Raw genomic sequence first — 144179 nt, forward strand, 5'->3', positions numbered from 1 at the left:
GGGTAAGTGACTTAGTCAGTGTTCACACAGGACCAGACCTGGGCCCACGTCTGTTTTCACTCCAGGGTAGTTCTTTCAAGTTTGATTTCCATTTTAGGCTCTTGATTATTTTAAAATATCTATCTAAGGTCACAAAGAAGGCAAAACTGGAACAGTTGCTTTGGCAATTTCTGGCAGTGTCGACACTCAAGCCAGGACACTTAGAGATCTCTACATTTAGTGTGTTTTCTTCCAGTTGATCATTGTTATTATTTTTTAGATAATAATGTTTATTTTTTGTTCTTTTTAGATGTACATAATAGTAGGGTATTTTGACATATCACACATACATGGAGTAGAAAGCCTCATTCTTGTGGTTGTACATGACGTGGTGTTACACTGCTCATGTGTTCATATACAAACAGAGGAAAGTGGTGTTCCACTCATTCTACTGTTGTTCCTGTTCACACCCACCCTCTTCCCTTCATTCCCTTCTGTCTTATCCACTGAACTTTTGTTTTTCCCCCACCCCTTATTGTGTGTTAGCATCCCCATATCAGAGAGAACATTCAGCCTTTGGTTTTTAGGGACTGGCTTATTTCACTTAACATGATGCTCTCCATTTCATCCATTTACTGGCAAATGCCACGACTCTATTCTCTTTATGGCTGAGTGATATTCCATTGTGCATATATACCACATTTAAAAAAAATCCATTCATCTGTTTTAAAGGGCATCTAGATTGGTTCTATAGTTTAGCTACTGTTAATTGAGCTGCTATAAATATTGATATGGCATGTGGCTGCATCACTGTGGTATGCTGATTTAAAATCCTTTGGGTATAGACAAGGAATTGTATAACTGGGTGGTTCCGATTCAGGTTTCCTGAGGAATCTCCATACTGCTTTCCAGGGTGGTTGCACTAATTTGCAGTCCCACCAGCAATATATGAGTGTGCCTTTTCCCCTACATCCTTGCCAACATTTATTGTTACTTGCATTCTTTGATAATTGCCATTCTGACTGCAATGAGATGAAATCTCAGTTTAGTTTTAATATGCATTTCTCTAATTGCTAGAGCCAACCAATTATTAAACAACCCTGCTCTCTTTCCTCGACTGACTACGTTCAGAACTGGCATCATTTAGGTGAGCATATGCTTCAGGCAGCAAGTTCCCGCAGGTGCCTGGAGGCGGCCAGGCACAGGGAGGGCTCATAGATCAAGCATTGTGATGGCCCTTGCCTGACTCTCTTAGTTTAGTTTTCTTTGGCCAGTTATCTTCCTTAGGGAAGTGCTGCTTTTACTGATTTTTTTTTTTTTTCAATCTGGTGAGACTTTAGAAATCTGCTATAAAGGAATACTGCAAATCCTCTTTTTATGTGAAGGTGATTATTTCCACATTATGGAAAGCATATCATGCTCAAAGAAAAAACTTTTAAAAATCTTCAGGAGCCACATAGAGATCGTAGCATTTTAGATGTGGAGGGAGCATCCCAATCACCCAGTTCAGTGCCTCATGATGCAGACAGGGACGCTGAGGTCCAGTAAATCCCAAGAGTGTGAGCAAGTGGTAGCTGAGGAGGGACCCAGTGTCCTCTTTATGACTGCACTGTGGGCATCTGATGTCTGCTCTTATTCTAAAAATGGGCAGAGCAACTAAAAAATACATCCTCGTTCAGAGACAGGCAAGTAATAATTGTGATCGCAGGACCTGTCAGTGGAGCCCTTAATGGTTTATAAAATCTTAAAACACACAGAAGTCTGGATATGTAAAATGAGGTTTTTAAGGCATCTTGTGAAATAGTATTAATTCATCAACTTTTTACCCCTATGGGATTTTGTTGTCAGATTCTGAAGCAATTTCTTTTTTAAAATTTGTTTTAATTAATTACACATGACAGTACAATAATCTTGACATATCATACATTTGAATCAGATGGGATATAATTTCTCATTTTTCTGAGTGTACTGGTTGCAGAATCACATTGGTCATGCAGTCACATATATACCCACAGCAATAATAATGTCTATTTTATTCTGCTGTCATTCTATTCCCCCCTTCCCCACCCTCCCTTCCCATCTCTTCTCTCTATCCAATCTAATGTGATACACTTCTTCTTTTTTTCCCCTCACATCTTCATACCTGAATTCTGTATAACGAAGAGGGTCTCCTTCCCTCTTCCATGCAATTCCCATTCTCCCTCCCTTTCCCTCCCACCTCTCTCCCCTATCTAGAGGTAATTTTCTTCTCATGCTCTTCCTTCCTACCCCATTTTGAGTCACCTCCCTTACATCAGAGAAGACATTTGGCATTTGTTTTTTTGGGATTGGCTAACTTCTGAAGCAATTTCTGAATTCTCAAAGAAGAAAACCATTTAAGAAAGGAAGCCAGATTACTGGATTATTTCACTTTGGTTATGATCTCTATTTAATTTCTTTTAACCATAATAACATTTCTTAGGTAAAGAAGCTAACATGGAATTTTCTGAGGTTAGTTACCAAAATTTGGCAATTTCTCTAACTCTGAAGTGAGTTTTTTAATTTCATCTGCTGAAGATGTAGTAGTAATGTTTGTATTTTTTTTTTTTTGGAACCAGGAATTGAACCCGGGGTACTTAACCACTGAACCATACCCCCAGTCCCTTTTTATATTTTACTTAAGAGATAGGGTCTCAGGGAGTAGCTTTGGGCCTTGCTAAGTTGGTGAGGTTGATCTTGAACTCACAATCTTTCTGCCTCATCCTCCCAAGTCACTGGGATTATTATAGGTGTGTGCCACTGTGCCTGGCAAGGGTTTGTGGGTTTTGATAATTGCACAAGAGATTTTAAGGTTTGGATAGAGCAAGGAAATCTGGCGTCATGATTTAGACGCAAGTTTCCCAAATCCTTCAGATTTGAGTGGCAGGTTCTTGGAAGGAGCAGGGAGCTACAGAATGGCCTTGGTGGCAGAAGTGCAGCCTGATGACAGGACTTACTGCCCACATGCCAGTGTGAAGAAGGGTGGGGAGGCATCTAGTCAGCTTTGGAAATTGTACAGCAGCATTCACGTTGGGGTTGATTAACAAGAACAGCTGCCTTGCCCTAAGGCTGCCCTCACTGCAGTCCTATGTCACTGTCCCCAGGCTCCCCTTCAAGGGTGTGCTCTGTCCTCATCTTAGAAATCACAATGGAGAACCTGAGGTGAAGCTGGTGTCTGCTGCTTGCCCCAGGCTGGTCAGCCCAGTTGTGGCCATGCTGGGTGTAAGACAGGGCAGCTGGCCCCAAAGCCCTCGACCTCCCATTGAACGCTTGTTATTACACGAAAGAAACTTTGGTGAAACGACTTTCTGCTTTCCTTCAGAATGTGCTCCAAGAGATCAGCATTTCCTGTCTCTGGACAAGCTGAGCTGGTAGCCCAGACTTTTAATTCCCCTGCCTGTGCCCTGGGGCTAGCTGCTCCTTCTCTGGCCTCCTGCTCCTCCTGCTTGGTCAGCACACAGCAGGATTGCAGATGAGCCTGGGCATGGCAGCCCTTGGTGTGTGAAACGAGTTCTGGGGTACCTGGATCTGGAATCCTAGGCAGAAAGGCCGGACACCTGGGGCTACTGCCACGTAAGCAACCTGCAACCTGGACCCTCTCGCTGTCTCAGTAGCGAGAAAAGCCTGTTTTCGTTTCTTCTTTTGCCAAGCCCATCTGGACAGAACAGGTGCAGGGCTGGGGCCTCAAAATAGCAGCCTTTTTCCGAGTGATGTGGCACTGTGGAAACCCCCTTGCCCCTCCACCTTGCATTCAGATTGGAGAGATGATGAAAATCTGCCACCTCAGGGCATTTTCTGACTTCTCCAGGACATTTCATTTTTCAGTTGACCCCTCTAGTTTCCCCATTTGTAAGCTACAGAGCATATCCTTGGTGATTTGAAGGTCACTTCTGGCTTTGAGATCCATTTCTATGTTTCCAATTAGAGCTCAGGTTGTGGAATCCACCCAGCAATGTGAATCCCAGCAATGTGATCCCAGCAGGATCAGGGAGAAATCGTTATTCCTGACGGCTGGAGCCCACCACCCTGACATCCCAGGTGCTCTGCACCAGCAACCCTCCCCAAGCTGGTCGACACTCTCCACATCTTCAGCAAGACCTGATGTGTGTGCTAAGGATCATGGAAAATGGCAGATGGCTGTATTAAACTCTGGGAGGGTTGTTTCCATGATAACTGCACTTCCTTTATGCTTAAGAATGAAAGATTTCTCTCAAAAGTTGTAAATCCTTAGTGATTGGACTTTACAGGATTGTTATTTATTAAAATGTAGTAATTCTAGAAACCCATGGAAAAGGTGTTATCATTCCTACTTTATGAGGAGGGAGAGCAAGTCTCAAGATGCAGCACTTGTTCCTTCTCTGTGGGTTCTTGGGGAATTAAATGAGAGAAAAGATGTGGTGCTGTTCTGAAAACAAAGCCTCCATCTTCCAAAGTACAATGTAAACCCTCCTCATGGGCTGGGGCTGAACTCAGTGGTAGAGCACTTGCCTAGCATGTGAGGCACTGGGTTTAATCCTCAGCACTACATAAAAAAATAATTAATTAAATAATGATTAAAAATTAAACTTAACATTAAAAAATAAAAAGCCCTCCTCAGTCCCCCACTGGCTAGGTGGAGATTGTGAGGGGGGCTCTTGTTTTTGGAGCTGTACTAGGCACGGAGGACACTTAGGGTCCAACCATGAGTTCCTCTCTATTTACACACATGAGTTAGTGATTGGTCTCAAAGCTGGAAAATAAGTTTGTGATGGGCCTCTGATCTCAAATAAACTAGCAATTTTTTAGATGAAGCAAAATGAATACCAATTGCTCAATTAGAGATCAAGGTAACTCAGGAAATGACCAACTGATATATTGGGCACGAGGTGCCCAAGCAGAGCAGGTAACGTCTCCCAGGGTTGGACTCTGGTCCTGTTTTCAGGGGTAGTGGAGGGCCAGTATGGCTGCTCATCTGAAGAAGTCAAGACCACAGGCTGTGGCTTTCAGCACTAGGGGAAAAGGTAAGGAAGTTGTGTACTGCTGGTAAGACACTGACGTGGGTTGTTCAAAATGATCAATGTGATCGCTAAGTAGGAAGAAGGTGTGTCGTGAAATACCTGTAAGTGACAGAAATTGACCACAGGACGTAGCAATGGTGCCACTGACCCAGTGGCCATGTATAAAGACACACAGATAAATGTTAGAAAAGAATGGGTGAGGGCTGGGATATAGCCTAGAGGTGGAGCGTGCCAAGCATGCACTGGGCCCAGAGCTCTGTTCACACACACACACACACACACACACACACAATGTGAGAAAACAACCGATGTGTTAGGGTTGTGGATTTATGGATGAATTCCAAAAACATCCCTTTTTATTATCCCTTTGCCTTTAATAGCTGACATAGGCCGGACATTTTGAATAACTTCACACTGAATCATGACTCAGATTGACCACTGTCCCTGCCTTGGGCAAGGGCCCCATCCTTCTTTGGTGCAGGGCTTCCTCTCTGGCATTCATGGTGATCTCTATCTTAAATTGTTGGATTTTTTTTTTTTGTTTGTTTTTAAAAAAATATAACAGATCCATTGCACAGGATGAAATCTTGTCTCCTTCAAGTGAATTTCTGGGGATTTTCCTTCTCAAATTCCCCACAACTAATATTGAATCCAAAGGAAGGGAGAAGCCTTGGTATTAGGGACTGGCCTGCTACTTCTTTAGAAAACACCCCATCCCCCTAACACCCAGGCAGCTCCCTTCACGAACAGCAGGATACAACTGCCAGCTTAGCAAATGGATAATTCAGGAAGGATTTATCTTTTCCTTTGGAAGGTGGAGCCTTCAATTTCAAAACAACTCCTTATGAACTTTTTTTTTGGCTTTGGGGAACACATTGATTTCATGGGGTGACTGCCCTGGAGGTATAATGAAAACCCAGGGCTGGGCCCCCACAACTTGCATAGCTGTGTTCCTGCGAAGGGGAAGAGTGTGAAGACCAGAAAGTGTGGCCCTTGGTGTGTCCCAGTGTCAGTTCAATCAAGTCACGTTGCCTTGGCCCACACAGGGTTGTCCTGTGAAGACAGCTGAAAAAAATATCTGGGTGTCTGTGCCCATCTAATGATCAGATCACTTCCCCTGAATCAGAAATTAATAAGACAGGGAGACTCTGGTCCTTCCTGCCACCACAGGGGAGTCTGGGCCCTGAGCTGACTTCTCAAGGTGTGAGAATGGAAAAGAGAGAGGACAGGCAGAGCCCTAAGGCCTGGCCTCCAGTCTTGTGTCCACCTCAGCTGTGGACTGTGTTAAGTCTGTCAGCTGCTCGAAGGCCCATCTCTCTATTTATTAGAGGGGGTTGTCTTGTCCTTCTGACTATTGTCCTCCTAGTTTATAAATTGACCTTATCCATTTTTTTTTAATCAATTCTAATCTAATCCCCATTCCTCTGTTACTTTTAGTTGGCTCCCCGAGGGGCATTGGTGCCCAGTTCATTCTGTAATAATTTTTGCTTGTTGGTACCCCCGAGAAAGCTTTTCTTTTTGGCAAGGATGTTTCTTTCTCAGGAACTCGGAGAGCAGGTGTTGTGACGGCCAGGTGCTGTGTTCCCTCACTGTGCCCTGCTCTCTTGGGGCTCTTGTCCAAACTACCACCCTTCCCAGTGATTCTGTCTTTAGAGTCTTTCTCGTGTACAAAAATAGTCATAACCCAAGAGTAAAAAGTTACCAACTTTTTACATAAATCCTGGAATGTTTATAGATCTAGTATTTTTTCTTATCATAAATGAAGGCAATAAATTCACAAAAGCAGTTTTTTTTTCTTGTAACTAAATGAGGTTGTTTGAGAAATTTGGACACACACACACACACACACACACACACACAGTCTTTTCCAGTTGTGAAATAATTCAGAATTGCTCAGGGCAGGATGCAGTTCTTTCCTGGCCAGCTCAAAGACCTCTCACCTCTGTTCAACCTGTGGACAGGCCCTGCCGACCACTGTAAGTGCCCATTGTGTATACAGAGAGCATAGCTACAACCCTGGGTACAGGTTGTTCATGCAGTTAATCTAGATCATCTGGGGTCATCAGAAGTGAGAACATTTCTAGCTGAGAAGGAACACAAGAAATTCTTGTTCTACTAGGGCAGCAGAAGGATGGCAGCAGTCCCTGGAGGCTCAGGTGAAGAGTGGGTGACAGGAGGGACTCTTCCTGGAGGCCTGGGCCATCAGGTCCCCTGGCCTTGTTCTAGGAGGGTGACTGCAGAAGAGAGAGCTTTGAACTCAGAGGGCAGGTATCTGAGAGGTGACTTCTCCACTTGGGTAAGCCTCCATCTCCCTGGTCCTGCTTCTTCATGTAAACTGAGGAAGTAGTGTCACACTCTGTGAGTCATTGTACCCAACAAACAAACAAATATAACCACACTTGGAGAAAAACAGCTCATGTAACTTCTACAAACACATCAGCCATCAGCAATTCCTTTATACATGCACTCATTGATTTATCCAGCAAATGCTCATATGACTACGGCACTGTGCTCTGTGCTAAGTTCTGTCGAATCTGTAAAATTATATAAATCAAAGTGCAAAAATTCTAGTTCAGGTCTCAGTGCTAGGAGAATCATAAAAGGAAGTGTGGAAATAGGGAGAGACTTCCTGTAGGTCTCAAGCTGCTGCCCTGACCCTCGGTGCTGTCGTGGCCTGCAGCTCCCAAGGGCAGCCCTGCCGGTCTCTATGTGATGGACAATTTTAGGAGCTTATATTTTGATAGGAAATAAGCACAGAGATACTCTGATCTTACATAAACCAAAATACACATGTAGGGGGTAACGTGCCTCGAATACTTGACTAGAGTGATGTGAGGAGTCAGGGGGCCACCTCCGGGCGTAGTCAGAGGGGTTTTTACTATGCACCTACAATCTCTTTGGGGAGAGGGAATTTTTTTAAGTCGGGTGGAAATAGACCAAGTTTGTTGTTCAGACACACCCGCAGATGAGTTGCTCATGAGTTAAGAGGTTGGTGGCCTTGCTGGCACCACAGTTAAGCCATTTGCACGTCATTATTTCAGAGGGTGCCAAGAATCCTGCCACATGGTGACAGTGTTGTGTGCAACTATCCTATCAAACAGACTTATTGGAAACACATTTTAGAAGCTTGTTGATGGCACTGATCAGTTCTTACTGCTTATTAGATCTTCCTTAGGAAGGGCACTCACTGTTCTTTCTTGCATAATAATTAGGGGTTACTGTATTTCTGGGCAATTCATTTTTGAAACCCAAGCTCAGGGTGAGGGTAGATAGAGCTGATTGCGGGGAAGAGAGACGGCCTCTGTGTGAGGGGTAGGGAGATGGGGGTGGATTATGTCATTTCTCACACACTCCTGTCTCACCTCTCCTGTTTCAAGGACTTTGATTTCTTTTTTATTTTATTATCACTACAGGAGATTCTGTCTGCTTCTGTAAGCATTTACAGCCTTCCAAGGATGGTGGAGGTGGGGGAGGGCAGCATAGACAAGCTAGTCTGAGGGCACAGGAAGCCTTCTGGTCCTTTGGCTGGAGTGGCTCTTGTCACTGATGTTGCAGTCCCAGGAAATCTTCCCCTCTCCAGGTGGGCTGCTCTGGTAGTAGTCAGTGGAGGCTCCAAATCTCCACTGCCCTCTCTAATAATGGAACCCTGGCACCGGGAGGGGTAGGCAGCTGATTGGCTCAACACACAGAAACTCCCAGAAACCCACACTGGACAGGGCCCTGTGGTTGGAAATGTCTTCAGAGCTTACTGTCTCCGTTTCTCTGCTTTTCCTCCTGCTTCCCCAGTGTTTCCATCTCTGTTTTCTTCTTTCTCTCATCATGTCTGTCTGTCTGTCTGTCTCTCTCTCCTCCGCCCCCTTGGTTGTGGTGCTGGGGATTCACCCAGGGCTACTCTGCTACTGAGCTACATACCCAGCCATTTTTATTTAGAAACAGAATCTTGCTAAGTGACCCTGCCTGGTCTTGGACTTTAATCCTCCTGCCTCAGCCTCTTGGAGAGTTGGCCTTACAGGTGTGCACCACACACCCGGTTTCCTTGCTCTATTCATTATCATTCCCCTGTAATCATTTCAAATATTTAATTGTACACATTATGGAATTAAAAGATGAACAACTTGCTAAATAAAAGGCTGTATAATATATATACCCACACCCATAGAATATTTTCTATTTTTTTAAAAAAAGAATTAAAAAACCCTGACTCAAAATGACAATAAGAAGGGCTAGGGACTGGTAATGTTGCTCAGTGGTAAAGTACCCCTGGGTTCAATCCTCAGTTCAAAAAAAAAAAAATTAGAATATCTAGAAGAATGTAAATGGGGGTTGACTATGTGTTTGGATGGGTGATCCTGAATCCAGGATTTTCTTATGTCTGGATTATTGTCTTTGGTGGGTAACAGAGAATCTCTCCCTGGAACTCATGTGGACCCTGAGTCTGTGGAGCACAGGGAAGCCGAGTGGCATTAGGTGGGCATCCTTCCCACTTTACTCAGGTCGTAGGAGCAGGTCTAAGCTTTTGTTAGGTGACTTAGGCTCTGGAAGTCGCAAGTGAGCATTTGAGTGTCCTGCTGCAGTTCCATGAGGCCGGGGATTTTCTCGTCCTCCCGTTCCATGTGTACCCTTCCCACCAGCCTCCCTGTCTCTGGCTCACAGGCCATATGCTCATAAATATCCATAGGGTGAAAGAACTCAGGTATTTATGTGGCCTTAGAAGCTGTTGGAGACTGGGTTGAATATGTTCTGATTCCCCAAGGTGTTTTTTTTTTTTTTAATTTTTTATTGTTGGCTGTTCAAAACATTACATAGTTCTTGATATATCATATTTCACAATTTGATTCAAGTGGGTTATGAGCTCCCATTTTTACCCCATATACAGATTGCAGAATCACATCAGTTACACATCCATTGATTTACATATTGCCATACTAGTGTCTGTTGTATTCTGCTGCCTTTCCTATCCTCTACTATCCCCCCTCCCCTCCCCTCCCCTCCCCTCTTCTCTCTCTGCCCCCTCTACTGACATTCGTTTGTCCCCCTTGTATTATTTTTCCCCTTCCCCTCACTTCCTCTTGTATGTACTTTTGTATAACTCTGAGGGTCTCCTTCCATTTCCATGCATTTTCCCTTCTCTCTCCCTTTCCCTCCCACCTCTCATCCCTGTTTAATGTTAATCTTCTTCTCATGCTCTTCGACCCTACTCTGTTCTTAGTTACTCTCCTTATATCAAAGAAGACATTTGGCATTTGTTTTTTAGGGATTGGCTAGCTTCACTTAGCATAATCTGCTCTAATGCCATCCATTTCCCTGTAAATTCTATGATTTTGTCATTTTTTAATGCAGAGTAATACTCCATTGTGTATAAATGCCACATTTTTTTTATCCATTCATCCATTGAAGGGCATCTAGGTTGGTTCCACAGTCTAGCTATTGTGAATTGTGCTGCTATGAACATCGATGTAGCAGTGTCCCTGTAGCATGCTCTTTTTAGGTCTTTAGGGAATAGACCGAGAAGGGGAATAGCTGGGTCAAATGGTGGCTCCATTCCCAGCTTTCCAAGAAATCTCCATACTGCTTTCTAAATTGGCTGCACCGATTTGCAGTCCCACAGCAATGTACAAGTGTACCCTTTTCCCCACATCCTCGCCAGCACTTGTTGTTGTTTGACTTCATAATGGCTGCCAATCTAACTGGAGTGAGATGGTATCTTAGGGTGGTTTTGATTTGCATTTCTCTGACTGCTAGAGATGGTGAGCATTTTTTCATGTACTTGTTGATTGATTGTATGTCCTCCTCTGAGAAGTGTCTGTTCAGGTCCTTGGCCCATTTGTTGATTGGGTTGTTTGTTCTCTTATTGTCTAATTTTTTGAGTTCTTTGTATACTCTGGATATTAGGGCTCTATCTGAAGTGTGAGGAGTAAAGATTTGTTCCCAGGATGTAGGCTCTCTATTTACCTCTCTTATTGTATCTTTTGCTGAGAAAAAACTTTTTAGTTTGAGTAAGTCCCATTTGTTGATTCTAGTTATTAACTTTTGTGCTATGGGTGTCCTATTGAGGAATTTGGAGCCCGACCCCACAGTATGTAGATCGTAGCCAACTTTTTCTTCTATCAGACGGCGTGTCTCTGATTTGATATCAAGCTCCTTGATCCATTTTGAATTAACTTTTGTGCATGGCGAGAGAAAGGGATTCAGTTTCATTTTGTTGCATATGGATTTCCAGTTTTCCCAGCACCATTTGTTGAAGATGCTATCCTTCCTCCATTGCATGCTTTTAGCCCCTTTATCAAATATAAGGTAGTTGTAGTTTTCTGGATTGGTTTCTGTGTCCTCTGTTCTGTACCATTGGTCCACCCGCCTGTTTTGGTACCAGTACCATGCTGTTTTTGTTACTATTGCTCTGTAGTATAGTTTGAAGTCTGGTATCGCTATACCGCCTGATTCACACTTCCTGCTTAGCATTGTTTTTGCTATTCTGGGTCTTTTATTTTTCCATATGAATTTCATGATTGCTTTCTCTATTTCTACAAGAAATGCCGTTGGGATTTTGATTGGCATTGCATTAAACCTCTAGAGAACTTTTGGTAATATCGCCATTTTGATGATGTTAGTTCTGCCTATCCATGAACAGGGTATATTTTTCCATCTTCTAAGATCTTCTTCTATTTCTCTCTTTAGGGTTCTGTAGTTTTCATTGTATAAGTCTTTCACCTCTTTTGTTAGGTTGATTCCCAAGTATTTTATTTTTTTTGAAGATATTTTGAATGGAGTGGTTGTCCTCATTTCCATTTCAGAGGATTTGTCGCTGATATACAGGAATGCCTTTGATTTATGCGTGTTGATTTTATATCCTGCCACTTTGCTGAATTCATTTATTATCTCTAATAGTTTCTTTGTAGACCCTTTTGGGTCTGCTAGGTATAGAATCATGTCATCTGCAAATAGTGATAATTTAAGTTCTTCTTTTCCTATTTTGATGCCTTTAGTTTCTTTCGTCTGTCTAATTGCTCTGGCCAGTGTTTCGAGAACTATGTTGAACAGAAGTGGTGAGAGAGGGCATCCCTGTCTTGTTCCAGATTTTAGAGGGAATGCCTTCAATTTTTCTCCATTCAGAATGATGCTAGCCTGAGGCTTAGCATAGATTGCTTTTACAATATTGAGGTATGTTCCTGTTATCCCTAGTTTTCCTAGAGTTTTGAACATAAAGGGATGCTGTACTTTGTTGAATGCTTTTTCCGCATCTATCGAGATGATCATATGGTTCTTATTTTTAAGTCTATTGATGTGGTGAATAACATTTATTGATTTCCGTATATTGAACCAGCCTTGCATCCCAGGGATGAATCCTACTTGATCATGGTGCACAATTTTTTTGATATGTTTTTGTATCCGATTTGCCAGAATTTTATTGAGGATTTTTGCATCTAGGTTCATTAGAGATATTGGTCTGTAGTTTTCTTTCTTTGAAGTGTCTTTGTCTGGTTTAGGTATCAGGGTGATGTTGGCCTCGTAGAATGAATTTGGAAGTTCTCCCTCTTTTTCTATTTCTCGAAGTAGCTTGAAAAGTATTGGTATTAGTTCCTCTTTAAAGGTTTTGTAAAACTCTGCTGTATACCCATCCGGTCCTGGGCTTTTCTTAGTTGGTAGTCTTTTGATGGTTTCTTCTATTTCCTCAATTGATATTGGTCTGTTTAGGTTGTCTATATCCTCCTGACTCAATCTGGGCAAATCATATGACTTAAGAAATTTATCTATGCCTTCACTATCTTCTAATTTATTGGAGTATAAGGATTCAAAATAATTTTTGATTATCTTCTGTATTTCTGAAGTGTCTGTTGTGATATTGCCTCTTTCATCCCGTATGTTAGTAATTTGAGTTCTCTCTCTTCTTCTCTTCGCTAGCATCGCTAAGGGTCTGTCGATTTTGTTTATTTTTTCAAAGAACCAACTTTTAGTTTTGTCAATTTTTTCAATTGTTTCTTTTGTTTCGATTTCATTAATTTCAGCTCTGATTTTAATTATTTCTTGCCTTCTACTTCTTTTGGTGTTGTTTTGCTCTTCTTTTTCTAGGATTTTGAGATGAAGTATGAGATCATTTATTTGTTGGTTTTTTCTTTTTTTAAGGAATGAACTCCAAGCAATGAATTTTCCTCTTAAAACTGCTTTCAATGTGTCCCATAGATTCCGATATGTTGTGTCTGTGTTTTTATTAATCTCTAAGAATTTTTTAATTTCCTCCTTGATGTCTTCTATAACCCATTGATCATTCAGTAACCTATTGTTCATTCTCCAAGTGATGTATTCTTTTTCCTTCCTTCTTTTATCGTTGATTTTCAGTTCCATTCCATTATGATCAGATAGGATCCATGGTATTATCTCTACTCCTTTATATTGTCTAAGAGTTTCCCTGTGACATAATATATGATCTATTTTTGAGAAGGATCCATGTGCTGCTGAGAAAAAAGTGTAACTGCTTGATGTTGGGTGGTATATTCTATATATGTCAATTAAGTCTAGGTTATTAATTGTGTTATTGAGTTCTATAGTTTCCTTATTCAACTTTTGTTTGGAAGATCTGTCCAGTGGTGATAGAGGTGTGTTGAAGTCTCCCATGATTATTGTATGGTGGTCTATTAGACTCTTGAACTTGAGAAGAGTTTGTTTGATGAACATAGCTGCACCATTGTTTGGGGCATATATATTTATGATTGTTATGTCTTGTTGGTGTATGGTTCCCTTGAGCAGTATGTAGTGTCCCTCTTTATCCCTTTTGATTAACTTTGGCTTGAAATCTATTTTATTTGATATGAGTATGGATACTCCTGCTTGTTTCCGAAGTCCATATGAGTGATATGATTTTTCCCAACCTTTCACCTTCAGCCTATGTATGTCTTTTCCTATCAAATGCGTCTCCTGTAGGCAGCATATTGTTGGGTCTTGTTTTGTGATCCATTCTACTAGCCTGTGTCTCTTGATTGGCGAGTTTAAGCCATTAACATTTAGGGTTATTATTGAGATATGGGTTGTTCTTCCAGCCATATTTGTTTATTTCTGTTACTAAACATGGTTTGTTTTCCTCTTTGATTATTTTCCCCCCTTTAGTGTCCTACCTCCCACTGTTGGTTTTCATTGTTATTTTCCATTTCCTCTTCCTGTAATGTTTTGCCAAGGATGTTTTGAAGAGATGGTTTTCTAGCTGCAAATTCTTTTAACTTTTGTTTATCATGGAAGGTTTTAATTTCATCTTCCATCCTGAAGCTTAATTTCGCTGGAAACACAATTCTTGGTTGGAACCCATTTTCTTTCAGTGTTTGAAATATGTTATTTCAGGATCTTCTAGCTTTCAGAGTCTGTGTTGAAAGATCAGCTGTTATCCTGATTGGCTTACCCCGAAATGTAATCTGCTTCCTTTCTCTTGTAGCTTTTAAAATTCTCTCCTTATTCTGTATGTTGGGCATCTTCATTATAATGTGTCTAGGTGTGGGTCTCTTATGATTTTGCACATTCGGCGTCCTGTAGGCTTCTAGGATTTGGGGTTCTGTCTCATTCTTCAAGTCTGGGAAGTTTTCCCGTATTATTTCATTGAATAGATTGCTCATTCCTTTGGTTTGAAACTCTGTCCCTTCCTGTATCCCAATGACTCTTAAATTTGGTCTCTTGATGTTATCCCATATTTCTTGGATGTTCTGCTCATGGTTTCTTAATAGTCTTGCTGAGCTGTCTATGTTCTTTTCAAGTTGAAATACTTTATCTTCATTGTCTGATGTTCTGTCTTCTAAGTGTTCTACTCTGCTGGTAGTATTCTCAATTGAGTTTTTAAGTTGGCTTATTGCTTCCTGCATTTCTAGGATTTCTGTTTGTTTGTTTTTTATAACCTCTATTTCCCTGTATAGTTGATCTTTTGCTTCTTGGATTTGTTTATGTAATTCATTGTTGAAGTGATCTTTCATTGTCTGATTTTGCTGTCTGATGTCTTCCTTGAGACTCCAGATCATCTGAAGCATGTATATCCTGAATTCTTTATCTGACATTCCATCTGCTGCAGCTATTACCTCTTCTAACGTTGAGTTGACCTGCAATGCTTGTGGTCCTTTCTTTCCTTGTCTCTTCATACTGTTCGCGTTCCTTTCTACTTGGTGAAACTGTTGTGCTATTGAATTTTCCCCCTATATATTTATATTGGTCTTGTATAGTTGCAAAGTCTCCCTCGCAGGCGCGGGCGGCAGCTCTGCCCCTCCTCGAATTGGGGCAATGTGCCTACCACGCCGGCAGGCCGCTGGGCCTGCTCTGCCGGTCGGTAGCAGGTCCGCCGACCTTGCAGGCGCGGGCGGTGGCTCTGTCCCTCTGCGGGCCGCTAGGCTTGTTCTGTCGGTGGTCGCAGTTCTGCCTACTTTGCAGGCGCAGGCAGCGGCACTGCCCCTCTGCAGGCCTCTGGGGCTGTACTGCCAGTGGGTCGCAGGTCCGCCTACCTTGCAGGCGCGGGGTGGGGGGGGCAGCTCTACCCTTCCTCAGGCCACTGGGCCTGTTCTGTCTCTCGGTTGCAGGTCTGGCCTGTTCTGATGGTGGTCACAGTTCCGTCTACCTTGCAGGCGCGGGGGGGAGGGGGCGGCTCTGCCTCTCAGCAGGCCGCTGCTCCTCTTCTGCCAGTGGGTCGCAGGCCCGCCTACCTTGCAGGAGTGATTGGAAGCTCTGCCCCTCCGCGGGCCACTGGGCCTTTTCTGTCGGTGGTCACAGTTCCGCCTACCTGGCAGGCGTGGGGGGTGGGGGGCGGCTCTGCCCCTCAGCAGGCTGCTGGGCCTGTTCTGTGGGTGGTCACAGTTACCTCTACCTTGCCGGCGCAGGGGGAGGGGGCGGCTCAGCCTCTCAGCAGGCCGCTGCTCCTCTTCTGCCGGTGGGTCACAGGCCCGCCTACCTTGCAGGAGTGATTGGAAGCTCTGTCCCGCCGCGGGCCACTGGGCCTTTTCTGTCGGTGGTCACAGTTCCACCTACCTGGCAGGCGCGGGGGGTGGGGGGCGGCTCTGCCCCTCAGCAGGCCGCTGGGCCTGCTCTGTGTGTGGTCACAGTTCCCTCTACTTTGCCGGCGCAGGGGGAGGGGGCGGCTCAGCCTCTCAGCAGGCCGCTGCTCCTCTTCTGCCGGTGGGTCACAGGCCCGCCTACCTTGCAGGAGTGATTGGAAGCTCTGTCCCGCCGCGGGCCACTGGGCCTTTTCTGTCGGTGGTCACAGTTCCACCTACCTGGCAGGCGCGGGGGGTGGGGGGCGGCTCTGCCCCTCAGCAGGCCGCTGGGCCTTCTCTGTGCGTGGTCACAGTTCCCTCTACCTTCCCCAAGGTGTTTTTTAATTTTCTCATGATGTTAGTTTTTTTCCCTTGTTATTTGTCTTTGCAGAGTGAAGGGCAAAGAAAAAAAAATTGCAGCCATCACAGAACTTTGGTAAAATACCCCCACTTACCTGCCTACGAACCAGGTGGGCAGAGGGCAGGTCTAAGTGGCATGTGGCCCAGAGAGAGTCTAAGATGTCTTGAGTCCAGAGCCCCCTTCTCTGCAGGCCCTTTGCTCCCTGACCAGCTAGGTTGTTGGACCACTTGAGATTACGTGCTGACGACTGAAGAATGTGTGTGTGTGTGTGTGTTTGTATAAAATATTGTTTTTTTTTGAAAATGCATCTTTTATACTAATCCTGCAACAGTTTATAAGATCCATCATGGCCTCAGCTAGGGTGTGAAATGCCCCAGATTGAACTGTTCCTTAGGCCTGGGGGGAGGTACAGAATCAGCACCTGGTGCCTCAGTTTCTTCATATTTACAAGATATTTTTTCTCACTTTTGCATGTTAGATAGTTGGGGATGAACAGAAGGAATGCAAGGTATTATTGGATAGTGGGAGAAACAAATGTTTTGGGATGAGCTTAGGAAGGACCCACATGGAATTAGTGCAGGGGGGAACATCCACGAGGCTCAGCCATGGGCCTGGAGAACCTGTCAGCAATCGAGAACATGAAAAGATCACTGACCGAGTTTGCACCATGGCCTATACTGAGTGGATTTTGCACAATATTTCAATTACGGGTCAGAATGATGCCGAGGTAGAGGTTTCATTGCTCTTGTCTTATAGTAGACAGAGAGCTAAAGATGAAGAGGAGGTAAATAAATTTACAATGATGGATTCCCACGTGAGAGTTCAGTATTCCATCTTCTTAATCAGAGGGCTGGAGTGCTGTGATTACCTATGAGGTCACCCAGGGTGTCGAGGATTCCCCAGGCTGGCCATTCACACTGGTGGATGATGGGATGCACCTTCTCTGACTTCTAGTATGTGTGTTAGGTGCCCTTCCTGTGCTGAGCCATCTAGACCTCCTCTCCCCCCACCAGAATGCTCCATGTTGCAATTTCTGGCTCCTTGTTTCCACGCTAGGCCAGGAGCGTTGTGAGTCTGAGAGTCCTGTCTTGTCCACTGGGGTATCTTCAGAGCATCTCCCCACACATAGGAGATGCTCATAGATGTCCATGGAAAGAATGAAGGTGGGCGTCCACACATACAAGCACACAGACAAGCTTTTCCTATAGTTGTAGGGTTGTCTGGTGTAGAAAGGTAGACAAATGGCCCTGTAGCTTGTGTAAGGACTGACAGATGGGTGCCAGGACGTGTGGGTGGATATATGCATAGATGCGAAGGGACATGGTAGAAGAGGGAACTTCTGTCATGCCCTCTAGAAGTTCACTGAAATCTATTCTGAAATGTTGATGGAGTTCATCCCTGTCCTTCCCTGTCTCTCATCCCTGAAATGGAGAAACTATTTAGCAAACTATTCCTTGCTATTCGGGTACCTCCAGGACCTCTGTGGCCCCAGAAAGCATCTCTTCACACGTCAGCCTCTGGGTCTAGTTCCCAGGTCGGACCTCTCCAAGAACACTGACTGTTCTGGGCTGGTCCAGCAGGAAAGCCCTGGCCCTGGAGGTGAGGTGGTGGGTGTGGGTGGAGTGGTGTCAAACAAGGTTGGCTTGGTGTTTTTTCCATCTTGGGGCTGGACATAGCTGTGGCCAGGTGCAGGGGCCCCAGGTGCACAGGGCCTCAGGAGCTTCTGAAAGGGTGTGGGGTGCACTGCCCAGCATGCTGGGGAGGATGGGAGCGAGCGAAAGCAACAGATGTGCTCTGGGTTCTGTTTTCAGTTCCCCAAAGGGTCCTCTCCTTGACTGAATCAGTGTGACTGTTGCCATGACAATTGCTATCTTGGTCCTGGGACTCTCCTCAACAAGGTAGCATTACTTTTTTTGGTGTTCTCAGGCCAGTCACCATGAAACTCAGTAATAACCAACCTGGGCTGGGGTGCAGGGTGGGGCATGGTTAGAGCCTGGGCACTGTGAGGAGATGTGGAAGAAGAACTTTTGGCCAACACTCTTCCTGGTTGTCTGGGGCATGGCCGACTCTCCATTTCTGCAAGGTTTATGGGTTGCTCCACCAGCTGTCTCCATTAGCTTCTATTGCAACTGGTAAAACAGGACAGGTAGAAAGTGCCCTGGCCTCGAGTCTCCAGTCTGCCGGGAGGTGGAGTGACCAGGCCATGCCAAGAGTCCCTGCTCTTGAGTGTCCTCATTGGTCACAGGAGATCCTGATTTCTAAGCTTTCCTTACCTGACCTTTACTGCTGCTTTGCCCTGGGATTTGGCAACTCTGAATAGGCCACCTGTCAGGTCCTGGTTTTAAGGCATACTGATTGTGTGGACCTTGGACATGGCATGTTTCTAAGTCTTAGCTTCCTTATCTGTAAAGAGAGGGTGATACAAACTTCCCCAGGGACTGTTGGAAGACTTGGAGACAGGATGCCATCAGTGTGGAGACTCCCTAGTCGTCACTGTTATCCTAGAGCAAATCCCACCACACATTGACACGTGCTGGGCCACCAGCACCCCACAGGTCTTCTCGGTGCAATATTTATTTTTCTTTGATCGTCAATATTTTATTACTGTGTCACAGGGGGTCTTTCTTATTTGCCCGGGAGCCATTGTAAAATAAAAGCTTGTACATTTTCTTTCAATGAACTCAGAGAACAAAGGCCCTTGCTCAGGTCATGGCCTGGTCTTCCTCTAGTTTTAAAGGTCTGTCTGCTGCCTGTTCCTATAACAAACCAATATCACTGAGACCTGCCCAGAGCCCACCAAGTGGAACACCTGTGGAGAGGCATGGTCGTCTGGGCTTGATGACCTGGTGGAAGTCACCATTACATCTCTCACTGGCTCTGTGCCCTCAGCACATTATAAAACCTGTCTTGGCCCCAGTTTCTTCGTTTATGAATCAGACCTAGTGAGAAACACTTTGGTGTGGGGTATGAGAATCACAGGGGGCCATAAGGGGCCACACTAGTGAAGGTCAGGCCCCTCCTCATCCCCCTGCCCCCTGCTCTCTGCCCTTTTCCTTTTCCACTCTGTGCAGACACTTGTAGCTTCAGGAACACACAAAACCGGCCATAGTCGGAGATGTAGCTGAGCACCTGGTAGGGGTGTCAAGGTTGGTTCAATCCCAGGAAGGGTGGGTAGGTAGATGGAGGGGTAGGAGGGATGAGAGGAGTAGGGAGGAGGGGAGGCCACAGAGAGAAATTCCCATTCCTGCAGCTGGGAATGGAGCAGGAGGCGTGGGAAGGACAGGGAGGGTGTGGGTGGGAAAGGTCAGAGGAATAGGTCTCTGAAGGGCAAGAGCTACCTTCTGGGGTGCCTGGGGGATCTGTTCAGGGAGGGCATCTGCACGGAAGGCCATGGGGAAAGCACTGGCAGGTGGTCAGGGGGCTCCCTGGTGAGCTCTCTGTCTCTCCTCTTCATCCTGCCTGGAACCTTGACTTGCTTATGTCAGTCTATAAGTCCTGAACTTCTCAACCTGAAGGATCTCAGCATCCCCACTTGTTAGAAAAGTCACCAACAAGTCCCAGCACATTCCCTGCCAAGTGCTGTGCACTTGTGCCCTGGACTCTCCCTTCTGTCCCTCCGCTGGCTTCCCCACCCCTTCTCTCCAGCGGAGTGCTCCTCTCCCTCCTCAGCTCCACATTGGCCATCTCTGCTGGTTCTGCTCCTCCTCAGCTTTCAACAACCCTTCATCTCTCTCCTTTCAAACGTGCCCTCTGCAGACCTCACTTCCCTTCCCACTCTCCTCTCAGTTACTGCCTCAGCTCTCTCCTTCCCTCACCATCTCCACTTTCTTTCCTCCCATTCTCTTTTGAACCCCTCTGACTAGACTTTTGCTCCTGCCTTTGTACGGAAACTGCTCTCAGCTGGTTCACCCACAGTCCTCACGTGGCTGACCCCAGGGCCCAGTTCCATCTTTAACCGTAGCTGGCCTGTCTGCAGCCGGCACCCCCCTGTACATTTCTTCTGCTCCTCTGATCGTCCTCCCCTTCCCTGCCAGTCCTTCCCACTCTTCTTTTCTGGTTCCTGTGCATCTTGCCAGCCTGCTGTGTGGGAGTGCCTCCCGGTCCAGTCTCCATCTGCCATCCCTTGCAAGGCCTCCTCTCCCAGTCTGTGGCTTTTCACACCATCTGGGTGACTCTGGAGAACCTTTGTCCCCAGTACTGACTATGAGTTCCTGACTCTATAGCCAGCCACCCCCCTGGCTGTCTAAGCAGCATCTCAGATCCAGTGTGCCCAAGACAGAGTCCCAAAGCCTCATGGATCCAGGTGGCGTCTGCTGGCTGAGGATGGTGAAGTAGGTCTGCAGAGTGAAATAGAGGCCTTAGACCTAGACTATGTGGCTGTGGATTTTCAGCAGAGGTGCCACAGCAATCTCACAGGGAAGTGAGCAGCTGAGTGTCCATGTGGAGGAGAAGGAACCTTGACCCTCACCTCATTCTATGCACAAAAATCAATTCCAGGTGGATTCTGCTCTTTTCTCCCAAACCTGTGCCTCCTGTAGGCTTCCTCACTTCAACTAAGGCAACTCAATCCTTCCAGTCCCTCAGCTGGAAACCTTGAGGTCTCTCCCCATAATCATCTAGTGGGGCACATCAGACCAGCCTGCAGTGTATTGCCACCTGTTGCTTGGACCCTTGTACCTGTTCACCTCGAGGTTCATTCTCATCAGAACACTCAGGGAAATCTTGCTTATTTATAAGTCAGATGAAATTATTCTATTCAAAACCACCAACCCTCGTCTCACTTGGAGTACAAGCAATTCTTCTTGTGACCCACAGGACTCCCGTAACCCTGGGCTATGAGCACCTTGGGCTCACACTACTCCTCACACCTGTGAAAGTATCTGAGACACCCTGACATATTTTAGCCATTCAATAAACACCCCCCCTGAAAGAATAAGTTGGAATTCCAGTCCCCAGACCACTGGTTTCCCATTTCCCAAAACCAGTGTTTGGGGGCTGGCTCAATTTCCTTGTATATTGCTTGGCTATTTGATTAGATTTAAGAGCATTGTGGCAGGAAGTGTGGGCCTTACCTCACACTGCTTTATGTTCTCCAGTGTTGCTAACGTGGTGAGGGGTTGGTGGTGGTGGCTTGCTTAACTCTTGTTCACATGAGACCTCATGTCATATCATATAAATATGTGCACCTGTGTTAATGAACTATGAGGACTACCTCCTTCTAATTCTCTACAAACTATGTCATACCTTATAAATGTTTGAGTTCTGCTGTGCTTGTGTTTGGGGACAGTCGTGTAGTATGGCTTCTGTTGTCATAAGGGCTGTGTCCACACTTGTAAGCCAGTGTTGAGGCACTCGCTGGGGAGTAGCTGACTGGGAGGAGACAGAGTGGCAGCAAACTGGGGAGATGCACAAGTTCTGCCCAGGAGCTGCTCAGTCCCTGTGGAGGTGCTGGGCGAGGCCTGGGGATATATGTCTCTAAGGGCCAGCTTCAGGTCAAGTCCCAAAACCCTTCTGAGTGAAGGTGGATCTGCTTCCCAGGACACACTCAGCAGTTTAGCATAATCTAGGTTGTCCGGTTGGACAGGTATATGATGTGAACCATGTATAAGCATTAAAATTTTCTAGTACCCCCCAATTTTTTTCTAGTACCACATTATAAAAACATGATTAAACTTGTGAAATTAATCTTGATAATATATTTGACTTAATCCAATATAGCCCAAGTATTACTATCTCCACATGGAATCCAAGGATACAATGTGTCAGATTTGTTAATGGGATGTTTTGTGTCCATTCGTCATACTGAGTCTTCAAAGCCTGATACACTGCTCCCCATAGAGCACATCTGGGTGAGGACTAGTCTCATGTCCAGAGCTTGATGGCCCCAGGGCTAGGAAACGGAGGAAGCAGAGGCCCAGGGTAAAGCAGCTTGCTATGTGAGCTGTGGATACTTTCCAGGCCGCCCCGTATGGGGACAGCCTGCTCGCTAATCCTCTCCTGTTGTGCAGGCTGTGGCTGACTCCACCACTGGTGTGGCTCCCCTTGCTCAAACCCCGGGGAGAGGGCTGCAGAGCCCCTGGATGTGGCACCAGCCATGGAGGTAAACAGACCCACACTCATGGGCTCCCGGGTCCCGCTGTAAGAAAGAGCAAAGAGGGCTGTCACGTTGACCAGGACGAAGAGCTGAGGCTTGGGGCCCCAGGGCCTGGACCCATGCTGCGTACAAAGGCAAAGAAGCATCATCTGTGTGGCTTCCTCTTTCCCCTTCCTGTTCCTCCCCTGTACGCCTCCGTTGGCCTTTGCTTCTTCTTTCTCCTCTTCCACATCCCCCCCCTTCTCCCATCTTCCACCATTCTCTCATCTCCCTTTTCCTCTTCTCCAAAATAACACATGCAACTTGCTGACTTGCTCAGGGGTCTGTTGGAGCAAAGGCATTAGCACCAACTTTATGAAACCTCATTCTGAAGGCTCTTCCTTATATAGAAAAAAGCTTAAAATGGAGACCACAGCCCCTTGAAGCCACAGAAGATCCCACTTCAGGGCTGTGATGTCTGCAGACATTTGAGCTGGAAAGGGCTTCCCAGTCTCCTGTGCAGCACTTTGTCCCACTGACGGGGGCTTGGGTGCAGATGGGGGCTGGGTGTGTGGGTGGCTGATAGGAGTGGCGGGTGAGATGCAGGGTTGGCGGTGGCTCTGCCCTAATCTTTGATAAACACAGTTGTCAGGCTGACCCACTGCCCACTCTTGGGAGTGTCAGTCTTCCCTCCTGTGCTGTGTCTTGACTGACAAACAGCCCATCGTCTGCCGTTAAGGCATCTTCACCATACAGTGGTTGGTGTCCAGCTCGGGGCCATGGCTGGGCCTGCCTCTTCTCCCTTGGAATGCCTGCTGCTTCACACCGGCTAGCTCACGTGTGCTGAGAGCCTGTCCCACTGCAGAGAGGGGCTCCCCCTGATGTCGGTGGGGCTGTCATGGTGCAGTCCCCCTGTTTTCTGGGCAGACTCCTTCCCATTATTTTTTTTCTGCCCTTTTTTCTTTTGTTTTTCTTTCTCTGTTCTCTCTCTTTCCTCCATTTTTCCTTAAACCTACCATGGGACCCATTGGGCTTGAAGCCCAAGAGCCCACCCTGCAGAACCAGGAGGGCACAGCGTGCTCCTCCAACAGCCAGCGCCCATGAGCTTTGGGGAGGAGCTGGTCGGTGTGCCGAGCCCCTGACATTGGCACTGAGTCTTGGCAGTTGTTGACCTACTAGGTGGTACCATCACTCCTGCATCCTACAGGTGAGACGTGAGGGCCACACAGGTGAAGAACCTTGCTGAGGCTCACACAGCACCGTGAGGGCTTTCCAACTCCAGAGCTTAAGCTTAGAGCCCCAAGCAGGCCACCTCCCACGAGAAGGCTCAGTCTCTTGTCGGTTTGGCCTTTCACTCACATCGACCTGAACTTTCTGGACCTGAGGACCTCTCAGGCCCTAGGAGTGCTGTGTGTGTGTGTGCATGGCCTTGGCCAGCCGTCCCTGGGGAGGTCACACCTACGGGACACCTTGGCAGTGCAGGAGGATGTTCCTGGGGACTTGACCTGTCTCTCTGCAGCCACACTATGTCAGTTTTCTGGGACTGTCCTCACTAAGTCCACACACCGGGGATTTAAACAAGTCATTTATTGTCTCACAATTGTGGAGTTAAGGAGTTGGCAAGGTTGGCTTCTTCTGGAGGGCCTGAGGGACAGACCTCCCCACAGCTCTCCTAGCTCCTGGTGGCTCCCGGCAGCGCTCAGTGCTTCATGGCCACCTCCTCAGCGCCTGCCTCCCTGGCCATAGGGTACTCTCCCTGTGTGTCTCTGCTTCTCCAAACACACCTCAGCCATTGGTTCAAGGCTCTCCCTCATCCAGTATGACTTCATCTTCTTTTTAAAAAACTTTTTATCTTAAAATACTGTAATGATATTCTGCAGGATGTTGCAGAGACAGAACATAGGAGAGAGGTCTGGATGACCCCCACAGTTTGCCCTGACTGTTACTTCTTGCAGAGCACAACTCGAAACCAAGACTCGCACACTGACACAGGGTGTGTAGGTCTTCGTGGTTTTGTCATGTGTCACTATCACTGCAGTTGGGATGCAGAATCACCCTTGACCACAGAGACTTCCCTTGTGATGTCCCCTGTATGGTCACATTGCTCTCCTGTCCCCATCATCCAACTTCCCCCATGACCAGCAATCTGCCCTCCCTGTCCATATCTGTCATTTCAAGACTGTTACATGAAAGGAATGTTATGGTCTGTGACCCTTTGAGACTAGACTTCTTCACTCTGTGTGATCCCCTTCAGAATCACCGGTGAGGTTGTGTGCTCTGACTCCCGTTCCTCATAGGATTCCAAGGCATGGCCTGTCAGTTACCTGCTGAGGGACATGTTAGTCCTGTTTGACCAGTCACTTACTGAGGGACACCTATTGAGGACACGTAGGTTATTTCAAATTTGAGGCTATTCACAAATAAAACTGCTATGAACAATTATGTACAGGTTTTTGTGTGGACTTAAGTTTTCATTTCTTGGGGATAAATGCCCAGTGTGATTGCTGGGTCATGTGGTGCATGTATTTTATTTAGTTTTTCAAGAAATGGAGATTCTTGAGTAGCTATATCAATTTTCATTCCCACAAGCAATGAATAAAAAATCCAGTTTCACCTCATCTTCATCAACATCTTCATATGATCCCACTTTGATTTGATGACGTCTGCAAGACCCACCTTCTAAGTCGGGTCACATCCATGGGTTCCAAGAACTGGGAGCTGAGAGTGTTCTTCTGAGGAACACAATTTGAAACTCCAGGGCATCTTCCTGCTTGAGTTGGGGTGGGGCTGGCTTCAGAGCTTTTCCTTCTTAGAAGAGCTTGCTTTGGAGTTGTAGCCAGATTAGAAGTCCCTTGGTTATTCAGTTTGGTCCCCAGAGATGGGTGAACAAGTTCGTGTCATCTGAAGGGACTTTGTTGAGTCTTTCTGAACTAAACTCAGATCTCCAAAGTTTCAAAGATGTGATAATTATGAATACTGTCCAGAGACAGAAAGGCAAGGTATGTCCCTATCAAGGGTGTGTGTGTGTGTGTGTGTGCACGCACGTGTACGAGTTTACAGCTCCAGTTCTAAGAAGGGAAAGGAAAGCATTATGGAAGCTGGGTTATGTGTTAATAGAGTGGGCAGAGTCTGAGCTGCTCTGCACTCCTGCAGCTGGTAGAGGTGCTTCAGGTCTGTGTCGTGCGGGGGCGTGATTGGCAATGGTAGCCCAAGGCCACACTGAGGAGGGTAGGGAGAGGACATTGATGTTCTTCATGTCCCTCCCCACTGCCCAAGAAGGCCTTTCCTAAGTGGCTCCCTACATCTGGATAAGTAACTTCCATCCTTTATCTCCTTGCTGAAGTCTGGTTCCATTCATTTTTTTCTTGTCTGTGTTCCTGGTCCCGTGGGTGTAGAAGACCCCAGTGAGATGGCATGTTGTCTGACCCCCGTCTGCACAGCACCATGAACTCTGACAGGCAGAGCAATACAGGGCTTGAGAGAGCAGAGTTGTGGCTTAGAGATTTGACCCCCAGGACCTGCTCACAGCTGAGCGGCCCTCCCCTCCCCTCCCCTCTTCCAGCCTCATCTGTGTAGACTGGGAGTGACTGATTTTGAAGCCAAGACATACAGAAAGTGCATGGTTCCTAATCCTACAGCTCAGGACCTTCTCATAAACTCATAAAGGGGCACACCCCACAGGGGGGAATGGAACCTACCAACCCCCCAGAGTCCCCACCAGGCACCACACCTGCCTCACCCCAGCCAAGAGTACCCCAGTCCGACTTCTAGTTTTATCTTACCTGGTCTTGAACTTTATTTGGATGGAGCACAGACTGCCTCCCTGGGGTTTGGGTTCTTGGGGTTATCCTCGTGTTTCAGCCCTCGGTTATGGCCATTCTCCTCACCCAGCAGCTCAGTGGTCAACGTACCACGATTTCATGACCCATATTACTGCTGGTGGACGTTTGTGTTATTTCCAGTTCTGGGCTTTTATGAATGAAGCTGCTGTAAGCATTTTTGCACAGATGTTTTTTTGTGGATAGGGACGTGGTCCTTTAAAGAGTGGGATTGCTGAGTTACAGAAAACTCCACTTTCCAGAACCTGCCCATCATTCCCACGAACCCAGCATGCACTCTCCAGTGTCGTGAGGGTTCAAGTCAGTTGTGGAAAGTGCTCTAGACTGTTCTTGACAGTCAGAAGTTGTCCCTAAAACACATCTACAAATGTAAAAAAGGCACAATCTTTGGTTAAACCCAGGTGCGGGTATCCCAGTGTGTAATGGACTTGACATTACCCTATTGATTGTTCATTCAGGCTGGTCATGTGGCTTTATTACTCCATATCATCTTGCGATGATTGACCCTCCTTAGGGCTGTATTCTTTTTTTCCAGTGGTGGGGATGGAACACAGGACGCTGCGTGTGCTCACCACTGAGTCCACCCTCAGCCTATACTGTTTTCGTCTTTTGAAACATTTGCTCTGCTAAGTTTTCAGGGAAGCTTGAATTGGATCAAGGGATATGGACTGCAGGAACCATCGTCCTTAGGGAAACTTGCTGAGGAGGGGAGACCAAGGGGGAGGCTCTCGAGCCATGGCCCAGGGGAGGGGGTGGTGAGCAGGTGGTGTGTGGGTCTCAGAGAGCAGGGTCTTGTGCAGGGCAGACGGATAGGGTGAAATGGAGGATGGTTTTTATACATGGTGGTGCGTGTTAGGGCAACTAGACATTTAGTCCCTTAAAGGGGAAACTGGGTAATTGAAGGATAATGCCTAAAACATTAAATGAGGAAGGAGAGAGCCTCAGGTGCAAAGATTGATTTTATTTGTTGTTCCCCCATTACCAGCTGATTCAAGCCAAGGAGGAGGAGGGGTGAGGTGGGGAGGGGGAGGAGGACTGCAACTGGGGTGGGTCCCTCGTGAGGAGAGGGCCCAGGCCTGCGGCGGGAGGGCGCGGCCTCTGACTCTAGCACTCGTTCCTTTTGACCGTCTTGGTGATGGGCGAGGACAGGCTGCTGTGGCTGACCTCGCAGGTATAGCTCTTGTGATTGTTGTACTCTGAGCTGGTCAGCGACAGGGTGCTGCTGAGGCTGTACGTGCTGTCCTTGGAGTTCTGCTCTGTGAAGCTGTTCTGGATATTGCTGTTGTAATAGGCGTTGTCCACCTTCCACTTCACGTTGATGTCTCTGGGGTAGAAGTCATTCACAAAGCACACAACCGTGGCCCCTCCGGACTGCAACTGCTCCGAAGACGGTGGGAAGATAGAGACACTTGGTCTAGCCACGTCCCCTGGGGAAGGAAGCACAGAGCTGGCTAAGTCCCAGGAAGGTCTCGGCTTGGGTGCGTGCAGGTGGGTGGCTGCAGAGGCAGCAGAGCCAGGAAGCACCGTAAGGTGTCCGGGGTTTGGTGTTACTCCCTTGCTCCCCGCTGCCCCTTTAAAAAGTGCTAAATTGAGTTTGAACTCTTTGAAGCCATTCTGAGGCCTTTCAACTGTGTCCCCTGCCACCTCCAAAAGCTCAGGGCTTTGGGCCAAGAAAACAGGGCACCTCATCTGACCCTGAGGATCCTCAGGGCAAGACTCCACCCCTCCATGTAGAGGAAGGCCCTGTGTAGCCCCAGCTGCGTCTGGGTCTGGTGGGCCTCAGCTGGGTGGCATGTCCCTCTGGAGACCTGCAGGCAGCTCTCCTGTCCCTCATGAAGCCCTGAAAGTGAGACTGGGCCCTGCCTGATGGTCTGCAACCACATGAAGCAATTCTTAGCCAGACCTGGAGGTGTCAACAGTCACCCGGGCCACCTGTCTGGGGGACCTGACCAGCTTCAGTTTTGACCTCCAGCAGCTGCCAGGTGTCCTCCTGGAAATCCCCTCAGCGGGGATGCAAGCCCAGCAAAATAGTAAAAACGAAAAATGAAAATCAAGAGTTCTTGGCTGGGAGAAGTCAACAGATATGTGAGCAGCTTTAATTTTTTTTTAAATAAAGCTAACCCCAATGTTAACCAAGCACTTCAACATAAGATAAATGAACTGTTATTATTTTTTTTCCTTTTTAAACCTTCATTACTATTTTCTCACAAAATGATTGTATTAAAATAGTCTCAGTGTCAAAATAATGTGATCTCTGAAAAATAAGCAGAGTAATACATTCTGTGGAGATCCTCCTGGGCCAAATCAAATTTTCCATCTAGCTTTAAAATATTTAGTAATTACTGTATTTGATGTGGAAATTATTTCAAGATTTTGCATTAGGCTTTAATAGATTTTTTTAAAGGCTCCCAAATAGTTTCAAAGTAACTTAAAATAGTTAAATAAATAGTTCTAAAATGCATTAAAAGGTTTCAAAGGAGCCCTAAAATAGTCCTGTCCTGCATAGAACAAAGTAATCCTTCTTAAGCACAGATTTGAAAGCAGTGGGGCTACACAAAAACAAGTCATTATGATGTTAAGCCAGATTAATTTTTTTATCACAATATTTACAGTATTGAAAATGTCTGTTAACTTTTTATCAATCACATTTATATAAAATTAGCTACAACTCAAACATAATTCTACCCAAGCAGTTAAGTTTATGAAAGTTAAAAGCATGTCCCAGACTTTTTTTTCTACCAGTTAATACAGTGCAATTGTATTCATGTGAACTCAGAGTGAATTTACCAAGTCCTGAGGGGTCAGATTGCTGGCATCAAACTTGGTTTTCACTCCTGTGGATTTTACCCTGAAAGAGTTATGTAGACTCTATTTCTTTCTTTTGGGTTGAGCTTTTGTAAATAGATTAGATAAAATAATGATATATGACTAAAAAAAATCTTTTTTTACAGCCTCATTGAGAGGACATAATAATGGATTTTAATATAATTTTATTCCTGAAAACTTTAATAAATCAGTTTTCTCTGTACTGGTGTTCTGCCCACCCTGTTTCTGCCCTCTCTATGTTAGTGGCATCATCTGCATCATTGTGTACCAGGAAAAGTGGTCACAGCAGAGGTCACCCAGCTAACACGGGTTTCCGTGGCCTTTAGCGGCCAGGTGAACTGCCACGTGAGTGGCCACGGGAGTACTCAGTACCAGAAAGGGAGCCACGGGACCTACAGACCACGCCAGCAAGGCCACGTGGCGTGAGAATATGGACCCGTGATAACTAAGGTAGTAAAACAACATGTTCTTTAAAATATTTCCTATAAACCATGGACATTTAAAAAACATAATGATTAATTTCCTTTATTTAAACACATTTTTAAAAAACAGTTTTAGGGGTCAATTGTCTTCTCACCATTATGATAACAGATCACCTCAAATTTACTCTAGTATAGAAATTAAATTTTGACAAAGGAGCTATCAATGAGATCTGTTGAGATCTGATTCCTGCAGAATCTCTTGGTTTGGCATTTAGCACTCATATTACATTCTACAAGTGACAATGCTGATGATTCTCTTCAACATGATAAACAGGCTTAATTTTCTAACTTAAGTGATTTTTTTGGGCCTGCTATTCATTTCATAGTTGCCTTATAAAATAATTTATCAGGCAAAAAAGAAAACAGACTAGGAAGTCCATTTCCCAACTTTTCCATATCACAATGCGCAATGACCGAAACCCACACAACATCTGACAAAACTTAATAAAAATCAGAAATTGACTTTTCTGTCTACCCTGTTTTACCCCCACTTTGAGTCACTCGTTTTAGCCCTTTTAAGTATTTCTGTTTCCAAATCTACTTTTGGAGGTTGCAACTGATGACAACCTCCTACTTCAGCTTCTACAAGTCAGGGCTAAGGGAATTGCACCCAAGTTCCAGAAGGCAACAGAGAAATCACTTACTTTTCATCTCCAATCGTGTCCCCCGGCCGAAGGTGATCCACCACATTAACTAGATCACATTCCCCTCAGCAAAAACCCTTCCTCTTTGAGGTGAACAGACTTTCAGCCCCCAACTCAATTGGAAGAAACCTGTTTTGTTCAGAACTGACCTCCACTTACACTCCAAACATGAAAACCCCCCCGATTTTACAATTCCATGAGAAAAAACAGTGGAAAAGGCACTTACGTTTCATCTCCAACTTGGTCCCGCCACCGAACGTGAGCCACAATGCCAGCTCCAGCTTGCCCCCCTCTACAAAAACCCGCCCTGGCTGCCAGTCTCACCAGATAGGCTGGTTCCCAGAAAGACCCAGCCATTTCTCTCTTCTCCCAACTGAACCCCTCATCTATTTGCTTTTAAATTGGCTATTTTCTGGTTTTCTTCGATTGACTTCTCTGTCACCAGGAATGGTTCAGTTCACCAAAATATCACAAAATCACACAAATGTTACAACACGGCCCAAACGTCATGAATAGTGAGCAAAATGGTACTCACGTTTGATTTCCAGTTTGGTCCCTTCGCCGAACGTGAATCACAATGACTCGCTTTGCCTTGTTCCCCTACGAAAACCCCTCTAGAGGGGCAGCCACCCTTCTTCCCCATTTTTATTTTGACTTAGAAATCCTATAAATTAGGACTAGCCACCTCCTCTGAACCTAATCTGGGGATGAAATCTCTCACGTCCCCAACAACTAACTAACAAAACCATACAAAAAGGAACAAAGCAAGGCAATTAGACAGAAGAGAAGAATCGGTTGAAAAAGATACTCACGTTTGATCTCCAGCTTGGTGCCTGCGCCGAACGTGTACCACAGTGACTGCTCTGAACTTCCCTCCTGTACAAAAACTGAGTCTCCCTCCCTGACAACTGAGTGAGGCTCTGGAACCTTCTAGCGTGCCCCCCATGAGTGTCTAAGGCTGTTACCTAGTTTTTCTCACTCAATGACTTAATCTTGCTCTTCACACAAAAATGTGCCTTTGATTCTTAAGTTTGCTTAGAGATCCCAGAGTCACCTTTCCCTGGAGGGTGCCAGAGCCAGGTTGCAGAGGCTCAGTTCACACACACAGAGACCACGAGACATGGACAACAGAAGGAAACCAGCGATCTACTCACGTTTTATTTCCAACTTGGTCCCGGAGCCGAACGTCCACCACAGTGATAGCTCTCCACTGCCTCGGCGTACAAAAACCCTCCTCACCCAGGAGGAACTGAGCCAGCTGCTGAGGCCTGACCCTGTTTCAGCAGGTGTGGAAGCCCTGGGCTCCTCTGACAGAAGCTTGCTTTCTTATGTGAGATCTAAAATCCTAGAAGTCAATGCATTTTATTCTAAGGATGAATTATTCCCTTCTTTAGCAGCCAACTACATCTGGACTGCTTATTAAATTTATGCATTTAAAAAATAAATTGAAAGTAAGCTGCAAAGAAAAACAAACAAATTTTAAAAAGTAGCTATTTCTTTATATTTTCTCCTGGGCTTGGGAATGATAAACTTCATTGTGTTGTAATTATGGAACTCATTATCTTGACTTGGTTAATGATAATTAAAGAATGCATTCTTATTTGAATTTTGTCTTGCTATGATGTTGTTTCAAAACAGGTAGATTAAATACCTCAAATCAAGGCCCATATCTTGACATGTGTTTTGGAAATGAGCTGAAGTGAAGCAGGACTGATGAGCAGAGTAGAGCCATGGATCTTACTTGATGGAGTGGTCTGCTGTCACAGGACAGGCAGAGCTCAAGTGTCACTGAGCTAACCAGGTGTTGGACCTAGTAGGGCTGCCCAGGGTCTTGGTGTCCCATCATGTCCCCATCATCTCTCCTTGAAGGACACTGAAGACTTTTTTATTTTTAGTTGTAGATGTACACAATATCATTATTTTATTTATTTATTCTTATGTGGAGCTGAGAATAGAACCCAATGCCTCACACATGCTAGGCAAATGCTACCACTGAGCCACAACTCCACTGAAGACTTTTGACGGCCTTGCTTCCCTCTCAACTTGTGTTCCCTACTTCCACACTTGGCTCCCACCACCCTTAACTGCTTACAGTTCTCCAATTTTTATAAAACATTCCCTCTGCTTGGAAACGCCTTTGCCCACCTGGTCAGCTTATAGACAGCTAGTTTTCTTTGATTCAGCTCAAGAGAGACCTTCTTCAGACTATTCCCAAGTGGGTGATCTGAAGTGGCAGAGACAGGTCACGAGGCCTAGAATGCCTATCTGCTCTACCTGCTGTCAGATTCGCTTTTCCCTACAAGATTGTAAGCTGTTGGCTATTTTATTTGCCTTGTATTTGGGAGATCTGGTCCAGTATCTGTGCTTGGCAAATGCTCAACAAACATTTGCAGAATAAATGAAAAAAAATTGAAATTCAGTTATAGATCAGAGATGATCAATTACAATAGACAAGGATTAATACCGACCACTACAGTAGTTAAGTTTTATAGGAGAAATTGTAAGTGCAATTTGGAGATTAGAGGTAGGTCTATTTGATTCTGTTACTGAGACATTTGCTAGTTGCTTTGAATAGCAGAATCAGTAATGGATCTCACCAGAAGATGAGGAAAGAGAAGAATCAAGTTGGAGGTAGAGAGAAGAGAAACTGGCAAGTGGAAATTAAGTGTGCAAAATTGTCAATGGGGACATAGCCAACATAAGTCCTAAAGAGGCTAGAAAGTGATCTTCTCTGCAGAGCTACAAGCCCTATCAATCATAAAGGTTGATGTTTACTGAGAATCTGCAAAGTACCAGGACATTGGACATGGATCACCAAATTTAATTATCCCCAAGACTCCATGAGCTACAAATCAATATCCCTTCTTATTTTGATGGTGGGAAAACTTGAGTGCAGGGAGGTCAACTGGCCTGAGGCAGAGCTGGGATCTGGACTGGCAGCTCGGGCACTTCACTGCACATCCTGCACATTAGACCGTGGGAGTGAAGTCACTCCACGCATGACAGAGAATCCCGAGGTTGCAGGAGGAAAACTTAGACTATCCTAGGGTTGGAAATGAGTGGGTAAGTGTGCCCATCAGGAATACAAGATTCTGCATCAAAATACTGTCTAAAAGGCAAAATGAATGAATGAATAAATAAATAAAAAGTGGAATGTAACTGAAATCTCCATCACCAATTTTGGTGGAGCTTTACAATGGAGCACAGGGGAGCCAGTGGGAGGGGAAGTGAGTTTCCACCCAGTCGCAGGGAGAGTCTGTGAAGATGCAGGCCACTGAGGAGTCCCCGTGGTGTGGTATCGTGGTCCCACTCACAGGAAGTATGTGTGTCAATTCTTACAGACCACGCTCAGTGTTCCCTGAGGCTAAGGAGAAGTAATGATGCTGTCTCTTTCTCCTCTTCTGTGTGTCACAGGTGATCTGCTTTTAGAAATCACGTGGAGGCATTCATTCCTTCATCTTAGGGTCTTTGGAAACAGAGAAGCTGCCCTCTGAAAAGAAGGTGAACTCTGGCCACACCTGCCATCCCAGCAGCTCAGGAGGCTGAGGCAGGAGGGCTGCAAGTTCAAGGCCAGCCACAGCAATTTAGGCCCTAAGCAATTCAGCAAGACCCTTTCCTTAATAAAAATATAAAAAAGGGCTGGGAATGTTGCTCAGTGGTTAAGCATCCCTGGGTTCAATTCCTGATACAAAAAAAAAAAAAAATTAAAAAAGTGAACTCCGAGGCTGCAAGAGAGCGTTCTCAATACTAATGCAATGCACAGACAGAATGTCAAAAACGATGAGCACACGTACATGAACTTTTGTTTTTTTGTCAATTAAATCTTTTCCTTTAATTTTTTAGACTGAGAGTGAAGAAAAGGTGGGAGCGTCCCTGATTCTATACAGAGGGTGACCTTTTACAAGTGTCGAGGGTGAAGCTGGAGCATGGGAGTGGAAAAGATGGCCCACTGTCCAACGGGCACATCTTGCAGACCTCATGTGAACAAGGCCACCCGGGAGCATATACCTCTTGTGTGTATATACACACACAGATACATAATGGATCACCGAGAAGTGGTTAAAATATGTGTGTAGGGTTCATTGAGACAAAGGATGTCTCAGAAGTGCACGTAAGCCTCTGCCAGGATCTATGATTCTGCAAGGTGCCTATGATGATCATTGATAAGATCAGTTAAGTGAGGACAGGCGGAGTGTCCATAAGAGGGCCTGGGAAACTCTTGGACATAAAGCAGGAGTGATGGGGTCAAACCTCTTGGGAAACAATCCCAGAAAACTCATGAAGCTGCTTCCATCTGACCCCAGCAAGGTCAGATTCTCAGAGTAAATTCTAAGCTGCTGGGAGCTGGGGGCTGGGGGTGGGGGTAAGGGAGAGACACGGGCAGGTACTAAATGCGTATCTGTCAATCTCCCTGGACACTCCTGGTGAGTTACCTTCCAAAGCTGCTCAGGTCTCATCTTGGTTTTTATTTGCCATAAATAACCAGCCTATTTGGGGGTGTTTCCCCACACATGGGTCATGCTCAGGGAGTCACCAGCGTGTCAGAAACACCAGGGTACAGTCCTGTTCTCTACCAGGTTGGGGACGGCGTCTTCCCTACCTGGATCTGGAGTATTCCTGTCTGATGTCCATCTTGACGTCTGGTTTAGTAGGCAGTTTCCTTCCCTTCAGCTTGGCTCCACCTGGACTTATAAGTCTCATTTTTGTTGGGCCTCAGCTGTCCACCAGGAAAGGAGGGTCCACATACAGTGCTGCTTAGAGCTGGATTGATGGTCCTTCTTCCAGCTAGAGTGGCATGAGTAGACATGGGTCCTGGATCCCCAAGATGCAAGGCTGGCCCCGTTGGCTGGAAGGAGGGAGACAGGCTGCTGAAGACAAGTGTTTATCTGCTTCTCCATGTCTGTCCCCACTCGTGCCTGAAGAAGGGCATGCTGGCAGAAGCACAGTCCTTTCCTAGCCATGTGCAAACGTGTGTGCCAAGAAGCCGATCCCACCCTGGGACCTGAAGCGCTCCTCTTGCTTTCAGGAGGACATCAGAGCTGCAGGCAGTTCTTGACTTTCCTGAGTGAAAATGAAAGCGCCACAGGGTCAGACTCTACTGCCCTTCCAGGGGGAGATTTACATATTTTTTTGCTGTGGTTTCTGGCTCCTTTTACATGAGTGACCGTGGTATCCTTCAGTCTGTGCCCTGGAGCTTCCTGTCCTGTCCTGCCTGCTGGTGGTATATTGTGTATGGTTGCTTTTGTCATCCTGGTTTTGGCCCAGGTCAATGTGACCTGGAACCCCCATCTCACATCTGGACTGACTCTCCTGAATAGACCATCGGAGGGGAGGGCAGAGTGCTGGCCATTCAGTTTGGAGGTGCTGGGCCTGAGCCAGCCACCCTGCACAAGCAGAGGCTGGTCTCCAGCCACAGGCACTGGAGAGCCTAGAATGAGAACCCCAGGGTAGGTGTACGTAGGGTCTGTCACCCGTGGAATGAGGGGTGTTTACAGCTCTCCATTTTTCACCAGGTCAAGCTCAGCCTGAAACTTGGGGAATTCAGGGTACAGGCTGCTCTGTTATTTTAAGTGTAATGGGGTCCGCTTCATGTTCTGGGTGCAAACCTTGCTGCTTTTTGGCAGGTGGCTTATTTTAAAATGGACCCCCCCCCCCACCCCGCCTTCTTCTCCTTCTCCATCTCCCTGGCATTTGGGGAAACAAGACCAACACATTTTCCTGCCCAGGCTAGTCAGTCATGTCCCTCACTGCCCACTCTCCAGACCTGGGGACTGGAGCAAGAGCTCTCTAAGGCACCTGATGGACACTAATTACCTATCTACTGATAGGATTTGAAAGCCAGCCCTGGGCTCCCCTCTGAAAAGCCCTGTGTTGCCTCTGGGACAGCCTCTGAGACAGGCATCCCTGTGTTTCTCTTTTGCTAGCAAATCAAAAGACTTTCCCCTTCTGTTCTCATTATGGGATGGCTGAACGAGTAGCCATTTGTTAAAGTGACTTGACCACAGCACAAAAGCAGAGCCCTCCTTCCTGTGGGGTGACAGCTGCCACCTGTGATTTACCACAGAGGCTGAGAAGTTTCCTCTAGAACAACCCCTTGCTGTGTTTCCCCCACCAGACCTTGGGGCCATTGAACAGAGGGTGGTACTGAGTGCTGGGCAGATAGGAGGCCGGGTCTCAGACAGCCCCAATGTCAGCCTTAAACTCTGTCCACTCTAAGCCCAGCAAGCCTGCTGCCAGCTGATAAGGGGCCGATACAACATGACCCTCTGGAGGTCTTAGAGACTGTTTACACCAGTGGGTTGGACTTGTCTGATGGGCCAATTGCAGAGGCCAGTGGGGACCTCTTCAGTGACGGGAGAGACTTCATGGACAACAGCAGCAGCTACTCTGTGGAAATGGAAGAACAGCCTACCCCAGCTGAGAAAGCCAAGCTAATCACTTAGACAAGAGGTCTCAGAGTGTCCGAAGGAAAGAAGGTAAACATGCTGAAGGTAAAATATGCTTTCATGATAGTGCACACCCATGGAGATACCTGGGGAAAAATGATGTCTCCTCACCACTGAAAACAAGGTCATTAAACATGCCCTAGCGATATGGACATAGACACCGTGGGAAACTGGCGCAGGGGCTAATCATACTATCTCAGCCATCGGAAGACTGATACTAACGTGGCCAAGGGAAATCAGGCCACCGATAGGTGGTACCCTGATACCGCAGCTTAGGGTAGACCAATACAAACCTGTCTATACTGAGGAGGATGAAAAATTGCCTGGTAATGGGGTAGCAGCGCCACCAGGTGGAGACAGAGTTCTCATGGCTCATCCTGCCGCCCGCAGCCCAGGTCTGATCCTTGATAAAACACACATGTGAACACTTTATTACGGGCATTGGAGATGCCCCGTGAAGTTCTTCAAGCCCCACTCACAAGGGCCATGCCCCCAGTGGACTATTCAGGGGGTGCTCAGGTCTGTGTCTTATGTACCCAAAACAATCTGAGGACTGAAAGGAGCCCATGGGACCCAAAATGTAGGAATTATAGCCTTTTCACAATTGGCAAAGGATTTTTACTGAATGCCCCCCCCCCCAAATCCCTTAGATATTTGCTTTACTAATAACGCCTTTTTAGGATAAATTGAGAGCAATAAGCTTCAGCAATAACCAAAGCCCTATTAAGGGAGCAATTCCAAGATGATGCAGAGTGAGGACCAACCATCTTTATGGCAAAAGGGGCCCCAGAAGTGAGCAAAGCACTGGATGTCAGTGGGAGCTACACACACCCGAGACCCTAATCTATAGGGGAAATGAAGAGATGAATCAGACGTTCAAGGAAAGGGTGGCTAAGTGGTGCCTAGGGAGAGGGCGTTGCCAACTGCTGTCTCCTGCACATAGGTGGCCGTCAGAAGCAGGACTCGGTTGAGCTCCAAGAAAGCAGCACATGGGAATCCCTTCCTGAGACGTGAGGGGCGAGCAGAAGACCCTGGTTTAAACTGGTCAGATCTTAACTCTGTCCCCCAGTGTGTTTCTCCAGTTCCCACCCAAGCTCGAGTCACCTGCCATTCCTTCTGGTAAAATCCAGGGAAAACCTTCCACTCCAGCTCCTTCATTGCCCAGTTTCAGTAGGAAGCAGTTGGGAGACGGTGCCACCCATTTTCCTGTAGAAACGGTACAAATGGCCAGTAAGGGAATGCTGTGAGCACACACCTAGCTGCTGGACCACAGTGCCTTATAAAACTGACACTGTTTCTTTTTCTTCTTCTCCCTTGTTTCCCTCCCTAACAGCCAGGAATGAGAATAAAATTGTTCCTGTCCCAGGCTAAGCTGTCCTGTTCTTCTCTGCCTGGAAGTGTCACCACCCCTGAGAATAAGAAAACTCCAGACCTGGGAACTTGAGCATCACTTGTTCTCTAAAGGACACCTGAGGGACACTAATTGTTTCTATCTCCTGATACAATCTGGACCCCAATCCTGGCTTTCCTCTTTTAAAAGCCCTGTGTTCCCCATGGCAGAATCACAGTCACCTGTGCCCCCCCCACCCTGCTTATTTTACTTTTATTAGTGCATTATAATTGTACATAATAGTTGGGCTCATTTTGACAAAATCATACATGCATGGAATTTAACTTACTTCATTTCAGTCCCTGTTTTCCCCTTTTCCTTCCTTTCCCTCCTTATTTCCCTTCCTCTGCTCCACCAATCTTTCTTTCACTCATTTATTTACTTATTTTTGACTGGTGCTTTTCCACATAAACATACAGGTGGGATTCACTGTGGCACATTTATATGTGCACATACTGTGATTTTGTTACATTGACTCTGCTTTTCCTCCCCTCCCCTGTCCCTCCTCCCTCCCTCTTGATCTCCTTTTTCTATTTCACTGGTATTCCATATATATATATATATATATATATTTGTCAAATCAACCCAAACATGTCTTATTCTACCCACCACATATGCAATTATATTTTTATTTGATTATATAGTGCTGTTTGTCTCAAAGGTGGAGTGATTTTTCCCTATGTCTTTATGATATCTGATTCCCCTTATTTTGCTGTGACTTCTACATATGAGAGAAAACATGTGACCCTTGACTCTTTGAGTCTGGCTCGTTTCACTTGGCATGATCTTCTCCCCTTCCATCCAGTTACCAGCAAATGGCATAATTTCGTTCTTCTTTATGGTTGAGTAAAACTCCATCGTGTATGTACACCACAATTTGCTTAATCCATTCATCTATTGAAGAGCACCTAGCTTGGTTCCATAACTTGACTCTTGTGAATTGCACTGCTCTATACATAGAATTGCCTCCATCACCATAATCTGCTGAATTTAATTCTTTTGGATAAATATCAAGGAGCAGGAGAGCTGTATTATATGGTGGATCCATCCCTAGATTTTTTGAGAAATTTTCATGCTGTTTTCCAGAGTGGTTGCACTAATTTACAGTCCCTCCAACAATGCTCGAGTGTACCTTTCCCCACTCATCCTTGTCAGCATTTATTAATTCATTATTATTTGCATTCTTGATAACTGTCATTCTAATAGGAGTGAGATAAAAATCTTAGCCTAGTTTTGATTTTATTTCCCTGATTGCTACGAATGTTGAACATTTTCATATATTTGTTGATCATTTGTGTTTCTTCTTTTGAGAAAAGGCTGTTCAGTTCTTTTGCTCATTTATTGATTAGTTTTTTTTTAATTTTTAAGTTTTTGTGTGTGTCTCAAGCTTTTTGAGTGCTTTACGTATTCTACACGTTGATCCCTTGTCAGAGCAGCAGCTGGCAGGATTTTCTCCCATTCTGTCGGCTCTCTCTCCATGCTCTTAATCACAGCCTTTGCTGTACAGGAGCTTTTCAATTTGATGGTATCCCATTTATTGATTCTTGGTTTTATTTCTTGAACTTTAGGGATCTGGTTGAGGAAGTTGGTGCCTGCGCCAATACTATGGAGTGATGACTCTGTTTTCTTCTCCATCTTGCGGGTTTATGGCCTCATTTCTAGGTCTTTGGTTCATTTCGATTTTACCTTATGCAGAGTGAGAGACATATAGATATCCAGTATTTCTGGCATCCAGTATTTCCTCCCATGTATTTTTGGCTCTTTGTCAGTTATCAGATAGCTGTAAGTATGTGGGTTTGTCTCTGGTCTTTGACATGAGGTATTGTGGTGCCTCCCAAGTTTCTCTTCTTGCTCAGTATTGCTTTGGCTATTCTAGGTTTCTTATTCTTCCAAATGAATGTTAAGTTCTGTGAAGAATGTCATGGGCATTTTTATGGGGATTGCACTGAATCTGTATATTGCTTTTGGTAGTGTAGCCGTTTTTACAATGTTAATTATGACTATCCCAGAACATGGGAGGTCTTTCCATCTTCTAAGGCTCTCTTCAATTTTTTTTTCATTCTGTGTTCTATAGTTTTCATTGTATAGCTCTTTCACCTCCTTGGTTAGACTGTTCACAAGTATTTATTTTTTCAAGTTTTTGTGAATGGGATGGTTTTCCTGATTTCTTCCTCAGTGGCATCAGAGTTGGAGTATAGGAAAGCTATGGTCTTATTGGTGTTGATCTTGTACCCTACTACTTTGCTGAATTTTCACCCCATCAAAGTCAAACTAAGTCTGAATAATAAATGAGTGAAGAAGAGAAAAATTAAAATGAAAGAAAAGTTATATATATATATGTGTGTGTGTGTGTGTGTATATACACACACACACACACACACATATTCTAACCTATCCACACAGTGAGAGCGCGTGCATGCGCGCGCACACACACACACATCTGTGTGCACAATTATACGATATATACAATCATGAGGAATGGAAAACTGTAAAAAAAATATAATTAAAAAACATAAGAAATAAAAAAAATAAAAAGTCATAATAAGAAAGAAATGCAAAAGGAGAATTGGGAAAGTCCTCAATGAGGAACACAGGGCTTATTTCCATGGAGGTGATCAGAACTGTTGGCGAGGGTGGAGTTTCATTCTCTATATTGAGTTTGGGGCCCTGTAACCCTTGGTCGAGGGCTGGGGTTGCCAAGTCCAGCACCTTTGGTGCCTCACTGTTGTGGCCAGGAGCCAGTGCTGGTGGTAGTAGCTTTCCATCTCCCAATTCAGGATAGGGAGGCTGGCGGCTGGGTGCCATGGCACACACCTGCTGGGCGGTGCCTGATTTGGTGGGTGCTCCCTGGGGGGCTGGTGCAGAAGTCTACTGAAGTTCCAATGCTGAGGTTGATTTGGCTGATGCTGGGACGGTTTGGTGGGTGAGATTTGACCCACACCCTCTGTTGCTAGGGAGGGGGCCAATCTGTGCTGGAAGATTAGGTGTCAGGGGCCTCCTACAGCTGGCACTTCCAGGGTGAGGAGTCTAGACCTCAACAGGCTTCACATGGTCCTCTCCATCCTGTTCCCCAGGGCCAGACCTGGAGTGCAGACACAGTTGGTTGTCTGACTGGTCACTGGCGCCTTCCAAGATGCTCAAGTGGGACACCAGCACCAAAAGGCGCTCTGTCCTCATGTCCCCAGCCTGTATCACCTAGGTGCCCTCCACCTGCTCTTTTTTCAGGCACACTGGTCCTGGCACACTCTGGGCCCCACGACAGGTGACTGCTGCTGATCAGGCTGGCTACTTCCTGCATGAGTTCCCAGCCTCCAACCTCTGCTTGCTCTGTTGTCCAGCCCCTCAAAAGTGGTTCCCACCACCAGGGCTCTGAATCCAGCCAAGCTCTCTGTCCCTCGGCCAGACGGTATTCATTGCTTTTCATGCAACAGCTTCCACCGCCATCTCTGGGTCCCTCTCTGTTCCACAGGTTCCTCCAAGCCAGGCTTTATTATTTATTTATTTTGTAGCAGGGATTGAACCAGGGGCCCTCAACCACTGAATGATATCCCCAGCCCTTTTTTAATATTTTTGAGACAAGTTCTCTCTAAGTTGCTTAGGGCCTCGCTAAGTTGCTGAGGTTGGCCTTGAACTTGTGAGCCTCGTGCCTCAGCATCCCGAGCCTCTGGGATTACAGGTGTGTGCCACCACACCTGGCTCCAAGTGAGTTTTATTCACCTGCTTCCCCCTCTCTCTGCCTGTCTCCTCTCCCCTCAGCAGTGGGCTGGTGGCACTGATGCCATTATTTCTAATATTATGATCAGAGTTTCAGACTTTGTGTCTCCACGATTATTTTGCTTTCCAGTTGACTCCAATGATTTCTCATAGTTACCACCTTGCCTAGGAGCAGTTTGCCAGCTTTTTAAATCATGAGCCGAGGAACTGGTGCAGAGTGTGCCTGTCCTCAAACCTGCCATCTGCCCAACCTGCGTTTCTCCTTTGCTAGCAAATTATTAAGACCTCTTGCTTCTTCTCCAAACCTGTCCTAGCTATGGGAGTGGCATTGGGCACAAGGCCAAGCTTTGGGGATCACAGCAATGCTTGCAGCAGAATATTTAATTATTAAGAAACTGATGCTGGGACTGGGATTGTGGCTTGGTGGTAGAGCACACACCTAGCACGTGCAAGGCCCTGGGTTCAATCCTCAGCACCATAAATACATAAATAAATAAAGGTTAAAAAAAGAAAAAAAGAAAAATGACGCTGCATGAAGAAATAGCAGCTCAGGGTCACCCAATGCCACCTGTTGCTCCCCAGGAGGATCCTGTCCACCAGGTGGCCCAGGCAGGGCTGCTGTTTCCAGACTCTGCCCTCTAGTGGCCAGGGGCTGGGTTCCTGGGAAGGGAGTTCTGCTTTCTGATCAGGCACAAAATGGGTGCTTAATACATATAAGGTGCTGTCAGCTTTTGCTGTGATTAGAGAGAAATACCAGCTTGTAAAAACCCCTGACTGCTCTGATGACCTCACTGGTTAACCTCACTTAAAAGTGTGCCCATGGGCAGTGACCTTCCCCCTAAAGGCCAGGCTAGTTCCTGGTCTTCTGTAGCTGCCCACTCCTCCCACAGTGAACATTATGCAGAAAGCAAGAGGCTCTGAGAAGTGGGGACACAGGGAACCATGCAGGGGTGAAGGTTTCTTTATGCTCTGTGTATCCCAGACTTGATGCTGGAGGAGCTGGTGTCCCAGAAATACCTCGGGCACAGGCAAAAAGCCCAATGCTGGTGGCTTGCTCTGCCCAGAGGACACAGACAGGCAGCCTGGGAAGCTGGAAAGCTTTTAGATGGGGACTGTGTCAGTCAAACCTCATGGATGCCCATGCTGGGGAGCCCAGGCTGTGATCAAGAGCTGACCCCTCTGTGGGCTGGCAGAGGGGTGGTAGCCAGGGCTTTGTCCTCCCTGGGCTGTAAGGAGGCTTCTGTCCTGTCCCTGTGCCCTGCAGACTCGAGGACAATGCCAGTGGCCTCGACTTTCACCACCTGACACAGGGTGCCCCCTTTTGCAGGGTTGATGATACAGGAGGCCTGGAGGGAGGTTCAGGGCCCTGCTCACTGGCCAGGGGGCCATTCTACCTTGGTGCCAGTGGAAGCCCCACAGGAAGTAGTAATGTACTCCTGACTTTTCCATGAGGAATGGCCAGCAGAGGCCTCATAGGGACTTGATGGTCACCTCTGCCACACCCCAAAGAGGAACCTCCCATCTCCAGGAGGCCATGCTCTGCACCTGGACTCCTGTCCCTACCTGGTGGTGACAGGACGGCATCCTGACTTCTTCCAGAGCCTAGTAAGAGGAAGCACACTGACATAGGTTTTAATAAGCCCAGGGTCTCAAGAGACTCCAAGTGTCCAGATTTCAACTGAGAATCTCTCATCACACCAAGAACTAGGAAAATGTCAACTTTAATGAGGCAATTAACAGATGAGGTACTGATGTGACAGATGTCAGAATTCCCTGATGAGGCTCTACAAGTCATGTTGGAAGAACATCTAGAATTCACCAGAACCATCAGCCACTAAGACTGTGAACCAACATTCCTGGAGCATTCCAGCCACCAACAGCAAAATATACCTATGGGACTGTTATGGTTTGGATGTGAGGTGTTCCCAAAAGCTCACGTAGACAACTGAGGAAGGTTCAGAGGAGAAATGATTGGTTGTGAGAGTCTTAACCCTGATAGGGTTAACTGAGTGTCACTGAAGTGGTGGGTGTGGCTGGAGGAGCTGGGAATCAGGGGTGTGGCTGCAGGGTCTGTATTTTATATCTGGAGAGCCAGTCTCTCTCTGCTTTCTGATCACTATGTAAGCTGCTTCCCTCTGCCACACTCTCCTGCTGTGATGTTGAGCCTCACCTCAAGCCCCAAGGAATGGAACTGGCCTTCTATGGACTAAGATGTCTGAAACCGTGAGCCCTCAAATAAACTTTTCTTCCCTACGATTGCTCTGGTCCAATCTTTTTATCACAGCAGCAAGAAAGCTGACTAAACGGGGACATACTCCAAGTTATATTCAATGGATCCAGATCACACAGAATGTGTTCTGTGACCTCCTGGAGTCAAACTAGAAGTCAAACACAGTGGGAGCCACTGTGAGTGACTGAACACCTCACAGTCCTGAAGCAGGAGATTCTGACCAATCTCTACATTTTGTGGTGACTTGGGCGTTGTCCCAGCTCATATAGAGAGGCAGGTCTTCAGGTGTAGGTATTACCCATGAGAGTCAGTTATAGTCACGTGTCCCTTATAACCCTGCCCCTTCTGGCCTTTTTTGGATAGAACGTTCTAAGAACAAGAGTCCCCCCAATAAAAGCCCACTTCCAAATGCACTTGCGCTCTCTCCCCAGCCTCTCATGACTTTCTCTTGCTCTCCCTTGTGGGGAGCCTGAGGCCGAGAGCAGAGAAGCCCTCCTGAAGTTTGTGTAAAGGCAAATTGTGTCTGTGTTTTATTTGGTGTCCCTGCAGATTCACACAAGTTATTTTAAGTTCAGCTGCCTGTGCAGGTGCCTCCCTGCAGAAGGAGGCACCATGTGTCAGGTGGTGGAGGTCCAGGCCACTGACACAGTCCCCAGGCCTGCAGGGCACAGGGACAGGACAGAGGCATCCTTAGAGGTGGCACCCGGAATCAGGGACCGCTCAGGGTGAATTTCCAGGTAGACTGAGTGAGCGCACTTTAGAAATTTTGTGAGCCATGTCTTTTTGGGTTACAGAGGAAGTAGGCAGTTTGAGAGCCAGGGATGTTAAAGAACTATCATGGGCAGTTCCATGTCTTCAGATAAAGAAATGTACTTAATAATCCGGGAGACTCTATTCAACCAGAGAGGAAAACAAGTCAGGAGGCCCCAGCTGGCTCAATTCATGAAAACAGTTAATGACATGCTGGTGGTTTTGTGAGGAACAGTCACCAGATTTGCGTACTTGGGAGAGGCTAGATAGAAAATTGTATAAAAGCTGCCTCTCTTCCAAGCTGTCGAAGAGTACAATAGAGAGTGTTCAGAAGCTCTGGACCACTTTAGAAATGTGTCTTTTTGAAGATCGAGAGGAGGACCAGTGGTCTCCAGAAGACCTGTTAAAGGGGCGGCGTCAGAGAGCCATTAGGAGTTTGGAGCAGGACAAGCAGCCTGAGGCTGCTCCCAGGTGGTTTTCTCCATCTGTAGTGGGATGGAGGCAGAGTCGATTTTAGCTCAGTCTGAAGCTCACAAACCGCAGACAGACAGCCTCAGGGCAAGACCTAAGACCACAAGTTCAGTCACAGCTGAACCAGACAGAACCAGTGATTTAGGGAAGCACCAAGTTCCAGAGAGGAAACCAGCCCTGATCAGGTTTCTTGGAGGCAGATTCAGGATGGAGGGGAAGAAAATGGACAGGAAGATACTGATGAAGCTGGGCTTCAGTGTGAGGAGACTTGTTATGCCAGAGTCGTGGGACCCCAGTAGACCTCCAGGAGCCAAATCCGATGCAATCACACAAGAGTCTTTATTGCAAGCTCTAACCAGGACTCACAACCGTTCCTGATGCAGCGGTCCCAGGGAGTGAGTCCCAGTCCTTTGTTCAGTGAGATTTTATAGGTTTTGGGGAGATACTCTGTGCGTTACAACATCACACAGCAAATCATTCCATACCGCAGGAAAATCAAACAACAACTCTTAACATTGATTAGCACATTCAATTGCGGGAACAAGTTGGGTAGGGGTGATTGGTTAGTACAACAGGGGGATTCATTTGAACTGATTGGTTTAGGCCACGAGGGGTGTATGTGCTAAACTACATGGTTTCTGAAAGAAAAGTGACCACAACACTCGGAGCAACCAAAAGATCTTTATTGCAGCAATGCAACAAAGAGAAAGGAAAGAAGGAGAGAGAGAGAGAGAGAGAGAGAGAGAGAGAGAGAGAGAGAGAGAGAGAGAGAGAGAGAGAGAGAGAGAGAGAGAGAGAGAGAGAGAGAGAGAGAGAAAGGGAAGAGGAGAGATGAAGAGGGAGAGAGCAAGAGCAAGAGAGAGACAGAGAGCGCACGCAAGAAAGACAAAGAGAGCGAGAGAGAGAGAGAGAGAGAGAGAGAGAGAGAGAGCAAGAGAGAGAGAGAGAGAGAGTGAGAGAGAGGGGGGACTGGCAGGAGGGAGTTTTTATAGCCCAAATCTAATGGGGCCTCTGGGTCTGCAAGCTGCCTTGTTGGCCCAAGGCGGGGGTGAAGTGTTCAGCCTTGAGCAGGGTTGAATGTTCAGACTTGAGGCAAACAGGTGATAAAGGACCAGTTAGAGGGGGGTTTGAGTATGTGGGCTATCTTGTAGCCAACATCTGTTCAGCCTGCCCTACAGACAACACAGTTCAGCCTGCTCTGCACCCAACAGTTTCCTAACATGTTATCAACCACTATAAACTACTTGGGGGTCATCTGGCATCCCAGGTATTTTTCCTGTCTCATGCTGATTGGAGTTTGCTAGGGGGATTGTATGGATCCTCACCTAGCCTGTCTGAGTCAGGGAGACCTGGCACCACAGACCTCTCCTGTTATTTACAGACAAACAACTCAGCAGGGTGGGTATGTGCTTAGGAGTGCTCTGTGAGTTTTTCCAAGGACAAGGGTCACGCCCCCTTTCTTGGACAGCCTTTGCTCTGAGGTAGAGGCTGGTTTCTCAAAAATGGAGTCACATTAGTTTCTCAGACTCAGTCAGAGGGTAAGGAAGACCTGGAGGAGGGCTTTGGTAGGTTACATCTGGCTGGCCTGTGCCCACCATTCAGATCCAGCCCCTCTCCTCCAGGAGAACGAGGTTCAGTGACTACTCTGAGCTGGTGGTAGCCATGAGTATACCTTCCAGTGTGGCCTTAGGATAATGCAGGAAGCAGGGGAGGGGGAGAACATTACAGGCTTTCAGCCTTTTCCAGTCTTTGAGCAGATTAACAAGCAAAATCAGCATGTCTGTGTACATGCTGTAGTTCCTTTTAAGACTCTAAAGGAACTCAAAAGTGCTTGCTGTACTTACAGTCCAGATTCAGCCTTTGTTTAAAGCTTGATTTGTTATGCAAGGAGCCTTTACCATCCCGTGACTGGATCTCTATAGCCAAGGCTTGTCTATCAGGGGGTGATTATCTCCTTTGGCGATCTCACTGGACTGATTATTGCACCCAACAGGCTGAGAGAAACCGGAGGCAAGGCTTTGAGGCCCCTTTGGAGATGTTAACGGGAACTGGGGATTTTAGGGACCTGGAGAGACAATTGAATCACAATCTGGCGATATATGATCAAATAACTGCAGGTGCCAAAATGGCACCTGGGTCCATCAACTTTAGATTTTAGTCAGGTTAAACAGGAATCAGAGGGGTCATTTTCTGATTATGTGGCACATCTATATCAGGGAGCAAACAGATCAATCAGAGACTCGAATGCCTCTGAATTCCTAGTCAAGCAGTTAGCATTTGAGAACAATAATAAAATTTGTCAGGAAATCTTCTGACCCCATTGGAAGAAGGGGACGATCTCTGAGTTCATCTGTCTTTGTGCAGGTGTTGGTCCTACACAATTACAGAGTTTTACACTCGCTGTGGTTCTAAAACAGGTACTTCAGCCTCAGTCTTGGAGATGCCATTCTCATGGGTGATGTTTCAACTGTGGTGGAACTGGACACATGGCTTGGGACTGCGGGTCATCACGCAATAAGGCAGAGGCCTCTCCCGGTTCACGTAGACGAGCTACTGGAGAGATGACTGCAGGCATGGGAAGATTTGGACAGATATGGCGGTGGCAGCAATGGCCGGATGCCAATTCTGACCTCACTTCTGTCTTATTTGGGGTCGGGAAACCAGAGGCAAGGGCCTGGTCTAGGGCCCCAAACAATAGGGGCTCTGTAGTATGTGCCGGGGAAGAGGAGTCACATATTCTGATGTCATCAGGGCCGGCCATGTCAGCTATTACCACTATACCAGCTAGCTCTACAGAGTCCATGCTCTTACAATCAGCCCTGGCAGTAACTTTAGTGCCTGAAGTGGGGCCGCAATGAGTTCCTACCCCAAATACCATAGGTCTAATTTGGAGATGAAACAATTTTCAAAAGGGAATTCAGGTACTGCCAGGAGTGATTGATTCAAATTTTAGAGATGAGACTGAGATCACTGTGCAATCAGGCCATGGCACTTAGCTCTCCACAAGAGATGTGCCAGAGCAGCTAATACTCCTGCCTTGCAGCTCTGTTGAGAGCACAGATAAGACCTCAACTTCCGGGTTCTCAGACTGAGTGCACCGGGCTCAATTCAATTAGTTCAGCAGGAGCGCCCTCTACTGGATCTTAAAATCAATCACAAAAAATTGGGGGGTATCGTAGATACTGGAGCTGATGTCTGTTCCATTAGGTAGATTTTGGTTCAAAAGCTGGCTTTTACATATTGTGCCTGCCAACTTGGAAGGCATAGGTCAGATCCCTCAACCTGCACAAAGGGCTCAGTATCTTCACTGGGAAGATAAAGATGGTAATTCTGGAATTTTCAAGCCTTATGTTTTAGACACTTTACCAGTAAATTTGTGGGGCCATGATATTCTGAGCAACTTAGGTTTATTATTAGTAACTCCAAATTCTATCATGTCATTTGAGGGAGATCAAAAATTTATTCCTAGAGAAATTGAGAAAAAATTTACAAGAAGATACCTACCTATAACCCAACCTCCCCAACAGAGATTAATTAATGCACCCAGCAGAAATTTTTGGTAGGGGGCCCTGACCTTATCCCCGACCCAGAGAACAGCAGAAAAAATTAATTGGCTCACTGAAGAGCCAATCTGGGTTAGTCAATGGCCCCTAACAGGGGAAAAACTTAAAATAGCTCACATGTTAGCTGAGGAACAACTTCAGGCTGGCCACTTAGAACCTTGGAACACGTGGAACACACCCATCTTTGTAATTAAGAAAAATCTGGCAACTGGAGATTATTACAAGATATTTGGGCTATTAATTGTGTTATAGAGCCCATGGAAGCCTGACAATCAATACTGACTTCTTCTACAACTATTCCTTTAGATTATCATTTGATAGTAGGAGATTTAAAAGATTCTTTCTTTTCTATACCTTTGCACTGAGATGACTATAAAAGGTTTACCTTTAGTGTCCTAGCAATAAATTTTAAAGAACCAGTTAAATGATATTTCTGGAAAGTGTTGCCTCAGGGAATGCGTAACAGTCCTACCCTTTGTCAAAATTTTGTGACACAGGCCATCATGCCTGTGAGGGGGAAATTCCCTGATGCATATATTATTCATTTTGTGGATGACATACTTTTAGCTCATGCTAACCCATATGTACTTTAAAAACTTTTTGCCCAATTAGAGACTTCACTCACAACAATGAGTTTTTACATTGCATCTCAAAAGGTGCAAAAGACATCTCCTTTTCAATATCTAGGTCATGTAATTGAAGGACATATAATCTGTCCTCAAAACTTACAAATAAAAGTCAAGGAGCTGCACATCCTTAATGATTTTCAAAAACTATTAGGAGATATTAATTGGCTGAGGCCATCTTTAAAGCTAGCTACTTCAGATTTAAGTCCTTTATTCCAGATATTACAGGGAGATCCCTCTCCAACTTCTTCTTGTCAGCTCACAGCAGAAGCAAGAACCGCTTTGAGGAAAGTTGAAATTGCTATTAAAAATGCTCGACTTACTAGAATCAATCAACAAGAGCCTATATATTTATTGATATTTCCAACAGCTTAAACTCCTACAGGGGCGATATGGCAAGCATTGGGAGTTACAGAGTGAATTTATTTAGCCCACTCTCCTCAAAAGTCATTAACTCCTTTTCATAATTTTGTTGCTCAATTAGTTTTCAAAGGCAGAACAAGAGTTGGATCAGAACCTAATATTATGATTGTTCCATTTTCTGCTCAACAGAATGATTGGCTTTTTCAAACTTTTGATACTTGGCAAATAGCTTTTGCTAATTTTCCTGGTCAGATAGAAAGTCATTATCCTGGGGCTGGAGATATGGCTCAGGTGGTAGCACACTTGCCTGGCATGCGTGCGGCCCGGGTTCAATCCTCAGCACCACATACAAACAAAGATGTTGTGTCCCCACCGAAAACTAAAAGATAAATATTAAAAAAATTCTCTCTCTCTCTCTTAAAAAAAAAGAAAGTCATTATCCTCATGATAAAATTATTCAATTTGCATTAGTAATTCCATTAATTTTTCCAAGGACTGTATGCGCACAACCAATAGATGGCACACTAATGGTACTCACTGTTGGCTCAAGCTCAGGTAAAGCAGGTTTTTATAGTCATGCTCATACAGCGGTGATACAAACCTCATATGCTTCTGCCTAACAAGCAGAACTACAAGCTCTCATTTGTGCTTTAAGTCGTTTTGCAAATGAGTCCATCAATATTTATTCTGATAGCTTATATGCAGTTGGAGTTACAAAAGAATATTGAAACTTTAATTATTGGGTATACATTATCACAAGAGTTGTTCATTTGTTTCATACCCTACAAAGGACTGTGCAAATGCAAAAGCACCCATGTTTTATAGGCCACATATGGGCCCACACTAATCTTCCAGGGCCTTTAACATCAGGTAATGATAAGGTTGATATATTGGTTATTGTTTGTCAGCAAATGTCTTTGTATGACTGTGCACAAGCTTCACATTCTTTGCATCATCAAAATGCTTCTAGCTAAACATAAAAAATTTAATATTACCATATAACAAGCTCATCAAATTATATGTCACTGGCCCCAGTGTTATACACACTCCATCTTTACCATCTGGGGTAAATCCCCATGGATTAAAACCAAATCAATTATGGCAAATGGATGTAACTCACTTTCCTCAATTTGGTAGACAATGTTATATACATGTAATTGTAGAAATATATTCTAGATTTATCTTTGCCATAGCCCATGCAAAAGAAAATACTCAACATGTTATTTCTCATCATTTAGTTGCTTTTTCAGTATTAGGATGTCCTTTACGATTAAAATTGATAATGCACTGGCTTATGTTATCTCTTCTTTTCAACAATTTTGCCAAGAGTTTCATATTGACCATGAAACAGGTATTCCTTACAACCCTCAAGGTCAACCTATTGCAGAACAAGCTCATTTGTCTATTAAGCTACAATTACAAAAACTGAAAGGGGGAGATAGGACTAGGGTCCCCCAAAATAACCTTAGTCATGCTCTGTTTGTTTTAAATTTTCTAAATTGTGACTCAGAAGGTTGCACTGCAGCTGAGCGACACATGTCTTCCACAGCAACAGGCCCTTTAGGCCAAGTTTGGTAGAAAGATCTGGAGACTGGCCAATGGAAAGGACCAGATCCAGTGATTATGTGGGGTAGAGGTCATGCTTGTATTTTCTCAGAAGGTGCTTTCCGTTCTATTTGGATACTGGAAGGCACCATAAGGCATGGAGGACTTAGAACCAAGATTCAAAAAACTGAGGATTGACCCAGAGATACCAGATCTGGCTGCCTCCAACAGGAGGAACTCTCTAAGGAGGATAGGAAGGAAGAAGGCCCAGAGAGACGCAATGATGAAGCTACCCTCATGGGAGGAGCTGAAGAATCTGATGATGCAGGCTGAACAAATGATTCAACAACAAGGAAAAGTTAAATCTCTAAGGATGATGCTTGCTGCAAAATTTACTCTATTGAGCTGTAAGGTAAATGGGAATCAGGGAGAAACCTATTGGACATATTTCCCAGATCCCCCTCTAGTACACCCAGCAGTGTGGACTGGAGAATCCATCTCAGTATTTATTAATGACTATGTATTTACTAATCCCAGTATTTACTAATGACTCACTTATGTATGGGAGGATTTACAGACACCTCTATTACTCCCATCCGTGTGACTGATTTAATTATTCTGGCTATAGTGCCCAACCACGTTTGTGTTGGTCCCATGATAAACATGCTGGCTGTCTAAAAATGTCCTTTGGGGAAAAGGCAGCAGTTGGGGGACCAACTAATCATACTGTTCTTGGAGACTCAAAGCCTTATATCAGATCAGTTATTAAGACAGGACTTTCTCATAACAAATCAGTCATCTCAAATACCTCATTGTCTTAACCATTCTGTGATAGAAATTTGTACCTTTTCTAAGTAGATGGATTGTATAAATACTTTTCGAGAACAGCATAAGGTATCTAGAAATAGTGGGTACATTTTGGATTGGTCTTCTAACAATTGCTCAAGGGTACTGCCATGACTCCTGGAGGATTTGTTTGTATCATCCTGATCTTCAGTGAAGGTGGCATTCAGAAAAATGTTTGGCACTTAATTGCTGCCTCAGAATTCTTACATTTTACTGACAAACCTTTACCGGACTTTGTAGGCAAAAACTGTAAGGAGGGTTCCTGTTATGGCCTATGGGCCTGTGTTTAATCTCCTGACATTTTAACTACTGGAAATGTGAAATTAAAATAAAGGATGATAGATATCTTGTAACATGTAATAAATGTAATTTAACAAACTGTATCACCAGATATAATAGAGGGAAAGGAACACTGACACTCATCAGCCCTTTTTTTCTTATTGCCAGCTAATATTTTAGAGCTGTGGTTTGCTGATGCTGGTTTTCAAGTCTTATAACAAATACATGCCCAGCTAGTGAGACCTAAATGTGCCCTTGGGCTCTGTAATAGTGGGAGTTGTTGCTTTAGTTTCCTTTATGGCTTCAAGGGTCACAGCTTCAGTGGCCCTATCTCAAAATATTCAACATGCAGATTTTCTTAATAATTTGGCTCAGAAAACTTCCAAGGCTCTTCATAATCAAATAAATACTGATGAAAGGATTGAGGCTAAGCTAAATGCCTCAGAGGCTACTGTCATAAGTATTGGTAATGAACTTTCAGCTTTGAAATTCAAGGAAAGACTTAAATGTCATGCTAGCTATAAGTATGTGTGTGTTACTGCTGCCAAATACAATGCTTCCCAATGGGATTGGGAGGAGGTTAAAAACCATTTGGTGAGTATTTGGCAAAATAATAATAACAGCTTGGATCTTTTGGAACTCCATCATCATATTCAAGATATACAAAAAAGTAAGATTGATTTTTCAGATCCTACTTCTTTAGCTGATTAAATACTTAAATAATTGAATGGCTTTAACCTTGGAAATATTCTTAAACTCTCTGCAGGGTATATCCTTATATTTTTCTCTTTGCTACTAATTCTCTATTGTATTGTATGTAGGATATCATGTCTTCAGAACAAGAATTTGGGGACTTGAAATAATGACCCATCACCTGCTTTTTCAAAGAAAAACGGGGGAATATGTGGGAAGTTGCTCTGAATGACCACATGCCTCCCAGTCCTGAAGCACGAGGCTCTGACCAATCATTACATTTCATGGTGACTTGGGTGTTGTCCCAGCTCAGATAGAGAGGCAGGTCTTCAGGTGTAGGTGTTACCCATGAGGGTCAAGTTACACTCACGTGTCCCTGGTAACCCTGCCCCTTCTGGCCTTTTTTGGATAGAACTTTCTAAAACAAGAGTCACCCCAATAAAAGCTCACTTCTGAACTTGCTCCCTCTCTCTCCCCAGCCTCTCATGACTTTCTCTTGCTCTCTCTCTTGGGGAGCCTGAGGCTGAGAGTGGAGGAGCCGTCCTGAAGCTTGTGTAAAGGCAAATTGTGTCTGTGTTTTATTTGGTGCCCCTGCAGATTCACACGATTGATCTTACATTCAGCTGCCCACGGAGGTCGGAGGATGCAGAGAATATTTGGAAAAATCCCAAACCTTGGCAACAGAATTCCTGCTTCCCTGTAGGTAGGGCAACTGGGCTCTTCTGCAGGGATTCTCTTGTGCATTCCTGGAGAAACCCTGCTGTCCTAGAGGGAACTCTGCTCCTTTCTCCTTTGTCTTCTTTCCACTTTTCCTGTCTGGAAGCAGGTGGAGGAGGCATCTTATCACAACTGGGATGGAAGTCACAAACAGGGGTGGAAGAGAGGAGGGAGAAGGAGCCAGGTCCAGGGCAGCTGCTCCAGCTCTGGACCACCCACCTTATTCCACGTTATGTGAGAAGAAAGCTCCCCCTTGCCCGATGAAGCTTCGTTCATTAGATCTGAGCTTTATGCAGCTGCATGAATGACTAGAGATACAACGGCCTAACATTTTCGCTCAGAGTTTCATATTGAGGTTTTTAAACAGGGTTGGTTATGACTCCTTTCTCCATTTTTGGTCTTTTTTATTTTACTTTTTAGGTACCAGGAATTGGACCCAGGGGCACTTAACCACTGAGCCATATCCCCAGCCCTTTTAGTATTTTAGAGACAAGGTCTCACAGAGTTGCTTTAGGTCTTCCTAAGTTGCCATTGGCTTTATAGGTGTGCACCACTGTACCTGGCCATTTTTGATGTTTAATTTGGCTTCAGTGATCCTAATCCTATGACATGGTTTGTTTCTGAATAATGGTAGTGTACTCTCTTTCACTATTTCCTGGTAATTTTTTAAAAAATATATACTTGTTTTGGTAAAACTTAACCACATGTTTATTTGAACCCAGCCCTTGATTTAAGCAAACTTACTATGAAAACATCCTTTGGAGACATCAAGGAAGTTGTAATAAAAAATTGGATTTTATTAGCTATTAGGGGATTACTCTTAAATCTGTTTTGTGTCATAATGGCATGGTGGTTATTTTAAATGGTCCTCTAACTTAGTAATTTATTAATAATTGGCTTAAAATATCTTGTGTGTGTTGCAGGGAGAGGTTTCAGAGGGTAGCAGGAGAGGTAGGTGAAACAAATTGAGAAATGTTGATTTGTGAAACTTGGATTTAATTTTAATATTTTTGGATGTTTATATGTTGAACATAGTCCTGTAAACACTAATAATTAGAAAAATTAAAAAGAAAGCATCTTAGAGGGAAATGGGGGGACAGGAATGGGAAAGACAGAAGGGTAAATCAGACATCACTTTCTTTTTTTTTATTTTTAATTTTTTATTGTGGGTTGTTCAAAACATTACAAATTTCTTGACATATCATATTCCACACTTTGATTCAAGTGGGTTATGAACTCCCACCTTCACCCCATACACAGATTGCAGAATCACATCAGTTACACATCCATTGATTTACATATTGCCATACTAGTGTCTGTTGTGCTCCGCTGCCTTTCCCATCCTCCCCCCTCCCCCCTCCCCACCTCTCCCCTCCCCTCCCCTCCTCTCTCTCTACCTCCTCCACTGTATAACCCTGAGGGTCTCCTTCCATTACCATGCAATTTCCCTTCTCTCTCCCTTTCCCTCCCACCTCTCATCCCTGTTAAATGTTAATCTTCTTCTCCTGCTCTTCATCCCTACTCTGATCTTAGTTACTCTCCTTATATCAAAGAAGATATTTGGCATTTGTCTTTTAGGGATTGGCTAGCTTCACTTAGCATAATCTGCTCTAATGCCATCCATTTCCCTGTAAATTCTATGATTTTGTCATTTTTTAATGCAGAGTAATACTCCATTGTGTATAAATGCCACATTTTTTTTATCCATTCGTCTATTGAAGGGCATCTAGGTTGGTTCCACAGTTTTGCTATTGTGAACTGTGCTGCTATGAACATCGATGTAGCAGTGTCCCTGTAGCATGCTCTTTTTAGGTCTTTAGGGAATAGACCGAGAAGGGGAATAGCTGGGTCAAATGGTGGCTCCATTCCCAGCTTTCCAAGAAATCTCCATACTGCTTTCCAAATTGGCTGCACCAATCTGCAGTCCCACCAGCAATGTACAAGTGTACCCTTTTCCCCACATCCTCGCCAGCACTTGTTGTTGTTTGACTTCATAATGGCTGCCAATCTTACTGGAGTGAGATGGTATCTTAGGGTGGTTTTGATTTGCATTTCTCTGACAGCTAGAGATGTTGAGCATTTTTTCATGTACTTGTTGATTGACTGTATGTCCTCCTCTGAGAAGTGTCTGTTCAGGTCCTTGGCCCATTTGTTGATTGGGTTGTTTGTTCTCTTATTGTCTAATTTTTTGAGTTCTTTGTATACTCTGGATATTAGGACTCTATCTGAAGTGTGAGGAGTAAAGATTTGTTCCCAGGGTGTAGGCTCCCTATTTACCTCTCTTATTGTTTCTTTTGCTGAGAAAAAACTTTTTAGTTTGAGTAAGTCCCATTTGTTGATTCTAGTTATTAACTCTTGTGCTATGGGTGTCCTATTGAGGAATTTGGAGCCCGACCCCACCGACTGTAGATCGTAGCCAACTTTTTCTTCTATCAGACAGTGCGTCTCTGATTTGCTATCAAGCTCCTTGATCCATTTTGAATTCACTTTTGTGCATGGCGAGAGAAAGGGATTCAGTTTCATTTTGTTGCATATGGATTTCCAGTTTTCCCAGCACCATTTGTTGAAGATGCTATCCTTCCTCCATTGCATGCTTTTAGCCCCTTTATCAAATATAAGATAGTTGTAGTTTTGTGGATTGGTTTCTGTATCCTCTATTCTGTATCATTGGTCCACCCGCCTGTTTTGGTACCAGTACCATGCTGTTTTTGTTACTATTGCTCTGTAGTATAGTTTGAAGTCTGGTATCGCTATACCGCCTGATTCACACTTCCTGCTTAGCACTGTTTTTGCTATTCTGGGTCTTTTATTTTTCCATATGAATTTCATGATTGCTTTCTCTATTTCTACAAGAAATGCCGTTGGAATTTTGATTGGCATTGCATTAAACCTCTAGAGCACTTTTGGTAATATTGCCATTTTGATGATGTTAGTTCTGCCTATCCATGAACAGGGTATATTTTTCCATCTTCTAAGATCTTCTTCTATTTCTCTCTTTAGGGTTCTGTAGTTTTCATTGTATAAGTCTTTCACCTCTTTTGTTAGGTTGATTCCCAAGTATTTTATTTTTTTTGAAGATATTTTGAATGGAGTGGTTGTCCTCATTTCCATTTCAGAGGATTTGTCGCTGATATACAGGAATGCCTTTGATTTATGCGTGTTGATTTTATATCCTGCCACTTTGCTGAATTCATTTATTATCTCTAATAGTTTCTTTGTAGACCCTTTTGGGTCTGCTAGGTATAGAATCATGTCATCTGCAAATAGTGATAATTTAAGTTCTTCTTTTCCTATTTTGATGCCTTTAATTTCTTTCGTCTGTCTAATTGCTCTGGCCAGTGTTTGAGAACTATGTTGAACAGAAGTGGTGAGAGAGGGCATCCCTGTCTTGTTCCAGATTTTAGAGGGAATGCCTTCAGTTTTTCTCCATTCAGAATGATGCTAGCCTGAGGCTTAGCATAGATTGCTTTTACAATATTGAGGTATATTCCTGTTATCCCTAGTTTTTCTAGAGTTTTGAACATAAAGGGATACTGTACTTTGTCGAATGCTTTTTCCGCATCTATCGAGATGATCATGTGGTTCTTATTTTTAAGTCTATTGATGTGGTGAATAACATTTATTGATTTCTGTATATTGAACCAGCCTTGCATTCCAGGGATGAATCCTACTTGATCATGGTGTACAATTTTTTGATATGTTTTTGTATCCGATTCGCAAGAATTTTATTGAGGATTTTTGCATCTAGGTTCATTAGAGATATTGGTCTGTAGTTTTCTTTCTTTGAAGTGTCTTTGTCTGGTTTAGGTATCAGGGTGATGTTGGCCTCATAGAATGAATTTGGAAGTTCTCCCTCCTTTTCTATTTCCTGAAGTAGCTTGAAAAGTATTGGTATTAATTCTTCTTTAAAGGTTTTGTAAAATTCTGCTGTATACCCATCCGGTCCTGGGCTTTTCTTAGTTGGTAGTCTTTTTATGGTTTCTTCTATTTCTTCAATTGATATTGGTCTGTTTAGTTTTTCTATATCCTCCTGACTCAATCTGGGCAGATCATATGACTTAAGAAATTTATCTATGCCTTCACTATCTTCTAATTTATTGGAGTATAAGGATTCAAAATAGTTTTTGATTATCTTCTGTATTTCTGAAGTGTCTGTTGTGATATTGCCTTTTTCATCCCGTATGCTAGTAATTTGAGTTCTCTCTCTTCTTCTCTTCGCTAGCATCGCTAAGGGTCTGTCGATTTTGTTTATTTTTTCAAAGAACCAACTTTTAGTTTTGTCAATTTTTTCAATTGTTTCTTTTGTTTCAATTTCATTAATTTCTTGCCTTCTACTTCTTTTGCTGTTGTTTTGCTCTTCTTTTTCAAGGATTTTGAGATCAAGTATGAGATCATTTATTTGTTGGTTTTTTCTTTTTTTAAGGAATGAACTCCAAGCAATGAATTTTCCTCTTAGAACTGCTTTCAATGTGTCCCATAGATTCCGATATGTTGTGTCTGTGTTTTCATTTATCTCTAAGAATTTTTTAATTTCCTCCTTGATGTCTTCTATAACCCATTGATCATTCAGTAACCTATTGTTCATTCTCCAAGTGATGTATGCTTTTTCCTTCCTTCTTTTATCGTTGATTTTCAGTTTCATTCCATTATGATCAGATAAGATGCATGGTATTATCTCTACTCCTTTATATTGTCTAAGAGTTGCCCTGTGACATAATATATGATCTATTTTTGAGAAGGATCCATGTGCTGCTGAGAAAAAAGTGTAACTGCTTGATGTTGGGTGGTATACTCTATATATGTCAATTAGGTCTAGGTTATTAATAGTGTTATTGAGTTCTATAGTTTCCTTATTCAACTTTTGTTTGGAAGATCTGTCCAGTGGCGAGAGAGGTGTGTTGAAGTCTCCCATGATTATGGTATGGTGGTCTATTAGACTCTTGAACTTGAGAAGAGTTTGTTTGATGAACATAGCTGCACCATTGTTTGGGGCATAAATATTTATGATTGTTATGTCTTGTTGGTGTATGGTTCCCTTAAGCAGTATGTAGTGTCCCTCTTTATCCCTTTTGATTAACTTTGGCTTGAAATCTATTTTATTTGATATGAGTATGGACACTCCTGCTTGTTTCCGAAGTCCATATGAGTGATATGATTTTTCCCAACCTTTCACCTTCAGTCTATGTATGTCTTTTCCTATGAAATGCATCTCCTGTAGGCAGCATATTGTTGGGTCTTGTTTTGTGATCCATTCTACTAGCCGGTGTCTCTTAATTGGTGAGTTTAAGCCATTAACATTTAGGGTTATTATTGAGATATGGGTTGTTCTTCCAGCCATATTTGTTTATTTATATTACTAAACATGGTTTGTTTTCCACTTTGATTATTTTCCCCCCTTTACTGTCCTACCTCCCACTGTTGGTTTTCATTGTTATTTTCCATTTCCTCTTCCTGTAATGCTTTGGCGAGGATGTTTTGAAGAGATGGTTTTCTAGCTGTGAATTCTTTAAACTTTTGTTTATCGTGGAAGGTTTTAATTTCATCTTCCATCCTGAAGCTTAATTTCGCTGGATACACAATTCTTGGTTGGAACCCATTTTCTTTCAGTGTTTGAAATATGTTATTCCAGGATCTTCTAGCTTTCAGAGTCTGTGTTGAAAGATCAGCTGTTATCCTGATTGGCTTACCCCTAAATGTAATCTGCTTCCTTTCTCTTGTAGCTTTTAAAATTCTCTCATTATTCTGTTTGTTGGGCATCTTCATTATAATGTGTCTAGGTGTGGATCTCTTATGATTTTGCACATTCGGCGTCCTGTAGGCTTCTAGGATTTGGGATTCTGTCTCATTCTTCAAGTCTGGGAAGTTTTCTCATATTATTTCATTGAATAGACTGCTCATTCCTTTGGTTTGGAGCTCTGTACCTTCCTGTATCCCAATGACTCTTAAGTTTGGTCTCTTAATGTTATCCCATATTTCTTGGATGTTCTGCTCATGGTTTCTTAACAGTCTTGCTGAGCTGTCTATGTTATTTTCCAGTTGAAATACTTTGTTTTCATTGTCTGATGTTCTATCTTCTAAGTGTTCTACTCTGCTGGTAGTATTCTCCATTGAGTTTTTAAGTTGGTTTATTGCTTCCTGCGTTTCTAGGATTTCTGTTTGTTTGTTTTTTATAACCTCTATCTCCCTGTATAGTTGATCCTTTGCTTCCTGGATTTGTTTGCATTATTCATTGTTGAAGTGATCTTTCATTGTCTGATTTTGCTGTTTAATGTCTTTCTTGATACTCCAGATCATCTGAAGCATGTATATCCTGAATTCTTTATCTGACATTCCATCTGCTGCAGCTGTTACCTCTTCTAAAGTTGCGTTGACCTGCATTGCTTGTGGTCCTTTCTTTCCTTGTCTTTTCATACTGCTTGCGTATCTTTCCTGCATGCGCGGGCGGCGGCTCTGCTCTCTCCTTATTCCAATTGGGGTGTTGTGGCTACCACGCCGGCCGGTCACTGGGCCTGTTCTGGGCGCTGGCGGCGGCTCTGTTCTGCCCCCACTCCAATTGGGGTGACGAGTGTACCACTCCGGCAGGCCACCGGGCCTGATCCGCCGGTCGGTTGCAGGTTTGCCTACCCTGCAGGCGCGGGCGGCAGCTCTACTCTGCCCCTACTCCAAATGGGGTGATGTGTCTGTCGTACCGGCAGGCCACTGGGCCTGTCCCACTGGTCGATCACATATCTGCCCACCTTTCGGGCACGGGTGGAGGCTCTGCTCTGCCCCTACTCCAATTGGGGTGTCGTGACTACCCCGCCTGCAGGACGCTGGGCCTGTTCCTGGCACGGGCGGCGACTCTGCTCTGCCCCTACTCCAATTAGGGTGGTGTGTGTACCATGCCGGCAGGCTCCTGGGCCTGATCCGCCGGTCTGTTGCAGGTCTGCCTACCTTGGAGGCGCGGGCGGCGGATCTGCCCTGACCCTCCTACCATGCCTGCGGACCCCTGGGCCTGATCTGCAGGTTGGTCACAGGTCTGCTCACCCTGCGGGCATGGGTGGCGGTTCCGCTCCGCCCCCACTCCAATTGGGGTCACGTGACCACCACACCGGCAGGGCCTGATCCGGGCATGGGAGAAGGATCTGCTCTGCCCCTACTCCAGTTGGGGTGACGTGTGTACCACACTGGCAGGCCACTGGGCCTGACCCGCCAGGCTGTCACAGGTCTGTTTACCTTGCAAGTGCGAACGGCGGCTCTGCCCTGCCCCTCCTACCACGCCCATGAACCACTGGGTCGCGGGTCTGCCCACCTTGTGGGTGCGGGTGGCGGCTCCGCTCCACCCCCTCTCCAATTGGGGTCACGCGGTCACCACTCTGGTGAGCCGCTGGGCCTGCTCTGGGCGCTGGCGGTGGCCCGGCTCCTCCCCTTTGGCTCGACGACAAATTGAGGAGACTCCGGTGTCTGTGCCTCACCCCCCCCTACCAGGAGACCAACTGTTTATGTCGCCGCTGGTATTGATGAAGTTCTCTCCTCCGCCGCTTTCTGATGACATCAGATCTCTGCCATGTTGGTATCCTATGCGAATGGCAGCATTTCGTTCCCTTTGCCAGGCAACCAAAGCAATGGGTGAGTCCTGACCGGCCCTCAGCAGGACCCGGACCGAGAAGCAGTTTCCGCGGGCTCCTAGCCCCGGGCAAGGGAAGTTCTGGGAGCCGGAACTCGGCCGCTCCGTGCTCGGTGTAAGCTCCTATAAGAGTAGGCTCCAAGAAGCAGTCCCCGCGGGCTCAGTTCCGGGAGCCGGAATTCGGCCGCTTAGTGCTTGGTGTATGCTCTGATAGGAGCAGGGTCCAAGAAGCAGCCTCCGCAGGCTCCGCAGCCCTGGGCCAGGGCGGTTCCGGGATGGTTCCGGGAGCCGGAACTCGGCCGCCCCGCGCTCGGTGTTCGCTCCGATAAGATCAGGTTTTAAGAAGCACCCAGGCACTGAACCCTAGCAATCTGTCTGCAAGCAGCAGGCGAATTGCAGCCTGAAATTACCTGTTCTATGGCTGAATGAGCTGCGGTCAGTCGAAAACAGGGATGGTGACGTCAGCTTTCCAACATGGTGGCTGCTGGCCTCCTCTGTGGTCTGACCGGTGTGGAGAACCGAGATGGACCGCTTCCTTCCCCCGTCTCAAACCCAGAATTCAGCCCTGAGTACGGTGCTTGCACGGCTGGCAGAAACTGCAGCGCTATATCCCTGTGTCGCTATCTCCTCGTTTCCCAGCGCGCGCTGCAGACTCTAGCCGCAGGGCAATTTGCTGAATAAGCAGTGTTACCCTCCGTGTGACAAACCTCTCGCGTTTGAGTCCCCGTAGCCGATCCTCGTGCGATGGAAATCCTTCCTCCAGGTTCCGGAGCACCCCACTATTGCTGGAAATTCCTAACAAGATATCCTTTAGCCGTCCTGACTTGTCATACTCCCACACAGTGAAGCAGCACACGGGGGCAATGCACTCCCCTCGCCGCCATCTTCCTTCTTCAGACATCACTTTCTTAAGTTCATATATGAATAGACGACCAGTGAAACTCTACATCACGTACAACCACAAGAAGGGGAAGTTATACTCCATGTATGTATGATGGGTAAAAATACGTTCTACTGTCATGTATAACTAAAAAGGGAGGAAAAAAAAAAGAAACCATCTTATATTGCATCCAAATGCCTCATCTACGCTCTGGGAAGACAGGGTGCAGTGACAAACTGTCGGCAGATGGCGGTGTTACACAAGCCATGAGCCTACACAGGCCTACAGGCTAATCTAGGAAGAGCCAAGAAAAGGTCTATGGGCTGAGGGTACTGCTCAGTTGGTAGGGTGCTTTCCTTGCATGCATGAGGCCCTGGGTTCAATCTTTAACACCACAGGGGCAAAAAGGAAGAGGTATGCAGTTATCTTAAAAGTTTAAATTTTTAAGTGATTTTTAAAAAGTCACCTAGAGAATTTAGGCAGAAAAATAAAACAAACACTCCTCAAACCTACAAACTTATTACAACTGTAAAAGCATTTGGTATAATTGCATTTATACTTGTTAATAAAAATATATATACATGTATCTACCTAATTGTATTTTTAACTAATTATTTTTAGGCATGTATATATTTTCTGCAGAATATTATTGATTTATGAATGGAAATGATTTGGGGGTTTGCTTTAAAAGTTGTACCATAGAGCTGAGGATGTGGCTCAAGTGGTAGCGCGCTCACCTGGCATTCGTGCGGCCTGGGTTCGATCCTCAGCACCACATACAAACAAAGATGTTGTGTCTGCCGAAAACTAAAAAAATAAATAAATTCTCTCTCTCTCTCTCTCTCTCTCTCTCTCTCTCTCTCTCAAAAAAAAGTTGTACCATAAACTTTCCCCTATATTCCTGCAGTTCTCTTCCCCCTTTTAATTGGCAATGTTCATTCTATAGAAGGAAGTGATTTTCTTCTATATAAGAGATTTTCTGACAATAAAAATAGGCAACAGTTCATAGATGACAAAATATTTCACCTAATAATAATGTCATGTTTTAACTTATGTTGTCTAAAATAGCTTTATGGTGTGGCTCTGGAATTTGACATATGGACAATGGGACAGACTTTGCTACTGGGCCTGCAGCCATAGAATTCTTTCTTGAGTGATAGTGGACAAAACGCTTATTCTTTGTGATTCCCAGTTTGGGTATTCTTTGGAAAACCTGTAATATGAGCAGCCTTGTAAACTAATGAAGTCTAAAGTTAGGCAATCAGTGTACAGAGACTTTCTCAGCAGATGACTTGGAAATTTTTGCTTATATTACTATTTTCACAGTCTTCACTCAGTACCCAGGGCTCTGGGGTTCCACACTTCCAGATGCTCATTTCTTATGCAAAATGGTGTGGAATTCACATGAACCCTATGCATGTTCTCCTGTACATCCCAAACCACCTCTTCTCTCCTCATAACACCTCATGGAATGTCAGTGCCTTGTGAGGGGTGAGGCTGGAAGGTCTTGGGAATGGTGACAAGGAAGAATTGTGTTCGTGTTCAGGACAGAGGCAAATGTTTTGACTATTTTTTATCTGAAGATGATTGCATCTGCATATGAGGAACAATCAGAGGCAGAGGGCCCACTGACCTGTTCCTCTTTCCCCCGAAGTATTTGAGTTTAATTAAAAATTTATAATGAAATTGAAAAAATACAAGTGAAAAGAGACAAATTGAGATTAAACAACAATGCTAATCCTAAAGATCCATACAAGAGAGGAATGGTCCAAAAGGAAAAGGAATAAAGACAACTTGGACTCCATCAAACTTTTGCATTTTTGAAAGATAGTTGAAAACATGAAGAGTCATGCCTGTAATCCCAGTAGCTCAGGAGGCTGAGGCAGGAGGATAGCAGTTCAAGGCCAGCTTCAGCAACTAAGCAAGGCACTAATCAAGGCAATGAGACCCTGTCTCTAAATAAAAAATAAAAAGGGCTGGGTATGTGGCTCAGTGGGTAAGCACCCTGGGTTCAATCCCTGGTACCGAGAAAAAAAGAAAAAGAAAGAAAGAAAATGAAGAGACAAGTCATAAAAATCAACACATCACACTCTGGGAGAAAATACCCATAAAACACAAATACAAGAAAGGAATTGTATACAGAATTCTCACAGTCAATGATAAGCAAAAAAACACCCCAGCACAACCTGGCTGAAAATGTGAATGAGGACTTCGTGGAAGCTACAGAGTGAAGTGACAGCTCTGGGCTTGAACACAGGAACTCTGAGCATCACTGTGGGAAAACACAAGGGCACATTGCTTTGAATACAGGCAGCAGTTCCTTTGGTCCATTTTTAAGTTGATTTTTGTGCAGGGTAAGAGATAAGCGTCTAGCCTCATTCTGCTACATATAGGTTACTGGTCTTCCAAGCACCGTTTGTGAGAAAGGCTGTCTTTCCTTCAGTGCATGTCTTTGAAAGCTTCGTCAAGGATCTGATGACTTTATCTGTCTCTTCTACTCTGTCTTCTGTGTCTGTGTGTCTTCGGTTCTGTTCCATTGGTCCATGTGTCTGTTTTTATGCCTGTACCATTAAAAAGCTTTTTCACATTAAAGAAAACAATTAAGAATTTGAGAGGCAGGTGTGTGGGGCACGCCTGTAATCTCTGCAGATCGGCAAGGGATCACCGTTCAAAGACAGCCTCAGGAATAGTGAGGCACTGAGCAACTCAGTGAGACCCTGTCTTTGGAAAGCTACAGGGTCAGGAAACAAAGGAGTGGTTGCCAGTGGTCAGAGTGGAGGCACTGTTGACTTCAAAGGGCCCCAAGAAGCTTCCTAGGGAGCTGGTTCTCTCCTGTATCTGGACTCTGGCTGTGGATACTTATTTGGCAAAACTCATAGAAATATTTACTAAAAATCATGATCCTTTCAGAATATAACTTGTACTTCAGTAAACCTTATTTAAATTTTTAAAAAGCTTTGGAATGCAATATAGAATCTTCATCTGAGCTTCTTAGAAGTAAAATAACAACAACAACAACAAAATATTGTGTTAGTTACATACCTATCCCTAGGGGGAAAATTCCAGTTCCCCAGTGAAGGTGTTTCAGGATACAAAAGTTGAATAACCTCTCTCCTGGGCATTGTAGAGCAGCTGGTAGGTGTGAGTTGGGTAACATTATAAATGGCAACTTCAGAGCAGATATAAGAACACAGTTTATGTGACCCTTCCGGGACAAATGCAGAGTGTGCCCAGAGAGTATCAGGTAGAGAGGCAGGTGTGCAGCCTGGGAATGTGATGGACAAGCTGTACCATGGCCTCTCAGGCTGGCCTCCCAGGCATCAGCCTTGGAAATTCGCCTATGGATTCCCACCTGAGACCTGCAGGCTCATAGCTCCTTGGTGCTATTTCAGATCCCAGTGGTTTCATCCTGACGCCACATGCTGATGTCTTTGTGGACACCGTCACCTAGTCTTCCTTGAGGCAGGCTGGTGACCTCCTCTAGCCCCCAGGTTTCTTCCCAGCTGGAGGAGGTATCCCGTGGTCGATGGTCTAATCCTCCCAGAGAGAATTAGAATCTTGACTGTGCATCTTAAGAACTGTGTGTGACCACCCCCCCCAAAAAAAATTAAATTTTTTTAAAAAACAAAACAAAAAAATAATTGTTTGTGACATTAGGTAACTTTCCCTATGCCTCAATTTCTCATCTGAATTATGAGATGCCTGAGGAATAACTAAAGTGGCATATGTGAATTATGTAGCAGGGCATGTAACACGTTCTTAGCAAGCACTAATTTTTGTTGGTTAAATCCAGTTTCATGGGAAGCAAACTGACAGTGGTTGATGAGCAATGGGTTTTCCCATGTTATTGTTCACAGAGTAACCTGAGTCATCTTAAAAAACACAGAAAAAACAACAAAATTAGCCAGGCTTGGTTGTGCATGCCTATAATCCCAGCTGCTCAGGAGGCTGAGATGGAAGGATCACAGGTTCAAGACCAGGCAGGTAACCAAGTGAGATCTTGTCTCAAAATATCAATCAATCAATAAGTTAGTAAGAAAGGGCTGGGAATGTAGCTCAGTGGTAGAGTGCCCCAGGGTTCAATCCCCAGTACTACAAGCAACCAACCAACCACACAACAAAACCCCCAAAGCAAATTTTATCATTCCCCTGTGTAAACTCTTTGACAGTTTCCCATTGTCCTGTTCCTAGGTTTACAACTGGGGTTCCCGCCCTTGGCCTCTGGGTTCAGAATCTGGTGGGGAGTTCTGAAAACCCCTGATGCTTGGATTTGTGCCAGCAGGTGAGACAAGACTGCTGGGTGCAGATGGTTGGAGGTTGTTTTCTTTTTCCTTTTTTTGCAGATCTGGGAATAAAACTCAGACTCCCACATGCTAAGCAGGTCTCACCATAACCTCAGCCTAGAATTGGGATGTTGGTGAGCTCTGCAGGTGGCTGCAGTGATCAGCCATGACCCCTGATGCTGCCTGGTGGTGTTCCTTAGCAGGCTCCTTGTTCCAGGAGCCTTCTTCCTGCTCCTCCCCTCTGACTTTCTAGTGTGCTGAGTCCTTTCTTCTCTCAAGACCTCAGCCTCCTCCTACAGAGCCAGGTGCTACTTCTCCTACCCTCTATATTCCTTGTGGCTCTGGCCCAGCTCAGAGCCCTGGAGCTCTTTCCTGAGGAGTCTAGGTTGTGGGGCTTCAACCACTAGAGTCTCTCCCCTGGGGGAGCCAGAAGCCCTGACCCTTCCATGTGGAGGGCGCTGTTCCCAGGCCAGTCTCCTCCTCAGTGGAGACCTGTTCTCCTGGCATCCTGGTACATGCCACAGATAAGGCGCAGGCCAGGGAGGCATTTGCCTTGAGGGCCATGCTTAAGGAGGTCCTTGATGTGGGTATTTCCATGGAGTATATATTAACACAATATTTAAAAAATTAAAATTTATGCAAAGGCATTGCAATGTGAAAAATTTCAAAATTTAAAAAATAGAGGATCTAGCTTGTGAATAAAGATATGTCAATAGGGACTAGTTTGTGGTATGCAATCCTGTATTTGAAAGTTCCTTTGGTCTGGGAATTTTCCCGTTTCTGTCACCAGGCAAAGTGCAGGGTCATAGGAAGTCCTCAAAAAGAAGTCAGTTGCTCAGGGACTTTCTGGGCGTGTGCAGTGTGTGAGCCTGACAGGAAGAGGGCAGCAGTGAGCGCTGCTGTTTCAACAGCACCTTCAGATCCAACAGCTGTGCAGGAAGCTCCATGACCCCTGTGAAAAGGTGTCTGCCCCATGCCTGGACCATGCTGGTGAGCTGGAGCGTGCAGTGGACACTGGGCATAGGTGGACTCGGGGTGCTGCTGTAGATTTTGGTCTTGGTGATGATGCTGCCATTAGGGGGAGATTTCTTTATGTCTCTTCTCATGTTAGGGTGGGCAAAGCTGTAGCTCACTAGGTGGTGTGAGCTGGGCACCGTGAAGCCACCCGACCTCAGGAAGCATCTCTCTGGAGTGACCTCGTACTTGGAAGTGTCATGGAAGAAGTGTTGTGTTTAAATTCACATACACACACACACACACACACACAGGGTAACAGGCAGAATATGTTATTTGCACCAATAGCAGTGGGGAGAGGAAAGTATTTATCTATTCACTTCCCAGGGAGTGCAGATGAGGAAAGAAGAAGCCCCAAGTTAAAACATCTAGTGAAATAAATTGAGTATTTATAAGAGTTCATTCATGTTGGAACTCCTTTATCCAGCTGTTTGCTGGACTCTGGACTAGAGCAGGAGGATGGACCCAAGATTAGCCCTTGATTCCTGGTTTTGGCTTCAGCTCTGCCTGAACTCAGTGAGTGGCCTGGGCACATGTTTCTTCTCTGGAGTCTTCCCTTCTTCCCAGGAGTGGCAGCTGGTTTCTGGGCTTCCTTCTGAGTGTGAGTGTCTGTGTCATGAGGTGGACAGGTGGCTGAGCTGTCTTCTTGAAGCTTTAAATCATGAGTGTGGAGAGCAGAGGGCACAGGACCCTGTGGACACAGAGGTGGCTCACCCCCAGGTTCCTCCCACTTAATTTCGTGCTAGGATGTTCCACTGCTTGCCCACAAGAGGGCGACATGAACCTGCAAATAAACTCATTATAGTCTCATCCCAGGAAAGGCTGATCTATTTTACAAGCACAAATTTAATTTTATGTTAACTGCTGCGACAGCAACATTACAGGAAATGAACAAGGCACACATGTCTCTCACTATCACTCAGGCCTTCTTGGTTTTAAAGGTAATGTTCAGAACCCAGTCTAGGTGATTTCTTCACTATTTGCTAATGGCTTTGCCTAGGCCTCTGCAGGCCAACCCAGCTGCACACATTTTATAAAGGAGGACTTTGTGATGAGACCTGAGCTTAAAGGCTGGAAGGAGCTATAGGATGGTGTCCCAGACCCTGGTGTACATGTGCCTGTGGCTCTGGGCCTCAGGTGAGGAATTTAAGTGCTGCAATGCCTTCAGAATAACATGTTTTTAGAATTGACAAGCTAATTTTAAGATAGAGTGAGAAATAATGACTATTTCCAATATGGGCCTAGTTATGTGGTGACTCATAACACCCATAGAAAAAGAAATTTAAATGATATTTCAAAGTATATATGATGAAGTGTGAGTGTGTGTGTACATCTCTGTGTGTGTGTTGTGTGTGTACATCTGTGTGGGGGTGAGGGGTGGGGGAGTGGGGTCATGGTCCATTCTTGATTTTCCTAACTGCAGGTGTCTGTGGGGACAAGGTGACGATCCAGTTACCAGGCTCCCTGGCTCAGTCTGCAGGAGACATGGTCACCACCACTGCAAGTGCATCCAGAGTTTCTTATCCAGCAGAGGAAGACTGGGCCTGGCCCCAGCAGAAGCCAGGACAGGCTTCCATTCTGCTCCCCTCCTGGGCATCCACGTGGGCAGCCAGGTCCCATGGAGGTTCAGAAGCAGTGGGTCAGGGGCAGATATCACTGTCATCATGAGCAGGGTCCAGGCTGAGGACACAGCCAGCTCTTACTGTGAGCAGCACTATAGCTTCAGGCTTGAGCACAAACCCCTTGCCCCTGCCAGGGGTCAGGGAGACTTTGCTGCCCCAGCTGCTTTGTCCTTAAGGAGCCCTGAATTCCCTGCCTCCTTCTGCCTGAGTGGTCACATTTTTTGAAAAGTCTGGATTTAAATGATATTACCTACAAAACCACATACAAAAACTAGTTGTATTTTTTTTTTTGAGAGAGAGAGAGAGAGATAATTTTTTAATATTTATTTTTTAGTTTTCGGCAAACACAACATCTTTGTTTGTATGTGGAGCTGAGGATCGAACCCGGGCCGCATGCATGCCAGGCGAGCGCACTACCGCTTGAGCCACATCCCTAGCCCAACTAGTTGTATTTTTGTACATGAATAATACCTATCCAAATATAAGAAATATTTATACTTACAATAGCATTAGAAGGAATGAAATATTAGGATTCAATTTAACCAATTATTTGGAAGTCCTGTACCGTGGAAACTATAAAACTCTAATGAAAGAAATTGAAGAAGTCAGAAATAAATAGAAAAACAATGCTTGTTCAGAGATCAGAAGATTTAACATTGCTAAATTTCTATGCTTCCTATCAGAATATACATATTCAATGTAGTGCATATCAAATCACCAGTGGTATCTTCACAGAAATAGAAAAATACATCTGGAATACATATGGAGCTACAAATGGCTTTAAAAAGTCCAACAAATAGTGATAAAGAGATGGTTGGATACATCACATTTCTTAATTTTAACTAAATTTGCAAATATTTAGTAATCTAAGAGGATTGGTACTGTCATACAAACAGACACATAGACCAATGGATCAGAGAAGAGTCCAGAAGAAAACACTCACATTTACGGTCAACTAATTTTTGATGAGGGCATGAAGAAGACAGATTGGGGAAAGGTTAGTCTTTTCAATAAATGGGAAAAGTTGGGAAAAGTCAATATTCAGATGTAAAAGAGTGAAATTGAATCCTTATCATGCACAAAACAGAAAAAAGACTTAAATGTGAGACCCCCAAATCATAAAATTCTAGAATAAAACACTGGAAAACATCTTCATGACATTGGTTTTTGCAATGGTGTTTTAGATAGTATAGTAAAATCTCACACTGTAAAATCAAATATAAATAAATGTGATTACACCAAAGTAAAAACTTTCTACATAGCAAAGGAAACAACAAGATTGAAAGGTGGCCTACAGATTGGGAGAAGATATTAGAAAAGCACGTATCTGATAAGTGGTTAATGTTCAAAATAAGTAAGGAACTCACATAATTCAACAGCACAAAGACAAATATCTGATTAAAAATGCAGAAAGAACCTGGATATTCAATACTCCAAAGAAAGTTTACGAGTGGCCAATGGGTATGTGAAAATGTCTACAATAATTCTAATCATCAAAGAATGTACGTCAAACCCACGGTGAAATCCCAGCTTCCATCTGTTAGGATGGTGACATGAGAAAGACACATGATGACACATGCTGGCAGGACCGTGTGGGAAGGAGTGTGTGTAGACTTTTGTGGGAATGGAATTGGTGCAGCCACTATGGAAACCAATGTGGAGAACCTTAAGGTAACTAAAAATAGAACTACTTTATGACACAGCAGGCCCTCTGCTGGATCTATGCTCAAAGGTAATGGTGTCACCAACTGAAAAGATAGGTGCACTCCCATGATTCCTGTAAAAGCGTTCACAGTGCCTATGGGGAAACAGCCAAGTCTCCATTAATGGTAACTGGACAAAGGAATAGGCCCTTTCTGCAGGTCAAAGACTGGAGAGGGCATAGTTAGGAGGCCATTGCCAGCACCCAGATGGGCCTGGTGGGTTCCTTGGTGCAGGGTGATTAAAGTGTGGGGAGTAGTGAGGGGTGCATTTTGGAGATGGAGGTGAACAACCTGCTGTGGTTAGGTCAAGGGATGTGAGAGAAGGAGTCTCAAGATGACTCTGAGATCTTGCTTTGAGAAGCCTGAAGGGTGGAGTTGCCATTTGTCCTGAAAGAGAGTGACCTTGGGGAGGAGATGTGGCATGTGGCTTTGGATGTTGGGGCTGGCCACGTGCATTAGACTGGTAGAGTGTTGCCCAGTAGCCCACAGAGTGTTTGAGGCTGGGGTTCAGGGGTGAGGTCTGCCCTGGGGGCTGAGCTCTGATGACCAGTGCAGTGAGGGCTGCACAGAGCAGAGGCCCAGGGCCTGAGTTCTGGGACAGGTGGAGAGGGAGGACCAGGAACGTGATTGGGAAGGGGCAGTGGGAGGGGGAGCAGCAGGAGAGAGTGATGTCCTGAGGCTCAGGAAGAAAGTGCCTGGAGGAGGAGGTGCTCTGAAGTGCTAAGTGACATTGGTGGGTCTAGCAAGATGAGGATTGGTGTGGACACTGGACTGGGCAGTGTGGATGTCTCAGGTGATACTGAGCAGGAGTTTCAGTGGTACCGTGGGGTAGCACCTTGAATGGGGAAGCCTGAAACAGAACTGAGTACAAGTTTTGAGAATGGTGACCAAGGACAGCTTTATGTTGAAGCTCAGAGTTAGGCATGCTGGAGGGCGATGTCAGGAGATGAGTTTTTCTCACTCATAGAGGCTCTTAGCACAGAGTCTTTACTCCTCTGTGTGAGGGTCCATCATTCCTGCTGGATCTGGTTGTGGTTTTGATGCTGCTCAGTCTCTTCATAGAGCTCCTTGGACTTTCAGGACCTCACACTGTTTTCCTGACAGCAGAACATGACCCACTGGGTCAGAGGGGCTCCTGGAAACAGCCTCTGATCCTGTGGTGGTAAAGAGAGGAAATGCTCCCTGGTCCCAAGACTTGGTCTCTGTCCTCTTCTGTGTGCTGGGATTGAGCCCAGGGCTCCCACATGCTGGGCAGTGTGCTCCTCTGAGCTCCACCCCTGGGCTACTCTTTTCCTGATCCTTTTGAAGAAGAGCAACATGCTCTGGCACATTTCAGAATTGACGCTTTCCCTCTCCCCTGCTGAATCATGGAAATGTTTCTGTGATTTGCTTCTGGGCTCCTTGAGTTATAGCTCACGGGAGTTTGGGGCTGTCCCCTGATGGGGTGACCTGGGGTTTGTAACTCTCCCAGTGTCCAGGTTGAGCCTCCAGCCACTTGTCAATTACAGTTCAGGTTTCCTGCCTCTGTCCCTGTTTCTTAGAGGCTCCTGTCATATTGAGTGTTATTCTCTGCATCTGCCCTCTTTCTCCCCAGTCTTGGGCAGTTGCTGGCCCTGGGACCTCGCTTCCCTGATGGGCTCCAGAGGAGGTGTTGAGTTTTCGTTGGCTCAGGCTTTGCTGGAGGTGGCTCCTACCTGCTGGCTGGAATGCTCTGCTCTATCTGGCCAGCATAGGGGTCCATCTTGGTCCATCTAGGCTCAGCACTGGAAGAGATTCCTGGTGCCCTGACCTTCTGCTGTCACCAGGTGTTCCTGTTGTCTCCTGCTTGAGGTCCAAGCCGGTGTCCTTAGCGGGTCTAGGCATGGTGTGAGCTTTGGTCTTTATTGACAGTCAGTCACCTCGTACTCTTACCTGAAGTGCATATTGTATATCTACCATGCAGCTCTGATTCCAGTGATGTTCATATTTCTAAAATTATACTTAAAATTTAAGGAAATGATGGGAAATGCTGGGTCTAAATCTGGCATCTTTTCATTTATTGATTCTATTTGCCCATCTGTCTTATGGTCCATTTCCCTACCTTCTTGATTTTGTTGACTTAATCAATTTCCTAATTATTGTTTTTCCTCATGATACCTTGTTATTTATACAGGCATTTGTACTCTTGCAGGGAATGTTACCTCACATTTCTTTAAAAAATATGGCAAGTGTGTGTTATAGGAGTAGACTAATGGTGGAGCATGCAGAAAAGTGTGACCTGGGTAGTGTAGTGTGGAGCCTGCTTAACACATGGAACAGGAGCTGTGCCCTCAAAAGCAGCCTGGGGTTTTCCCTGGACATGTGCTATGGTCAGGGAGGAGAAAGAAGGTAGGTTACAAAGCAGAGGGGACCTCCCCCATTCCCCTGGGACTCTGCCCAAGATGCTACCTGCTTGTGGTTTCTGTGCCCAGTGGTTTGCAAATGGGCTCCCACTGCATCTCCTGCTGACCTTCCCACCTAGCTCTGCATTTAGGTTAATATCATTTTTTCCTTTGACCAAAAGGCTCTTCTGAGTGACCATCTTTGTTACTTCATTCACAGGCATCTGAGGAGAGCAGAACCCGCTTTTGGAAGCTCATCTGTGCCCTGCTGCTCTGACTGGGATCATGTGAGATGACCTGAGGGGCATCTAGCCAGGACCTTTAGGAGTCATGGAGGCAGTAGAGACCCAGAGTCTGCAGGGCCCTAGGGACAATCTTCCACCCTCTGGGAGATTAATGAGTGACTTTTCCAACTCTGATCCTTCCCAAGATGGACAAAGTCAATCTAGAGGGGACAGGCAGAGTGACTGAGTCTGTATCATCACTGTGTTTCTGCTGGATTCTGGAATAACAAAGGAAAGGCAAGATGGAGTGTCGATAAGCCATTCCTGTGGTTTTCCTTTTATTAATTATTGTAGGCTAAGTCATTTATGTGTTATATGATTAGGACTGAATCCCAATTTCATAAGGAATAGCTTTTAAAAACACAAAGGACCTCTATCATTTTTCTACATGTTCCCATTACCTGTGCCAAGGTCTTGCCCAGTGCCCAGGTCCTCCTCTTCCTGCAGTGTCCATGTTCATCCTGTCTGCTCATTCAGAAAGTCCCTGGACACCTCTGTGCTGACCTCCACATGCCAGGCCAGGCTGCTGCAGCTGACAGGACCACTCATGGGTGTGGTGAGCTGTGGCCCAGGCAGTCCTGGTCCACAGCCCTCAGCTGCACCTGTTCCCTGAGTTCCCAGCACCTTCCTCTCACAGGGCAGAGAATCTGCTGAGCTGCTGCCCAGATCTGTAGCACAGGTGGCAGCTGGGCCACCCAGGCAGGGAGGTTTTTGTTTGGGGTTGCACCACTGTGGGAGGAGCTTGTGTAAGTTGCCAGCAGTAATACACCCCAGCATCCTCAGCCTCCACCCTGCTGATTCTCAGTGTGAAGTCTGTCCCTGACCCACTGCCACTGAACCTGTCTGGGACCCCAGTGCCCCTGTTGGAAACCTGATATATTAGGCCCTGTGGAGCCTGGCCTGGCTTGTGCACAAACCAATACAAGTATGTCTTTCCATCACTGTGTAGGAGGCTCTGACTGGCTCTGCAGGAGATAGAGGCTGACTGTCCAGGGGTGATGGGCTCGGAGAGAGGAGTCTGGGTCAGCACAATATCCCCAGTTGATCCTGAAATAATGACAAAAATGCAGGGTTAAGTCGAAGTAATAAGAGATATATGTATATTTTTCTTTCTTTATTTCAAATAAATTATTTTTAATTTATTCAACAAAAGTATTCAATTTTTAAAAAGGACACAAACTTTCTAAGCTACAGCAGCCTCTCTGGAATTCACCTACATCCTCCTCCTGTTTCTTTATGGCAATATAACAGGGCCCAATCCTTGCCTCTTTTGGGTCTTCTGTGTGCCATTGATCAACCTCACGTGTGTCATCCAGGAGGACAGACCTACACATCTTTCATGTGGATGTATCATAGGAGGGCAGAATGGGAGCCCAGTGCTCCCCTCTGTCCCCCTTCTCCCTCCTCAACCCCTCTGTCCTCACCAGGGATCCAGAGCAGCAGCAGCCCCAGGAGCTGAGCAGGGAGCCTCATTTTGAGAAGCTGAGCTGAGGAGTCCTGTGAGTGAATGGCAGGTTAGAGCTGAGCTTTTATGTCAGCCTTGCAGGAAGGTCCTCCCCAGGCAGCAGCATGCAAATGCCCTGGTGGGTGCTGAGTGGGGAGAGTGAGGGAAGGAGGGGCCTCCTTGGAGCCCAGGGACATTAGATGCTTCTGTATCTGGAGGAAATACAGTAGAGAAATAGCCCTAGGTGCCTGTGGCCTGGGCAGAAGGCCTCATCATGGAAGCCTGGCTCTATGAGGGGTCATGGTGCCCATGGCCTGCCCTCCTAAGACAGCACAGACCCAAGGACATGGAGGTTACATGCACCTCAGACTCTGAGAGGGTATGGCTACCCTGCTGCCTCTCTCCCAGCTTAGGAGAAATATTAGAATTCCCATCTCACAAGTATTGATCTTTGAATTTTCTTACAATGACAGCATGCAGTTGAGGTAGTTCAAGATTTTCTAGGGCCTTCTGTTACCTAAAGAAATACAAAAGTGTCAGGGACAGTGTTAGATGTCATGTTTTCCTGGCCTAGTGCATAAGAACACAGCAGTGAAGAGAAGTTGGTGAGAAAGGAAAATCCTTTTTCAGTTGCAGAGCCAATAGCCCTGCTCAAAGTAAGAGGAGAAGGGACATGTCCACCTGAGGCAGTGGGTGTGAAATTCCCCAGAGCTAGATCTGGAAACTGGTGGACATCCTGTCCTAATGATCTCTATGTGCGGGACCCTCAGGAACATTCATACACTCCCAATGAGAAGAACCCCTTGAGGCCACTGGACAGAGTGGACAAGGAAGGATTCCATGTTTGTTCTTTTTGAATGATAAAGAAATCCTTCTCCATCTGCTCCTCATTTTCAGGGACCCTGGGCAGCAACATCCCAGCCTAAACTTCTAAAGGAGATTCCCTGTGTTAAAACAGGACTGAGTTCAGGCTCTCCATGTCCCTCAGGGTCATGTGTTGATGTGTTGGGCCAAAGGTGTCACTTTGAAGGTAGTCTGGGTCTACTGCTCAGGTACATTAGTATCAGACTTCCTCCTCCTTAGCTGGGAGAGAGTGAGCCTGTGTTCTTTTGGACAAGAAGGCTGAGCTGCTTGCAGAGAGCCCAGGTCATCAGACACATCCTCTCCACAGTGTGGAGGCTTGGTGTTGGGCCCCAAGGATTGAAGGACACTGTCATAGCTTCTCTTGGTACCAATAAACCTCTGTGCTGTCCTCCTGTCCTGAATGTGCAGCTTCCCTGTGAACACTGTGTGGACCAGGTGTGATTGCAGGCTGGCATTCCTGGATTCTTGAGACCTGGGTCTCCATGTGCCTTATCTGAATGAGCACAAGTATGTGAAATGAAAGAAAATGAGTTGGAGCTGATTGGAGGGGGAATGAAGCAAATGTTGAGTTTGACAGGGTCCCAGGGCAGGACAACTTGGTAGGAGGTGGGTGGGGGAGACTTGCTGATCTTTCACAGTCTTTCCCTGAGGAATTGAGGACCTCCTCAAGCCTGGGTTTTGTGTTCACATGTTTCAGTACCAGCAGCCCTAGGTGAAGTATGAATCTGATTACAGGAATGTGTATTAATGTTTTATAACTGATGAATTGATGTTGCCATAGTATTTCTATGAGATAAAAAAATGGAAGATCACATTGACTAAGTGAAAACATTAATAATTATTTGGATGTTAATAATCTTTCTGCTTTAATGCTAAAATCTCATGGTAAATTATATAATTTGCTTGAATATGAAATACCCTCAGGTGTCAATAATATTTAGTTTATTCATGTGTTTTAATTTTTTTTAGTACATGTCCTGGCCCATCATGTCATTTTTATGATTTGTTTTTTCAATATGCTTTCTCAGCTCCAAATCTGACATCTGGGCAGAACTCTTTTACTGTATTATTTCTATTATTTTCACTCCTACTCAAGTTGTCCTTCTGATTTTGGAAGCAGAAATCTCTGACTCTGTGGTCTTGGGCCTTACAGGACCATGTGTGAGGATTCAAGAGGACTTGGGGTGGCCGTGCCTCCTCAGAGGCTCCATGTGTCCACTCAGCAATGGGGCTGCAACTGAGACTGGCTGGTGGCCCTTCCCCTCTCCAACATGAACCTTGGAATAGCAGCATCCCAGGGTGAGGGCAGCCCCACGTCCCAGGGGATCCTGCTTCTCCCTCTCCCTCTCTGGTTACTCAGAGCCTGCTGCAGTCCTGCCAGTCCTGGGAGGATGGTGTCCAGGGTCCTGGTCACACTGACCCTAGCTGAGACCCTGACCCCTGGCTTGAATGGGGCCCTACAGGGCTCTCAGGAGTGGGTTCTGTGTTGTCTTCTGGCTGTGGCTGCAGAGCCAGGTCCTGAGCCCTGGTGTGGGCAGTGCTGTCAGAGCCTCAGGGCCAAGGTGGCCACAGCTCAGGCCTGTCCTTGTCATGGGGGATGGAAACTGGCACCAAGGTTGTCACTTGTCTTTGTCTCCCTGTCTTTTTTTTACCCATTTCCTCCATATTCTTTCCTCCCTCCTTTCATCTCCTCTTTTTTTGTTTTTGTTTTTTTGTTGTTTTTTAAGAATTTTTAATATTATACAATAAATCTTGATGTTTGATATCACTTCTGCAAAACTAAACTCATTTAAATTCATTTCCTACCATTTCTGAACTCTATCTCCCTACTTATCTACCCATCAGTATTTCAGTCTGTGGACATAGCCTACCATTTCTGTAAAAGTCCATGTATTAAAATATGTTTCCTCTTGTTTCTGAAATCAATCTCTCTCTCTCTTTCTCCCTCCCCCCTCCCTTCTCCCTCTCATTGTTTCCTTTTTATTCCCATAATTTAACAAAATTGTAAAACAACAAAGTCCTGAGCCAAAGCTAAGTGTGCACTGCAGGTCAAGGCCTTTGGCTCCTGGTGAGGGTCATTCCATACTCCACATGTTGTCCTGACCTCATCTCTGCTCATTCTCCCACAGGCCATTCTCTAGTTCCTTAGCTCTGTCACTCTAGAAAAAAGGTGATGGCACATTCTTGACCTTTCATCATCCTGTTTCCACTCTCTATTCAGGTCCATTCCTGGGCAGTTGTGTCTGATGTTGTGATGGGAGGAGGTGGCGCTCAAGTCCCCTCCACCTTGAGTGTTAAGAATAATTTGATCCATGTACACCTGCAGGGCACCAGGCACCACCTTGCAAGCCTAGAGTGACCTCTTCACCTCTGATTGTTCCCAGATGGGGGTGGGCTCTGCAGGGTGAGTGGCAGGGAGAGTGGAGTGTGCACATCACTGTATCCTGCTGGGTCCTGGAATAATAAGGAAGAAGCACAAGACTGAGGTCAAGCACTAGCACCATTTCTATGATTGTCTTCTATAATGATTGCAGATTAAGTCATCTCTATCAGTTTGTGATTAGGTTTGAATCCCAGTTTCACAAAGAGCAGCATTAGCAAGAACAAGGGGGGGCCTCTAGAATTTTCCTACAACATCGCCCTCCCTGTGCCAGAGTCCTGCCCAGGGCCCAGGTCCTGCTCCTCCTGCAGTGTCCATGATCATCTTGTCCTGTCAGATGGAGCCTAGACACCTCTGTGCTTGTCTTCCACACACCAGGCCAGGCTGCTGCAGCTGACAGGGCCATGCATGTGTTTTCCCTGAGCTGTGGCTGACACAGTTGTGGTCCACAGCCTACAGCTGCACCCATTTCCCTTTTCCTTCCTTCCTTCCTCCCTCCCTCCCTCCATTTCTTCCTCCCTCCCTCCCTTCCTTCCTTACTTCCTCCCTCCCTTTCTTCCTCCCTCCCTCCCTCTCTCCCTCTCTCCCTTCCTCCCTCCCTCCCTCTATTTCTCCCTCCCTCTCTTGCTCTCTTACCATCTGTACAGTGGATTAAACTCAGAGTTCTTTACCCCCTGAGCTCTGTTGCAGCATTATTTATTTATTTATTTGGAGACATGGTCTCACTCTGTTGCTGAGGGTGGCCTCAATCCTGATCCGCTCCTGCCTCAGTCTCTATTATAACTTGGATTGCACACATGAACCACCACCATGGCTGGCATTGTACTAATTTTCTAATTATTCACAACAAATTAGCACACTCCCTGGTGATCTCACAATTTCTGTGGGAGAGCAGTTGGGCCGACCCAGACTGGGTCCCATCCTCAGCTTCTCATTGGCTGCAATCAAGGTGTTTTATAAGCTGCATCCTCCTCTGCAAACTTGAAGAATCTGCTTCCAAGGACACCAAGGTTGTTGGCAGAATTAGGTTCTTCGGTCTTGTGTGGTTGAGGATGCTGAGTTATTGGTGGCTATTGGTCAGAGGCTATTGTAGAACCCTGCAGGACACCAGAAGTTCCTACCATATTGGCAGCTCAGTAATGAGACCAGTATAAAGAATCCTTCCACCAGAGTGAGAGGCTGACTCCATTTTAAGGGCTCTGATGTGAATCAATCAGGCCAACCAAGAATAATCTCCTTTTGACTGATTTAAAATGAACTGCCTTGGCATGTTAATTGTGTCTGCATAAATATCTCTTCACCTTTCCAATATTTCCTGAGCAGAAAGCAAACCTCATATTCTGTCCACTGTGCCCATATCTCGGTATTAGTGAGTGTGAACACCAGCTAGTAGGTGTCTTGAGGAGGCAAGATTTCTTATCATTTTGATATTTAAAAAAATTATTTCTCCAAAATGTTCCCTGTGACAAGATTATTAAGAATGGAGCTCCTTCAGGTAAAGAGCATCAGAAATGTACCTCCAGGTGATTTCTAACCCAGTTTCCCAGGTCCCTGTGTTTCTCAGATTCTTCTCAAGTGAGAGAAAATTGAGATTTTCTATTGCTTTCTGGGCAATATATAAACACATGAAGGAACAAATAATGTAAACATAGGACTCTCAATGTGTTTAATAGTAAAGAAAGAAGAAAAGTTTAAAATCTGTAGCCCAGTTTCTCTTTTAACAAACTAATAAAGAAGAGCCAAGCAAACCCAAATCAAGCCAAATCAAGGAAATCAAATTATAAATACCAAATCCTGAAAGAGGTTCTCAAGATGGTTTTGGGTCAGAGGAAGGCAGCACCGTCCACCTGCCCCTCAGCTCAGAACTGTCAATGGGAAGCCTTAACTTCCCATGGGGACTCTGCCTCAGAGCTGCTCTGGGAGCCGCACATCCACTGTGAGCACTCTGCAGCCTACAGGACTCTGTCCTGGGAGACAGAGCTGATAGCTGCTGCAACCCGCTTTGGCTGAACTTTTCCTGAACTTCATGATCTTACACTTTTGGAGAGCTCACAAAGCTGTTTTGGAGAATGTCTGTCAATTAGGATGTTTGTCTACTGTCGGAGACCAGCTCCAACAGGGGGTCTCAGGAGACGAACGGATGGTGAGGAGTTGGTGAAAGAGGGGTGGAGAAACAACACAGACACCAAAGTGAAGGTGTTGATCCCAATCTTTACTTGTGAAGTTGATCATATATACTTTTCATTTTGGCAGGCTCACAGTACTTTGTGGTTACAAAACAGGAATCATTATTCAAAGAAACAAAATATTATGTAGCTACAATTAGAATAGAAGAATGTATCTTGGCTTATGCATAAACAAGCATTTGTACTTTCAGTTTGCGTTTTTCTTTGAGCTGTTTCTGCTTAGTTAACTTTTAATAATAGTTAGAAATGTCCCAAACTATTGGCCTATACCTTGACTATTCTTTCTTGACTTACTGACTGGAACCGGTGCCATGGTTATGGCAAGTGGTTGACTTGTTATTAATTTTAATCAAACAAGAGTAAGAGCACAAACCATTGTGCACAGGAACAAGAAGAAGTTGCCCAGTACTAAGCACTAATCTGTCTTCTTAACATTAATTTTTCTTCTCTAGATTTTAATTTAATTTCTCAAAAACTTCCTTGACAGGAATACAGGGAGTTTTTCATTAGACATTAACAATTTACACTCCACAGCTGAATCATTGCATTTAGAGCAAACAGATCTATTCTTTAGAAGTAGTTGCATTAGTTGGGAAAGTCATGTTTTTTCCTTCATACTTAATGGTCATATGAGAAGTTGCAACTATACTTATTAAAGGAATACAAAAACAAATCAGCCCATTCCCAGAAACATACTGCACTCCTCCAGAGGATGGACGCCTTGCGCCATCCACCTCAGTAGGGCCTTGCCATTGCCTGAGTCAGGGGAGGGATGCAGCAGTCTACCACTCATGGTAGAAGTTAGCTGCAGCATCTCTGGCAGGAATATCTAGAAATGATGCTCTTCTGTTAGGGCTCCCTAGTGGGTGGTGACTGATTTCAATCTGTCTCACTACTGCAGATGTTCACATTGATTCCTGGGTTAAAGAAATATTCCAGACTTCTTTCCTGTAGTTCATCTTTGGCTGTTTGAAATGAGCATGAGGCTGGGGAGTGACTAAGTGCCAGAGCACTTACCTAGCATGCCTAAGGTCCTCGCTATGATCCATCTCCAATAATAGAGCTCAAAAAGAGTTAACATGAAATTATTGAAAAGTGTATAGATATAGATATCTATAAATCCTTTATAGATATCCTATTCCTCATCAAAGTGCCAGTATCAGACTGAGCTCATGTATCATCTTTTGTTCAATGGGTTAGTTTGTCCTAATTATAAATCTTGATTCTCAAGATTATCCAGGCCTGGGCAGTGAGAGGCTCCTTCCTGGTAGTTTCTCTTTACTTTAGCCATGGTCTCATCATTTTTGGAGGACTTTTTGTGTTCCCAACTCAAGGTGGTACAGGGGTTTCTTATCCTAAGATTCCTTTATTGGCAAATAAATCTGGTCACTATGAGTGCGTGTTAGGAGTATGGGCTATTGTGCCTGGGTATGTGTAGATAAGAATGTGTAGATAACTCTCTCAATCAACCCATCTGTGGACCTCAACATCTATCATCTCCTTATCTATCTGCATGCACACTCTTGTCTATTCCTACATACAATTCTGAGTTTATTCTGATATTTTTGATTCTAGTCAAAATTGTGCTTGTTCTAGCGATGTCCCTTTTTGTTTGGGATCCATTCCACCTACAGTGAGAATCCTGGCTCTGATTGTCTCTGGTGCATTGTTTCCCACCAACATTCCCCCGACTGAAAGCAACCTCTTGACATTGGCCTCCCCTCCATTAGACAGCCTCATGGCCACTCGTGAAAGTACCCTGATCCTGGTCTGATACCCCTTGCTAGGACACAACCCACTTTACACACATATATGGATGCTGTGTCAATTGCCTTTTGTCACTGAGAAAAAAACTGGGGGTAAAACACTTTAGAGGAGGAAAGAGTTATTCTGGGTCACGGTTTCAGTCCATGGTCAGCTGGCTCCAAGGCAGAAGTATCATGGTGGAAGGGCTGGGTGGAGGAAAGCTGCTCAGCCATGGGTCCAGGAAGGTACAAGGAAGGGCTAGGGGCAAAGAAACACCCTCCAGGGCACAGTCTCAGTGACCTCCTCCTTCTCACTAGGTTCTGCCTCCCAAATTTATTTAAATCATTCATTCATCAAATGGATGAGTACCATAATAAGGTCTTCACCCCATGAGACTTTGGGGGACCCTTCATATGTAAACTGTAACAGAAGCCCTCCTCCCATTGCCTATGTCCCCCACCTGCCCACTGGCGCCACACTACAGTGTGTCTTCCTTACTGTGCTCCACATTTGACCTGCACAGGGGCCTGCACAAATACCATCTGCATGAGAGGACACCCTCCTCCCCTTGCTCGAGTGTCCCCGCCATCACCCAGTTGTCCTCTTTTGCTGTAGTAGCGTGGAGTGGAGGGTTTTCCAGCCCAGTCCTCTGACACACGTTTCTCCTCACCAAGCATGTGCCCCCAGCCTTGCACCAGCCTCTGGGGTCAGTGTTCTCTTAGGACCTGGGTGAGATTTGGTGACAGAATAAAGACAGGTTAGGAAACAAGGTAGACTCAGGACAGTGGAGTAGCTGGTCCAGCAGACCTTTAATTTCTGAAGCCAAAGCTCAGGTGGAACTGGGGGAGGGGCACAAGCAATAATGAGAAGATCTCAGGGACCACGTGGCCTGATGGGTGAAGCAGCCTGCAGACAGGGAGGGAGCTGACCTTTCAGGTGTGGAAGGGCCAACTCCTGACCTTCGCAGCAAGTTCAGAGGAAGTGTTGGAGCCTTCAGAGTGGAGCAGGACCAGAGCTCAGCTGGGATGAAGGGACAGCACAGGCACATGGCCAACGACCTTCCCCTCCTTACTAACCATGGTGCCTGCCCCTGATATGTTTGTCCCTTTCTGTTGCTCCCTCTTACCCCATTTTGCATTTCTGGCTAGAAACACTGATGATTTTTCATTCCCAGGTCTTCAAGGAGTCAGGTGTAGAGAAAGCCTCTCTGGAGTAAATATTGTGCTCAGGTATAAAAAGGATGAGGTCAGTCACTCCTCCTGCAGGGTGTGGGGCTGTGATAGAGCTCATGAACCTTGTCTTAGTTGGAGAGTGAGCAGGAGAAGTGTGTTCTGAACCTTGATGAGACCAAGAGGAACTTGGAACAGGAACGAGGGGTGGTTCTCTCCTGTGCCTCTCAGGAAACACATTTTCTCTAGGCAAATCTGTGATGCCATGGCCTATGCTGGGACACCTGGGGACACTTGGCCAGGCCTGAGAGGAGCCTCCCTGCATCTGTGCCCAGCTTGTCCAGCCCTGCTGATTTGCATGTGCCCACAGCACAGGCCACTGCTCTGAGAACTTCTTAAGAGGCTGCTCACACCCCTGCAGGAGTCAGTCCCTGTCAGGACGCAGCATGGCCATGAGGGCTCCTGCTCAGTTCCTGGGGCTCCTGCTGTTCTGCCTCCCAGGTAAGGAGGGACAGCACTGGGGATGTGCTCAGACCTATTTCATTAGCGCTGCCTGGTGTTCAGGGAAATCCTCTTATGACATTATTAATTGTGTGCATATTTCTTCTTATGTGTTCAATTGTAGGTGCCAAATGTGACATTATAATGACCCAGTCTCCAGCCTCCCTGTCTAAATCTCAAGGAGAAACAGTCACCATCAGGTGCCAGGCCAGTCAGGGTATTGGCAATGAATTAAGCTGGTACCAGCAGAAACCAGGGCAAGCTCCTAAGCTCCTGATCTATGGTGCCAACCGTTTGCACTCTGGGGTCCCCTCGAGGTTCAGTGGCAGTGGATCTGGGACAGATTATTCTCTCACCATCAGCAGCCTGGAGCCTGAAGATTTTGCCACTTATTTCTGTCAACAAGATTACAGTTACCCTCCCACAGTGACACAGGCCATGACAAAAACCTCCCAGGAAGCAGAAGTGTGAGGCTGGGCTGCCCCAGCTGCTCCTCTTGCTGCCTCCACCTGCTGAGGGCACAGCTCATAGGCAGCCAGACTCTGAGGGCCACAGAGAGGTTTATCTAGGCCTGGACAAGCTCCTCTGCACCCTGTTTCTTTCTCCTTGTCAACTCCAGCACTCAGCCATCAGATCAGGCCCACAAGATTTGGTGTCCCTTAAGGTGTGTGTGCCCTGCTCTGTGCAGTAGTGCTCCACCAACCAGTGAGTGACAGGAAGCTAGAAGAAGGCCAATCAGGAGAAGAACCATGATGAGTTCTTACCCTGTGGGTGCAGGACCCTGGTGCTGGGTGGGCTCAGTCAAGCTGCCCAGGGGAACAGAATTGGTGTTCAGAGACTGATAAATGCATAGGTGGTCAGTTTTTATGACAGAGATGTTATTACAAAAACTATGAACAAAACTTCTTCAGAGGAAATGTTCTCTATCAGCCCCATGTGCAAACAGTGATCTAGTATATACAATGGGCTCAACATCAATAATCATTAGAGAGTGAAAGTTGCAACAAAGCAGCAGAAACCTTCAGAAGAAAGGTCATAAAACTGAACCATGAAAAACATGGAGCTCAGCCCGAGGAATGATCTAGAACAGTGTCATGTGTTTGGAAATGTGAAGTGGTACCTGAGTTGGAGACCTGCCCTGACCATGCACGTACCTGTGATCCAGGCTTTCCACTCAGAGCACATGCAGATGTGCACAGATTCCCATGTGCAGGGACCTCACAGCATTATCTATGATAACTGCAACCTGAATCATCTAAATGCCAATCAAGGGAAGAATGGATAAATAGAAAAAGGGAAGTTCATGTAGTGGAATACTATACACCAGTGAAAATGGCCACTGACTTCCAGAACCCTGCAAGAGTATGAAAGAGCTAGATACACCACAGCTCATTACCCATGATTCTATTTTTATGAGGATCAATAACTGGCAAAATTTGATAATTGCTTAAAGATAGGTTACAAATTGCATGGGTAAAAGGGGGGTCAATGACTGGTTATTCTTCCTTGAGACTCTTTTCCTAGTATTTTGCAGACATTATTATCTTTCCTCCTGCCTGCATGTTTCTTCTGAGAATCTCCTGATAGCCATATGGAAGTTCCCTTGGATGTTGTGAGTTCCTTTTCTCTTGTGGCTTTCAAAACTATCTCTGTAAATTTTCATATTTTGTTTATATTATATTTTAGTGTGAACATCTTTAGGTTAGTCCTACTTGGGACCTTCAAGCATAGTTAACCTGAATGTCCATATTCCTATCATCTGGGAAATTTTCAAGAATTATTACTTTTAACAATTACATCCTCATTAAATGTCTCCTATTTTATGGAATATATATATATATATATATATATATATAGCATTTGTTGGTTTTTTTGAACCTGTTCAATACATCCAGTACATTTTATCCATGCCATTTGTTTCTTTTTCTTTATTCTTTTATGAGTGGATACTTTCACACACTCTAATTCACAGCTGCTTTCTTCTCCAAGGTGGAGTCTGCTGTTGAGCTCTCTGTAGCATTTTCTATCTCATTCAGTATCTTCTTCAGCTCTAGAATTTCTGTTTGAAGGGAAAATAAATACAGCAATAAAATTTTGTATGTAGCAAGATTGATTTATAGATGTCAGAATAAAAGTGAGTTTCAGCAGCCTGGAATGTTTTGAGGCATGCCAAGGCAGGAGTGTGGATGGTGTGTGCGTGGTCACTACTTAGACATGTGTCTCTTTCTTACTTTATATTTTTTTTTCAATGTTGGGCATGAAATCCAGGGCCTCATGCATCCCAGGCAACACTCTACCACTGAGCTAAACCCAGATCTTGGCTCATAACTGAAACTCCAGGAATGTGGCTGGACTTAGATTTCATGGATCCGTCCTACCTATATCTTGAGCAATTAGACAAATAAAGAGAGGAGAGAAAATCTGGCCATGTCCTGCAAGTATCCTAGAGAAGGACCATGACAGTGGGGTGGGGAGAGGAAGAAGGAAGAGAATCTGACATGTAGGCCTTAACTATGGAGCAACAGAGAGTAAGAGACCTGGGATCCAAAGAGAAATCCCCTCAGCACAGCCCTCAGGTTCCCAACAATTAGAGAGGATTTTATTTATTCACATCCCACTGAGCTGAGATAAAGAAACCAGAAGCCCCGTCTTAAAGCATCTGAAGAGATATACTCAGAGTATATAAAATACTTCTTTCAAGGCAATAAAGTGCCCCAAACAAAACAAGATGCTCCAAAGACAGAACCCACTGATACCGCAGTAGAATCAATGCCCAAGAAGGAGTTCAGATTGCACAGAGGAAATGTGATCTGTGAAGTAAGGGATAGTGTAAGGAGTGAAATCAAAGAAGATATACAGAAAGTGAAAGATTACTTCAATAAACAGAGATTTTGAGAAAAATACAAGCAGAAATCCTCAAAATGAAGAAAACAATTAACCAAAAGTTAGAATTCAAAAGAAGGCACCACCAACACAGATACCAGTTGGAAGACTGAACCTCAGACAATGAAGACAAAATATAATGTCTTGAAAGTAGATTGGAGAATTTCCCAGATTTTTTATTTTCTTTGCATTAATCATTTCTTTATGTTTGTTTTTCCTCGTGGTAACTTGTTAGTTATACATGAGTTTATAATCTTGCAGGGAATGTTACCCCACATTTCTTTAAAAAATATTACAAATCTATGTTTCAGGTTGAGTGTGGAGAAGATAATCCAGCTGAACTGGGCAGTGGCATGGAGCCTCCTTGACAGATAGGACAGGAGCTGAGCCCTGGACCCCAGGCTGGGATTCTCCCTGGACATGTGCTGTGCTCAGGGAGAGGAAACAGGCTAGGTCAGAAAGAAGAGGACACCTCGCCCATTCCCAGGGGACTCTCCCAGGATCCTGCCTCCTGTGTTTTCTGTGGCCACTGGAGGGCACCTGGGCTCCACTGCATCTCCTGCTGACCTTCCCAGCCCAGCTCTGCCTTTGAGTCAACATCATATTCACCTTGACCATAATGGCTCTCCTGAGTGACCATCTCCCTCCAGTCATGCCCAAGTATCTGAGGTGGGCAGATGCCCTCAGGTACCCACCCTTGGGCAGAATGGGAACCCCAAAGTTCACTCTCCTCCACATTCTCCTTCCTCACCCCTTCTGTCCTCACCAGGGGTCCAGAGCATCAGCAGCCCTGGTGGAATGACTAGAAAACTGTGAAGTGACCTGAGGGGCATCTATCCAGGATCTTTACGAGTCACTGAGGCAGTAGAGACCCAGAGTCACAGGTCCCCAGGGACAACCTTCCACCCTCTGGGAGACTTATGAGTGACTTTTCCAACTCTGACCCTTCCCGACATAGACGCAGGCTGTCGAGAGGTTCCAGGCAGTGTGACTAGAGTCTGTGTCATCCCTGTACCTCTGCTAAATCCTGTAACTGCGGGGACCACATTGAGTGACCACGCCTCCCAGTTCTGATGCACCACAGGGACCTGAAAGAGCACTGTGTCTGGCAGGGTAGTGCCATGACTCCTGACTTGGTCTTTTCTCTTTGTGGGGTGTGCCCCTAGGATTGAGTTACACTCACCTGTTTCCTTTGTAATCCTGCCCTTTGCCTGTTAGGGATAGAAAGTTCCATGGAAACTCCCTTTGTGTGTCCCCTTCTCTTGCTCTGCCTTTGGATGTGGCCTTCCTAGATGTCAGTCAATCTGCTGACAGCAGACACCACAAAGCTGACTCCACCCCCTGAATCCTTACCCCTTGCCTCATTTGAATGATTTCTTCCCCAAAAAAGTGTTCAGCACTTGCTCCTCTCTCTCATTCCAGGGACCCCTAAGGACAGAGGAGCCACCACAGGACCCAAAGAAAAGGTATTACCCTGTCCTTTTGTGGGTATTTTCGGCAGCCCAGTTCATCTGGAGTGACTTTGAGTGTTTAGTTGTGGAAAGTGTCATGTAATAATAAGAGAAATGCAACATCTTATGCAAAATTGATAAGTTAATTTCATGAAGTTCCTGGTATTAGCTATAGCAGGCAAAGTCATTTCTCTATTTTATTTGTGTGTTTGTTTTATTAGGTTTGTATTTGAATTTCACACAACGAAGCTTTTGGAGGGACCTCTATCATTTCACTTCATCTCTTCACTAACTTGGCCAAGTCCTGCCCAAGACAGGTCCTGCTCCCTCTGCAGTTCCCATGCTCATCCTGCCTGCTCATTCATAAGGTCCCTGGACACTTCTGTGCTTGTCCTCCACATGCCAGGCCAGGCTGCTGCAGCTGACAGGGACAATCATGGGTGTGGCCTGAGCTATGACCCAGGCAGTCATGGTCAACAACCCTCAGCTGCACCTGTTCCCTGAGTTCCCAGTACCTTCCTCTCACAGGGCAGAGAATATTCTGAGATGCTGCCCAGACCAGAGCTCATGTGGCAGCTGGGTCACCCAGGCAGGGAGGTTTTTGTTCAGGGCTGCACCACTGTGGGAGGAGCTTGTATATTTTGACAGCAGTAATACACCCCAGCATCCTCAGCCTCCACCCTGCTGATTCTCAGTGTGAAATCTGTCCCTGACCCACTGCCACTGAACCTGTCTGGGACCCCAGTGTAGCCGTTGGATACAAGATATATTAGAACCTGTGGAGCCTGGCCTGGCTTGTGCACAACCCAGTGCAAATACGTGTTTCCATTACTGTGTAGGAGGCTCTGACTGGACCTGCAGGAGATGGAGGCTGATTGTCCAGGGGTGACGGGCTCGGAGAGAGCAGTCTGGGTCATCACTATATCCCCACTGGTTCCTGTAAAAATCCCAGAGTAATGCAAGGTTATATAGAAACTTTAAGAAAACTTTTAGCACTTTTTCTTTTTGGTATATTTCAGACTAAATTAATTTTTGTTTTTGATTTATACACTAAAACTATTCATATAAATAAAGAACTCCAATTGAGTAAGCTCTAAGAGCTTCTCTAGAATTCCCTTTAACATCCCCCTCTTATTATGTGACAACTTTCATCAGAGTCAGTTCCTTGCACCTTCTGGAATACACTCTCACATCAATTGACCTCAGCTGCCTCATCCTGGAGGACAGACCTGCACATCCCTCATGGGACACAGCACACATGGGAAGAATAGGGGTCCTAGGCTCACCTCCCTCCCCCTTCTCCTTCCCCATCCCCTCTGTCCTCACCAGGAATCCAGAGGAACAACAGCCCAAGGAGCTGAGCAGGGAGCCTCATTTTGAGAAGCTGAGCTGAGGACATCTGATGAGTCAAGGGCAGGTTAGAGCTGAGCTTTTATGTCAGCCTTGCAGGAAGGTCCTCCCCAGGGAGTGGCATGCAAATGCCCTGGTGACTGCTGGGTGGGGAGGGTGAGTGAGTGAGGGGCCTCCTTGTGAGCCCAGGGACATCAGATGTCTTCTATATTTGGAGGAAATAGAGCAGAGAAATTGCCCTGCATGTCTGTCATGTGGGCAGGAGACCTCATCATGGAAGCCTCATTCTGTGAGGAGACATGGTGCCCAAGGCCTGCCCTCCTAAGGCACCACAGATGCAGGGGAGATAGGGAGGTGGCCTGGAGGTCATCCTGTGTGAGGAAATGACCATCCTGCTGTCTTCCGCTCATCTGAGAAGAGAAGGTGACAAGTGCCATCTCACAAGTGTTGATGTTCGAAATTTCTTCCAGCCATAGCATGCAGTTTAAAAAGTTCAAGAGCTTCTATTGTCTGATGTTACCTGGAGAAATACAAGTGCATCAGGGACAGTGTAGATGTCATTTCTTTTCCTAGCCCACTGAATGAAATAAGAACAGCAGTGTGACAAGAAGCTGGTGGGAAGAGGATTCATGTTTCAGCTAAAGAACAAGTAGCCCTGCTCAAGGTAAGAGGACAAGGAGCATGTCCCCTGAGGTAGTCACTGTGAAGCTCCTGGGGTGAGGTCTGTAACTGGTGGCCATCCTTTCCTAGTCATCTCCATGCATTTGACACTCAGAGCCACCAAACATTTCCCAGGAGATGGACCCCTGAGCCCACTGGACAGTGTGGACAAGGAGGATTCTGCATTAGTTTCTTCTCATAGATGATAGAGACATCTCCCCGACATGTGCTCCTCCTTGTCAGGGACACTAGGTATCAGGTGCCACCACCCTGGGTTTTAAAGTAGATTCCCTAGGTCAGAACTGCACCCAGGCACTCTCCCCATGTTCAGGGGGTTCCATGTGCACTACTATTCTCCTGGGACTGGCCCCAAGGTGACTTGGGGAGAAGGTTCTTTTCCCTGCACAGGGACATTGATTTCAGCCTCCTCTTCCACAGGTGGGACAGAGGGAGCCTGTGTTGTGTTGGCCAACATGGCTGTGCTGTTTTTCTCCCCAGCCCAGGACCTCTGACCCACCCTCTCCACTGTGTAGAACTTGGGGCACCAGCAGCCACGGACAGTGCCATGTGTCTCATAGTTTAACTGAACCTATGTGGCTGTCGTGCCCCGATTGGGCAGTGTCCTCTAAACCTGTGAAACGTGCCTGTTTGCAGTTTCCCCAGGCTGTGGTCTTCCTGTGCTTTCTCTGAATGAGCAGAAGAAAAGGAAATGAAGGAAGAATGGGTTGGAACTTACTGGGCAGGAACAGGAAAAGTGCAGAGGCTCAGAAAGTTCCAGAGTACAGGACCCCTTGGGAGAAAGTGGTGGGCAGATCACTCCTCTGTCTTCTCCTTGCTCTAAGGACGTCCTCAGGGTGTTTCCTGGGGGATCTCATGATGGGCCTGAGCCATCTCAGGTGCAGCTTAGATCTGGTTATCTCAACTTATTTCCATAGTTCATACCTGATTTCCTTGTAAAGATACTTTCTAGGTTAGTAGGTTTCCCTTTTCCATGACTATTCTTCAGTGCCCTGTTTACTATTGTAAATGCTCCTATTGGTGCAATGGAGCTCTGCAATACAGATGGTTCCCTGGGAACAATCTGCAGGCATGGGATACACTGTGCTCCATCTTAGTCCCTGGTGCCCCCTTTTTCCCTTTCTTCCATCCCCACCCCCTCCCTCTTCTCTCCTGTCCTCCTTCTGTTTATTCATCTGCTCCTTTGTCATTGGTGGGCTCTAGACCTCTGTGGAGCTGGGCTCACTGCTGTGCTGTGGTGGCTGTTTCGAAGCCCATGTTATCATTTGGTGCATTCCTTCCACATTTCCTCCCTGTCCCAGTCCCCTGACCCTCCATCACTGTCTCCTTTACCACTGGTTGTCCTTATCTCCTTATGACACCTTACCCCCTTTCCCCTTCCTTTGCTCTAGCATTTGAACAGGAGTGTGACATGGGACCCTCACCTTCCAGAGTATGGATCTTTCACTTGTCATGATGTTCTCCACTTCCATCCATTTACCTGAAATGCCACCATTTCCTTCTTCTTTAAGGCCCTGAGTTCAGCCTGGATTGTGTGGGTGTAGACAGATCAGGAGGATCTCTGTGGCAGAAGAAGGCAGAACCTTTCCACATTGCAGAGTGAGCAGAGAGCTGAGGGTACCCTCAGCCATGAGCCATGTGGGACAATTCATTCTTGTGTTTTGTTTTCTGATCAATCTGATGAGATATGGCAGTGTGATGTCTCTCCTAGTTTTCTGTGGCTCATCAAAAAATTCCCCCCTATTGAGCAGTGTGTTCCTTCCCAGGCCTGTCCCTCTGGAGTCCAGGCTGGGTCCTCAGCTCAGCCTGAGTAGACTGAAATGGAACAGTCAGTAGCAGCTCTCCTTGCTGAAATTCAGGGTCTTCTCCCAGGTCCAGTGGCTGTGGCAGAGTCATCTTTCCACAGTTGTAGGGTGAGGTCCCAATTTCCCTGTGGCCATCAGCACAGAGCTCCTGGAAGCTGCCCTAATTGTTTTAAATGTGGCTCCTGCTGCCTCCAAGAGCTGCATTAGAGCATCTCCACACATCCCATCTTCATGGCCTGAGATCCTCCTTCTTCTGCCTCCATGTGCAGATGGACAGACTTCAATGTTGAAGACAGATCTAGTGTGTACTCTCTCTCTCTCTCTTAGATTCAACTTATTTGATTATGTCTCAAAATCTTTCATGAGAAATTTTATTGAAATTCCTGTTTGGGTACCTGGGGAGTGGGATGGTACAAGGCCTGGGGTGTGGGGCCAACACCTTTTAATCCTGTCCACATATTACCATTTTTTTTCAATTATCATAATGACTGGATCCCTTTTGGATATTCAGATGCGGGTGCTGTTTGGAGGAATCAGTTTTAATAAATCAGGTGATTCCAGGTAAGCAGAGAATACAGAGGTAACCTGCACTTGGCATAGGAATGATAATGACTTTCCCTGTCTTCCCTGTGTGTCAGCTGCATGAGGCACTAAGTACTCAGAAACACATGGCCTGCTTCTCTCCACAACCCATGGGCACTCACTGCCCTCAGCAGAGGCCTCAGGATCCCTGGTTGAACTCTGTGGCCTCCCAGCCTCAGGCCCTGTCTGCCTCCACACATTGACTCTGTGTTTTTCTTCCATAGGACCAGCCCTTACCTCTCCCAGCCCTGAGCATGGCTGATATGCAGCCTGGGAACTTGAGGACAATCCACACAGTGGCCTCCCATGCAGTGGCCCCCCAGGCATCGATCTTGGAAATTCACCTATGTATTCTCCCCTTGACCTGCCGGCTTATACCACCTTGGAGTTTTTTTAGTGCCCAGTGCCTCCATCCTGCTGGCACATGCTGATGTCATCATGGAAACCAGACACCTGGCCTTGCTATAGGCAGGCTGGTGGCTTCTTCTAGTCCCCAGGTTTCTTCCCAGCTGGAGGAGGCATGGGGTGCTCCATGCAGCACCCACCCAGAGAGGATTAGAATCTTTGCTCTGCCTTAACGATTGTGTGTGACATTGGGTTAGTTTCTTCACTTTCCCCACATCTCAGTTTCTCATTAGCAGCATGGGCATAATAACATATCTTTAGATAATTGCCTGAGGATTCACTAAAATAGCATATGTGAATATTTTCTACCTTAGTATCTGAGCACATACCACATTCTTAGTAATCACTAATTTTTATTGCTTAGATCAAGTTTCCTGGGAAACAAATGTACAGAAGGGTTGATGGTCAATTACTTTCCATGTTTTCTGTTTCACACAGTAAGCAGTATCATCTTAAAACAACAAAGCAGCTGAACTTGCGGTGCATCCTTGGGATCCCAGTGACTTAGAGTGCTGAGGCAGGAGTAATGAATGTTAGAGGCCAGCCTGGGCCACTTAGCAGGACTTTCATCAAAATAAACATAAATAACCAAATCCCTATACATGTCACATTCTCCCCTGGGTAACTCTTGCGTGGTTTCTCACTGAGCTTAGAAGCTTATTTTTCCTGTCCTAGGGAGACACCCGTGGTCCCACACCTGGACTGTGGGTTTGGAGCCTCATGGGAGATCTATAACCCTTTTGCTTAGATCTCAGCCCATGGAGAGAGTCACTGCGCTGGTGAGGGTGGGCATGGCATTTTCCCCCCAGTTTCCCAAACTCCAACCCAGAGTCTCCCACATAGTAAGTAGCCCACACCTGCCAACCATACCACAGAACTCAGACATAGGTGAGCTCTGACGGTGGGTTCAGTGACCACCCTGACCCCTGTTGCTGCCTGGTGGTATTTCTTAGCAGGCCCCTCTCCCTAGAGCTCTCTACTGGGCCCCTCTCTGACCTGCCCATCGCTGAGTCCTTCTCTCTCAAGACTTCTGCCTACACTTGCAGAAACTGCTGCTACCTCCCTTCCTCTGGTTTTCTGTGGCTCTGGACCTGCTCAGAGCCCTGGAGCTATTTCCTGATGAGTCTGGGTGGTGGGCCTTTATCCCCCAGCTTCTCTTCTGCAGGGAACTAGAAGCCCTGAACATTCCATGTGGAGGGCTCTGTTCCCAGGCCAGTCCTCTTTTCATGAAGACAGGTGTCTCTGGTGTTTAGAAGTCACCTGTGCTCCTGGCCTTCTAGCACATGCTCAGAATAGGCCAAAGCTAAGGAGGTCATGGCCCTGGAGGTCAAGTTTAACAAGCTCCCTAATTTTGGTATTTGCATGAATCTTATTTGAATGCAATATTAAAGAAAATTAAATGAATGTAAATATATTTCAGTAATAAATAAAGTGAGAATTTTTTTAAAAAAGAATCTATCTTGAACATGAAGACATAAATAGGGAAAGGTTTGTGTTGTGGCATTTTTGTTTTGAAGGATACTTCCATGTGTGGATTGTCTTTTGTTCTATCTATCTCCCTGTCTGTCTGTCTATCTATCTATCTATCTATCTATCTATCTATCTATCTATCTATTTTTGTCACAAGCTGGAGATGCAATGGGGTTGAGAGAGGAGTGGTAAGCTGGTATATAAGGACCAATTCAGGAGGGGACTGCATAGCTTCTGCAGTGTAGAGCCACTTGTGTGTGGCGCTGTCTGTCGTGGGCCACCAGGAGTGTCTCCCATGAGGGCAGAGCACTAGGAGTCCCTTTGGATAAACCACGTCCAGGTCCTGGGGCACACATGTTCTGTTCGAGTCTGTTTCTTTCCCAAATGTAGAATGCAGACAAAGGACAGATGAAGGGTCTGACTCTTCATAACCGAATATTCTCAGATGCTGAAGTAGCTCTGAGCCCTTGGCCCAGCATCACAGGAAGTCCAAACAAGAGGAAGGCAATGGGCCCTGAAAAAGGAGTGACCTTCAGGGGACTGTGCAAAGTATGGGCTGGGCCAGCAGAGGGCAACAGTGAGCACTCTCCTTTCAAGGTCCCCTTCAGATCTTGCTGCTGTTCAGGGACCATGCATGAGAAAGTGTCTGCACCATTTATGGAAAATTAGGGAGAGCTGGAGAGTGCAGGGGACACTGGGATTGCTCCTTGTGGGGTCGGAGGCTACTGTAGACTCTGGTCTTGTTCTCATTAGCAGGAAATTTTTTTTATGGGTCTTCTCATGTTAGGGTGGGCAAAGCTGTAGCTCACTAGGTGGTGTGAGCCTGGGCACCATGATCTCAGGGAGCATCTATCTGGAGTGACCTCTTACATGAAAGTCACATGGAAGAAGTGATGTGTTAAAGTTCACATACGCAGACAGGATAAAAGGCACACATTTTATTACTTGTTATGAGAAAAAGACAAAGATTACAAGCTGGGGTTCAAACTGTTCCAAGAGACAACAGTGGGGACAGGAAGGTATTTGTTCACTTCACACTGATCCTAAATGACAAAATAAATCCATCTTGAAGGAGCTTCTGAATTAAGTTCAGCGTATTTGGAAAGGTGTATGTTGGATGTCTTTGATCCTGCTGTTTCAAGGATCTGGACTCTGAACTGGAGAAGGAGGACAGGGTTCCCCACCCCCCCCCCAAAAAAAAATCACTCTTTAACAAGGCAAACCATGAAAGAGAAAACAAAAGACACCCTTTATTTTTACAGAGATAAGTCAGCTCATTAGCACTCTTACACTTCATGGACAATTCAGGAACTATTCAACACTTCCATCCATTGGCCTTCTATCTGTGATGCTAACATTATGTAAGGTGCATGCATGTTTATGTTACCTAGTGAAACAACATTTTTTTGTGCGAACAATGGACAATACAGCTTTGTCATCATTTTCTTTTAACTTCTTACTGTTTCTCTACATGCATTGGATAATTTATTATAAAATATTGCCCCAACCCAGCAGCTAAGCTATTAGCATTTTAACTTTCCCACCACTATTTCTGTGAGTAAGGAATCAGGCCATGGCTTCCTGTGTGGCCCTGGCTCAGGGTTGTTCTTGAGCATATTGTGGGGTGTTGGTCAGTGGTAGAGCAGGTGCCTCTTGGGCAGAAGCTCTGGTTTCCATTCCCACAGCCAGAGGAATGACTTTTTCCACTCTATGAAACAGTATAATTTTTAATTACATTTATTTCCTTTTTTCTGCTAACACACTGCTTTTCAAGCTCTGCAGGTTTATGTACATTTCAATCTACACAAGGTACTCACCTGTCGTTTGTGCAGCCAATATTAGGGCACATTCATCCACTAATTCATGCCTCCCCTCTTCTGCCATTTACACACCTCTGCGTATCTCTGAGTGATTGCTCCTCTATGAGCAGGATCTTTAGTGGTTTCTCTAAAGCAAGGACAACTAACTGTCTGGTTTAATCACAGGTTCCTTTCCCCACAATTGCTTCTTTCACCTTTCTGGGATTCTAAATATTTTTTAAAAAATCACTTATTCACAACTTTCTTTTTAAATTTAAACAATTGTGAAGTATTTTTCATCCACATAAATAAATATTCACATATAAATTTAATACTCATCAGAAATAGGACCTTGGGATTTCAGTTACATTCACCAGGAGCTCTATTGTCTAGGAATCACCTTTGACTCCACAGCACAACCTTCTACCCTCTTGGTAACGTATAAGTGTCTTTTCCAACTCTGATCCTTTCAAAGATGAAGGCAGGGAGACAAGGGGTCAGGCAGGGAGAGTGGAAACTGCATCCTCACTGTATCCCAGCTGAACACTGGAATAATAAGAGAATACAAGATTAAGGGCCCAGTTAATAAGCCATCATTTTAAGTTCATAAGTTATTATAGGCTTAGGCATTTTTTGTGTTTGTGATTAGATTTGAATCCCAATTTCACAAAGAACAGCATTTGCAAGCATAAAGGGACCTGCAGAAGGTCCCTACACCATCCACTGCCTGGGCCAGAGACCTTCCCAGGCCCCAGGTCCTGCGCCTCCTGCAGAGTTCACACTCATCCTGTCTGCTCATTCAGAAGGGGCCTGGACACCTGTTGACACATGTTGACCTCCACATGCCAGGCCAGGCTGCTGCAGCTGACAGGGCCACTCATGTGTGTGACATGATCTGTGGCCCAGGCAGTCCTGGTCCACAGCCCTCAGCTGCACCCTGTTCTCTGAGTTCCCAGCACCTTCCTTTCACAGGGCAGAGAATCTGCTGAGCTGCTCCCCAGACCAGCAGATCATATGGCAGCTGGGCCACCCAGGCAGGGAGGTTTGTGTTTGGGGCTATACCACTCTGGGAGGATGGTGTGGTTTTCCTGCAGTAATACACATCAGCATCCTCAGCCTCCACTCTGTTGATTCTCAGTGTGAAATGTGTTCCTGACCCACTGCAACTGAACCTGTCTGAGACCACAGTGTAGCAGCTGGATCCTTATATATTAGGCGCTGTGGAGCCTGGTCTGGCTTGTGCACAGTCAGTTTAAATAGGTGTTTCCATCACTGTGTAGGAGGCTCTGACTGGACCTGCAGGAGATGGAGGCTGGCTCTCCAGGGGTGACAGGCTTGGAGAGAGGAGTCTGGGTCATCACAATATCCCCACTGGTTCCTGAAAAAAAAAATCATAGTTCAATGCAAAGTTATATAAATACTTTAGGAGAATTTTTGCTTTTTCCTTTATTATGGATTTCAGGTTAACTTATTTTTGTGATTTTGGTTTGTACAGTAAAGTTATTTATGTGTAAAAACACCTCAAATATTGTAATTTAGAAGAGACTCTGTAGAATTCACCTACAACATCCCTCTCTTATTATGTGACAATATTGATCAGAGCCCAGTCCCTTGCTCCTTCTGGAATACACTCTCAAATCAATTGACCTCAGCGGCCTCATCCTAGAGGACAGACTTGCACATCTCTTACATGGATATAGCAAACATGGGCAGAATTGGTGCCCAAGAATTCCCCTTTCTCCCCCGTCTCCCACCTTATCCCCTCTGTCCTCACCAGGGAGCCTCATTTTGAGAAGCTGAGCTGAGAAGTCCTGGTGAATTAAGGGCAGGTTAGAGCTGAGCTTTTATGTCAGCCTTGCAGGAAGGCCCTCCCCAGGGAGCAGCATGCAAATGCCCTGGTGGGTGCTGGGTAGGTAGAGGGAGGGAGGGAGGGGCCTAATGTGTGAGTCCAGGGACATCAGATGTCTTCTATTTTTGGAGGAAATACAGTAGAGAAACAGCCCAGGCTACCTGTGGTCTGGGGAGGAGGCCCCATCATGGAGCCAGGCTCTGTGGGCATCAAGGTGCCCAGGGCTTTCCTCCATAAGATAGCACAGACCAAGGATCTAGAGGTAGCCTGCAGGTCAGCCCCTGGAGCCCTGCTTGCTCCCTCACAACTGAGGAGACAATGTGACAAGTCCCATTTCACACGTGTTGATGTTTGAATTTCAACACCTGACAGCACCCAGTGGAGCCAGTTCTCAAGCTTCTGTGTTTGCTGTTACCTGGAGAAATATGAGACTGTGAAGAACCGTGTTAGATGTCCTCTTTCTTCATGTTGAAAGCAATAAGACCCCAAGTGTCAGAGAAGCTGGTCAGATAAGGGTCCTGTGTTTCAACCAGAGAGACAGTATCCCTGCCCAAGACAGGAGAAGGGAAATGTCCACCTGAGCAGTTAGTGTGGGACTCCTGGGGGCCAGATCCACAAACTGGTGGACATCCTGTTGTAGCCATCTCCATGTGTGTGACTCAGCAGAGTCATGCAAACATTTCCCAAGAGAAGAACCCCTTGAGTCCACTGGGCAGGGTGGTTAGGGAGGATTCTATATCAATTCTCATTGATGTGGAATTCCTTCCTCCCTCTGCTGCTCCTTGTCAGGGCACTTGGCAGCAGGTGTCACAAGTCCGTTGCTGAACAGGGCAGTCCCTCTGTGAGAACATGATTGAGTGGACTCTCTCCATGTACAAGAGTGATTCCCTCTGCCCAGAAATTCTCCTGGGTATTGCACCAGGAGAGTGCATTCGGGAAAGCATTCTGGAGCCACAGCTCTGGGACATTAGTTTTAGACTTCCTCCTCCAGCTTGGGAGAAAAGGAGCCTTTGTGATTTTGGTCTCCAAGGCTGAGCTGCTTTTCCAGGCAGCCAAGGCAATCTGGCACACACTGTACACAGTGTGGGATCTTGGTGTGTGGGCCCCCGCAACTGAGGACCCTGTTATAATTTCCCTTAGCACCAACAAACTTCAGTGGCTGTCCTTCCTGAGTGAGCCACTGCCCTCTGCACACTGTGAGAATAATCTTAATAAGCAGAAGCAAATGGAATGACTTAAAATGAGTAGGAACTCATTGGAACAGGCACAAAGCCAAAGCTTAGAGTTTATCAATGATACCAGGGACAGGATGACTTGTCAGGAAGGGATTCAGGAGATATATGTCCTTTCACACACTCATCCTCAAGAATTCGTATCTTCCTCAAGCCATGTGCTGTGGGGTTCATAAGTTGTGGTTCTTTGCAGTTCCAGGGGAGTTTGAATCAGATTTAATAATTTATTTTACTATTTTATTACTAAAAAGTGATGTCACACATTGTCTATCTGAGACAAAATTAAAGGGCAGCTCACACTGATTAAATGGAAAAACTAAAACATATATTTAGTTGTCAATATTATTTCTGGATTAAAACTAAAATTCCCAGGTCAGCTAAATAATAGGCTTTGAATATCAAATACCCTAAAGTGTCAATAATATCCAGTCTGTTATTAATGTGTTTTCTAAGTTTCTATCACTTTGCCTATCATGTCAAGTTCATGATTTTTTTCCTTATCCTTTCATATTTCTAAATCTGAAGGGTGGGGACATTTGGTTCCTTGTGTTTTATCTTCTATGTTGACTTCTGTGTTTTCCATTCACAAAACTACATTATCTGTGATGGTATTTTTGGCTCTTTTTTTTTCTTATTTGTCAGATACATTCCCCATTCCCCTACCACAGTCCAGGCAAATTTCTTCCCTCTTTGCTGATGGCTTTGCAGAGGCCCCTACAGCCGTGCCCAGCTGAACACATTTAATATACAAGGACTTTGACAGGAGACCTGACCTGTCTCAGGCAGGCAGAGGCAGCAGGATTGTGTCCCACACACAGGGTTTCATGTTCCGGAATTTCTGGGCTTCGCATGAGAAATATAACTACTGCATGTTGTCAGATGAATATGTTGGTAGAGTTGATGGCCTAATGTTAGTGGGAATTAAAGACTACTACCCATATGAACCTAATTCTTCCACACTAATAGGGAATTTTAAAGGACATATTTCAATGTGCATGTGAAAAAAAAATTTGTGTGTGTTTGTGTGTGTACATTTGTGTGTGTGTGTGTTCAGGGTTCATTCCTGATTTTTCTGACTGCAGGTGCCTGTGGGGACAATTTGATGACCCAGTCTCCAGGCTCCCTGGCTGTGTCTGCAGGAGACATGGTCACCATCAGCTGCAAGTCCAGCCAGAGTCTCTTATCCATCCACAAGGACTATGTGGCTTGTCACCAGCAGAAGCCAGGACCAGCTCCTGGGCTGTTCCCCTCCTGGGCATCTGTGTGGGCAGTTGGGATCCCCTGGAGGTTCAGGGGTAGAGGGTCAGGGGTAGATTTCAGTCTCCTCATCAGCAGCCCCAAGCTGAGGACTTGGCAGGTTGTTCCTGTAGGAGCACCACAGTGCTCCTCCCAAGAGCCTCAGCCTCAGACCAAGCTTCTCCCAGGCTGAGGGTCAGGGAGCCTTTGCCCAACTGTTTCCTCCTTGCAGGGTTCTGGCTTCCTGTCTCCTCTCTTTTGACAGGTCACATTTTTTGATTGATTCCTTGGAGGGATTTCAGGGTTCAGAAGAAAATAAGAACACAGACATTCTGAATAATTATTAGTTCAGCAGGAGATCACCAATCACAAAGGCTGCAGAGGTCTTCTGGAGACAGTGTGTTTTCAGGTTCCAGTAATCTCCATGTTTCCATGGACAGATGGCATTACTGAGCCAACCATTAGTCCTCACCCTCATAGGACAATCTGTTGATGTTCGCACTAGGAGGATCACACTCATTCTGACTGTGGAAATAGACCATGAAGCGTTCCCCTAGTGAGCAAACTCCCTGGGGGTAACGGGCACCCTGATTCCCAGGATTGGAATGTCCAGAGATTCCCTGCTGAGGCTATTAGGATAACTGTGTGATGCACTACCTGGTTTACACAGTGACATCGTTTGAAGGAGAGGAGCTCTGTGTTTGCAGCCACCTGGACCTTATCTCAGTGAGCCAGCACTAAGGGTTAGAGGAACACTGCTGAAGGGTAGTCACTGGTGAGGGCAATATGTAACTTTTGGGTTATTAAAGAGATGGCAGAGAGTGGTAAGCACCCCTTTTGTCTGCCATCCTCTGTCTGTCTGCACTTCCCTTTGTGTCTGTCCTTTGTGCCCCTCCTCCACAGGTGTCCCTGCCCAGGTGTTCCTTACAGAGGACTGATTCTCCCCTTGCCTCTTCCTATCTGAACTTTTGTCCATGTTCATCCCTTGTGCTCCTGGTCTCCTTCTTCACATGTCATCTCTTTCCAACTGGATGTTTCTAGGATCAGAGGCTCCACCCAGCAGTTCAAATCCTCTCACCCAGAGAAACCTCTCTCTCTGTCTCTCCCTCCCTTTATACCCCTCCTCGTCACCCTCTCCCTCTCTGTCTCTTTCCAAGACTCTGCTTCTCAGATGAGCTATTCTGGTGACATTCACTTAAGTGGTCCATGATCTGCCTCCTCTTCTGGTCTACTCTATTTTTGTCAGCTGTTCTAATAGTTTCGTTTTCATTTTTATAATTCACAAAAAATTGCAGAACAATGAATTCTTAGGCAAGAACTTAATGGCACCCAGTCAGAGTCCTTGGATTCTTTGCCAGAGTCCTGTTCAGGGCCCAGGTCCTGCTCCTCCTGCAGTGTCCATGCTCATCCTGTCTGCTCATTCAGAAGGTCCCTGGACACCTCTGTGTTGACCTCCACATGCCAGGCTAGGCTGCTGCAGCTGACAGGGCCACTCATTGGTGTGGCCTGAGCTGTGGCCCAGGCAGTCATAGTCCACAACCCTCAGCTGCACTTGTTCCTGAGTTCCCAGCACCTTCCTCTCAAAGGGCAGAGAATCTGCTGAGCTGTTGCCCAGACCAGAGCTCATATGGCAGCTGGGCCACCCAGCCAAGGAGGTTTTGTTTGGGGCTGCACCACTATGGGAGGAACATGTGTCCCTTGATAGCAGTAATACACCCCAGCATCCTCAGGCTCCACCCTTCTGATTCTCAGTGTGAACTCTGTCCCTGACCCACTGAGCCTGTCTGAGACCCCAGTGAACCATTTGGAAACCTTATATCTTAGGCCCCGTGGAGCCTGGCCTGGCTTGTGCACAACCCAACTCAAATTGGTGCTTCCACCACTATCTATGAGGCTCTAAATGGACCTGAAGGAGATGGAGGGCTCATAGGGATAAATCTAGGTCATCACAGTATCCCCAGTGGTTCCTGGAAAAAGAGAAAAGCATGATTATTGTCAAGTATTATGAGACATATTTGTATTTCTTTATATATTTCCATAGAAGTAATATTTGTGATTTTGATTTATGTGGCTTAAATAAGGCATCAATTTTCTAAGAAAGGAATCAAGTTTTCTAAGCCATAAGTGACTCCAGAGAATTCACCTATAGCATCCCCCTCTTTTCAAGTGGCAAGGTTCATCACTGGCAGGTCATTGCTCTTTCTGGAATGTTCCTCTCTCACACAGACCTACCCAGTGCAAGCACATCCTAGAGGCCAAGACTTGTATGTCTCTCATGAGGACACAGAACCCATGGGCAGAATGGGGGCCCAGGGCTCCCCTCAGTCTTCTACCTCCTCATCCCTTCTGTCCTCACCAGGGATCCAGAGCAGCAGCAGCCCCAGGAGCTGAGCAGGGAGCCTCATTTTGAGAAGCTGAGCTGAGAAGTCCTGGTAAGTCAAGAGCAGGTTAGAGCTGAGCTTTTATGTCAGCCTTGCAGGAATGCCCTCCCCAGGGAGCAGCATGTAAATACCCTGGTGGGTGCTGGGTGGGGAGAGGGAGGGAGGGAGGGACCTCCCTGGGTGCCCAAGTGTAAGGGTTTTTAGCTCCCCTCTCCATTTCCTCCTGACCTGCAGGAGAGATTGGGGAAACACGCCCCGACCAGGAAGAACCAAGAAAGGTAAAGTTTGACTGGCAGCCTGCACCCAGCCCTCTCTTGCCGGAGGACAATCAGATGCACCAGGGAGAACAGTCAAAGCAGGATCTCCTTCGTTGAGAAAACATACACTGCTAATATAATGTACAGGAGCAAATCAGGGTAAAGGTCAGCAGGGTGGGGAGAATTCACATCTACACCCATCCTACAGGCAGTAATGGGAGACAAGAGCTGTCCATGAGGGCAGAAGGGTTCTGAGCCTATCCTAGAGGGGGGCCCATTATTCATCACAACCCAAGACAATGCCATCTGGCCAGCAAGTTAAGTTTCCTCTTTTCTGATGCAACATGTCCCACATTACATCATGCCCTACACCCAGAGACATCAGATGTTTTCTGTAGTTGGAGCCAGTACAATAAACACCCCATGCTCTCTGGCCTGGGCAGAAGGCCTTGTCATGGAAGCCTGCCTCTGTGTTGGTCACGGTGTCCAGGGGTGCCATCCTAGGACAGTACTGACCCTAGGCTAGGGAGGTTTTCTCCAGGCCAGCCTCTAAGTGGGGAATGCCAACTACCTGGCTTTCTCTGAGCTAAGGAGAGAAGGTGATAAGTGCCATCTGAAAAGGGACCATTAATGGATTTGCTTCCAGCCACCAAAGTCAGTTGAGCCAGCTGCAGAGCTTCTGGGTCTGCTGTTACCTGGAGAAACAGGGGAGTGTCAGGGACAGTGTTAGATGGCAGCTTTTACTGGCCTAGTGAATGCAATAAGGGCAGAAGGGTCAAAAGAAGATGGTGGGGAAGGAACCTGTGTGTCAGCTGGAGATACAGCAGCCCTGTTAAGGCAAGAGGAGAAGGGACATGTCCACCTGAGGCAGTGGGTGTGAAATTCCTGGGAGCAAGGTGTGCAAAGTCATGGACATTCTGTCTTGGTCATCTTCATGTGTGTGACACTCAGAGGCTTCCCATCACTTTCTCAGGGAAAAACCCCTTGTGGCCACTGGACAGAATGGACAAGGGGGAGCATTCTACCTTAGTCCTTTCTCACTGATAAGAGTGCATTTATTTGCCCTGCAGCTATTTTCTTTCAGAGTCACTGGGCAGCATGTGTTACAAGTCCTGGGTTTAATAGGAGATTTCCTTAGTAGAAGAGGACTGAGTCCAGGTTCTCCTCATGTCAGGGTGATTGCATCAGCCCTGATGATCTCCTGGGCCTTGCTCCAGTGGGTCACTGGTGAGAGGATTCTGGGCCCACTGCACTTGGACATGGGTTTCAGACTCCTTCTTCCCTGGCTGGGACAGATTGAGCCTGTGTTGTTTTGGCCAACAAGGCTGTGCTGCTTTTCCAGACAGCCCGGGTCCTGACACTCCCTCCATACAGTGGGAAGTTGGTGTGTGGGCCATGACCAGCCAAGGCTCCTGTCATAGTTTCTCTATTACCTATAAACCCCTGGGGCTGTCCTCCTGTCCCAAGTGACAGCTTCCCTGAGAACACTGAGGAGCAGGTGGGTTTGCATGGTGGCCTTTCTGGATTTTGGAGGTGTGGTTCTCTGTGTTTCTTATCTTAATGAGCAGAAGTAAGTAAAATGAAAGAAAATGGGTTGGAGTTCCTTTGAGAGGAAGAAATCAAAAGTTTTGAGTTTGACAGGGTCCAGAGGGATGAACACCTTGGTAGGAAGTGTGTAGGTCATGGAGATTTGCTCACCTTTCAAATTCTTTCCTTGGGAATATGAGACTGTCCTCCTGCCTTGGACAGTGGGGCACTCATTGCAGAAGCAGATGGACTCTGAATCTCCCTTTCTCTCTCTCTCTCTCTCTCTCTCTCTCTCTCTCTCTCTCTCTCTCTCTCTCTCTCTCCCCCCAGCACCTTGTGCATGTGAGATGTGAGGCAAGTACTCTACCAACTGAGCTAAGTTACCAGCCCCCAGGTAAAGTGTGAATCTGATTGATTATAAGCATTGATTTCAATGTTTTATAAAGAAAAAAGTGATGTCACCATATTATTTCTATTGGGTAAAAGTGATTGATCACATTGAATAAATGAAAATATTAAAATTTACTTGGTTGTAATAACATTTCTGGTTTAATGCTAAAATTTCATGAAATGTTAAATAGTTTGCTTTGGATATTAAATGTCCTTGGTTGTCAATAATATTTAGTTTATTAATGTGTTTTATGTATTTAGTTCCATGTCCTGGCCCATCATGTCATTTTATAGTTTGTTTTTGCAATATGCTCTTTTAGCTCCAAATCTGACATCTGGGAGGACTCTTTACTGTATTATTTCTATTATTTTCATTCCTACTCAAGTGATCCTTCGGATTTTGGATGCAGAACCTCTGACTCTTTGGTCTTGTGTGAGGATTCAAGAGGACTTGTGGTGGCCGTGCCTCCTCAGAGTCTCCACGTGTTGGCTCAGCAGTGAGGCTGTAACTGAGGCAGGCTGGTGGCCCTTCCCCTCTCCAACATGCACCTTGGAATAGCAGCCTTGGCAGGGTGGGGGCAGCCCCACTTCCCAGGGAATCCTGCTTCTCCCTTCCCCTCCCTGCTTACTCAGAGCCTGCTGCAGTCCTGGCAGTCCTGGGAGGATGGTGTCCAGGGTCCTGGTCACACTGACCCTAGCTGAGAGCCTGAACCCTGGCTTGAATGGGGCCCTGCAGAGCCCCCAGGAGTGGGTTCTAGGCTGCCTTCTGGCTGTGGCTGCAGAGCCAGGTCCTGAGCTCTGGTGTGGGCAGTGCTGTAACAGCCTCAGGGGCAAGGTGGCTGCAACTCAGGCCTGTCCTTGTCATGGGGGATGGAAACTGGCCGCAAGGTTGTCACTTCCCTTTGTCTCCCTTTCTTTTTTAGCCTTTCCTCCATCTTCCTCCCTGCTTTCATATCTTCAATTTTTTCTTTTTTTTGTTTTTTTTTCTAGAATTTTTAATATTAAACAATAATTCTTGTTGTTAGGTGTCACTTCTGAAAAACTAAACTTGTTTAAATTCATTTCCTATCATTTCTGAACTCTATCTCCCTACTTATCTACCATCCAGTATTTTAGTCTGTGGATATACCCTACCATTTCTGTGAAAGTCTATGTATTAAAATATATTTCCTCTTATTTCTGAAATCTCTCTCTCTCCCCATCTCTCTCTCTCTCTCTCTCTCTCTCTCTCTCTCTCTCTCTCTCTCTCTCTCCCTCCCTCCCTCCCTCCCTCCCTCTCTCTTCTCCCTCCTTCCCTCTCTCTCATCATTTCATTTTTATTTCCATAATTTAACAAAATTGTAAACAACAAAGACCTGGGACAAAGTTAAGTGTCCACTGCAGGTCAAGGCTTTGCCTCCTCATGAGGATTATCTCATACTCCCCATGTTCTCCTCACCTCAGCTGTGCTCTTTCTCCCACAGGCCATTCTCTAGTTCCTTAGCTCTGTCACCCTAGACACAGGTGATGGCACATTCCTGACCTTTCCTCATCCTGTGTCCACTCTCTATTCAGGTTCATTCCTGGGCAGTTGTTTCTGATGTTGTGATGGGAGGAGGTGGTGCTCAAGTCCCCTCCACATTGAGTGTTAAGACACATTTTAATCCATGTGCACCTGCAGGGCACCAGGGCACCACCTTGCAAGCCTAGAGTGACCTCTCCACCTCTGATTGTTCCCAGATGGGAGTGGGCTCTGCAGGGTGCGGGACAGGGAGAGTGGAGTGTACATCTCACTGTATCCCTGCTGGGTCCTGGAATTATAAGTAAGAAGCACCAAACTGAGGTCAAGCACTAGCAGCCATTTCTATGATTGTCCTCTATTAATGATTGCAGGCTATGTCATGTATATGAGTTTGTGATTAGGTTTGAATCCCAATTTCACAAAGAGTAGCATTAGCAAGAACAAGGGGACCTCTAGAAATTTCTTACACCATTGCTCTCCCTATGCCAGTTTCCTGCCCAGGGCCCAGATCCTGCTCCTCCTGCAGTGTCCCTGATCATCTTGTTCTGTCAGATGGAGCCTGGACACCTCTGTCTTGTCCTCCACATGCCAGGCCAGGCTGCTGCAGCTGACAGGGCCATGCATGGGTTTTCCCTAAGCTGTGGCTGATTCGGTTGTGGTTCACAGCCTCAGCTGCACCCGTTTCCCTTTCCCTTCCTTCCTTCCTTCCTTCCTTCCTTCCTTCCTTCCTTCCTTCCTTCCTTCCTTCCTTCCTTCCTTCCTTCTTTCCTTCCTTCCTTCCTTCCTCCCTCCCTCCCTCCCTCCCTTACTTCCTCCCTTGCTTTCTTTCCATCTGTACAGTGGATTAAACTGAGGGTTCTTTACCACTGAGCTCTGTTGCAGCACTTTTTATTTATTTATTTGGAGACATGGTCTCACACTGTTGGTGAGGGTGGCCTCAATCCTGATCTGCTCCTGCCTCAGTCTCTGTTGTAACCTGGATTGCACACATGAACCACCGTGGCTGGCATTGTACTAATTTTCTAATTATTCACAACAAATTAACACACTCCCTGGTGATCTCACAATTTATGGGAGAGGAGTTGGGCTGACCTAGGCTGGGTCCTATCTGCAGCTTCTCAATGGCTGCAATCAAGGTGTTTTCTAGCTGCATCCTCATCTGCAGACTTGAAGAATCTGCTTCCAAGGACACTAAGGGTTTTGGCAGAGTTAGGTTCCTGGGCATTGCTTGCTTGAGGATGTTGTTATTGGTGGATGTTGGTCAAAGGCTATTGTAGGACCCTGCAGGCCACCAGAAAGTCCTACCATATGGGCTGCTCAGTTATGAGACCAGTATAAAGAATCCTTCCACCAGTATAAAGGGCTGACTCCCTTTTCAGGGCTCTGATGTGAATCAATCAGGCCCACCCAGACTAATCTCCATTTGACTGACCAAAAATGAACTTCCTTGGCATGTTAATTGTATCTGCATAATAATCCCTTCACCTTTCCAATATTTCCTGAACCAAAACCAAACCTCATGTTCTGTCCACTGAGCCCATATCCCAGGACTAGTGAGTGTGAATACCAGCTAGTAGGTGTCTTGAGGATGCAAGATTTCTTATAATTTTGATATTTATAAAAATTATTTCTCCAAAATGTTCCCTGTGATAAGACCATTAAGAATGGACACTCCTTCAGGTGAAGAACATTAGAAATATACCTCCAGGTGGTTTCTAACCCAGTTTCCCAGGTCCTCAGGTTTCTCAGATTCTTCTCAAGTGATAGAAAATTCAGATTCTCTATTGCTTTCTGGGCAAAATATAAACACATGAAAGAACAAATAATGTAAACATAGGACTCTCAATGTTTTTTTTTTCACAGTCACAAAAATGCATATTTCTTTTCTTTTTTTAACCATATGATTTATTTTTTTTAGTCATACATGACAGCAGAATATATTTTGACATATAATACATACATGGAATGTACATGCATCAATCATATTGTCTATTCTATTCTGTTGCCCTTCCTATCCCCCCTACTCCTCCCCTCCTCTCCCTTCCTTTCTCTCTATCCAATCTAATGTGACACACTATTTTTTTTTCTTTTTCTCATCACAACATCATATATGTATTCTGTATAACAATGAGGTTCTCCTTCCATCTTCCATGAAACTTTCTCCCTCTTTTTCCCTCCCACCTCTCTTCCCTATTTATTGGTAGTCTTCTTCTCATGCTCTTCCTCTCTATCCCATTTTCAGTCACCCCCCCTTATATCAGAGAAGTTATTCAGCATTTGTTTTTTAGGGATTAGCTAACTTCTCTTAGCATAATCTGCTCTAATGCCATCCATTTGCCTGCAAATGCCATGATCTTGTTTTTTATTGGTGCTGAGTAATATTCCATTGTGTATAAAGTGCCACATTTTTTAATCCATTCATCTATTGAAGGGCATCTAGATTGGTTCCACATTCTAGCTATTGTGAATTGTGCTCCTATAAACATTGATGTGGCTGTGTCCCTGTTGTATGCTCTTTTTAAGTCTTTTGGGTTTAGTCCGATAAGGGGAATAGCTGGGTCAAATGGTTATTCCATTCCCAGCTTTCCAAGGAATCTCCATACTGCTTTCCAAATTGGCTGCACCAATTTGCAGTCCCACCAGCAATGTATGAGTCTACTTTTTTTCCTGCATCCTCGCCAGCACTTGTTGTTGTTTGACTTCATAATGGCTGCCATTCTTGTTGGAGTGAGATGGTATCTTAGAGTAGTTTTAATTTGCATTTCTCAGATTGCTAGAGATGGTGAGCATTTTTTCATATATTTGTTGATTGATTGTATATCCTCTTCGGAGAAGTTTCTGTTCAGATCCTTGGCTCATTTGTTGATTGGGTTATTTGCTTTTTTGTTGTTTAACTTTTTGAGTTCTTTGTATACTCTAGAGATCAGAGCTCTATCTGATGTTTGAGGGGATTTGTTCCAAGGATGTAGGCTCCCTATTCACCTCACATATTATTTCTCTTGCTGAGAAAAATCTTTTTAGTTGGAATTCGTCCAATTTGTTGATTCTTGGTTTTAACTCTTGTGCTATAGATGTCTTATTAAGAAATTTAGGGCCTGTCCCCACGTGATGAAGATTAGGGCCAACTTTATCTTCTATTAGATGCAGAGTCTTTGGTCTGATTCCGAGCTCCTTGATCCCTTTTGAGTTGACTTTTGTGCATGGTGAGAGAAAGGGATTCAATTTCATTTTGTTGCATATGGATTTCCAGTTCTCTAAGCCCCATTTGTTAAAGATGCTATCCTTTCTCCATTGGATGGTTTTAGCACCTTTGTCTAATATAAGGTAGTTGTAATTTTGTGGATTTGTCTCTATGTCCTCTCTTCTGTACCATTGGTCTACCAGCCTGTTTTGGTGCCAGCCTGTTTTGGTGCCATGCTGTTTTTATTACTATTGCTCTGTAGTGTAGTTTAAAATCTGGAATCTCGGTACCACCAATTTCACTCTTCCTGCTTAGAATTACTTTAGCTATTCTGGGTCTCTTATTTTTCCAGATTAATTTTATGATTGATTTTTCTATTTCTGCAAGGAATGCCATTGGAATTTTGATGGGAATTGCATCGAATCTGTAAAGAGCTTTTGGTTATATGGCCATCTTAATAATATTAATTCTACCAATCCATGAGCAAGGTAAATCCTTCCATCTTCTAAGGTCTTCTTCTATTTCTTTCTTCAGGGTTCTGTAGTTTTCATTGTATAGATCTTTCACCTCTTTTGTTAAGTTGATTCCCAGGTATTTTATCTTATTTTTTTAGGATATTGTGAATGGAGTAGTCATCCTCATTTCCATTTCAGAGAATTTGTCACTGATTTACAGGAATGCCTTTGATTTATTGGTATTGATTTTATATCCTGCCACTTTGCAGAATTTATTTACTAGTTCTAGAAGTTTCTTGGTTGAACTTTTTGGGTCTGCTAGGTATAGGATCATGTCATTGGCAAATAGTGCTAATTTAAGTTCTTCTCTTTCTATATTTATGCCTTTAATTTCTTTTGTCTGTCTAATTGCTCTTGCTAGTGTTTCTTGAACTATGTTGAATAGAAATGGTGAGAGAGAGCATCCCTGTCTTGTTCCAGATTTTAAAGGGAATGCCTTCAATTTTTCTCCACATAGAATGATGCTGGCCTAAGGCTTAGTGTATATAGTTTTACCATGTTGAGGTAATTTCCTGTTATCCCTAATTTTTCTAGAGTTTTGAACATAAAGGGATGCTGTATTTTGTTTAATGCTTTTTCTGCATCTATTGAGATGATCATATGGTTCTTATCTTTAAGTCTATTGATGTGGTGAATTACATTTATTGATTTCCTTATATTGAGCCAGCCTTGCATCCCAGGGATGAATCCCACTTGGTCATGGTGCATGATCTTTTTGATATGTTTTTGTATCTGATTTGCCAGAATTTTATTGAGGATTTTTGCATCTATATTCATTAAGGATATTGGTCTGAAATTTTCTTTCTTTGAAGTGTCTTTATCTGGCTTTGGAATCAGGGTGATGTTGGCCTCATAAAATGTATTTGGACATACTCCCTCTTTTTCTATCTGCTGAAATAGATTGAAGAGTATTGGTATTAGTTCTTCTTTCAAGTTCTTGTAAAACTTTGCTGTATATCCATCCGGTCTTGGACTTTTCTTGGTTGGTTGTCTTTTGATGGCTTCTTCTATTTCCTCACTTGATATTGGTCTGTTTAGGTTGTTTATATCATCCTGACTCAATCTGGGTAGCTCATATGCCTTAAGGAATTTATCGATGCCTTTACTATCCTCTATTTTATTAGAGTATAGGGTTTCAAAATAATTTTGAATTATCCTCTGTATTTCTGAAGTGTCTGTTGTGATGTTGTCTTTTTCATCCCGTAAGCTAGTAATTTGGGTTCTTTCTCTTGTTCTCTTTGTTAGCATGGCTAGTGGTTTATCAATCTTATTTATTTTTCCAAAGAACCAACTTTTAGTTTTGTCAATTTTTTGATTTTTTTTGTTGTTGTTGGTTTTCATTGTTATTTTTCATATCCTCTTCTTGTAATGTTTTGCTAAGGATGTTTTGAAGAGCTGGTTTTCTAGCTGCAAATTCTTTTAACTTTTGTTTATTGTGAAAGATTTTTATTTCATCTTCAATCCTGAAGCTTAATTCATTGGATACATGATTCTTCCATTTTCTTTCAGCATTTGAAATATGTTGTTCCAGGAACTTCTAGCTTTCAGAGTCTGTGTTGAAAGACCAGCCGTTATCCTGATTGGTTTACCAGTAAATGTAATCTGCTTCCTCTCTCTTGTGGCTTTTAAGATTCTATCTTTATTCTGTATGTTGGGCTTCTTCATTATTATGTTTCTTGGTGTGGATCTCTTATGATTTTGTACATTTGATGTCCTGTAGGCTTCTAGTATTTGGATTTCTTTTTCATTTTTTAAGTCAGGGAAGTTTTCTAGTATTATTTCATTGAACAGATTGCTCATTCCTTTGGATTGGACCTCGATACCCTCCTGTCCCAATAACTCTTAAGTTTGGTCTCTTTATGTTATCCCATATTTCTTGGAAGTTCTTCTCATGATTTCTTAACATTCTTGCTGAGCTCTCTATGTTCTTTTCAAGTTGAAAAACTTTGTCTTCATTGTCTAATGTTCTAGCTTCTAAGTGTTCTCCTCTGCTGGTAATACTCTCATTTGAGTTTTTAATTTGGTTTATTGTTTCCTGCATTTCCAGGATTACTGTTTTTTTTTATATCCTCTATCTCCCTGTAGAGTTGATCTTTTGCTTCTTGGATTTGTTTATGTAATTCATTGTTGAAGTGATCTTTCATTGTCTGAATTTGCTGTATAATGTCTTCCTTGAGACTCCAGATCATCTGAAGCAGTATATCCTGAACTCTTTTATCTGACATTCCATCAGGTGCAGATATTACCTCTTCTAATTTTGAATTGACCTGCATTATTTGTGGTCCTTTCTTTCCTTGTCTTTTCTTACTGCTCATATTTCTTTCTAGCTTTGTGAAACTGTTGTGTAAATGGTTTTCCCCTTATACATTTATATTATTCTTGTATAGCTCCAAAATCCCTCTTTTGTGGAGAAAGACAATGTTAACAGTTCCCAATATCAACAGTACATCATCTAAGCTCAAGTTTTCATTATTAATACATTTATAATTAGAATTTAAGTCTACAGATATTTGGTTTCAATTATTATTTTTAAATATAGTCATTAGTTTCATAAAAGGCATACCATATCTGGTGGCATATAGAAAACTGAATTTCAGACGAAGGATGTTATACTTAGAGGGAAAGGAATGAGGGTATGAGGTTAAAATAACTTAGCAACTTTGGAGAACTCTAACCAATAGACTGGTAATTTATGGAAGAATGTATAGATTCAACCTCCTATCTGTATTTAGATACTTATCCTATGTATAGATAGTAAAAGTTAGGGGGTTGAAAGTGGGATAGAGGAAATAAGAATGAAGAAAATAAAAAAAAAATAACATGGAAGAAAAGAGACAAAAGAGAGAAGGAAAAAGAAAGAAAGAAAGAAGAAAAAATGGGGGGAAGGTGGAGCATATGCAATTCCTCTGTATTATATTATTTTGGTGATTCAGTTGTTCATGCACATTTCTTGGTTTCACATATGTTGAGGTTGTGAAAGAGAGAGAAGAAAAGAGAGAAAACAAAGTCTCTCAGAACTCTGTTTTCCTTTCTTCCAGTAGGTGACATTGTCTATTCCTACCTTGAGCCTCTGTGTTCAGGGTGGTGGATGTAGCCAGTGTGAAAGGACATGAGCTTCCACCTGTATCCTCCCTACTCTAGTATGAAAACCAGGTGCCTGTACAGTTGTTGTTTTGCGTTGATAGCTACACCCCCGAAAAAGCTTGTGGGAAATATTTTGAGTTATCACAGCTACGGGTAGGGGAGTTGGAAACTGGGTACCTGGATCAGTCGCAGAACCATGCTGGTAGCCACGCCCCCTTTGATGGGTTTTAAGGGTTGGTGGGCTTCGTCTGGACTAGCCCAGGAGGCGGGGCTGGGTGCTAGGCTTCCTCTCTGGTCTTGTGTGGCGTGGCGCTGGGCTTCCTCCTCCTTCTCAATGTTTTTAAGAGTAAAGAAAGAAGAAAAGTTTAAAATCTGAAGCCCAGTTTTTCGTTCAACAAATTAATAAAAAAAGAGCCGACCAAACCCAAATCACGTGGAATCAAGAAAATCAAATTATTAACATCAAATTCTGAAAGAGGTTCTCAAGATGGATTTGGGTCAGAGGAAGGCGCCACTGTCCACCTGCCCCTCAGCTCAGGACTTTCAATGGGAAGCTGTAACTTCCCATGGGGACTCTGCCTCAGAGCTGCTCTGGGACCTGCACATCCCCTGTGAGCACTCTGCAGGCTACAGGACCCTGTACTGGGAGACACAAGCTGTGAGCTTCTGCAAACCCGCTTTGGCTGAATTTTTCCTGAACTTCATGATTTTACCACCTTTGGAGAGCTCACAAAGCTGTTTTGGAGAATGTCTGTCAATTAGGATGTCTGTCTACCACTCATGATAGAAGTTAGCTGCAGCATCTCTGGCAGGAATATCTAGAAATGCTGCTCTTCTGTTAAGGCTCCCTAGTGGATGGTAGCTGATTTCAATCTGTCTCACTACTGCAGATGTTCACATTGATTCCTGGGTTAAAGGAATATTCGAGATTTCTCTCCTGTAGTTCTTTTTGTCTATTTGAAATGAGCATGAGTCTGGGGATGTGACTAAGTGGCAGAGCACTTACCTAGCATGCCCAAGGTCCTCATTATAATGCATCTCCAACAATAGAGCTCAAAAACAGTTAACATGAAATTGTTGAAAAGTTCCTCAATCCTTTATAGATATCCCACTCCTCATCAAAGTATCAGTATCAGGCTGAACTCATGGATCATCTTTTGTTTAATGGGTTAGTTTGCATAATTACATATTGTGATTCTCAAGATTATCCAGACCTGGCAAGTGAGAGGGTCCTTCCTGGTAGTTTATCTTTACTTTTGCCAGGGTGTCATCATTTTGGGAGGACTTCTTTTGTTCCCAACTCAAGGTGGTGCAGGGGGTTCTTATTCTAAGATTCCTTTAGTGGCAAATAAATCTGGGCACTGTGAGTGTGTGTTGGGAGCATGGGCTATTGTGCCTGGGTTAAAGAGAATGTGTAAATAACTCTCTCAATCAACCCATCTATGGAGCTCAACATCTATCATCTCCTTATCTATCTGCATGCACACTCCTATCTATTCCTATATACAATTCTGAGTTTATTCTGATATTTCTGATTCTAGTCAAAATTGTGTTTGTTCTAGGGATGTCCCTTTTTTTTTGGGATCCCTTCCACCTAAGTGAGAATCATGGCTCTGATTGTCTCTGGTGCATTGTTTCCCACCAACATCCCTCTGACTGAAAGCAACCTCTTGACATTGGCCTGCCCTCCATTAGACAGCCTCCTGCTTACTCGTGAATGTACCCTGATTCTTCTTTGATACCCTTGCCAGGGCACAACCCTCTTTACACACAGGTATGGATGCATGCTGTGTCAATTGCCTTTCGTCACTGTGAAAAAAAAACAAAACATGGTGGTTAAACACTTTAGAGGTGGGAAGAGTTACTCTGGGTCACGGTTTCAGTCCATATTCAGCTGGCTGCAAGGCAGAAGTATCATGGTGGAAGGGCTGGATAGAGGAAAGCTGCTCAGCCATGGGTCCAGGAAGGTATGAGGAAGGGCTGGGGTAAAGAAGCACCCTCCAGGGCACAATCTCAGTGACGTCCTCCTTTCCACTAGGTTCTACCTCCCAAAAACATTTAAATCATTCATTCATCAAATGGATGAATACCATAATGAAGTCTTCACCCCATGTGACTTTGGGGGACACATCATATGTAAACTCTAACAGAAGCCCTCCTCCCACTGCCTATGTCCCCCACCTGCACACTGGGTCCATACTACAGTGCATCTTCCTCAATGTGCTCCATATTTGACCTGCACAGGGACCTGACTAACACCATCTGCATGAAAGGACACCCTCCTCACCTTGCTCCAGTGTCCCCTCCACCACCCAGGTGTGCTCTTTGCTGCAGTAGCATGGAGGGTCTTCCAGCCCAGTCTTCTGACACACCTTTCTCCTCACCAAGCATGTGTCCCCAGCCTTGCACCAGCCTCTGGGACAGGGTTCCATTAGGACCTGGGTGAGATTTGGTGACAGAATAAAGACAGGTTAAGAATCATGGTAGACTCAGGACAGAGAAGCAGCTGGTCCAGGAGACCTTTAGCTTCTGAAGCCAAATCTCAGGTGGGGCTGGGGGAAGAACACAAGCAATAATGAGAGGATCTCAGGGAACAGGTGGGTGATGCAGCCTGCAGACATGGAGTTAGCTGGCTTTTCATGTGTGGAAGGGCCAACTCCTGACCTTGGCAGCCAAAGTCAGAGGAAGTATTGGAGCCTTCAGAGTGGAGTAGGACCAGAGCTCAGCTGGGATGAAGAAACAGCACAGGCACATGGTCTACATCCTTCCCTTCCTTACCAACCACTATGCCTGCACTTGGTGTGTTTTGTTCCTTTCTGTTGCTTCCTCTTACCACCCTTTGCATTTCTGGCTGGTAACCCTGATAATTTTTCATGCCCAGGTCTTCAAGGAGTCAGGTGTTGAAAGAGCCTCTCTGGAATAAACATTGTGCTCAGGTATCAAAATGAAGAGGTAAGTCACTCCTCCTGAAGGGTGTGGGGCTGTGACAGAGCTCATGAACCTCATTTTGTTTGGAGAGTGAGCAGGAGTAATGTGTCTTGAACCTTGATGAGACCAAGAGGTCAGTCTGCTCACAGGAACGAGGGATGGTTCTCTCCTGTGCCTCTCAGGAAACACATTTTCTCTAGGCAAATATGTGCTGCCCTGGCCTATGCTGGGACACCTGGGGACACTTGGCCAGGCCTTAGAGGAGCCTCCCTACAGCTGTGCCCAACCTGCCCAGCCCTGATGATTTGCATGTGCCCACAACACAGCCCACTTCCCTGAGGACTTCTTAAGAGGCTGCTCACACCCTGTGCAGGAATCAGTCCCAGTCAGGATACAGAATGGCCATGAGGGCTCCTGCTCAGCTCCTGGGGCTCCTGATCCTCTGCCTCCAAGGTGAGAAGGGACAGCACTGGGGATTGTGTCAGACCAATTTCATCAGTGCTGCCTGGTGTTCAGGGAAATCCTCTTATGACATTATTAACTGTGTGCATATTTCTTCTCATGTGCTCTATTGCAGGTGCCAAATGTGACATCACAATGACCCAGTCTCCAACCTCCCTGTCTAAATCTCAAGGAGAAACAGTCACCATCAGTTGCCGGGCTAGTGAGGGCATTAGCAATTACTTAAACTGGTACCAGCAGAAACCAGGGCAAGCTCCTAAGCTCCTGATCTATTATACCAACCGTTTGCACTCTGGGGTCCCCTCGAGGTTCAGTGGCAGTGGATCTGGGACAGATTATTCCCTCACCATCAGCAGCCTGGAGCCTGAAGATTTTGCCACTTATTACTGTCAACAGTATAATAGTTACCCTCCCACAATGATACAGGCCATGACAAAAACCTCCCAGGGAGGAGAAGTGTGAGGCTGGGCTGCCCCAGCTGCTCCTCCTCTTGCCTCCACCTGCTGAGGGCACTGCTCAGGGGCAGCCAGACTCTTAGGGCTACTGGTTTTTTTTCTAGGTCTGCAGAAGTTCCTCTGCACCCTTTTTATTTCTCCTTGTCAGCCCCAACACTCAACCATCAGATCAAGTCCACAAGATTTGGTGTCCCTTAAGGTGTGTGTGTCCTGCTCTGTGCAGTAGTGCTCCACCAACCAGTGAGTGACATGAAGCCAAAAGAAGGCAAATCAGGAGAAGCACCATGATGAGTTCTTATCCTGTGTGTGCAGGACCCTGGTGCTGGGTGAGCTCAGCCAAGCTGCCCAGGGGAACAGAATTGGTGTTCAGAGTCAGATAAATGAAGAGACAGCCAGTTTTTATGACAGAGATGACACTAAAAAACTGTGGAAAAGATCTCTTCATAGGAAAAGTTCTCTGTCAACCTCATATGCAAAGAGTCACCTGGTGTATACTGTGGGCTCAACATCAATAATCATCAGAGAGTGAAAGTTGTAACAAACCACCAGAAACCTTCAACAGAAAGACCATAAAACTGACCCATAAATAGCATCAAGCAGCCTGGGGAATGATTTAGAACATGCTCATGTGTTTGGAAATGTGAAGTGGTACCTGAGTTTGACCATGCACGCACCTATGATCCAGGCCCTCCACTCAGAGCACATGCAGATTTGCACAGATCCCCTTGTGCAGGGACCTCACAGCATTATCTGTGATAACTGCAACCTGAATCATCTAAGTGCCAATTAAGAGTAGAATGGATAAATAAAAGAAGGGAAGTGCATGCAATGAAATACTATACACCAGTGAGAAAATTTACTGTGTTCAAGAACCCATCAAGAGTATGCAAGAACTAGATACACTAGAGCTCATTACCCATGATTTTATTCTTTGAGGATCAAAAACTGGCAAAATTTTGATAATTATTTAAAGTTAGCTTAGAAATTGCATGAGATAAAGTGGGGTCAATGACTGGTTATTCTCGCTTGAGAGTCTTGTACCTAGCATTTTTTTTTTCAGAGTAGAAATTAGAAGTTTATTAAAGGACAGCAGAAAAGACTTCTCCCAGAGGAAGAAGGGGACCCAAGAGGTGGAATCCCTTGTACCTAGTATTTTGAAGACATTATTCTCTTTTCCTCCTCCTGAGAAATCTCTGATAGGCACATGGAAGTTCTCTTGGATGATGTGAGTTGCTTTTCTCTTGTGGCTTTTAAAACTATCTCTGTTGTAAATTTCCATAATTTGTTTATATTATATTTTACTGTGACCATCTTTAGGTTGGTCCTATTTGGGACCTTCAAGCAGAGTTAACCTGAATGTCCATATTCCTCCTATCATCTGGGAAATTTTCAAGAATTATTACTTTTAACAATTTTTTCCTCATTAAATGTCTCCTATTTTTATGGAATACATAAATAGCATTTCTTGGTTTTTTTGAACCTGTACCATACATCCAGTATGTTTTGTCCACTTTATTTGTTTCTTTTTCTGTATTCTCTTTGAGGGGAGAGTTTCACACACTCTAATTCACAGGTCCTTTCTTCTGCAAGGTGGAGTCTGCTTTTGAGCTCTCTATAGCATTTTCTCATTTGAGTCAGTATCTCCTTCAGCTATAGAATTTCTGTCTGAAGGAAGAATTAATACAACCATAAAATTTTCTTTGTAGCAAGATGGATTTATAGATGTCAGAATAAAAGTGTTCTTTAACAGCCTGGAATGCTTTGAATGCATGCCAAGGCAGGAGTGTGGATGGTGTGTGTGGTCACTACTTTGGCCTGTCTTTCTTTCTTTTACTTTGTCAGTGCTTGGCATGAAATCCAGGGCCTCATGCATCCCAGGCAACACACTATCACTGACCTCCACCCAGCTCTTGGCTTATAACTGGAACTCCAGGAATGTGGCTGGACTTAAATTTCATGGGTCCGTCCTACCTATATATTGAGCAATTAGACAAATCAAGAGAGGAGAGAAAATCTGGCCCTGCCCTGCAAGTATCCTAGAGAAGGACCATGACAATGGGGTGGGGAGAGGAAGGAGGAAGAGAATCTGACATGTAGCCTTAATTATTGAGAAACAGAGAGTCAGAGACCTGGGATCTAGTGAGAAATCCCCTCAGCACAGCCCTCAGGTTCCCAATAACTAGAGAGGATTTTATTCATTCACATCCCACTGAGCTGAGATAAAGAAACCAGCAGCCTCATCTTAAAGCATCTGAAGAGATATATTCAGAGTATTTAAAATACTTCTTTCATGCTGGGCCTCTTGTCTCCTGCTTTTTGGAGAAGAAGGACTGGAGAAGAGGATGGACACAAAATTGTCCCTTGACACCTGGTTTAGACCTCAGCTCTTCCTGACCTCAGTGAGTGACATGGGTGGACATTTCTGCTCTGGTCTCTTCCCGGACTCCCAGGAGTGACAGCTGGTTTCTGGGCTTCTCTCTGAGTGTGAGTGTCTGTGTCATGAGGTGGACAGGTGGCTGAGCTGTCTTCCTGGAGCTGCAGGACATCAGTGTGGAGAGCAGAGGGCACAGGACCCTGTAGACCAGGTGTGGCTCACATCTGGTTCCTCTCACTGAATTCTCTGTTAGGATGTTCCACTTCTTACCCATCAGAGGGTGACATGCACCTGCAACTAAACTCACCAGAGCCTCAGCCCTGGAGAGTCTGATCTAGTTTTCAAGCATAAATTTAATTTTACACTTTTAACTGGTCAGATGACAATATAATAGGAAATTAAGACACCGTGATCTCTAACTTCTGACACTCAGATTTCCTTTTATCCACTCATAGCACTCTGGTTTGGTGGATGTCACCACTTCCCACATGTCACAGCTTGTACCAAAGAATCTTGCTCAGGCTGTGTCCTTGAGGGCCAGGGAGGGACTCCTACACAGAGTCACATGGGACTCACACTGAGGAGGCTCCATCCCATTGTGTTTGCACCACGTGGAGCACTTGACCTCTACCTGATGCTGTGGGAAATGAAGACTGGAATGTGAGTGACTTATTGAAGGTCATTTTTACCTGTTACAAAAAATTCTTTCTTAAAAAGAAAAAGATATCCCTGTTTACCAAGAAAAACAGTATAAGAGATAACAAAAAACAACTGTGTAGTTTGCCAGAAAATAAAATATATATATACCTAACCTCCTTTTCAAGGTGCTAATAGTAAGCACAGTAGTTCAGAGTGTCTGATCACCCAGTAAAGCACAGTTGCTCACCACATCCAACAGAAAGTGTAGTCACCAATACTTCATTGACAGTCTGGCTATTTCTCTGCATGCACCATGTTGTCCTGTGTGAAATAGTGCCCAGCCCAACAGCTTAAACCATTAGCATTTTACTCTGCTGCTGTTTCTGTGAGAGAGGAATCAGGAGAGGCTTCCCTGGTGGTTCTGGCTCAAGGTTTGTCCCCAGATGTTGTGGGGTGTTAACCACAGGGGCAGCCATGGAAGGACTTCTCTGGTGGGTCTCCAGGGGATTCCCATATGTTGGCCAGTTGATGGTGCCATTAAAAAACATGCCTGTTTTAGATCCTAAGATAATTAAAAGCAGGACTAATCTGGGATCCAACTATCCCTCAAGGGAATCAGGTCAAAACTGATAAAGATGACCACACTGCCATGATCACTGCAGAATTCCCCCCAGTGTCTATGAGACAGTCAGAGGCTCACTTGGTGGGTGACAGGACAAAGTAAAAGGCTCTTTGCAGGACAAAGATAGGAGAGGGCACGGTTAGGAGGCCATTGCCAACACCCAGGTGGGCCTGGTGTGTTCCTTGGTGCAGGGAGATTAAATTGGGAGGAGCAGATTCAAAAGAAGACACCACCAACACAGAGACCACATGGAAGGCTGAACTTCAGACAATGAAGACAAAATATAACCTCTTGAAAGTAGAGTGAAGAATTTCCCTGATTTCTTGATTTTCCTTGCATTAATCATTTCTATATGATTGTTTTTCCTCGTGGTAACTTGTTAATTATACATGAATTTATAATCTTGCAAGGAATGTTACCCCACATTTCTTTAAAAAATATTACAAATCTATGTTTCAGGTTAATTGTGGGGAAGAGAACCCAGCTGACCTGGGCAGTGGCATGGAGCCTCCTTGATAGACAGCACAGGAGATGAGCCCTGGACCCAAGGCTGGGATTCTCCCTGAACATGTGCTGTGCTCAGGGAGAGGAAAGGGGCTGGTCAGAAAGCAGAGAACACCTCCCCTATTCCCAGGGGACTCTGCCAGGATCCTGCCTGGATTCTGTGGCCAGTGGAGGGAACCTGGGCTCCCACTGCATCTCCTGCTGACCTTCCCAGCCCAGCTCTGCCTTTGGGTGATCATAATATTCATCTTGACCATAATGGCTCTCCTGAGTGACCATCTCCCTGCATTCATGCTCAGGCATCTGACGTGGGCAGATGCCCTCAGTTCCTTACTCTTGGACAGAATGGGAACCCCAGAGGTCACCCTCCTCCCCATTATGTTTCTCATCCCTTCTGTCCTCACCAAGGATCCAGAGCATCAGCAGCTCTGGTGGCCTGAGTCGAAAACTGTGTGATGACCTGAGGGGCATCTACTCAAGATCTTTAGGAATCCCTGAGGCAGTAGAGACCCAGAGTCTCAGGGCCTCGTGGACAACCTTCCACCCTCTGGGAGACTTATGAGTAATTTTTCCAACTTTGATCCTTCCCCACATGAAGGCAGGCTGTTGAGGGTTTTCAGGTAGGGTGACTGGAGTCTGTGTCATCCCTGTTCCTCTGCTGAATCCTATAATTGTGGGGACTACATTGAGTTACCAGGCCTCCCAGTCCTGATACACCCCTGGGACCTGAAAGATCACTGTGTCTGGTGGGGTAGTGCCATGACTCCTCACTTTGTCTTTTCTCTTTGTGGGGTGTACCCCTAGGATTGAATTATACTCACCTGTTCCTTTGCAATCCTGCCCTTTGCCTATTAGGGATACAAGGCTCCATGGAAACTTTCTTTGTGTGTCCCCTTATCTTGCTCTGCTTTTGAGCATGGCCTTCCTAGATGTCAGTCAATCGGCTGACAGCAGACACCACAAAGCTAGACTCAACCCACTGAATCCTGACCCCTTTCCTCATTTAAATGGTTTCTTCCCAATAAAAGGGTTCAGCACTTGCTCCTCTCTCTCATTCCAGGGACCCATATGGTCAGATAATCCACCAGAGGACCCTAAGAAAAAGGCATTATTCTGTTCTTTTCTGGGTATTTTGTGCAGCCCAGTTCACCTGGAGTGACCTTGAGTGTTTAGTTGTGGATTGTGACATGTAATAATGAGAGAAATAAATATCTTATGCAAAATTAATAAGTCAATTTTATGAAGTTCCTTTAATTAGTTATTGCCGGCAAAGTCATTTTTCTGTTTCACCTCTTTGTTTGTTTTATTAGGTTTGAATGTGAATTTCACACAGAGCAGAGTTTGGAGGGACCTCTAGCATTTCACTTCATCTCTTCACTAATTTGGTCAGAGTCCTGCCCAGGGCCCAGGTCCTTCTCCTCCTGCAGTGCTCATACTCATCCTGCCTGCTCATTCAGAAGGTTCCTCGCACCTCTGTGTTGTCCTCCACATGCCAGGCCAGGCTGCTGCAGCTGACAGGGACAATCATGGGTGTGGCCCAGGCAGTCATGGTCTACAGCCCTCAGCTGCACCTGTTCCCTGAGTTCCCAGCTTCTTCCTCTCACAGGGCAGAGAGTCTGCTGAGCTAATGCCCAGACCAGCAGCTCATGTGGCAGCTGGGCCACCCAGGCAGGGACGTTTTTATTGGGGCTGTACCACTGTGGGAGTAGCTTTTGTAAGTTGCATGCAATAATACACCCCAGCATCCTCAGGCTCCACCCTGCTGATTCTCAGTGTGAAGTCTGTCCCTGACCCACTGCCACTGAACCTGCCTGGGACCCCAGTGAACTGGTTGGAAACCCGATATATTAGGCCCTGTGGAGCCTGGCTTGGCTTGTGCAAAACCCAATACAAATATGTGATTCCATTACTGTGTAGGAGTCTCTAAATGGACCTACAGGAGATGGAGGCTGGCTGTTCATGGGTAAGGGACTCAGAGAGGAGTCTGAGTCATCACAGTATCTCCACTGGATCCTGGAACACAACAGAACATTGCAAGGTTATGTAAAAACTTTAGGAGATTTTGTGCTATTTTCCTTTATTGTGTATTTCAGGTTAACATATTTTTGTTATTTTGATTTGTACAGTAAAATTATTCATGTTTAAAACAACTCAAATTTTGTAACCTATAAGAACTTCTGTATAATTCACCTACAACACCCCCCTATTATTATGTGACAATATTCATCAGAACCCAGTCCCTTGCTCCTTCTGGAATACTCTCTCACATTGATCGACCTCAGTTCCCTCATCCTGGAGGACAGACCTGCACATCTATTACACATACAGAGCACACATGGCAGAATGGGGGCCTAGGGCTCCCTTCCCTCCCCCTTTTCCTTCCCTATCCCCTCTGTCCTCACCAGGGATCCAGAGCAGCAGCAACTCCAGGAGCTGAGCAGGGAGCCTCATTTTGAGAAGCTGAGCTGAGGAGTCCTGGTGAGTCAAGGGAAGGTTGGAACTGAGCTTTTATGTCAGCCTTGCAGGAAGGCCCTCTCCAGGGAGCAGCATGCAAATGCCCTGGTGGGTGCTGGGTGGGGAGAGTGAGGGAGGGTGGGGCCTGCCTTGTGAGCCCAGGGATATCAAGTGTCTTTATATTTGGAGGAAATAGTGAAACAGCCCTGGGTGCCTGTGGTGTGTGCTGGAGCTCCCTTCAGAATCCTGGCTGTGGGAAATCATGGTTTCCAGTGCCTGTTACCCTGAGATAGGACAGGTCCAAGGATATTCAAGTGGCCTACTTCTCAGCATCTGGGGGGAAGTCACATCCTGCTGACTTCATCCAAGATAAGGAGACAAGGTGACAAGTCCCACCTCAGAAGCATTGATTTTCTGAATTTTCTACTAGCCACAGCATGCAATTGAACTACTTCAAAAGCTTCTCTGTCTGCTGTGACCTGGAGAAATACAAGAATGTCAGGGGCAGTGTTACAGGATGTCTCTTCTTGCCTAGCAAATGAAATAGGAGCACAAGGGTCAAAAGAAGCTGGTGGGAAAAGAAACATGTGATTCAGCTGGAAATCCAGTAGCTCTGCCCAAGGCAAGAGGAGAAGGGACATATTCACCTGAAGCTGTGAGTATGGAATTAACAGGAGGTAGATCTATAATGTGTGGTCAACATGTCCTAGTCATCTCCAGTGTGTGACACTCAGAGTCAGCCAAACATTTTCCTAGAGAAGAACCCCTGGTGGTCACTTGACAGAGTGGACAAGGGAGGATGTCTTGTTAGTTTCCTCTCAGTGATCACAGGGAATTCCCCCTCCCTCTGCTGTTCCATGTCAGGGACACTGGGCAACAGGTGTACAAGTCCTGTGTTTAAAAGTAGATTCCCTGGGTTGGAACAAGACTATGTCCACTCTCTCCATGTCTCAGGGTGATTCCATCTGCACTCACAGTCTCCTGGGTCTTGCCTCAAGGGGCTCCCTGGGAGAGGGCTCTGGTTCTCTGCACAGGGACATTAGTTCCAGACATTCCCCTCCAAGCTGGAGAGTGTGAGCCTGTTTTGTTTTTGGCCAACAAGGCTGAGCTGATTTTCCAGAGAGCCCAGGTCCTCTGACACACCCTTTCCATAGTGTGGAACTCAGTGTGGGGCCCTAAGCAGCTCAGGACCCTGCCATCATTTCTTTTAGTCCCTGTGGATCTCTGTGGCTGTCCTCCTGTCCCCAGTGAGCAGTTTCCCTCTGAACACTGAGGAGCAGCTGTGTTTGCAGTTCTCCAGATCACATTCTTCAGGTGCCTTTTCTAATGAGTGTACTTAAAAAAAATGAAAGCGACTTTCTCAGGTCTCATTGGGCAGGAATAGGCAAAGCTCAGAGTTTAAAAAGGTCTAGAGTGTGGGACACCTTTCTGGAAAGTGGGTTGGACAGAGTCAATCATCTTTCCTCTCCTTGCCCTGAGCACCTCCTTAGGCCATGTACTGTGGTGCCCTCAGGGTGTGGCCCTGGTCTGTCCCAGGTGCAGTTGAAACCTGATCATAAAATCATATGATTTTATACCTGATATAATTATTAAGCTATTTTCTAGGGAGCTAGGTTTCCCTTCATTATACTTCAGTGCCCTGCTTAAATGGACAATGTGTTTACTGGTGCATTACAGTGTGCATAATATTGGGTTCACTGGGACACAATCTTAAAGGAATGGAGTTTAGTTCACTCTATTTCAGTCCTCGGTGCCTCCCTTTTCCCTCTTTTTCTTTCCCATATAACTCTGATGTTCTCTCCTTGCCTTCCTTCTGTTTACTTTTTTATTAATTTTTATTTTTATTTTGGAAAAGGCTAAAATTCTCTACCTGATCAAATTATTAATTCTCCATGTGCATAAGTGTTTGTTTTTCAAAAAACATAACAGTTTACGATATTCCTTACAATTCTTGTTTATGATTGATTTATCTGTTCTAATCACTTGTAGGACACCAGAATGCTTGTCAATACATTATACACAAATCTAACAGAATATTTGAATTCTCTGGTTTTATTCACAGCAGGGTCACATCATTCCTGTAATCATCATCTACCTAAGTAATAATGTCCATCTCATCTTCATTCTGTCTATTTATCTACTTGTTTTTCATTGGTGTGTTACAGGTATCCATGGAGCTGCAATTCACTGTGGTTATTTAGTGAGTGGTGACATTGCCTCATTCACCCCGCATTTCCTCCCCCTCCTGTTCTCAGCCCACCTCTCTATCTCTGTCTTCCTCTCCACTGGTCTTCTCTCTCTCTCTCTTTATGAAATCTGATTTTGGCCTTCCTTTCCTCTAGCTTCTGCATAGGAGGGTGATATTTGATCCTGAACTTTCTGAGTCTGGCTTGTTTCTCTCAGCATGATGTTCTCCACTTCCATCCATTTACCAGCAACTGCCAACACTTCATTGTCCTTTAGTTGAGGGCCTCGAGTTCAGCCTGGATTTTGTGTGTGGGCAGGACAGGAGGATCTCTGTGGCAGAAGAAGGCAGAACTTGACCAAGCCGCAGAGTGAGTAGTGAGCAGAGGGTCCCCTCATCCATGAGCCAAGTGGCATGTTTGCTTCCTGGGTTTAGTTTTATGATCCTCCTGTGGAGATGTGGCAGCTTGATGTCTCGCCTAGTTTTCTTTGGATGAGCAAATTTTCACCTATTAAACAAAGTCTTCTCCCATAACCCTGTCCCTCAGGAGTCCAGGCTGGGTCCTCAGCTCAAGTCTGAGAAGACTGAAATGGGGCAGTCAATGGGCAGCTCTCCTTGCTGAAGCTCAGGGTCTTCTTCCAGGTCCAGTGGCTGAGGCAGAGTCATCTTTCGACCATTGTAGGCTGAGGTCCCAATTTCCCTGTGGCCATCATAACAGAGTTACTTGAAGCTGCTCTAATTGCTTGCACTGTGGCTAGTGCCACCTCCTAGACCAGCCTTAGACCATGTCCCCACATCCAATGTTCCATGGAATGAGATTTCCTTCCTCTGATTCTACATGCAGATGTGAAAGACTTCCCTCTCTTAAACCAGCTAGTCATTACATCTACAAAATCCTTCAAAAGAATTTTTCCAGAGATCCTTTTAGAATTCCTGGGGTGGATTTTGATACGGTACTAGGTTCTTTGGGATAACCACTTAGATTCCTGACTATTACTGCCTTTGGTTATCACCATAATGACTGGATCCCTGTTAGATGTTTGGAGTTTAGTATTTTTGGAAGATTCAGTTCTTCTATGGTCAGTTGATTCTAGATATGGAGAGGATAAATGGCTAACCCACAGTTAGCATGGAGATGACAATGACTTCCCCCGTCCTCTTGTGTGTCAGTTGCACCAAGTACTAAGTACTCAGGAACACATGGCCTGATTCTCTCCTTTACCTACAGGCACTCACTGCCCTCAGCAGAGAACTCAGGCTCCCTGGCAGAGCTCCATGGCCTCCCAGCCTCAGGCCCTGTCTGCCTCCACACACCGACTCTGTGTCTTCCTTCCACTCGACAAGCCTGTCCCTCTCCCAGCCCTAAGCAAGGTTATTGTGCAGCCTGGGAACGTGGGTACAGGTCATTGTGCGGCCTCCCAGGCTAGACTCCCTGGCATCAGTCTTGGTCAATTCACCTATGGATTCCCACCTTAGACCTGCTGACTCATAGTCCTTTCGTGATATTTCAGAGTCCACTGGATTCCTCCTGGTGCCCCATGCTGATGTCCTCATGGAAACCAGACATCTGCCCTTGCTGTAGGAAGACTGGTGGCTTCCTCTGGTTCCCAGGTTTCTTTCCAGCTGGAGGAGGCATGGTGTGCTCCATGCAACACCCACCAACAGAGGATTAGATTCTTGGCTCTGTCTTAAGGATTGTGTGTGACATCTTGTTAGTTTCTTCACTTTTGCCACATCTCAGTTTCTCATTAGCAACATGAGAATATTAACATATCCTTAGATGGTTTCGTGAGGATTCACTAAAATAGTGGATGTTAATATTTTGTACCTTAGTATCTGGGCACATACTATATTCTTAGTAATCACTAAGTTTTATTGCTTAGATCAATTTTCCTGGGAAACAAATGTACAGAGGGGGTTGATGGTCAACATATTTTCTGTTTCACAGAGTAACCAGTATCATCTTAAAACAACAGGACAACTGAGCTTGGGGTGCATCCTTGGGATGCCAGTGACTTAGAGTGCTGAGGCAGGAGGATTGCAAGTTAGAGGCCTGACTGGGCCACTTAGCAGGACTTTCATCAAAATAAACATAAATAACCAAACCTGGACACCTGTTACACTCTCCCCTATGTAACTCTTGGGTGGTTTCTCACTGAGCTTAGAATCTTATTTTTCTTGTCCTAAGGAGATAGCCATGGTTCCCGCACTTGGCCTATGGGCTTGGAGCCTCACAGGAGCTCTGTAACCCTGTTGCCTATATCTCAGCCCATGGAGAGAGCCACTGCACTGGTGAGGGTGGGCCTGGCATTCCCCCCCACCCCAGTTTCCCTGCAGTTCTGTAGATCAAAACCAGAGTCTCCCACATAGTAAGTAGCCCACACCTGCCAACTGCACCTCAGAACTCACACGTAGGTGAGCTCTGATGGTGATTTCAGTGACCACCCTAACCCCTGTTGCTGCCTGGTGGTATTTCTTAGCAGATCCCTCTCCCTGGAGCTCTCTACCTGGGCCCCTCACTCTGACCTGCCCATCGCTGAGTTCTTCTCTCTCAAGACTTCTGCCTACACTTGCAGAAACTGCTGCTATCCCCCTTCTCTGGTTTTCTGTGGCTCTGGACCTGCTCAGAGCCCTGGAGCTGTCTCCTGAGGAGTCTGGGTGGTGGGTCTTTATCCCCCAGCTTCTCTTCTGCAGGAGCTGGAAGCCCTGACCCTTCTATGTGGAGGGCTCTGTTCCCAGGACAGTCCTCTCTGCATGAAGACAGGGGTCTCTGGTGTTTAGAAATCACCTCTGCTCCTGGCCTCCTATCACATGCTCAGATTGGGCCAAAGCTAAAGAGGTCTTGGCCCTGGAGGGCAAGTTTAACAAGTTCCCCAATTTTGGTATGTGCATGAGTCATATTTAAATGCAATATTAAAGAAATCTAAATGAATGTAAATATACTTCAGTATTAAATAAAGTGAAAATAAAATTAAAAAAACACCCAGGATTTATCTTGAACATGAAGACACAAATAGGGAAAGGTTTGTCTTTTGACATTTTGGTTTTGAAGGATACTTCCATGTGTGGATTGTCTTTTATTTTATCTCTCTCTCTCTCTTGTGCACTCTCTCTCTATATATATTTATTTTTTTTTCACCAGCTGGAGATGCAAGGGGGTTGAGAGAGGAGTGGTAAGCTGATATTTAATGACCATCTCAGCAGGGGACTGCAGAGCTTCTGCAGTGCATAGAGCCACCTGTGTGTGGCGCTGTATGCAGTGGGCTGTCAGGAGTGTCTCCTATGAGGGCAGAGCACTAGGAGTCCCTTTGGATGAACAAATTCCAGATCCTGGTGCACACATGTTCTGTTTGAGTCTGTTTCCCACATGTAGAATGCAGACAAAGGACAGGTGAGGGGTCTGACTCTTCATAACTCAATATTCTGAGATGCTGAAGCAGCTCTGAGGCATTGGCCCTGCATCACAGGAATCCTCACAAAAGGAAGGCAAAGTGTCCTGAAAAAGGAGGGACCTTCAGGGGACTGTGCAAAGTGTGGCTGCACCAGCAGAGGGCAGCAGTGACCACTTTCCTTTCAAGGTCCCCTTCAGATCTTGCTGCTGTTCAGTGACCCTGCAAGAGAAGGTGTCTGCACCATTTGCAGAAAATTAGGGAGAGCTGAGAGTGCAGGGGACACTGGGCATTGCTCCTTGTGGGGTTAGGATGCTACTGTAGACTTTGGTCTTGCTGCTCACTAGCTCTTCTCATGTTAGAGTGGGCAAAGCTATAGCTCACTAGGTGTTGTGAGCCTGGGCACCATGAGGCCACTTGACCTCAAAGAGCATCTCTCTGGAGTGACCCCATACTTGGAAGTCTCATGGAAGAAATGATAAGTTAAAGTTCATACACAGGATAAGAGATGCAAATTTTATTACATGTTATGAGAAAAATACAAAGTTTACAAGCTGACATTCAAACTGTTCCAAGAGACAACAGTGGGGACAGGAAGGTATTTGTTCACTTCACACTGATCCTAGATGACAAAAGAAGTCCTGTCTTGAAGGAGCTCATGAAATAAATTCAGAGTATTTGTAAAGTTTTAAGTTAGATGTCCTTGATCTTGCTGTTTCTTGGATCTGGACTCTGTACTGAAGAAGGAGGACAGGACACATGGTTTGACTTTACCACTGATTTTGGCCCGAGCTTCTCCTGAACTCAGAGAGGGACCTGGTTAGACACATCTGCTCTGCCATCTTCCCTTGTCCCCAGGCATAACATTTGGGTTCTGAACTTCTCTCTGGGTGTGAATGTCTGCCCCATTTGATGGTCAGGTGGGCGAGCTGTCTTCCTGGAGCTGTAGGACATCAGTGTGGAGAGCACACAGCACAGGACCCTGTGGAAAGAGAGGTGGCTCACTTTCAGGTAGTTTCCTCTCACTGAATTCTGTGCTAGGATGTTCTTCTTTTTGCCCACCAGAGGGCGACATGAACCTGGAAATACTCTCACCATAGCCTCAGCCATGGAGAGGCTGATCTATATTTCAAGCATAAATTTTATTTTACATTTTTATCTGTTAAGACAGCATCATTATAGGAACTGAGTGAGACACTGTGGTCTCTCGAGGCTGTCACTCAGGTTGTCTTTTGTGCATTCATAGCACTCAGGATGGAGGTCACCACTATACTTGTCACAGCTGGCACCACAGCATATTGTTAAGGCTCTGTGCTCCTGGGCCAGGCAGGGGTGCTCCACAGAATCATGTGGGGATCCAGGCCACGGAGGCTCCATCCCCGTGTGTGCACCATGTGGAGCCCATGGCCTCCTCCCTCTGCTCCTGTGGGAGAGGAAGCCTGGAATTAGACTTATTGAACATTATTTTTATCTGTTAAAGAAAACTCACCCCCCCCCACCACCAAAATCACTCTTTAACAATGCAAATCATGAAAGAGAAAACAAAAGATACTCTTTATTTTTACAGAGATAAGTCAGATCATTAGAACTCTTACACTTCATGGACAATTCAGGAACTACTCAACACTTCCATCCATAGACCTTCTTTCTGTGATGCTAACATTATGTCAGGTACATGCATGTTTTCATTACCCAGTGAAACAACATGACTTTGTGTGCCCAACGAACAATACAGCTTTGCCATCACTTTTTTTTTTAACTTCTTACTGTTTCGCTGCAAGCATTTAATAATTTTGTGTAAAATATTGTCCCAACCCAGCAGCTAAGCTATTAGCATTTTACGCTCCCCACCACCCTGTATTTTTGTGAGTGAGGAATCAGGCCGTGGCTTCCTGTGTGGCACTGGCTCAGGGTTGGTCTTGAGCGTGTTGAGGAATATTGGTCAGTGGTGGAGCAGGTGTCTCTTGGGCAGAAGCTCTGGTTTCCATTACCACAGCCAGAGGAATGACTTTTTCTATTCTATGATGCAGTATAACTTTTAATTACATTTATTCCACTTTTTTTTCTGCTAACACAATACTTTTCAAGCTCTCTAGGTTTATGTACATCTCCATCTGCACAAGGTACTCACCTGTCATTTGTGCAGTCAATATTAGTGCATATTCATCCACTAATTCATGCCTTCCTGCATCGGCCTTTTGCACACCTCCGCGTCTCTCTGAGTGATTGCTCCCCTGTAAGCAGCGTCTTTATTGTTTCTCCAAAGCAAAGACAACTAACTGTCTGGTTTTAATCACAGTTTCCCTTCACCACAATTGCTTCTTTCACCTTTCTGGGATTTCAGATATTTAAAAAATTACTTATCCACAACTTATCCATTACTTATCCAGCCCTCTCTTGCCAGAGGACAATCAGATGCACCAGGGAGAACAGTCAAAGCAGTATCTCCTTCGATGAGAAAACATACACTGCTAATATAATGTACAGGAGCAAATCAGGGTAAAGGTCTTCAGGGTGGGGAGAATTCACATCTACACCCATCCTACAGGCAGTAATGGGAGACAAGAGCTGTCCATGAGGGCAGAAGGGTTCTGAGCCTATCTTAGAGGGGGTCCCATTCTTCATCACAACCCAAGGCAATGCCATCTGGCCAGCAAGTTAAGTTTCCTCTTTTCTGAAGCAACATGTCCCACATTACATCATGCCCTACACCCAGAGATATCAGATGTTTTCTGTAGTTGGAGCCAGTACAATAAACACCCCATGCTCTCTGGCCTGGGCAGAAGGCCTTGTCATGGAAGCCTGCCTCTGTGTTGGTCACGGTGTCCAGGGGTGCCATCCTAGGACAGTACTGACCCTAGGCTAGGGAGGTTTTCTCCAGGTCAGCCTCTAGGTGGGGAATGCCAACTACCTGGCTTTCTCTGAGCTAAGGAGAGAAGGTGATAAGTGCCATCTGAAAAGGGACCATTAATGGATTTGCTTCCAGCCACCAAAGTCAGTTGAGCCAGCTGCAGAGCTTCTGGGTCTGCTGTTACCTGGAGAAACAGGGGAGTGTCAGGGACAGTGTTAGATGGCAGCTTTTACTGGCCTAGTGAATGCAATAAGGGCAGAAGGGTCAAAAGAAGATGGTGGGGAAGGAACCTGTTTGTCAGCTGGAGATACAGCAGCCCTGTTAAGGCAAGAGGAGAAGGGACATGTCCACCTGAGGCAGTGGGTGTGAAATTCCTGGGAGCAAGGTGTGCAAAGTCATGGACATTCTGTCTTGGTCATCTTCATGTGTGTGACACTCGGAGGCTTCCCATCACTTCCTCAAGGAAGAACCCCTTGCGGCCACTGAGCAGAATGGACAAGGGGGAGCATTCTCTGTTAGTTCTTTCTCACTGATGAGAGAGCATGTATTTGCCCTGCAGCTATTTTCTTTCAGAGTCACTGGGCAGCACGTGTCACAAGTCCTGGGTTTAACAGGAGATTTCCTTAGTAGAAGAGGACTGAGTCCAGGTTCTCTTCATGTCAGGGTGATTGCATCTGCACTGATGATCTCCTGGGCTTTGCTCCAGTGGGTCACTGGTGAGTTGGTTCTGGGCCCACTGCACTGGAACATGGATTTCAGACTCCTTCTTCCCTGGCTGGGACAGATTGAGCCTGTGTTGTTTTGGCCAACAAGGCTGTGCTATTTTTCCAGACAGCCCGGGTCCTGACACTCCCTCCATACAGTGGGAAGTTGGTGTGTGGGCCATGACCAGCCAAGACCCCTATCATGGTTTCTCTAGTACCAATAAACCCCTGGGGCTGTCCTCCTGTCCCACGTGACAGCTTCCCTGAGAACACTGTGAGGAGCAGGTGGGTTTGCATGGTGGCCTTTCTGGATTTTGGAGGTGTGGTTCTCTGTATTTCTTATCTTAATGAGCAGAAGTAAGTAAAATGAAAGAAAATGGGTTGGAGTTCCTTTGAGAGGAAGAAAGAAAAGTTTTGAGTTTGACAGGGTCCAGAGGGCTGAACACCGTGGTAAGAAGTGTGTAGGTCGGGGAAATTTGCTCATCTTTCAAATCCTCTCCTTGGGAATATGAGAATGTCCTCCTGCCTTGGAGAGTGGGACACTCATTGCAGAAGAAGATGGACTGTGAATATCTCTCTCTCTCTCTCTCTCTCTCTCTCTCTTTCTCTCTCTCTCTCTTTCTTCTTCCTCCTCCTCTTCTTCTTCTTCCTCCTCTTCTTCTTCTTCTTCTTCTTCTTCTTCTTCTTCTTCTTCTTCTTCTTCTTCTTCTTCTTCTTCTTCTTCTTCTGTGGTGCTCAGTGTTGAACCCAGCACCTTGTGCATGTGAGGCAAGTACTCTACCAACTGAGCTAAGTCACCAGCCCCCATGTAAAGTGTGAATCTGATTGATTATAATGTTTTACAAATAAAAAAGTGATGTCACCATACTATTTCTATTGGGTAAAAGTGATTGATCACATTGAATAAATGAAAATATTAAAATTTACTTGGTTGTAATAACATTTCTGGTTTAATGCTAAAATTTCATGAAATGTTAAATAGTTTGCTTTGGATATTAAATGTCCTCAGTTGTTAATAATATTTAGTTTATTAATGTGTTTTATGTTTTTTTTGTTCCATGTCCTGGCCCATCATGTCATTTTATAATTTGTTTTTGCAATATGCTCTTTTAGCTCCAAATCTGACATCTAGGAGGACTCTTTACTGTATTATTTCTATTATTTTCATTCCTACTCAAGTGATCCTTCGGATTTTGGATGCAGAACCTCTGAATCTGTGGTCTTGTGTGAGGATTCAAGAGGACTTGGGGTGGCCGTGCCTCCTCAGAGTCTCCACGTGTTGGCTCAGCAGTGAGGCTGTAACTGAGGCAGGCTGGTGGCCCTTCCCCTCTCCAACATGCACCTTGGAATAGCAGGCTTGGCAGGGTGGGGGCAGCTCCACTTCCCAGGGAATCCTGCTTCTCCCTCCCCCTCCCTACTTACTCAGAGTCTGCTGCAGTCCTGGAAGTCCTGGAGGATGGTGTCCAGGGTCCTGGTCACACTGACTCTAGCTGAGAGGCCGACCCTTGGCTTGAATGGGGCCCTGCAGGGCTCTCTGGAGTGGGTTTTGGGCTGCCTTCTGTCTGTGGCTGCAGAGCCAGGTCCTGAGTTCTCCTGTGGGCAGTGCTGTCAGAGCCTCAGGGCCAAGGTGGCTGCAGCTCAGGCCCGTCCTGGTCACATGGGATTGAAACTGGACCCAATATTTTCACTTCCCTTTGTCTTCCTGTCTTTTTTAGCCTTTCCTCTATCTTTCTCCCTTCTTTCATCTCCTCATTTTTGTTGTTGTTGATGTTTTTCTAGAATTTTTAATATTATACAGTAATTCTTGATGTTAGATGTCACTTCTGCAAAACTAAACCTGTTTAAATTCACTTCCTACAATTTCTGAACTCTATCTTCCTACTTACCTAACCATCCAGTATTTTAGTTTGTGTTCAGAGCCTACCATTTCTGTGAAAGTCTATGTATTAAAATATATTTCCTCTTACTTCTGAAATCCATCTCTCTCTCTCTCTCTCTCTCTCTCTCTCTCTCATCATTTCCTTTTTATTTCCATAATTTAACAAAATCATGAAACAAAGAATACCTGGGCCAATGCTAAGTTTCCACTGCAGGTCAAGGCCTTTGGCTTCTAGAGAGGATTTTCCCATTCTCCACATGTTCTCCTGACCTCATTATCCCACAGGCCATTCTCTAGTTCCTTAGGTCTATCACCCTAGACACAGGTGGTGTCAAATTCCTGACCTTTCCTCATCATGTGTCCACTCTATTGAGGTCCATTCCTGGCCAGTTGTGTCTGATGTTGTGATGGCAGGAGGTGATGCTCAAGTACCCTCCACATTGAGTGTTAAGACACAATTTGACCCATGTGTAACTGCAAGGCAACAGGGCACCACCTTGCAAGCCTAGAGTGACCTCTCCACCTCTGATTGTTCCCAGATGTGGGTGGGCTCTCCAGGATGAGGGGCAGGGAGAATGGAGTGTACACCTCACTGTGTCCCTGTTAGGTCCTGGAATAATAAGTAAGAAGCACAAGACTGAGGTCAAGCACTAGCAGACATTTCAATGATTGTCCTCTATTAATGACTGCAGGCTAAGTCATCTGTATGAGTTTGTGATTAGGTTTGAATCCCAATTTCACAAAGAACAGCATTAGCAAGAACAAGGGGACCTCTAGAAGTTTCCTACACCATTGCCCTCCGTGTACCAGAGTCCTGCAAAGGCCCAGGTCCTGCTCCTCCTGCAGTGTCCATGGTCATCTTGTCCTGTCAGAAGGGGCCTGGACACCTCTGTGTTGTCCTGCACATGCCAGGCCAGGCTGCTGCAGCTGACAGGGTCCATGCATGGGTATTCCCTGAGCTGTGGCTGACACAGTTGTGGTCCACAGCCCTCAGCAGCACCCGATTCCCTTTTCCTTCCTTCCTCTCTCCCTCCCTCCCTTTCTTTCCATCTGTAAAGTGGATTAAACTCAGCGTTCTTTACCCCTAAGCTCTGTTGCAGCACTTTTTATTTATTTATTTATTTGGAGACATGGTCTCACTCTGTTGATGAGGTTGGCCTCAATCCTGATCCACTCCTGCCCCAGTCTCTGTTGTGTGTTGGATTGCACACATGAACCACCATGGCTGGCATTGTACAAATTTTCTATTGATTCATAACAAATTAACACACCCCCTGGTGAACTTACAATTTCTGTGGGAGAGGAGTTGGGCAGACCTACACTGGGTTCTATCCTCAGCTTCTCATTGGCTGCAATCAAGGTGTTTTCTCAGCTGCATCCTCATCTGCAGACTTGAAGAATCTGCTTCCAATGACACTAAGGGTTTTGGCAGAATTAGGTTCTTGGGGCTTGTGTGGTTGAGGATGCTGGGTTATTGGTGGCTGTTGGTCAGAGGCTATTGTAGGACCCTGCAGGCCACCAGAAGGTCCTACCATATGGCCTGTTCAGTAATGAGACCAGTTTAAAGAATCCTTCCACAAGAGTGAGAGGCTGACTCCCTTTTCAGGGCTCTGATGTGAATCAATTAGGCCCACCCAGAATAATCTCCTTTTGACTGACTAAAATGAACTGCCTTGGCAAGTTAATTGTATCTGCATAATAATCCCAATATTTCCTGAACCAATAGCAAACCTCATGTTCTGTCCAGTGTGCCTGCATCTCAGGATTAGTGAGTGTGAACTCCAGCTGGTAGGTATCTTGAAGAGGCAAGATTTCTTATTTTGATATTTAAAAAAAATTATTTCTTCAAAATGGTCCCTGTGAGAACACCATTAAGAATAGACGCTCCTTCAGGTAAAGAGCATCAGAAACATACCTCCAGGTGATTTCTAACCCAGTTTCCCAGGTCCTCGTGTTTCTCAGATTCTTTTCAAATGAGAGAAAATTCAGATTTTCTATTGCTTTATGGACAAATATAAACACATGAAAGAACAAATAATGTAATCATAGGACTCTCAATGTTTTTCATAGTAAAGAACAAAGAAAAGTTTAAAATCAATAGCCCAGTTTCTCTTTCAGCAAATTAATATCAGAAGAGCCGACCAAACCCAAATCAAGCAGAATTAAGGAAGTCAAATTATAAATATCAAATCCTGAAAGAGGTTCTCAAGATGGTGGGTCAGAGGAAGGCAACACTGTCCACCTGCCCCTCAGCTCAGCTCAGGATTGTCAATGGGAAGCTGTAACTTTCAATGGGGACTCTGCCTCAGAGCTTCTCTTGGAGCCAAACATCCCCTCTGAGCACTCTGTAATATGCAGGACCCTGTACTGGAGACAGAGCTGAGAGCTGCTGCAACCAGCTTTGGCTGAACTTTTCCTGACCTTCATGCTCTTACCACTTTTGGAGAGCTCACAAAGCTGTTTTGTCAAATATCTGTCAATTAGGATGTTTGTCTACCACTCATGGTGGAAGTTAGCTGCAGCATCTCTGGCAGGAATATCTAGAAATGATGCTCTTCTGTTAGGGCTCCCTAGTGCATAGTGCTCCCTGATTTCAATCTGTCTCACTACTGCAGATGTTCACATTGATTCCTGAGTTAAAGGAATGTTCCAGACTTCTCTTCTGTAGTTCCCCTTTAGATATTTGAAAGATGGTCTGGTGGTCTGACTGAGTTGCAGAGCACTTACCTAGCATGCCCAAGGTCCTCACTGTGATCCAACTTCAACAGTAGAGCTCAAAAAGAGTTAACATGAAATTGTTGAAAAGTTCCTCAATCCTTTATAGATATCCCATTCCTCTTCAAAGTATCAGTATCAGACTAAACTCATGGATCATCTTTTGTTTAATGGGTCAATTTGTCATAATTAAAATTTTGATTCTCAAGATTATCCAGACCTGGCCAGTGAGAGGCTCCTTCCTAGTAGTTTCTCTTTACTTTTGCCAGGGTCTCATCATTTTTGGAGGACTTCTTATGTTTCCAACTCAAGTTGGTGCAGGGGGTTCTTATACTAAGATTCCTTTAGTGGCAAATAAATCTGGGCACTGTGAGTGCGTGTTGGGAGCATGGGCTATTGTACCTGGGTAAAAGGGAATGCGTAAATAACTTTCTCAATTAACCCATCTATGTACCACAACATCTATCATCTCCTGATATATCTGCATGCACACTCCTATCTATTCCTACACACAATTCTGAGTTTATTCTGATATTTCTGATTGTAGTCAAAACCTTGTTTGTTCTAGTGATATCCCTTTTTGTTTGGGATCCCTTCCACCTAAGTGAGAATCATGGCTCTGATTGTCTCTGATGCATTGTTTCCCACCAACCTTCCTCTGACTGAAATCAACCTCTTGATATTTGCTTGCTCTCCATTAGACAGCCTCATGCCCACTCATGAATGTTCCCTGATCCTGCTCTGATACCCCTTGCCAGGACACAACCCACTTTACATACATGTATGGATGCTGTGTCAATTTCTGTTTGTCACTGTGAAAAAAACCTTTTGTCACTGTGAAAAAAAAACCTTTAGAGGAAGGAAGAGTTACTCTGGTTCATGGTTTCAGTCCATGATCAGCTGGCTCCAAGGCAGAAGTATCATGGTGGAAGGGCTGGGTGGAGGAAAGCTGCTCAGCCATGGGTCCAGGAAAGTATGAGGAAGGGCTGGGGTAAAGAAGCACCCTGCAGGGCACAATCTCAGTGACCTCCTCCTTCCCACTAGGTTCTACCCCCCAAAATCATTTAAATCATTCATTCATCAAATGGATGAATACCATAATGAAGTCTTCACCCCATGTGACTTTGGGGGACACATCATATGTAAACTGTAACAGAAGCCCTTCTCCCACTGCCTATGTCCCCCATGAGCACACTGGGGCCACACTGCAGTGTGTCTTCCTCACTGTCCTCCACATTTGACCTTCACAGGGCCTGCACTAACACCATCTGCATGAGAGGACACTCTCCTCCCCTTGCTCCAATGTCCCCTCCACCACAAAGGTGTCCTCTTTGCTGCAGTATCATGGAGGGTGTTCCAGCCCAGTCCTCTGACACATCTTTCCCCTCACCAAGCATGTGCCCCCAGCCTTGCACCAGCCTCTGGGGACAGTGTTCTCTTAGGACCTGGGTGAGATTTGGTGACAGAATAAAGACAGGTTAGGAAACATGGTAGACTCAGGGCAGAGAAGCAGCTGGTCCAGGAGAACTTTAGATTCTGAAGCCAAATCTCAGGAGGAGCTGGGGGAGGATCTCAGGAAATATGTGGCCTGATGGCTGAGGCAGCCTGCAGACAGGGAGGGAGCTAACCTTTCAGGTGTGGAAGGGCCAACTCCTGACCTTGGCAGCCAAGATCAGCGGAAGTATTGGAGCCTTCAGAATGGAGTAGGACCAGAGCTCAGCTGGGATGAAGGGACAGCACAGGCACATGGTCAATGACCTTCCCATCCTTATCAACAATGATGCCTTCCCTTGATGTGTTTTGTCCCTTTCTGTTGCTCCCTCTTACCTCCCTTTGAATTTCTGGTTGGTAACACAGTTGATTTTTCATGCCCAGGTCTTCAAGGAGTCAGGTGTAGAGGAAGCCTCTCTGTAATAAATATTATGCTCAGGTATAAATAGGAAGAGGGCAGTCACTCCTCCTGCAGGGTGTGGGGCTGTGACAGAGCTCAGGAACCTCATCTTGGTTTGAGAGTGAGCAGAAGTGTGTCCTGAACCTTAATGAGACCAAGAGGTCTCTCTGCTCACAGGAACAAGGGATGGTTCTCTCCTGTGCCTCTCAGGAAACACATTTTCTCTAGGCAAATCTGGGCTGCCCTGGCCTATGCTGGGACACCTGGGGACACTTTGCCAGGCCTGAGAGGAGCCTCCCTGCAGCTGTGCCCAGCCTTCCCAGCCCTGCTGATTTGCATGTGCCCATATCACAGCCCACTGCCCTGAGGAATTCTTAAGAGGCTGCTCAGACCCTGTGCAGGAGTCAGTCCCTGTCTGGACACAGCATGATCATGAGGGTATCTACTCAGCTCCTGGGGCTACTGCTGCTCTGGCTCCCAGGTAAGGAGGGACACACTGCGGATTTGCTCAGACCAATTTCATCAGTGCTGCCTGGTGTTCAGGGAAATCCTCTTATGACATTATTAACTGTGTGCATATTTCTTTTCATGTGTTCAATTGTAGGGGCCAAATGTGATATTATAATGATCCAGTCTCCAACCTCCCTGTCTAAATCTCAAGGAGAAACAGTCACCATCAGGTGCCAGGCCAGTCAGAGTATTGGCAATGAATTAAACTGGTACCAGCAGAAACCAGGGCAAGCTCCTAATCCCCTGATGTATTATACCAACCATTTGCAATCTGAGGTCCCCTCGAGGTTCAGTGGCAGTGGATCTGGGACAGATTATTCTCTCACCATCAGCAGCCTGGAGCCTGAAGATGTTGCCACTTATTTCTGTCAACAAGATTACAGTTCCCCTCCCACAGTGACACAGGCCATGACAAAAACCTCCCAGGGAGCAGAAGAGTGAGGCTGGGCTGCCCCAGCTGCTCCTCCTGCTGCCTTCACCTGCTGAGGGCACTGCTCAGGGGCAGCCAGACTCTGAGGGCCACAGAGAGGTTTTTCTAGGCCTGGACAAGCTCCTCTGTACCCTGTTTTTTTCCTCCTTGTAAGTCACAGTGCTCAATCATCAGATCAGGTCCAAATGATTGGGTGTCCCTGATAGTGTGTGCCCTGCTCTGTGCAGTAGTGCTCCACCAATCAGGAGTGAGAGGACACTAAAAGAAGGCCAATCAGGAGAAGCACCATGATGAGTTCTTACCCTGTGGGTGCAGGATGCTGGTGCTGGGTGAGCTCAGTCAAGATGCCCAGGGGAACAGAATTGGTGTTCAGAGTCAGATAAATGCATAGATGGTTAGTTTTTATGAGAGAGATGTTATTACAAAAACTATGAACAAAACTTCTTCATAGGAAAACTTCTCTCTCAGCCTCATGTGCAAACAGACACCTGGTGTATAAAATAGGCTCAACATCAATAATCATCAGAGAGTGAAAGTTGCAACAAACCAGTAGAAATATTTAGAAGAAAGGTCATGAAACTGAACCATGAAAAACACGGAGTGCAGTCAGAGGAATGATCTAGAACACTCTCATGTGTTTGGAAATGGGAAATGGTCTCTGTGTTGGAGACCTGCCCTGACCATGCACGTACCTGTGATCCAGGCTTTCCACTCAGTCCACATGCAGATGTGCACAGTTTCCTATGTGCAGGGACCTCACAGCATTATCTGTGATAACTGCAACCTGAATCAGCTAAATGCCAAACAAGGGAAGAATGGATAAATAGAAAAAGGGAAGTGCATGCAATGAAATACTATACACCAGTGAAAATGTCCACTGAATTCAAGAGCCCTGCAAGTGACACAGGCCACATATACACCACAGCTCATTACAAATGATTCTATTTTTATAAGGATCAAAATCTGGCAAAATTTGATAATTGCTTAAGATACCTTACAAATTGCATGGGGAAAAGGGGGGTCAATGACTGGTTATTCTTCCTTGAGAGTCTTTTTCCTAGTATTTTCCAGACATTATTCTCTTTCCTCCTGTCTGCATATTTCTTCTGATAGCCACATGGAAGTTCCCTTGGATGTTGTGAGTTCCTTTTCTCTTATGGCTTTCAAAAGTATCTGTAAATTTTCATAATTTGTTTATATTATATTTTAGTGTGACCATCTTTAGATTAGTCCTATTTGGGATCTTCAAGCATAGTTAACCGGAATGTCCATAATCCTCCTATCATCTGGGATATTTCCAAGAATTATTACTTTTAACAAACTTTTTTCTTATTAAATGTCTCCTGTTTTATAGAATGCCTATAAAGCATTTGTTGTTATTTTTTACCCTGTCCCATACATCCAGTGTGTTTTATTCATTTCAAATACAGAAAGAAAAAGATCACTTCAATAAAGTGTTAGAGATTGTGAGAAAAATACAAGCAGAAATCCTGAAAATGAAGGAATCAATAAACCAAATGTTAGATTCAAAAGAAGGCATCAAACACAGAGAACACTTGGAAGACTATACCTCAGACAATGAAGTCAAAATATACACTCTTGAACGTAGAGTGGAGTATTTCCCTGATTTGTTGATTTTCTTTGAATTAATCATTTCTTTCTTACTGGTTTTCATCATGGTAACTTGTTAATTATACATGAATTTATAATCTTGCAGGGAATGTTACCTCACATTTCTTTAAAAAATATTACAAATCTATGTTTCAGGTTGAGTGTGGGGAAGAGAACCCAGCTGACCAGGGCAGTTGCATGGAGTCCCCTTGACAAATAGGACAGGAGATGAGCCCTGGACCTCAGTCTGGGATTCGCCCTGGACATGTGCTGTGCTCAGGGAGAGGAAAGGGGCTGGGTCAGAAAGCAGAGGACACCTCCCCCATTCCCAGGGACTCTCCCAGGATCCTGCCTGCTGTGGTTTCTGTGGCCAGTGGATGGCACCTGGGCTCCCACTGCATCCCCTGCTGACCTTCCCAGCCCAGCTCTGCCTTTGGGTCAACATCATATTCACCTTGACCATAATGGCTCTCCTGAGTGACCATCTCCCTGCAGTCATGCCCAGGCCTCTGAGCTGGGCATATGCCCTCAGGTCCCCACCCTTGGACAGAATGGGAACCCCATAGCACACCCTCCTTCACATTCTCCTTCCTCATCCCTTCTGTCCTCACCAGGGGTCCAGAGCATCAGCAGCCCTGGTAACCCAACCAAAAAACTGTGACATGACTTCAGGGTCATCTAGCCAGGATCTTTAGGAAGCCTTGAGGTTGTAGAGACCCAGAGTCTACAGGGCCCCAGGGACAACATTCCAGCCTCTGGGAGACTTATGAGTGACTTTTCCAACTCTGATCCTTCCCCACATGGAGGCAGGCAGTCGAGGGGTTCCAGGCAGGGTGATTGGAGACTGTATCATTCCTATTCCTCTGCTGAATCCTGTAACTGTGGGGACCACATTGAGGGACCAGGCCTCCCAGTCCTGATGCACCACTGGGACCTGAAATTTCACTGTGTCTGGGGGGTTAGTGCCATTACTCCTGATTTGGTCTTTTATGCCCCTAGGGTTGAGTTACACTCACCTGTTTCCTTTGTCATCCTGCCCTTTGCCTGTTAGGGATAGAACGTTCCATGGAAACTCCCTTTGTGTGTCCCCTTCTCTTGCTCTGCCTTTGTTGTGGCCTTCCTAGATGTCAGTCAATCTGCTGACAGCAGATACCACAAAGCTGACTCCACCCCCTGAATCCTGACCCCTTCCCTCATTTAAATTGTTTCTTCCCAATTATAGGGTTCAGCACTTGCTCCTCTCTCTCATTCCAAGGACCCCTAAGGTCAGAGCAGCCACCAGAGGACCCTAACAAAAGGTATTACTCTGTTCTTTTTGTGGAGCCCAGTTCAACTGAAGTGACCTTGAGTGTTTAGTTGTGGAACATGACATGTAATAATGAGAGAAATACAATACCTTATGCAAGAATAATAAGTCAATTTTATGCTGTTAATTTTATTAGTTATTGCATGAAAAGTCTTTTTGCTGTTTCATTTGTTTATTTGTTTTATTAGGTTTTAATCTGAGTTTCACACAGGGCAGTTTTTGGAGGGACCTCTAGCATTTCACTTCTTCTCTTCACTAACTTGGCCAAAGTTTTGCCCAGGGCCCAGGTCCTGCTCCCTCTGCAGTATCCACCCTCATCCTGTCTGCTCATTCCGAAGGTGCTGGACACCTCTGTGTTGACATCCACATGCCAGGCCAGGCTGCTGCAGGTGACAGGGCCTCTCATGGGTGTGGCCTGAGCTGTGGCCCAGGCAGTCATGGTCCACAGCCCTCAGCTGCACCTGTTCCCTGAGTTCCCAGCACCTTCCTGTCCCAGGGCAGAGAATCTGCTGAGCTGCTCCCCAGACCAGCAGCTCATGTGGCAGCTGGGCCACCCAGGCAGGGAGATTATTGTTTGGGGCTGTACCATTGTGGGAGGGTTCTCTATACCTTGCCAGCAGTAATACAGCCCAGCATCCTCGGGCTCCACCCTGGTGATTCTCAGTGAGAAATATGTCCCTGACCCACTGCCACTGAACCTGTCTGAGACCCCAGTGTAGCGGTTGGAAACCTGATATATTAGGCCCTGTGGAGCCTGGCCTGGCTTGTGCACAACCCAATACAAATATGTGTTTCCATTACTTTGTAGG

At 45.4% G+C, this 144179-nt stretch overlaps 1 gene segment (V, D, J or C); it reads right to left on the reverse strand.

Annotated features, from left to right (window-relative positions):
* Positions 1-27199: 27199 nt before the first annotated feature.
* Positions 27200-75090, reverse strand: LOC114103255 (immunoglobulin kappa variable 2D-29-like). The segment is given in 4 exon segments: positions 27200-27685; positions 30746-30783; positions 74333-74642; positions 75020-75090. Coding segments are annotated over 4 exon segments (720 nt in total).
* Positions 75091-144179: the final 69089 nt, after the last annotated feature.

Source organism: Marmota flaviventris, chromosome 14, assembly GCF_047511675.1.
Source record: "Marmota flaviventris isolate mMarFla1 chromosome 14, mMarFla1.hap1, whole genome shotgun sequence".
Taxonomy (NCBI): Eukaryota; Metazoa; Chordata; class Mammalia; order Rodentia; family Sciuridae; genus Marmota; species Marmota flaviventris.